Raw genomic sequence first — 144,179 nt, forward strand, 5'->3', positions numbered from 1 at the left:
AAGCACTCCTAATCGGATTTTTGATTTGGCTTCTGTTTTGTTGTTAAGCTAAAGGAGGAGTGTACTATACATCCTGCAAGTGGCATATTGCCAAGACAAATATTTATCTAGTTATTGATCTTTAAATCTAGGACCGAGGGTTCCAAGCTTTTACTTTCTGTCACATTTAACTGTCCACAGCTCGTAATCCGACCTTACATTTATCTTCATGCTTCGTTGCTAAACGAAAGAAGGGGTGAACTAGGCATATTGCGAAAGCCGATATTGATTTAGTTATTTATGTCATAATGTAGAACCCAGTATGCCAAGTACGTATTTTCAGCCACATTCAACTGCCCATATATCGTAATCGGACATTTTACTTAGCTTCACGTTTTGTTATTAAACTAGAGAGGATGCGTACTGTGGGTACTGAATATTGCGACGGCCAGAATTTTTTGAGTGGCTGGACTCCGAATTTAGCACCGCGGATGCCAAGCGCGTATTTTCTGCCGTATTCATCTACCCATATCTTATAATCGAACCTTTGATTTGGCTTCATGTTCTGGTATTAAACTAAAGATGTCCATGTTGGTAGTGACATGTAGCGACGCCAGAATTTGTTTACTTCTTGACACCCAAAATTAGCACTGTGGAAGCTAACGCATTATTTTCTACCATAGCCAATATCTCGTAATCGGTCCTTTCACTTGGCTTGAGGTTTTGTTATTGAACTAAAAGAGACGTGTACTATGTAAACAGCAAGTTGCATATTGCGCCGGCGTATTTTTAATGGAGTTATTGACCTCCTCATTTAGCACCTAATGTGCCAAGCAAGTATTTTATGCTGTATTCAGCTGTCCATATTTCGTGCTCGGATCTTGAATTTGGCTTCATGCATTGTCATTAAACTAAAGAAGGAGCGTACTATGCATACTGCAAGTGACGTATTGCGACGGGCGATTTTATTTAGTTATTGAACTCCGAAGTTAGCATCGAGGATGTGAAGTGAGCATTTTCTGCAGCTGCCAACTGACCATATCTTGCAATCACACCTTCCATTTGGCATCATGTTTTGGTATTAAACTAAAGGAGAAGTATATATGCATATGTTAATGGCATATAGCGACGGACAATATTTGTTCAGACTTCCGAATTTAACACCGAGGGTGACAAGACTCATTTTCTGCCCATATGCCCTAAAAGGATCTTTCATATGGCTCCATGTTTAATTATTAAACCGAAGAGGGAATATACTGAGCATATTCCAATTGACATTTTGCGACAGCTGATATCCATTTTTAACTTCAGAAATTCGTACCGAGAATGCAAAGCGCGTACTTTGTGCGACTCTCAACTGCCCATATCTTCTAATTAAATCGCTAATCTAGCTTCTTGACATGTTATTAAACTGAAGAAGGATGATACTATGGATACTATAAGTGGCATATTGCGAACGCCAACATTTACTGACGCACTGAACTCCGCAGTTAGCAAGCGAAGGCACGAAGCACGTACTTCCTACCACATTCATCTGCCCACGTTTCGTAAAACTCCGTTTGATTTCGGTTATGATTTATTATTAATCAAAAGATGGAGTGTAATGTGCAAGATGCAAGTGACATATTGTGAATGCAGATATTTATTTAGTTTCTGACTTTCGAAAGTAGCACCCAGTGTGCCAAGAGCCTATTTCCAGCCTTATACATCTACCCATATCTCGTAATCGACTCCTTGTTTTTCTATTAAACTAATGATGGAGCGTACTATGTATACTTCATGTGGCATATTTCGACGGCGGATCTTTATTTAATTTTTTACTTCAGAAGCCAGCACCGAGGTTGCTCACCTCGTATTTTCTGCCGTATTCAATTGCCCTCGTCTTCTAATTTTACCGTTAACTTTGCTTCAGTTTTCGTTACTGAACGAAAAAAGGAGTGTACTATGCATACTGCATGCGGCACATCGCGACGACCGATATTTATTTTCTTATTAACCTTAGAATTTAGCTGCGTAAGAAGGAGCGTAGTATCCATATAGCCAACGCGGCAATATGTTTAATTATTGATGCCAAAATGTAGCACCGAGACTGCCAACCACTTATCTTCTACCATATTGGACTACTCATACTACGTACTCGGACCTTTCATTTGGCTTTAAGTTTTGGTATTACAGTAAAGAAGGACCGTATTATGCGGCCACCGAAATTTATTTCATTACTGACAACTGAAATTAGCACCGAGGGTGCCAAGAGCGTCCGTATCTCGAAAGTGGATCTTAAATTTGCCTTCATATTTGCTCATTCAGCAAAAGAAGATTTTTACCATTCACGCTGCATGTGTCATATTTCGATGACGGATATTTATTTAATTTTTGAACTCCGAATTGAACACGTATTTTCTTCTATATCCAACCGCCCGTATCTCGTTATCGGACCTTTCTTTAGATTTCATGTTTTGTTATTAAACTAAATAACGAGTGTACTATGCATACTGTAAGGGCAGATGGCGACGACGAATTTAGCTCCTAGGGTGCTAAGGGCGTATTTTATGCCATATTCAGCTGCCTATATCTCGTAAACGGCCTTTTCACTCAGATACATGTTTTATTATTAAATTAACGGAGGAGTGTACCGTGCATCTTGAAAGTGACATTTTTCCACGGTGAATATTTATTTAGATATTGACTTCTAAATTTAGCAACTATGTCTACAAGCACTTACTTTCTGCCACATTCAACTGTTCATATCTAGTAATCCGACCTTCCATTATCCTTCACGTTTTGGTATTAAACTAAATACAGTTGGCATATTGCTAATGCCGATATTTGCTGACTTATTGACCTCCGATGACAGCACACGGTGTACCAAGAGCTTATTTCCAGCCATATTCAACTGGTTATATCTCGTAACTGGATCCTTCATTTGCCTTCATGTTATTTTATGAAACTAATAAAGGAGAGCACTATGTTTTATGTAAGTGGTGTTTCACGCCGACCAGTATTTACTAATAATGTACCACCGAGGGTGCCAAGCACGTGTTATCTGGCATCTTCAGCCGAACATAATTCGTAATCGGACGTTTCTTTTGCCCTCATGATTTGATATTAACCTAAAGAGGGAGTGCACTACACGTACTAGAAGTAGCATATTGCTACGCTCGATGTTTATAGACTTTTAGCCCCGAATTTTTGTACCGAAGACGCCAAACGCGTATGTTTTGCAACATTCAACTGCCCACGTCTCGTAATTGGTCCCTTAACGTGGGTTCATGTATCGTTATCATACTGAACAAGGAGTGTACTATGCACACTTCAAGTGGCATATAGCGACAGTAGTAATTTATTTGATTATTGACTCTCGAATGTAGGAACGATGAAGCTAACGAAGATTTTCTGCCATATTCTTCTGCTCTTATCTCGTAATCAGCCCTTATATTTAGCTTATTTTTTGTTCTTAAAGAAGGAGTGTAGGCTACTATGCACACTGCGAAAGTCGATATATATTTAGTTATACATCTTCGAACTTAGAACACAGCGTGCCAAGCGCAAATTTTCCACCATATTGAACTGCGCGTATGTCGTAATCGAAAATTTCATTTGTCTTCTTGTTTTGTTATTAAACGGAGAAAGGTGTGTGCTATGCGTACTGAAAACGGCATATTGCGACGCCCAATATCTATCGAGTGTTGGGCCTCCCACTTTAGCACCGCGGATGGGAAGCACGTATTTTCTGCCATGTACAGCTGTCCGTATCTCGTAATGGGACTGTTCACTTTCCTCAATATTTTGTCATTAAACTAAAGAAGGGGCGCACTACGTAAACTGTATGTGACAAACTCCGAATGATGATATTTATTTACTCATTGAACGAAGTTAGCATCGAAGGTGGGAAGTGCGTATTTTCTGCCACATTCAATTGCCCTTTTCTCGTAAACATACCTTTCACTTGGCATCATGTTTTGTTATTAAACTAAAGGAGAAGTGTACTATGCATTCAGTTAATGGCATATTGCGACGGCTAATATTCATTTGGGACTGGATTCCGAATTTAGCCCCGAGGCTGCCAAGCACGCATATTCTGATTTATTCAACTGCTCGTATCTCCGAACGGGATCTTTCATATAGCTTCATATTTGGTTAGTAAACTGAAGGAGTCATGTACTATTCATATTGCAAGTAACATTTTGCGATAGCCGATTTTTATTTAATTTTCAACTTCCGAAATTGGTATTGGGGTACAGAGCGCGGCTTTTGTGCCATATTCAACTGCCCATCTCAAGTAATCTGACCGCTAATCCGGCTTCCTGTCATGTTATAAAACTAAATAAGAAGTATACTATGCATACAGCAAGTGGCAAATTGCAAACGAGAATATTTACTGAGATACTGATGTGTGAAGTTAGCTACCGACGGCGCAAAACTCACTTTTCCTGCGACATTCAGCTGCCCACGTCTCGTAATCCGACGTTACATTTGGCTTAAGGTTTGGTATCAAACTAAAGACGGACTGTATTGTGCAAGATGCAAGTACCATATTGCGAATGCCGATTTTTATTTGTTGACTTCCAAAGGTCGCACGCATCGTACAAAGAGCGAATTTTCTGCCATATTCAAGTTCTCGCATCTCGTAAACGGTCCCTTCATTTGTCTACGTGTTTTGTTACTAAACTAAAAAAGGAGAGCACTATGCATACTACTAGTGGTTAGTGGTGTTTTGCGCCGGCGAATATTCATTGAATTATTGGCCTTCGACTGTAGCACCAAGTTTTCCGAGCATGTATTTTCTGCCATATTCAACTGTCCATAACTTGTAATCGAACATTTATTTTAACTTCACTTTCTGTTGTCAAGCTAGAGATGGAGTGTACTCAGCATACTCCAAATTACAAATTTTTACGGCCAATATTTTTTAAGTGGTTGTCCTCCGCATGTAGCACCTATCGTGCCAAGCACGAATTTTCTGCCATATACAACTGCCCATATCTCCTAAAAGGATCTTTCATAAGGCCGCATGTTTAATTATTAAACTGAAGGAGTGTACTATGCATATTCCAATTTACATTTTGCGACGGCTTATATTCATTTAATTTTTAACTTGCGAAACTTGTACCGAGGGTGCAAAGCGAGTACTTTGTGCGACTCTCAACAGCCCATATCTTGTAATTGGACTGCTAATCCAGCTTCTTGTCATGATATTAAACTAAAGAAAGAGGATACTATGGATACCATAACTGCCATATTGCGGACGGCAACGTTTACCGACATACTGAACTTCGAAGTTGCCAAGCGAGGGCACGAAGCACATACTTTCTACCACATTCATCTGTCCACATTTCGTAAACCTTCGTTTGATTTCGTTAATGATTTATTATTAATCTAAAGATGGAGTGTAACGCGCAAGGTGCAAGTGACATATTGTGAATGCAGATATTTATTTAGTTACTGACTTTCGACAGTAACTCCCAGTGTGCGAAGAGCCTATTTCCAGCCTTTGCAACTGCCCATATCTCGTAATCGGCTCCTTGTTTTCTCAACTAAACTAATGATGGAGCGTACTATGTATATTTCATGTGGCATATCGACGGCGGATATTTATTTCAGTTTTTACTTCGGAAGTCAGCACTGAGGTTGCCCACCGGGTATTTTCTGTCGTATTAAGTTGCCCTCATCTTCTAATTGTACCGTTAATCTTGCTTCATTTTTCGTTACTGAACGAAAAAAGGGGTGTACTGTGCATGTTGCATGTGGCATATCGCGACGACCGATATTTATTTTGTTATTGACCTTAGAATTTAGTTGCGTAATAAAGAGCGTAGTATCCATATAGCAAACGCGGCAATATGTTTAGTTATTGATGCCAAAATGTAGCACCGGGATTGCCTACCACTTACCTCCTACAATATTGGACTGCTCATACTTCGTACTCGGATCTTTCATTTGGCTTTCTGTTTTGTTATTACAGTAGAGAAGGACTGTACTATGCGTACTACAAGTAACATTTCGCGGCGTCTGAAATTTATTTAATTACTGACAGTCGAAATTAGCATTGACGGTGGCAAGAGCGTATTTTCTGCTCTGTCTAACTGTCCGTATCTCGTAAGTGGACCTTAAATCTGCCTTCATGTTTGTGTATTCAACTAAAGAAGATTTTTACCGTGCATGTTGAGTGTGGCATATTTCGATAACCGCTATTTATAAAGTTTCAGAACTTCGAAGTGAGCACCGCGATTGACATACTCGTATTTTCTTCCACATCCAACCGCCCGTATCTCGCAATCGGACGTTTCTTTTGATTTCATGTTTTGTTATTAAACAAAAAAAAAAAAGAATGTGCTATGCATACTGCAAGGGCATATGGCGATAAACAATATTTTAATGTATTTTATTTTATTTTTTAATATTTTTTTTGCATTCGAATTTAGCTCGTAGGGTGCTAAGGGCGTATTTTATGATATATTCAGGTGCCTATATCCTGTAATATTCCTTTTCACTCAGATACATGGTTTATTATTAAATTAACCGAGGAGTGTACCATGATTTTTAAAAGTGGAATTCTTTCACGGTGAATATTTATTTAGGTATTGAGTTCTAAATTTAGCAACGATGTGTACGAGCACTTACTTTCAGACAAATTCAGCTGCTCATATCTAATAATCCGACATTCCATTAGCCTTCACGTGTTGTTATTAAACTAAATACAAGTGGCATATTGCTAATGCCGATATTTGCTGGCTTATTGACCTCCGAAGGTAGCACACTGTGTATTTCTAGCCATATTCAACTGGTCATAACGCGCAGTCGGATCCTTCATTTGCCTTCATGTTATTTTATGAAACTAAAAAAGGAGAGCGCTATGCTTTCTGCAGGTGGTGTTTCGCGCCAACCAATATTTACTCAGAATGTAACACCGAGCGAGCCAAATTATCTGGCGTCTTCAGCCGAACATAATTCGTAATCGGACCTTTCTTTTTCCCTCATCATCTGTTATTAACCTAAAGAACGAGTGCACTGCACGTACTGGAAGTAGCATATTGCTCCGCTTGATATTTATAGACTTTTTGGCCCAGAATTTAGTTCCGAAGACGCCAAGCGCGTATATTTTGCAACATTCAACTGCCCTCGTCTCGTAATTGGTCCGTTAGTGTGCCTTCATGTCTTGTTATCATGCTTAACAAGGAGTTTACTGTGCACGCTACAAGTGGCATATAGCGACAGTCGAAATTTATTTGATTATTGACTCTCGAATGTAGGAACGATGAAGCAAGCGAGGATTGTCTGCCATATTCTACTGCTCTTATCTCGTAATCCTCCCTTATATTATCTTCATTTTCGTTCTCAAACTAAAGGAGTGTGCTATGTACAGTGCGAAAGTCAATGTTTATTTAGTTATAGATCTTCGAAGGTAGAACACAGCGTGCCGAGCGCGTATTTTCCACCACATCGAAGTCCGCGTATGTCGTAATCGAAAATTTCATTTGGCTTCTTGTTTTGTTATTAAACGAAAGAAGGTGTGTGCTATGGGAACGCAAATTGGCATATTGCGACTTCCCGTATTTATCGAGTTTTGGGCCTCTCACTTTAGCACCGCGGATGGGAAGCCCGTATTTTCTGCCATATAAAGCCGTCCGTATCTCGTAATGGAACCGTTCACTTTTCTTGATGTTTTGGTATTAAACTAAAGAAGGGACGTACTACGCAAACTGCATGTGACAAACTCCGAATGATGATATTTATTTAGTTATTGAACTCCGAAGTTAACATGGAAAGTGTGAAGTGCGTATTTTCTGCCATATGCAACTGCCCATATCTCGTAAACATACCTTTCACTTGGCATCATGTTTTGTTATTAAACTAGGGAAGAAGTGTACGTTGCATACAGCAAATGGCACATTGCGACGGCCAATATTCATTTGGGACTGGATTCCGAATTTAGCCCCGAGGCTTACAAGCACGCATATTCTGATTTATTCAACTGCTCGTATCTCCGAACTGGATCTTTCATATAGCTTCATATTTGGTTAGTAAACTGAAGGAGTCACGTACTACTCATATTGCAAGTAACATTTTGCGACAGCTGAGTTTATTTAATTTTTATGTTTCGAAGTTGGTACTAGGGATACAAAGCGCGTCTTTTGTGCCATATTCAACTGCCCATCACATGTAAGCTGACTGCTAATCCCACTTCATGTCATGTTATAAAACTAAATAAGAATTATACTATGGATACAGCAAGTGGCAAATTGCAAACGAGAATATTTACTGAGATACTGATGTGTGATGTTAGCAACCGACGGCGGAAAGTGCATTTTTCGTGCCACATTCAGCTGCCCACGTCTCGCAATCCGACGTTACACTTGGCTTAAGGTTTGGTATCAAACTAAAGACGGACTGTATTATGCAAGATGAAAGTGGCATATTGCGAATGCCGATTTTTATTTGTTGACTTCCAAAGGTCGCAAGCAGCGTACAAAGAGCGAATTTTCTGCCATATTCAAGTTCTCGCATCTCGTAAACGGTCCCTTCATTTGTCTACGTGTTTTGTTACTAAACTAAAAAAGGAGAGCACTATGCGTACTACTAGTGGTTAGTGGTGTTTTGCGCCGGCCAGTATTCACTGAATTATTGGCCTCCGACTATAGCAACGAGGCTTCTAAGCATGTATTTTCTGCCATATTGAACTGTCCATATATCGTAATAGGACATTTATTTTGACTTAACTTTCTGTTATTAAGCTAGAGAAGGAGTGTACTGTGCATATTCCAAATCACTAATTTTGACGGCCGATGTGGCACCTATGGTGAAAGCTCGAATTTTCTGCCGTACAGAACTGCCCATATCTCCTAAAAGGATATTTCATATGGCTTTATGTTTAGTTATTAAATTGATATAATGTTCATTGCATATTCCAACTGACATTTTGTGACGGCTGATGTTCATTTAATTTTTAACTTGCGAAATGGGTTCAGAGGGTGCAAAGCGCGTACTTTGTGCGACTCTCAACTGCCCATATCCTGTAATTGGACCGATAATACAGCGTCATGTCAAGTTATTAAAATAATGAAGCATTATACTATGGATACTATAAGTCCATATTGGGAACGCCAACATTTACGGACATACTGAACTCCCAAGTTAGCAAGCGAGGGCACGAAGCAAGTAATTTCTACCACATTCATCTGTCCACATTTCGTAAGCCTTCGTTTGATTTAAGATGGAGTGCAATGCGCAAGATGCAAATGACATATTGTTAATGCAGATATTTATTTAGTTACTGACTTTCGAAAGTAGCACCCAGTGTACCAAGAGCCCATTTCCAGCCTTATGCATCTGCCCATATCTCGTAATCGGCTCCTTTTTTTGCTATTAAACTAATGATGGAGCGCACTATGTACACTGCATGTTGCATATTTCGACGGCGGTTTATTTATTTTTTTACTTCCGAAGCCAGTATTGAGGTTACCCACCGCGCATTTTTTGCCGTATGCAATTATCCTCATCTTCTAATTGTACCGTTAATCTTGCTTCATTTTGCATTACTGAATGAAAAACGGAGTATACTCTGCACTCTGCAAGTGGCATATCGCAACGACCGAAATTTATTTTCTTATTGACCTTAGAATTTAGCTGCGTAAGAAGGAGCGTAGTATCCATATAGCAAAGGCGGCAATATGTTTAGTTATTGATGCCAAAATGTAGCACCGAGACTGCCAACCACTTATCTTCTACCATATTGGACTACTCATACTTCGTACTCGGACCTTTCATTTGGCTTTATGTTTTGGTATTACAGTAAAGAAGGACCGTATTATGCGGCCACCGAAATTTATTTCATTACTGACAACTGAAATTAGCACCGAGGGTGCCAAGAGCGTCCGTATCTCGAAAGTGGATCTTAAATTTGCCTTCATGTTTGCTCATTCAGCAAAAGAAGATTTTTACCATTCACGCTGCATGTGTCATATTTCGATGACGGATATTTATTTAATTTTTGAACTCCGAATTGAGCACGTATTTTCTTCTATATCCAACCGCCCGTATCTGTTATCGGACCTTTCTTTAGATTTCATGTTTTGTTATTAAACTAAATAACGAGTGTACTATGCATACTGTAAGGGCAGATGGCGACGACGAATTTAGCTCCTAGGGTGCTAAGGGCGTATTTTATGCCATATTCAGCTGCCTATATCTCGTAAACGGCCTTTTCACTCAGATACATGTTTTATTATTAAATTAACGGAGGAGTGTACCGTGCATCTTGAAAGTGACATTTTTCCACGGTGAATATTTATTTAGATATTGACTTCTAAATTTAGCAACTATGTCTACAAGCACTTACTTTCTGCCACATTCAACTGTTCATATCTAGTAATCCGACCTTCCATTATCCTTCACGTTTTGGTATTAAACTAAATACAGTTGGCATATTGCTAATGCCGATATTTGCTGACTTATTGACCTCCGATGACAGCACACGGTGTACCAAGAGCTTATTTCCAGCCATATTCAACTGGTTATATCTCGTAACTGGATCCTTCATTTGCCTTCATGTTATTTTATGAAACTAATAAAGGAGAGCACTATGTTTTATGTAAGTGGTGTTTCACGCCGACCAGTATTTACTAATAATGTACCACCGAGGGTGCCAAGCACGTGTTATCTGGCATCTTCAGCCGAACATAATTCGTAATCGGACGTTTCTTTTGCCCTCATGATTTGATATTAACCTAAAGAGGGAGTGCACTACACGTACTAGAGGTAGCATATTGCTACGCTCGATGTTTATAGACTTTTAGCCCCGAATTTTTGTACCGAAGACGCCAAACGCGTATGTTTTGCAACATTCAACTGCCCACGTCTCGTAATTGGTCCCTTAACGTGGGTTCATGTATCGTTATCATACTTAACAAGGAGTGTACTATGCACACTTCAAGTGGCATATAGCGGCAGTAGTAATTTATTTGATTATTGACTCTCGAATGTAGGAACGATGAAGCTAACGAGGATTTTCTGCCATATTCTTCTGCTCTTATCTCGTAATCAGCCCTTATATTTAGCTTATTTTTTGTTCTTAAAGAAGGAGTGTAGGCTACTATGCACACTGCGAAAGTCGATATATATTTAGTTATACATCTTCGAACTTAGAACACAGCGTGCCAAGCGCGTATTTTCCAAAATATTGAACTGCGCGTATGTCGTAATCGAAAATTTCATTTGGCTTCTTGTTTTGTTATTAAACGGAGGAAGGTGTGTGCTATGCCTACTGAAAACGGCATATTGCGACGCCCAATATCTATCGAGTGTTGGGCCTCCCACTTTAGCACCGCGGATGGGAAGCCCGTATTTTCTGCCATATAAAGCCGTCCGTATCTCGTAATGGAACCGTTCACTTTTCTTGATGTTTTGGTATTAAACTAAAGAAGGGACGTACTACGCAAACTGCATGTGACAAACTCCGAATGATGATATTTATTTAGTCATTGAACGAAGTTAGCATCGAAGGTGGGAAGTGCGTATTTTCTGCCACATTCAATTGCCCTTTTCTCGTAAACATACCTTTCACTTGGCATCATGTTTTGTTATTAAACTAAAGGAGAAGTGTACTATGCATTCAGTTAATGGCATATTGCGACGGCTAATATTCATTTGGGACTGGATTCCGAATTTAGCCCCGAGGCTGCCAAGCACGCATATTCTGATTTATTCAACTGCTCGTATCTCCGAACGGGATCTTTCATATAGCTTCATATTTGGTTAGTAAACTGAAGGAGTCATGTACTACTCATATTTCAAGTAACATTTTGCGACAGCTGAGTTTATTTAATTTTTACGTTTCGATGTTGGTACTAGGGATACAAAGCGCGTCTTTTGTGCCATATTCAACTGCCCATCACATGTAATCTGACCGCTAATCCGGCTTCCTGTCATCTTATAAAACTAAATAAGAAGTATACTATGCATACAGCAAGTGGCAAATTGCAAACGAGAATATTTACTGAGATACTGATGTGTGAAGTTAGCTACCGACGGCGCAAAACTCACTTTTCCTGCGACATTCAGCTGCCCACGTCTCGTAATCCGACGTTACATTTGGCTTAAGGTTTGGTATCAAACTAAAGACGGACTGTATTGTGCAAGATGCAAGTGGCATATTGCGAATGCCGATTTTTATTTGTTGACTTCCAAAGGTCGCACGCATCGTACGAAGAGCGAATTTTCTGCCATATTCAAGTTCTCGCATCTCGTAAACGGTCCCTTCATTTGTCTACGTGTTTTGTTACTAAACTAAAAAAGGAGAGCACTATGCATACTACTAGTGGTTAGTGGTGTTTTGCGCCGGCGAATATTCATTGAATTATAGGCCTTCGACTGTAGCACCAAGTTTTCCAAGCATGTATTTTCTGCCATATTCAACTGTCCATAACTTGTAATCGAACATTTATTTTGACTTCACTTTCTGTTGTCAAGCTAGAGATGCAGTGTACTCAGCATACTCCAAATTACAAATTTTTACGGCCAATATTTTTTAAGTGGTTGTCCTCCGCATGTAGCACCTATCGTGCCAAGCACGAATTTTCTGCCATATACAACTGCCCATATCTCCTAAAAGGATCTTTCATAAGGCCGCATGTTTAATTATTAAACTGAAGGAGTGTACTATGCATATTCCAATTTACATTTTGCGACGGCTTATATTCATTTAATTTTTAACTTGCGAAACTTGTACCAAGGGTGCAAAGCGAGTACTTTGTGCGACTCTCAACAGCCCATATCTTGTAACTGGACTGCTAATCCAGCTTCTTGTCATGATATTAAACTAAAGAAAGAGGATACTATGGATACCATAACTGCCATATTGCGGACGGCAACGTTTACCGACATACTGAACTTCGAAGTTGCCAAGCGAGGGCACGAAGCACATACTTTCTACCACATTCATCTGTCCACATTTCGTAAACCTTCGTTTGATTTCGTTAATGATTTATTATTAATCTAAAGATGGAGTGTAACGCGCAAGGTGCAAGTGACATATTGTGAATGCAGATATTTATTTAGTTACTGACTTTCGACAGTAGCTCCCAGTGTGTGAAGAGCCTATTTCCAGCCTTTGCAACTGCCCATATCTCGTAATCGGCTCCTTGTTTTCTCAATTAAACTAATGATGGAGCGTACTATGTATATTTCATGTGGCATTTCGACGGCGGATATTTATTTCAGTTTTTACTTCGGAAGTCAGCACTGAGGTTGCCCACCGGGTACTTTCTGTCGTATTAAGTTGCCCTCATCTTCTAATTGTACCGTTAATCTTGCTTCATTTTTCGTTACTGAACGAAAAAAGGGGTGTACTGTGCATGTTGCATGTGGCATATCGCGACGACCGATACTTACTTTGTTATTGACCTTAGAATTTAGTTGCGTAATAAAGAGCGTAGTATCCATATAGCAAACGTGGCAATATGTTTAGTTATTGATGCCAAAATGTAGCACCGGGATTGCCTACCACTTATCTCCTACAATATTGGACTGCTCATACTTCGTACTCGGATCTTTCATTTGGCTTTCTGTTTTGTTATTACAGTAGAGAAGGACTGTACTATGCGTACTACAAGTAACATTTCGCGGCGTCTGAAATTTATTTAATTACTGACAGTCGAAATTAGCATTGACGGTGGCAAGAGCGTATTTTCTGCTCTGTCTAACTGTCCGTATCTCGTAAGTGGACCTTAAATCTGCCTTCATGTTTGTGTATTCAACTAAAGAAGATTTTTACCGTGCATGTTGAGTGTGGCATATTTCGATAACCGCTATTTATAAAGTTTCAGAACTTCGAAGTGAGCACCGCGATTGACATACTCGTATTTTCTTCCACATCCAACCGCCCGTATCTCGCAATCGGACGTTTCTTTTGATTTCATGTTTTGTTATTAAACAAAAAAAAAGAATGTGCTATGCATACTGCAAGGGCATATGGCGATAAACAATATTTTAATTTATTTTATTTTATTTTTTAATATTTTTTTTTGCATTCGAATTTAGCTCGTAGGGTGCTAAGGGCGTATTTTATGATATATTCAGGTGCCTATATCCTGTAATATTCCTTTTCACTCAGATACATGGTTTATTATTAAATTAACCGAGGAGTGTACCATGAATTTTAAAAGTGGAATTGTTTCACGGTGAATATTTATTTAGGTATTGACTTCTAAATTTAGCAACGATGTGTACGAGCACTTACTTTCAGACAAATTCAACTGCTCATATCTAATAATCCGACATTCCATTAGCCTTCACGTGTTGTTATTAAACTAAATACAAGTGGTATATTGCTAATGGCGATATTTGCTGGCTTATTGACCTCCGAAGGTAGCACACTGTGTATTTCTAGCCATATTCAACTGGTCATAACGCGCAGTCGGATCCTTCATTTGCCTTCATGTTATTTTATGAAACTAAAAAAGGAGAGCGCTATGCTTTCTGCAAGTGGTGTTTCGCACCAACCAATATTTACTCAGAATGTAACACCGAGCGAGCCAAATTATCTGGCGTCTTCAGCCGAACATAATTCGTAATCGGACCTTTCTTTTTCCCTCATCATCTGTTATTAACCTAAAGAACGAGTGCACTGCACGTACTGGAAGTAGCATATTGCTCCGCTTGATATTTATAGACTTTTTGGCCCAGAATTTAGTTCCGAAGACGCCAAGCGCGTATATTTTGCAACATTCAACTGCCCTCGTCTCGTAATTGGTCCGTTAGTGTGCCTTCATGTCTTGTTATCATGCTTAACAAGGAGTTTACTGTGCACGCTACAAGTGGCATATAGCGACAGTCGAAATTTATTTGATTATTGACTCTCGAATGTAGGAACGATGAAGCAAGCGAGGATTGTCTGCCATATTCTACTGCTCTTATCTCGTAATCCTCCCTTATATTATCTTCATTTTCGTTCTCAAACTAAAGGAGTGTGCTATGTACAGTGCGAAAGTCAATGTTTATTTAGTTATAGATCTTCGAAGGTAGAACACAGCGTGCTGACCGCGTACGTCGTAATCGAAAATTTCATTTGGCTTCTTGTTTTGTTGTTAAACGAAAGAAGGTGTGTGCTATGGGAACGCAAATTGGCATATTGCGACTTCCCGTATTTATCGAGTTTTGGGCCTCTCACTTTAGCACCGCGGATGGGAAGCCCGTATTTTCTGCCATATAAAGCCATCCGTATCTCGTAATGGAACCGTTCACTTTTCTTGATGTTTTGGTATTAAACTAAAGAAGGGACGTACTACGCAAAGTGCATGTGACAAACTCCGAATGATGATATTTATTTAGTTATTGAACTCCGAAGTTAACATGGAAAGTGTGAAGTGCGTATTTTCTGCCATATTCAACTGCCCATATCTCGTAAACATATCTTTCACTTAGCATCAGGTTTTGTTATTAAACTAGGGAAGAAGTGTACGTTGCATACAGCAAATGGCATATTGCGACGGCCAAAATTCATTTGGGACTGGATTCCGAATTTCGCCCCGAGGCTGCCAAGCACGCATATTCTGATTTATTCAACTGCTCGTATCTCCGAACTGGATCTTTCATATAGCTTCATATTTGGTTAGTAAACTGAAGGAGTCATGTACTACTCATATTGCAAGTAACATTTTGCGACAGCTGAGTTTATTTAATTTTTATGTTTCGAAGTTGGTACTAGGGATACAAAGCGCGTCTTTTGTGCCATATTCAACTGCCCATCACATGTAATCTGACCGCTAATCCGGCTTCCTGTCATGTTATAAAACTAAATAAGAAGTATACTATGGATACAGCGAGTGGCAAATTGCAAACGAGAATATTTACTGAGATACTGATGTGTGATGTTAGCAACCGACGGCGGAAAGTGCATTTTTCCTGCGACATTCAGGTGCCCAAGTCTCGCAATCCGACGTTACACTTGGCTTAAGGTTTGGTATCAAACTAAAGACGGACTGTATTATGCAAGATGAAAGTGGCATATTGCGAATGCCGATTTTTATTTGTTGACTTCCAAAGGTCGCACACAGCGTACAAAGAGCGAATTTTCTGCCATATTCAATTGCTCGTATCTCGTAATCGGACCCTTCATTTGCCTACATGTTTTGTTATTAAACTAAAATAAGAGTGCACTATGCATACTACTATGGTGTTTTGCACCGGCCAGTATTCACTGAATTATTGGCCTCCGACTATAGCAACGAGGCTTCTAAGCATGTATTTTCTGCCATATTGAACTGTCCATATATCGTAATAGGACATTTATTTTGACTTAACTTTCTGTTATTAAGCTAGAGAAGGAGTGTACTGTGCATATTCCAAATCACTAATTTTGACGGCCGATGTGGCACCTATGGTAAAAGCTCGAATTTTCTGCCGTACAGAACTGCCCATATCTCCTAAAAGGATATTTCATATGGCTTTATGTTTAGTTATTAAATTGATATAATGTTCATTGCATATTCCAACTGACATTTTGTGACGGCTGATGTTCATTTAATTTTTAACTTGCGAAATGGGTTCAGAGGGTGCAAAGCGCGTACTTTGTGCGACTCTCAACTGCCCATATCCTGTAATTGGACCGATAATACAGCGTCATGTCAAGTTATTAAAATAATGAAGCATTATACTATGGATACTATAAGTCCATATTGGGAACGCCAACATTTACTGACATACTGAACTCCCAAGTTAGCAAGCGAGGGCACGAAGCAAGTAATTTCTACCACATTCATCTGTCCACATTTCGTAAGCCTTCGTTTGATTTAAGATGGAGTGCAATGCGCAAGATGCAAATGACATATTGTTAATGCAGATATTTATTTAGTTACTGACTTTCGAAAGTAGCACCCAGTGTACCAAGAGCCCATTTCCAGCCTTATGCATCTGCCCATATCTCGTAATCGGCTCCTTTTTTTGCTATTAAACTAATGATGGAGCGCACTATGTACACTGCATGTTGCATATTTCGACGGCGGTTTATTTATTTTTTTACTTCCGAAGCCAGTATTGAGGTTACCCACCGCGCATTTTTTGCCGTATGCAATTATCCTCATCTTCTAATTGTACCGTTAATCTTGCTTCATTTTGCATTACTGAATGAAAAACGGAGTATACTCTGCACTCTGCAAGTGGCATATCGCAACGACCGAAATTTATTTTCTTATTGACCTTAGAATTTAGCTGTGTAAGAAGGAGCGTAGTATCCATATAGCAAAGGCGGCAATATGTTTAGTTATTGATGCCAAAATGTAGCACCGAGACTGCCGACCACTTATCTCCTACCATATTGGACTGCTCATACTTAGTACTCGGAACTTTCATTTGGCTTTATGTTTTGTTATTGCGGTAAAGAAGTACCTTTTCGCGGCGTCCGAAATTTATTTAATTACTGACAGTCGAAGTTAGCAACGAGGGTGCAAAGAGCGTATTTTTTGCTATCTCTCCGTACCTCGTAAGTGGACCTTAAATCTGCCTTCGTGTTTGCGTATTCAACTAAAGAAGAGTTTTACCATTCACGCTGCATGTGGCATATTGCGATAACCGATATTTTATTTAGTTTTTGAACTTCGAAGTAAGCGCCGATATTGATATACACGTATTTTCTTCCATATCCAACCTCCCGTATCTCGCAATCGGACCTTTCTTTTGATTTCATGTTTTCTTATTAAACTAAGGAACGAATGTACTAAGGATACTGCAAGGGCATATGGCGATAAACAATATTTTTAATTTATTTTATTTAATATTTTTGCATTCGATTTTAGCTCATAGGGTTCTAAAGGTGTATTTTATGCCATATTGAGCTGCCTATATCTTGTAATATTCCTTTTCACGCAGATAAATGGTTTATTATTAAATTAACGGAGGAGTGTACCATACATCTTGAAAGTGGATTTTTTCCACAGTGAATATTTATTTAAATATTGACTTGTAAATTTAGCATCGATGTGTACAAGCACTTACTTTCAGCCACATTCAACTACTCATATCTAGTTATCCGATCTTCCATTAGCCTTCACGTTTTCTTATTAAACTAAATGCATGTGTCATATTGCTAATGCCCCTATTTGCTGGCTTATTGACCTCCGAATGTAGCACACGTTGCACCTAGAGCGTATTTCCAGCCATATTCAACTGGTTATATCTCGTAATCGGATCCTTCATTTGCCTTCATGTTATTTTACGAAACTAAAAAAGGATAGCACTATGAATTCTACAAATGGTGTTTCGCGCCGAACAATACTTACTCAGAATATGACACCGAGTGTGCCAAGTATGTATTATCTGGCATATTCAGCCGAACATAATTCGTAATCGGACCTTTCTTTTGCCCTCATGATCTGTTATTAAACTAAAAAAGGAGTGCACTACACGTACTGGAAGTAGCATATTGCTATGCTCGATATTTATAGACTTTTTGGCCCCGAATTTAGTACCGAAGATGCCAAGCGCGTATATTTTGCAACATTCAACTGCCCACGTCTCATAATTGGTCCGTTAGTGTGCCTCCATGTCTTATTATCATGCTTAACAAGGAGTATACTGTGCACGCTTCAAGTGGCGTATAGCGACAGTCGAAATTTATATGATTATTGACTCTCGAATGTAGGAACGATAAAGCAAGCGAGGATTTTCTGCTATATTCTACTGCTGTTATCTCGTAATTCTCCCTTATATTTAGCTTCATTATCGTTCTTAAACGAAAGAAGGAGTGTGCTAAGGACAGTGGCGAAGTCGATGCTTATGTAGTTACAGATCTTCGAAGGTAGAACACAGCGTATCAAGCGCGTACTTTCCACCATATTGAAGTCCGCATATGTCGTATTCGAAAATTTTATTTGGCTTCTTGTTTTGTTATTAAACGATAGAAGGTGTGTGCCATGCGTATCGAAAATTGTATATTGCGACCGCCCGTAGCTAACGAGTGTTGGGCCTCCTGCTTTAGCACCGCGGATGGGAAGCCCGTATTTTCTGCCATATAAAACTGTCCGTATCTCGTAATGGGACCGTTCACTTTTCTTGATGTTTTGGTATTAAACTATAGAAGGAGCGTACTACGCAAACTGCATGTGACAACTCCGAATAATGGTATTTATTTAGTTATTGGAATCCGAAGTTAGCATCGAAGGTGGGAAGTGCGTATTTTCTGTCACATTCAAGTGCCCATATCTCGTAAACATACCTTTCACTTGGCATCAGGTTTTGTTATTAAACTAGGGGAGAAGTGTACCTTGCATACAGCAAATGGCATATTGCTACGGCCAATATTCATTTGGGACTGGATTCCGAATTTAGCCCCGAGGGTGCCTAGCACGCATATTCTGATGTTTTCAACTGCCCATATCTCCTACCTGGATCTTTCATATAGCTTCATATTTGGTTAGTAAACTGAAGGATTCATATACTATTCATATTGCAAGTAACATTTAGCGACAGCCGAATTTTATTTAATTTTTAACTTCCGAAATTGGTACTGGGGATACAAAGCGCATCTTGTGTGCCATATTCAACTGCCCATATTATGTAATCGGACCGCTAATCCGGCTTCCTGTCATGTTATAGAACTAAATAAGGAGGATACTATGGATACAGAAAGTGGCATATTGCTATCGCGAATATTTACTGAGATACTGATGTGTGAAGCGAGGCACCGACGGCGCAAAGCGCATTTTTCCCGCCACATTCAGCTGTCCACGTCTGGTAATCCGACGTTACATGTGGCTTAAGGTTTGGCATCAATCTAAAGACGGACTGTATTGTGCTAGATGCAAGTGGCCTATTGTGAATGCGGATTTTTGCATGTTGACTTCCGAAGGTAGCACACAGCGTACAAAGAGCGAATTTTGTGCCCTATTCAATTGCTCGTATCTCGTAATCGGACCCTTCATTTGCCTACATGTCTTGTTATTAGACTAAAAAAGCAGTGCACTATGCATACTACTTGCGGTGTTTTGCGCCGGCCAATATTCATTGAATTTTTGGCCTTCGACTGTATCACGGAGGCTTCGAAGCATGTATTTTCTGCCACATTCAACTGTCCATATTTCGTAAACGGACATTTATTTTGACTTCACTTTCTGTTAAGTTAGAGAAGGAGTGTGCTGTGCATATTCCAAATTACAAATTTTGACGGCCATTATTTATTCAGTATCTTACGCATGTGGCACCTATGGTGCGGTTATGATTTATTCTTAATCTAGAAGATGGAGTGTAATGCGCAAGATGCAAGTGACATATTGTGAATGCCGATATTTATTTAGTTACTGACTTTCGAAAGAAGCACCCAGTGTTCAAAGAGCCTATTTTCAGCCTTATGGAATTGCCCATACCTCGTAAACGGCTCCTTGTTTTGCTATTAAACTAAAATACATGCTTGGATAACTCGGAGGCCAATAATTCAATGAATATTGGCCGACGCTAAACACCACTAACCACTAGTAGTATGCATAGTGCAGTCATTTTTTAGTTTAATAACAAAACATGTAGGCAAATGAAGGGTTCGATTACGAGATACGAGCAGTTGAATATGGCAGAAAATTCGCTCACATAGTTATTGTGTTACTTAATTTCTTAGTACTCTGCACCATAAAATTTGAAGTGTTTGCAATGAAAAATGTGGTCGCTGGCTGCTTTACATTTGGCTCTTTTTAGGTGATATGTTGTTGTGTATTCAGTGTGGCTTACATATCGAAATTGCTTTTAGAGTTGGAAGGAGAGCCAGATCCCACTACAGTAGAGAAAAAATAGAAGTTAAAATATTTTAATTGAGCATACTCCCTGATGGTGCCATGTGCAAGTAGCCTGAGGCACTGTCGTGAACAGTTCATGCTAATGGACGCATGTTTCTCAGATTAGTGATTGCGATTTATTGTTGTACTTATTGCTAGAAGAAATTGGTGAAGAAGAAGACATTCCATACCAATAGTTACCTAATGGAAAAGCTGAAACATATCTTATATTTAGGACAAAGTTTGAGAAAAGTTTCCTTGGAACACTTGTCATTTACTAAATGAATATGATTCATATTACATAACATGTTTAAGTGAACTTATAGGTCTGGGCGTAATTCAAAACATTTTTATAAATTAAATTTTAATTCACCATAGTTTCTCCATTTAAAACAAAATCTGTATTAATTCGAAATATCTTGGCATCAGCTGTGTTAGGTATAGATATACTACCTGACAATGTGCTGTCTGTACTAGTTAAAGGCATGGGAGTGTACCATCAAGAGACTCGTATATTTGTAATACTTCGGCAGTTAAAGTCTTTATCAGCAGAAGAGATCTAGATGTGAACTCTCATTATCATCAGCGCTTACCGAGACGATTTGGAAGAAAGCCTAGATGGCGAACTTGTGTAGTATGCTGAGATGCTCAAAGCAAATGTGGCTCCTGCTGTTGCAGCAAAAAGCACGAGACCGTGTAACTGTAGTTTTATAAACTTCTAATGTAACATTCATTAGAATCGTGTTTCCCAAATGTAGACATAGTCTTACGCGTTTACTTGTCTTTGATGATCACCAACCACAGTGGACAATGGTTTTTTTTTTCATACATTAAAGGGCCTTAAAAATGGCGTATAGAACACCATGCGACAAGAGCTCCTAAATGACAACTTAATGGCAATAGAATGTGATATACTTGGAGACATTTTGTTTAAAGAAACAATTTTATGTACTGTGACTATGGCTTCAGTACTGTAACGTCAAATAAACATTTGAGTAATATTATGGTCTCACTCCTTACGACAATTATGTCGGGATAAAGAAACTTAAAGAGACATTGATTTCTCTAGTGTTATCTCTAAATTTGACCAAATTAAACCGAAAGTAGTTTTTTTCTAAATTCGACAGAATTAAATCGAGAAATTTTATATTCCAAATTTTGAGTCCTAAAGCACACCAAGGGCTTGTTCTTAGCATTAGTTATGGGTCCAGCACACGCACAGGCGCTGGGCAGTTAACTCGTGCCCAAGACGGGCCTGCTGAGAATTAACGATGCAGTGTTGCGCAAGGGAGTGTGAAGGCAGTCACAGCGCCTTTCCCACGAAAATCACGCCGCCACTGCGACAGATGCGACGTCTGCAGGCCGGGATCGCAGTAGAGACGTCGATTATCACTGAAACAATCTGTTCTCGGTTATATAGTTTTTCCCCCTCGCCAGTCTAACCTGACTTAAAACAGCTCAAAATAATCGATTTCTGAAATGACCGATTTCGGTTTTTTATTCCGATTATTTCTTGCAACAATCGTAGAAATCAAGCAAAGACTGAGCAATTTTGACTCTCTCAGTTCAAGATACACAGAATCAAAATATTAAATCAACTAGGCAAATATCTTTGTGCCGACATTTTAGTACAGTGTTTACAGTGAGTGTTCAGTGTTGTGTGTCTTCTTCGAAGTGTTGCGAACGGACATCATACTGTCGCTGGGTGTGATTTTTATATCTCTTGCGAACAGAAACCAGACTGTGGCCATGTTTTTTAATTGTCTGTCTACTATCTTCCCTGTCTGCTTCCTGTGTATTTTATTAGCTTTGCCAACCCTTTGCTTTATGTTTTAACTTTCCACAATTTTCCGCCATTTTACAATTTCAGTCACCGTTTTATCGCCTGCTTTTATTGTTTCTTATCTTCATTCTTACGTTTTAAAAAGCCTGTAGGCTGCAGAGCAGCGTAATAAGCTGCTGCCAGCCCGCCCCCTTCGGGGGGAATCGAAATACAATAAAGGAAAAAAAAAGACAATGAAATTACAATAAAGAAAAAAAGAAAAGTTACTCTGTCCATCTTTCGCTGCTTTCTGGAAAAGTGATAACTGGCTGGTTGAATACTATAAAAACTAACCGGTATTCTCATACTGATTCTAATATTTTTGATACTCTGTTCACAAAGTATGTTGTAATCGGGGATCATGTCACTATTTGCGCATTACGAATAGTCAGTACTAAAGGATAAAAACTGAGTTGGAAGAATCCCTTTTCCATGTCGATTTGTCCATTTTCAAGGGCTACAAGCAGAGGAAGGCATGTTATGTAGACGCAGGCAGCAGATCAGTCACTTTCTCTTTTTATCGTATACTACACACGAAGTGCTAAGTTTGTAATTTGTAATTGTTACCATAATTTCCTTCCTCTTTTTTTATTTCGTAGAAATGGCAAACAAATATTCAGTCTTCTAAAGCAAATGAAGTGTTGTACTTCATTGCTACATCACTTCGTAGAAATATTTCCAGGCATTCTGCAATACAACGGATGTCCGACGACGACAGCGAGAAACTGCCGTATAGACCAAGTGAGGGAAAGTCCTGCACACTGCACGAACACGCGTACCTTAAAACACGACACAAGGGCAACAGGGACAGTATTGTCTCAGCAATGCTGTACCAATTCACATGCCATGTGTTTGTTGCTTGTTTCGTCGACATTATTATTAAAACAGCATTGATCGCTTTTCCCATGTTCCATAATAATGCAATATTTCAAATCAATGCAAATTTTACAGATAAAAATTACTCATTTTCTTTTTAAAAAAAAGGCTATTTAAAAAAGAAAAATTTTAGCACTGCTACTATGGCTAACATATTTCATTATTTTAGTCGGTTATCAGAAAAAAAACCTTTTATAACCGAGACCAAACAAATACCAAAATATACCGGTTATTCAAAATTAAAATATCGGTATTAGTTTTAACCGGTCGGTTTTTCCCAACCCTAGAATGCACGTGCTGTGGCCCATTGCGTATCAGACTTGAATACTAGAAGATCCGGTGTGATATAACGAAAGGAGCTGAACACGAAATTAGCTACAACAATGGTGTTTTGTGTAAATGTAAGTACATAACTTTCTTTATTTTTCTTACAGTTGCCTCCACTGGTCAGCCATTTATAAAAGGAACAAAGAAAATTAGAGTTTTTAGGTCATTTGGGACAGATTAAACATCAGGTTTGGGAATAAAGGAGAAGGAAATCGGCAGTGCCCTTTCAAAACAATCGTCCAAGCAATCGCCTTAAGTGATTTAGGAAACAACGAAAAACTTGAATCGTTGATTTGGGCTATCGTCCGTCGAATATGAGTCCAGTGTCTTATCACTGGGCTACCTCGCTCGGTAGGAACATACGTAACAGCTGTAATCTACCCCTCCATCTCTTGTTGTTCCTACTGTCCACGATGGTGAAGTCTTTTCAGAAGATTCGAGAGTAGTAAGATTTATAATAAACTTTTTTACTTATATTTTCTCGCACGGTCGGCTCCAGTTCTTTATGTCTAGTGGTCTGATTCTTGAAGCTGAAATTCTCACATTTTAGGTTCTCATGATTCAATTGAGCTAAATAATTTTGAAGAATGTCTTTGCAAAATTTTTGCTTTCACGATAATTTATTGTATCACATTTTACTATACCACATTGTCTTTTGAATTTTCACATTAACAAAGCCGAAATTACATTGGTCGTCCAAAATACAAAAATATGTCCTATCACATCAGAGGCATGCTTACTACTACTTCACTCAGCGGCAATAGTAATATTCCAAAGCGTTTACAGTGTTTCTCGACAAACGAATTTCTATTAGTTTAGATTATTATTTTATAAATTAATCCAGAAATAAACACAATAAACAGTACTAGATTGCGCAATTAATAGTAGAAATTTTAAGTGTGCCAAATATTTTGTAATTTCAAATGTTTCTAAAAAAAAAAAACTATTTTAACCGTACATTCAGAGCTAGTACATATCGACTGTAACAACGAAAACAAAATAATTCCATTCCATAAATTGTAGCTTAAAATATAACATATTATGTATAAAATTATATGAATTTTTTCAGAAAAACAGCTGAGATAGTACTGATCTGTCCAAAATTCGAAAAATATTTCTATTATCGACTACTACTGTTAAGGAAAAGTTATGCTAGAGGAGGATGTCTGTCCCTTTACACAGCGCCACACTATTTTTTACAGCCTCATTTTAAACACCTGCTACCTGTCGTAATAACCAGGTGGTGACTTTCTGATACAGTTTTCATCGTCATGCAAACACAAATGTGAAACTCCTGTTCTCCTAATCTTCGCATCAGCCTTTCCTCCGAAATCTGTAACCTTTGAGAGCATCCCATCGACCCTTCTACACCTACATGGTTACTATGCAATTCACAATTAAGTGTCTGGCAGAGGGTTCATCGAACCATTTTCATACTACTTCTCTACCATTCCACTCTCGAATGGCGCGTGGGAAAAAGGAACACCTAAATCTTTCCGTTCGAGCTCTGTTTTCTCTTATTTTATTATGATGATCATTTTCGCATTGTTGGTGACTGAAATTTCGTTAATACATCTCGCCGCAAAGAAAACCGCCTTTGTTTCAGTGACTGCCACCCTAACTCGCGTATCATATCAGTGACACCCTCACCCCTATTGCCCGATAACACGAAACGAGCTGCCCTTCTTTGCACTTTTTCTATGTCCTCCGCCAATCCTACCTGGTAAGGATCCCATACCGTGCAGCAATGTTCCAGCAGAGGACGGACAAGTGTAATGTAGGCTATCTCTTTAGTAGGTTTGTCGCATGTTCTAAGTGTTCTGCCAACAAAGCGCAGTCTTTGTTTCGCCTTTCCCACAATATTATCTACGTGGTCTTTTCAATTTAAGTTGCTAATAATTTTAATTCCTAGGTATTTAGTCGAATTGACAACCCTTAGATTTGTGCGATTTATCGTATACCCAAAATTTATCGGATTTTATTTTAGTACCCATGTGGATGACCTCGCACTTTTCTTTGTTTAGTGCCAATTGCTACTTTAAGACCCATACAGAAATGCTCTCTAGATCATTTTGTAATTGGAAGTTCATCGTCTGATGATTTTACTAGACGGTAAATTACAGCGTCATCTGCAAACAATCTAAGGCGGCTGCTCAGATTATCACCTAGATCATTTATGTAAATCAGGAACAGCAGAGGGCCTATGACACTACCTTGCGGACGCCAGATATCACTTATGTTCTACTCGATGATTTACCGTCTATCACTACGAACTGTGACCTCTCTGAAAGGAAATTACGAATCCAGTCACACAACTGAGACGATACTCCATGTGTACGCAATTTGATTAATATTGCTTGTGGGGAACGGTATCAAAAGCCTTCTGGAAATCTAGGAATATGGAATCGATCTGAGATCCATATTTTGAGACAATGTTTCATTGTGGAAACTATTAAAAGCATCTCGCATTCACGTCCGCACTAAATTTCGAGCTTCCGTGAAACATAGCCAGTCTTGGGGATTTTGCGTTCGTTGTACACGACTTTAAGATCCGAAATGAATTCGGGTACCCTCCTACGAGCAGGTCAACAACTAAAATAAATATTGGCAGTCGTAATATGACACTTGCAGTATGTGTAGTACGATACTTCTTTAGTTTAATAACAAATAATTAAGCCAAATTAAAAGATCGGTTAGGAGATATAGGCAATTGTATATGGCAGAAAATTCGTGCTTGGCACCATAGGTGCTACTAGCGAAGGCCAATCACTGAATAAATATTGGCCGTCAAAATGTATAATTTGGAGTATGCACAGGACACTCCTTCTCTCGCTTAATAACAGAAATTGAAGTGAAAATAAATGTCCCAAACGAAATATGGACAGCTGAATACGGAAGAAAATACATGCTTGGAAGCCTCGGTGCTACAGTCGAAGGCCAATAATTCAATGAATATTGGCCGGTGCAAAACACCACTAGTAGTATGCATAGTGCACTCTTATTTTAGTTTAATAACAAAACATGTAGGCAAATGAAGGGTCCGATTACGAGATACGAGCAACTGAATAGGGCACAAAATTCGCTCTTTGTACGCTGTGTGCTACCTTCGGAAGTCAACAAATAAAAGTCGGCATTCACAATATGCCACATATATCTTGCACAGTACAGTCCGTCTTTAGTTTGATACCAAACCTTAAGTCAAATGTAACGTCGGATTACGAGACGTGGACAGCTGAATGTGGCCGGAAAAACGCGCTTTGCGCCGATGGTTGTTAACTTCAGAGATCAGTATCTCAGTAAATATTCTCGTTTGCAATTTGCCACTTGCTGTATCCATAGTATACTTCTTATTTAGTTTTATAACATGCCATGAAGCCGGATTAGCTGTCCGATTACATGAGATGGGCAGTTGAATATGGCGCAAAAGACGCGCTTTGTATCCCCAGTACCAATTTCGGAAGTTGAAAATTAAATAAAATTCGGCTGTCGCAAAATGTTACTTGCAATATGAATAGTAAATGACTCCTTCAGTTTACTAACATAATATGAAGCTATATGAAAGATCCAGGTAGGAGATATGGGCAGTTGAAAAAGTCAGAATACGCGTGCTTGGCACCCTCGGGGCTAAATTCGGGATCCAGTCCCAAATGAATATTGGCCGCCACAATATACCATTAGCCGTTCGAAAGGTACACTTCTCCTGTAGTTTAATAACAAAACGTCATGCCAAGTGAAAGGTATGTTTACAAGATATGGGCAGTTGAATGTGACAGAAAATACGCACTTCCCACCTACGATGCTAACTTCGGAGTTCAATAACTAAATTAATATCATGATTCGAAGTTTGTCACATGCAGTTTACGTAGTACGCTCCTTCTTCAGTTTAATACAAAAACATCAAGAAAAGTGAACGGTCCCATTACGAGATACGGACAGCTGTATATGGCAGAAAATACGTGCTTCCCATCCGCGGTGCTAAAGTGGGAGGCCCAACACTCCATAAATACGGGCCATTGCAATATGCCATTTTCGGTACGCATAGCACATACGTTCTTCGTTTAATAACAAAAGAAGAAGCTAAATGAAATTTTCGATTACGACATAAGCGCAGTTCAATATGGTGGAAAATACGCGGTCGGCACGCTGTGTTCTACCTTCGAAGATCTATAACTAAATAAACATCGACTTTCACAGTGTGCATAGTACACTCCTTCTTTAGTTTAAGAACGATAATGAAGCTAAATGTAAGGGAGGATTATGAGATAAGAGCAGTAGAATATGGCAGAAAATCCTCGCTTGCTTCATCGTTCCTACATTCGAGAGTCAATAATCAAATTTCGACTGTCGCTATATGCCACTTGTAGCGTGCACAGTAAACTCCTTGTTAAGCATGATAACAAGACATTAAGGCACACTAACGGACCAATTACGAGACAAGAGCAGTTGAATGTTGCAAAATATACGCGCTTGGCATCTTCGGTACTAAATTCGGGGCCAAAAAGTCTATAAATATCAAGCGGAGCAATATGCTACTTCCAGTACGTGTAGTGCACTCGTTCTTTAGGTTAATAAGAGATGATGAGGGAAAAAGAAAGGTCCGATTACGAATTATGTTCGGCTGAAGACGCCAGATAATACATACTTGGCACCCTCGGTGTTACATTCTGTGTAAATATTGGTCGGCGCGAAACACCACACGTAGAATACATAGTGCTCTCCTTTGTTAGTTTCATAAAATAAGATGAAGGCAAATGAAGGATCCGATTACGAGATATGACCAGTTGAATATGGCTAGAAATGCGCTCTAGGTATGTGCTACATACGGAGGTCAATATGGCAGCAAATATGGGCATTAGCAATATGCCACATGCATTTAGTTTAATAAGAAAACGTGACGGCTAATGGAAGATCGGATAACTAGATATGAGTAGTTGAATGTGGCTGAAAGTAAGTGCTTGTACACATCGATGCTAAATTTAGAAGTCAATATCTAAATAAATATTCACCGTGGAAAAATGTCACTTTCAAGATGCATGGTACACTCCTCCGTTAATTTAATAATAAACCATGTATCTGAGTGAAAAGGAATATTACAAGATATAGGCAGCTGAATATGGCATAAAATACGCCCTTAGTACCCTACGAGCTAAATTAGAATTCAAATTATAAATTAAAAATAAAATAAAATGAATTATAATATTGTTTATCGCCATATGCCCTTGCAGTATGCATAGTACATTCGTTCTTTAGTTTAATAAAAAAACGTGAAATCAAATGAAAGGTCCACTTACGACATACCGACAGTTAGATATAGCAAAAAATACGCTCTTGGCACTGTCGATGCTAATTTCGACTGTCAGTAATTAAATAAATTTCAGACGCCGCGAAATGTTACTAGCAGTACGCATAGTACGGTCCTTCTTTACTGTAATAACAAAAGCCAAATGAAAGATCCGAGTGCGAAGTATGAGTACTCCAATATGGTCGGAGAAAACTGGTTGGCAGTCTCGGTGCTACATCTTGGCATCAATATCTAAATATATTGCCGCGTTTGCTACATGGGTACTACGCTTCTTATTACGCAGCTAAATTCTAAGGTCAATAAGAAAATAAATTTGGTTCGACGCGATATGTCACATGCAATATGCACAGTACACTCCTTTTTTCGCTCAGTAATGAAAAATGAAGCAAGATCAACGGTATAATTAGAATACGAGGGCAACTGAATACGGCGGAAAATACGCGGTGAGCAACCTTGGTGCTGACTTCGGAAGTAAAAACTAAAATAAATATGCGCCGCCGAAATCTGCCGCATGAAGTATACATAGTACGCTTCATCATTAATTTAATAGAGAAAACAAGGAGCCGATTACGAGATATGTGCAGTTCCATAAGGCTGGAAATAGGCTCTTGGCACACTGGGAGCTACTTTCGAAGGTCAGTAACTGGATAAATATCGGCATTCACAATATGTCATTTGCATCTTGCGCATCTTTAGAGTAATAATAAATCAAAACCGAAATCACACGGAGGTTAACGAAATGTGGACAGATGAATGTGGTAGAAAGTACGTGCTTCGTGCCCTCGCATGCTAACTTCGAAGTTCTGTATGTCAGCAAATGTTGGCATTCGCAATATAAAACTTGCATCGTGCACAATACAGTCCGTCTTTAGTTTGATACCAAACTTTAAGCCAAATGTAACGTCGGATTACGAGACGTGGGCAGCTGAATGTGCCAGCAAAAAACGCGATTTGCACCGCTGGTTGCTAACTTCGGAGATCAGTATCTCAGTAAATATTCTCGTTTGCAATATGCCACTTGCTGCATCCATAGTATTCTCCTTTTTTAGTTTTATAACATGAAATGAAGCCGGATTAGCGGTCCGATTACATGCGACGGGCAGTTGAATATGCCACAAAAGACACGCTTTGTACCCTCAGTACCAATTACGGAAGTTAAAAAATTTAATAGAATTCGGCTGTCGCAAAATGTTACTTGCAATATGAATAGTACATGACTCCTTCAGTTTACTAACCAAATATGATGCTATATGAAAGATCCAGTTCGGAGATATGAGGAGTTGAATAAATCTGAATATGCGTGCTTGGCACCCTCGGGGCTACATTCGGAATCCAGTCCCAAATGAATGTTGGCCGTCGCGATATGCCATTAGCTGCAAGGTACACTTCTCCTATAGTTTAATAACAAAACGTGATGCCAAGTGAAAGGTATGTTTACGAGATATGGGCATTTGAATGTGACAGAAAATACGCACTTCCCACCTTCGATCCTAACTTCAGAGCTCAATAACTAAATTAATATCATGATTCGGAGTTTGTCACATGCACTTTGCGTAGTACAATCCTTCTTTCGTTTAATACCAAAACATCAAGAAAAGTGAACGGTCCCATTACGAGACACGGACAACTGTATATGGCAGAAAATACGTGCTTCCCATCCGCGGTGAAAAAGTGGGAGGCCCAACACTCCATAAATACGGGCCGTCGCAATATGCCATTTTCGGTACGCATGACACATACCTTCTTTCGTTTAATAACAAAACAAGACGCCAAATGAAGTTTCGATTAGGACATACGCGCTGTTCAATATGGTGGAAAATACGCGGTCGGCACGCTGTGTTCTACCTTCGAAGATCTATAACTAAATAAACATCGACTTTCACAGTGTGCATAGTACACTCCTTCTTTAGTTTAAGAACGATAATGAAGCTAAATGTAAGGGAGGATTATGAGATAAGGGCAGTAGAATATGGCAGAAAATCCTCGCTTGCTTCATCGTTCCTACATTCGAGAGTCAATAATCAAATAAATGTCGACTGTCGCTATATGCCACTTGTAGCGTGCACAGTAAACTCCTTGTTAAGCATGATAACAAGACATGAAAGCACACTAACGGACCAATTACGAGACAAGAGCAGTTGAATGTTGCAAAATATACGCGCTTGGCATCTTCGGTACTAAATTCGGGGCCAAAAAGTCTATAAATATCAAGCGGAGCAATATGCTACTTCCAGTACGTGTAGTGCACTCGTTCTTTAGGTTAATAAGAGATGATGAGGGAAAAAGAAAGGCCCGATTACGAATTATGTTCGGCTGAAGACGCCAGATAATACATACTTGGCACCCTCGGTGTTACATTCTGTGTAAATATTGGTCGGCGCGAAACACCACACGTAGAATACATAGTGCTCTCCTTTTTTAGTTTCATAAAATAAGATGAAGGCAAATGAAGGATCCGATTACGAGATATGACCAGTTGAATATGGCTGGAAATACGGTCTAGGTATATCATGTGCTACATTCGGAGATCAATAAGCCACAAAATATGGGAATTAGCAATATGCCACATGCATTTAGTTTAATAACGAAACGTGAAGGCTAATGGAAGGTCGGATAACTAGATATGAGTAATTGAATGTGGCTTAAAGTAAGTGCTTGTACACATCGATGCTATATTTAGAAGTCAATATCTAAATAAATATTCACCGTGGAAAAATTCCACTTTCAAGAATCATGGTACACTCCTCGGTTAATTTAATAATAAACCATGTATCTGAGTGAAAAGGAATATTACAGGATATAGGCACCCTCGGTACCAATTTCGCAAGTTAAAAATTAAATGAACATCAGCCGTCACAAAATGTCAGTTGGAATATGCAATGAACATTATATCAATTTAATAACTAAACATAAAGCCATATGAAATATCCTTTTAGGAGATATGGGCAGTTCTGTACGGCAGAAAATTCGAGCTTTCACCATAGGTGCCACATCGGCCGTCAAAATTAGTGATTTGGAATATGCACAGTACACTCCTTCTCTAGCTTAATAACAGAAAGTTAAGTCAAAATAAATGTCCTATTACGATATATGGACAGTTGAATATGGCAGAAAATACATGCTTAGAAGCCTCGTTGCTATAGTCGGCGGCCAATAATTCAGTGAATACTGGCCGGCGCAAAACACCACTAACCACTAGTAGTACGCATAGTGCTCTCCTTTTTTAGTTTAGTAACAAAACACGTAGACAAATGAAGGGACCGTTTACGAGATGCGAGAACTTGAATATGGCAGAAAATTCGCTCTTTGTACGATGCGTGCGACCTTTGGAAGTTAACACATAAAAATCGGCATTCGCAATATGCCACTTGCATCTTGCACAATACAGTCCGTCTTTAGTTTGATACCAAACCTTAAGCCAAATGTAACATCGGATTACGAGACGTGGGCAGCTGAATGTCGCAGGAAAAGTGAATTTTGCGCCGTCGGTAGCTAACTTCACACATCAGTATCTCAGTAAATATTCTCGTTTGCAATTTGCCACTTGCTGTATGCATAGTATACTTCTTATTTAGTTTTATAACATGACAGGAAGCCGGATTAGCTGTCAGATTACATGAGATGGGCAGTTGAATATGGCACAAAAGCCGCGCTTTGTACCCCAATAGCAATTTCGGAAGTTGAAAATTAAATAAAAATCGGCTATCGCAAAATGTTACTTGCAATATGAGTAGTACGTGACTCCTTCAGTTTACTAACCAAATATGAAGCTATATGAAAGATCCAGTTCGGAGATACGAGCAGTTGAATAAATCAGCATATGCGTGCTTGGCAGCCTCGGGGCTAAATTCGGAATCCAGTCCCAAATGAATATTGGCCGTCGCAATATGCCATTTGCTGTATGCAACGTACACTTCTTCCCTAGTTTAATAACAAAACATGATGCCAAGTGAAAGGTATGTTTACGAGATATGGGCAGTTGAATATGGCAGAAAATACGCACTTCACACTTTCCATGTTAACTTCGGAGTTCAATAACTAAATAAATATCATCATTCGGAGTTTGTCACATGCAGTTTGCGTAGTACGTCCCTTCTTTAGTTTAATACCAAAACATCAAGAAAAGTGAACGGTTCCATTACGAGATACGGACGGCTTTATATGGCAGAAAATACGGGCTTCCCATCCGCGGTGCTAAAGTGAGAGGCCCAAAACTCGATAAATACGGGAAGTCGCAATATGCCAATTTGCGTTCCCATAGCACACACCTTCTTTCGTTTAATAACAAAACAAGAAGCCAAATGAAATTTTCGATTACGACATACGCGGACTTCGATGTGGTGGAAAATACGCGCTCGGCACGCTGTGTTCTACCTTCGAAGATCTATAACTAAATAAACATTGACTTTCGCACTGTACATAGCACACTCCTTTAGTTTGAGAACGAAAATGAAGATAATATAAGGGAGGATTACGAAATAAGAGCAGTAGAATATGGCAGACAATCCTCGCTTGCTTCATCGTTCCTACATTCGAGAGTCAATAATCAAATAAATTTCGACTGTGACTATATGCCACTTGAAGCGTGCACAGTACACTCCTTGTTAAGCATGATAACAAGACATGAAGGTACACTAACGGACCAATTACGAGACGAGGGCAGTTGAATGTTGCAAAATATACGCGCTTGGCGTCTTCGGAACTAAATTCTGGGCCAAAAAGTCTATAAATATCAAGCGGAGCAATATGCTACTTCCAGTACGTGCAGTGCACTCGTTCTTTAGGTTAATAACAGGTGATGAGGGAAAAAGAAAGGTCCGATTACGAATTATGTTCGGCTGAAGACGCCAGATAATTTGGCTCACTCGGTGTTACATTCTGAGTAAATATTGGTTGGCGCGAAACACCACTTGCAGAAAGCATAGCGCTCTCCTTTTTTAGTTTCATAAAATAACATGAAGGCAAATGAAGGATCCGACTGCGCGTTATGACCAGTTGAATATGGCTAGAAATACACAGTGTGCTACCTTCGGAGGTCAATAAGCCAGCAAATATCGGCATTAGCAATATGCCACTTGTATTTAGTTTAATAACAACACGTGAAGGCTAATGGAATGTCGGATTATTAGATATGAGCAGCTGAATTTGTCTGAGAGTAAGTGCTCGTACACATCGTTGCTAAATTTAGAAGTCAATACCTAAATAAATATTCACCGTGAAAGAATTCCACTTTTAAAAATCATGGTACACTCCTCGGTTAATTTAATAATAAACCATGTATCTGAGTGAAAAGGAATATTACAGGATATAGGCACCTGAATATATCATAAAATACGCCCTTAGCACCCTACGAGCTAAATTCGAATGCAAAAAAAATATTAAAAAATAAAATAAAATAAATTAAAATATTATTTATCGCCATACGCCCTTGCAGTATGCATAGCACTTTTTTTTGTTTAATAACAAAACATGAAATCAAAAGAAACGTCCGATTGCGAGATACGGGCGGTTGGATGTGGAAGAAAATACGAGTATGTCAATCGCGGTGCTCACTTCGAAGTTCTGAAACTTTATAAATAGCGGTTATCGAAATATGCCACACTCAACATGCACGGTAAAAATCTTCTTTAGTTGAATACACAAACATGAAGGCAGATTTAAGGTCCACTTACGAGATACGGACAGTTAGACAGAGCAGAAAATACGCTCTTGCCACCGTCAATGCTAATTTCGACTGTCAGTAATTAAATAAATTTCAGACGCCGCGAAATGTTACTTGTAGTACGCATAGTAGTCCTTCTCTACTGTAATAACAAAACAGAAAGCCAAATGAAAGATCCGAGTACGAAGTATGAGCAGTCCAATATTGTAGGAGATAAGTGGTAGGCAATCCCGGTGCTACATTTTGGCATCAATAACTAAACATATTGCCGCGTTTGCTATATGGATACTACGCTCTTTATTACGCAACTAAATTCTAAGGTCAATAACAAAATAAATATCGGTCGTCGCGATATGCCACATGCAACATGCACAGTACACCCCTTTTTTCGTTCAGTAACGAAAAATGAAGCAAGATTAACGGTACAATTAGAAGATGAGGGCAACTTAATACGACAGAAAATACCCGGTGGGCAACCTCAGTGCTGACTTCCGAAGTAAAAACTGAAATAAATATCCGCCGTCGAAATGTCACATGAAATATACATAGTACGCTCCATCATTAGTTTAATTGAGAAAACAAGGAGCCGATTACGAGATATGGGCAGTTGCAAAGGCTGGAAATAGGCTCTTCGCACACTGGGAGCTACTTTCGAAAGTCAGTAACTGGATAAATATCGGCATTCACAATATGTCACTTGCATCTAGCGCATCTTTAGATTAATAATAAATCATAACCGAAATCACACGGAGGTTTACGAAATGTGGACAGATGAATGTGGTAGCAAGTACGTGCTTCGTGCCCTCGCTTGCTAACTTCGGAGTTCAGTATGTTAGTAAATGTTAGCGTTCGCAATATGCCACTTATAGTATCCATAGTATCCTCCTTCTTTAGTTTAATAACATGACAAGAAGCTGGACTAGCGGTCCAATTACAAGATATGGGCAGTTGTGAGTCGTACAAAATATGCGCTTTGCACCTACGGTACGAATTTCGCAAGTTAAAAATTAAATGTATATCAGCCGTCGCAAAATGTAAATTGGAATATGCATAGTACACTCCTTCATTTTAATAATTAAACATGATGCGTTATGAAAGACCCCTTTAGGATATATGGGCAGTTGTATATGGCAGAAAACTGGCGCTTGGCACCATAGGTGCTACATGCGCCAGTTACTGAGTAAATATTGGCCGTCAAAATTTGTAATTTGGATGTGCACAGCACACTCCTTCTCTAGCTTAATAACAGAAAGTGAAGTCAAAATAAATGTCCGTTTACGAAATATGGACAGTTGAATGTGGCATAAAATACATGCTTGGAAGCTTCGGTGCTACAGTCGGAGGCCAATAATTCAATGAATATTCGCCGGCGCAAAACACCACTAGTAGTATGCATAGTGCACTGCGTTTTTAGTTTAATAACAAAACATGTAGACTGCTAGCATGAGTTTCTTAGAAGTAGATACCTTAGGGGTTGCGAAGCAACTCAAATCGCTTGATACGGGCAAGTCTTCAGGTCCAGATTGTATACCGATTTGGTTCCTTTCAGATTACGCTGATACAATAGCTCCCTACCTAGCACTCATATACAACTGCTCGCTCACCGATAGATCTGTACCTACCGATTGGAAAATTGCGCAGGTCGCACCAGTGTTTAAGAAGGGTAGTAGGAGTAATCCATCTAACTACAGACCTATATCATTGATGTCGGTTTGCAGTAGGGTTTTGGAGCATATACTGTATTCAAACATTATGAATCACCTCGAAGGGGACGATCTATTGATACGTAATCAGCATGGTTTCAGAAATCATCGTTCTTGTGCAACGCACGAAGTAATGGCCGCTATCGACAGGGGATCTCAAGTTGATTCTGTATTTCTAGATTTCCGGAAAGCTTTTGACACCGTTCCTCACAAGCGACTTCTAATCAAGCTGCGGGCCTATGGGGTATCGTCTCAGTTGTGCGACTGGATTCGTGATTTACTGTCAGGAAGGTCGCAGTTCGTAGTAATAGACGGCAAATCATCGAGTAAAACTGAAGTGATATCAGGTGTTCCCCAGGGAAGCGTCCTGGGACCTCTGCTGTTCCTGATCTATATAAATGAGCTGGGTGACAATCTGAACAGTCTTCTTAGGTTGTTCGCAGATGATGCTGTAATTTACCGTCTAGTAAGGTCATCCGCAGACCAGTATCAGTTGCAAAGCGATTTAGAAAAGATTGCTGTATGGTGTTGCAGGTGGAAGTTGACGCTAAATAACGAAAAGTGTGAGGAGACCCACATGAGTTCCAAAAGAAATCCGTTGGAATTCGATTGCTCGATAAATAGTACAATTCTCAAGGCTGTCAATTCAACTAAGTACCTGGGTGTTGAAATTACGAACAACTTCAGTTGGAAAGACCACATAGATAATATTGTGGGGAAGGCGAGCCAAATGTTGCGTTTCTTTGGCAGGACACTTAGAAGATGCAACAAGTCCACTAAAGAGACAGCTTACACTACACTCGTTTGTCCTCTGTTAGAATATTGCTGCGCGGTGTGGGATCCTTACCAGGTGGGATTGACGGAGGACATCGAAAGGGTGCAAAAACGGGCAGCTCGTTTTGTATTATCACGTAATAGGGGAGAGAGTGTGGCAGATATGATACGCGAATTGGGATGGAAGTCATTACAGCAAAGAAGTTTTTCGTCGCGGCGAGATCTATTTACGAAATTTCAGTCACCAACTTTCTCTTCCGAATGCGAAAATATTTTGTTGAGCCCAAACTACATAGGTAGGAATGATCATCAAAATAAAATAAGAGAAATCAGAGCTCGAACAGAAAGGTGTAGGTGTTCGTTTTTCCCGCGCGCTGTTCGGGAGTGGAATGGTAGAGGGATAGTATGATTGTGGTTCGACGAACCCTCTGCCAAGCACTTAAATGTGAATTGCAGAGTAGTCATGTAGATGTAGATGAAGGGACCGATTACGAAATACGAGCAGTTGAATGCGGCAGGAAATTCGCTCTTTGTAAGCTGTGTGCTACCTTCGTAAGTCAACAAATAAAAATCCGCGTTCACAATATGCCACTTGCATCGTGCACAATACAGTCCGTCTTTAGTTTGATATCAAACCTTAAGCCAAATGTAACGTCGGATTACGAGACGTGGACAGCTGAATGTGCCAGGAAAAACGTGATTTGCACCGTCGGTTGCTAACATCGCACATCAGTATCTCAGTAAATATTTTCGTTTGCAATATGCCACTTGCTGTATCCATAGTATCCTCCTTTTTTAGTTTTATAACATGACATGAAGCCGGATTAGAGGTCAGATTACATGAGATGGGCAGTTGAATATGGCAGAAAAGACGCGCTTTGTGCCCCCAGTACTAACTTCGGAAGTTGAAAATTAAATAAAATTCGGCTGTCGCAAAATGTTACTTGCAATATGAGTATTACATGACTCCTTCAGTTTACTAACCAAATATGAAGCTATATGAAAGATCCAGGTAGGAGATATGGGCAGTTGAAAACATGAGAATATGCGTGCTAGGCACCCTCGGGGCTAAATTCGGAATCCAGTCCCAAATGAATATTGGCCGTCGCAATATGCCATTAACTGTATGCAAGGTTCACTTCTTTAGTTTAATAACAAAAGGTGATGCGAAGTGAAAGGTATGTTTACGAGATATAGGCAGTTGAATGTGTCAGAAAATACGCACTTCACACCTTCGCTGCTAACTTCGGAGTTCAATAACTAAATTAATATCATGATTTGTAGTTTGTCACATGCAGTTTGCATAGTACGCTCCTTCTTTAGTTTAATACCAAAACATCAAGAAAAGTGAACGATCCCATTAAGAGATACGGACAGCTGTATATGGCAGAAAATACGTGCTTCCCATCCGCGGTGAAAAAGTGGGAGACCCAACACTCGATAGCTACGAGCCGTCGCAATATGCCATTTTCGGTACGCATAGCACACACCTTTTTTCGTTTAATGACAAAACAAGGTGCCAAATGAAAGTTTTGATTACGAAATACGCGCAGTTCAATATGGTGGAAAATACGCGCTCTGCACACTGTTCAAATGGATGGCTCTGAGCACTATGGGACTTAACATCTGTGGTCATCAGTCCGCTAGAACTTAGAACTACTTAAACCTAACTAACCTAAGGACATCACACACATCCATGCCCAAGGCAGGATTCGAACCTGCGAACGCAGCGGCCGCGCGGTTCCGGACTGTAGCGCCCAGAACCGCTCGGCCACCCCGGCCGGCCTCTGCACACTGTGTTCTACCTTCGAAGATCTGTAACTATATAAACATCGACTCTCGCAGTGTGCATAGTACACTCCTTATTTAGTTTAAGAACAAAAATGAAGCAGAATACATCGGCGAATTACGAGAAAAGAGCAGTGCAACATGGCAGAATATCCTCGCTTGCTTTATAGTTCCTACAGTCGAGAGTCAATAATCATATAAATTTCGACTGTCGCTATACGCCACTTGAAGCGTGCACAGTATACTCCTTGTTAAGCATGATAATAAGACATGGAGGCACACTATCGGACCAATTATGAGACGAGGGCAGTTGAATGTTGCAAAATATACGCGCTTGGCATCTTCGGTACTAAATTCGGGGCCAAAAAGTGTATAAATATCGAGCATAGCAATATGCCACTTATACTACGTGTTGTGCACTTCTTTAGCTTAATAACAGAACATGAGGGAAAAAGATAGATCCCATTACCAATTCTGTTCGGCTGAAGATGCCAGATAATACATACTTGGCACCCTCGGTGTTACATTCTGAGTAAATATTGGTCGGCGCGAAACACCACTCGTAGAATACATAGTGCTCTCCTTTTTTAGTTTCATAAAATAACATGAAGGCAAATGAAGGATCCAGTTACGAGATATGACCAGTTGCATATGACTGGAAATACGCTCTAGGTACACCGTGTGCTACATTCGGAGGTCAATAAGCCAGCAAATATCGGCATTAGCAATATGCCACTTGTATTTAGTTTAATAACAAAATGTGAAGGCTAATGGAAGGTCAGATTATTAGATGTGAGCAGTTGAACTTTGCAGAATGAAGTGCTTGTAGACATCGGTGCTAGATTTAGAAGTCAATATCTAAATAACTATTCAACGTGGAAAAATGCCACTTTCAAGATGCATGTTACACTCCCCGTTAATTTAATAATAAACCATGTATCTGAATGAAAAGGAATATTACAAGATGTAGGCAGCTGAACGGCATATAATACACCCTTAGCACCCTAGGGGCTAAATTCAAATGAAAAGAAAAATGTTGCTCGTCGCCATATGCCCTTGCAGTATGCATAGTACACTCGTTCTTTAGTTTAATAGCAAAACATGAAATCAAAAGAAAGGTGCGATTGGGAGATACGGGCGGTTGGATGTGGAAGAAAATACGTGCATTCAATCTCGGTGGACACTTCGAAGTTCAAAAACTAAATAAATATCGGTTATCGAAATATGCCACATACAGCATGCATGGAAAAAATACGCAAACATGAAGGCAAATTTGAGGTCCACTTACGAGATACGGACAGTTAGATATAGCAGAAAATACGCTCTTGGCGCCCTCGATGCTAATTTCGAGTGTCAGTAATTAAATAAATTTCGGACGCCGCAAAATTTCACTTGAAGTACCCGTAGTACGGTTCTTCCTTACTGTAATAACAAAACAAAGCCAAATGAAAGATCAGAGTACGAAGTATGAGTAGTCCAATATGGTAGGAGAAAAGTGGTTGGCAGTGTCGGAGCTACATTTTGGCATCAATAACTAAACATATTGCTGCGTGTGTTATATGGATACTACGCTCCTTCTTAGCAGCTAAATTCTAAGGTCAATAAGAAAATAAATATCGGTCTACGCGATATGTTGACTGCAGTATGCATAGTACACTCCTTTATTCATGCAGTTACGAAAAATGGAGCAAAGTTAATGGTGCAATTAGAAGAAGAAGCCAATTGAATACGGCAGAAAATACGCGGTGTGCAAGCTCGGTGCTGACTTCGGAAGTAAAAAATGAAATATATATCCGCCGTCTAAATATGCCACATGAATTATACATAGTACGCTCCATCAGTTTAACAGCAAAACAAGGAGCCGATTACGAGATATGGGCAGTTCCATAAGGCTGGAAATAGGCTCTTGTCACACTGGGTGCTACCTTCGAAAGCCAGTAGCCAAATAAATATCGGTATTCACAATATGTCACTTGCAACTTGCGCATTACTCTCTATCTTTAGATTAATAATAAATGATAACCGAAATCAAACGGAGGTTTACAAAATGTGGACAGATGAATGTGGTAGAAAGTACGTGCTTCGTGCCCTCGCTTACTTACTTCGGATTTCAGTATGTCAGCAAATGTTGGCGTTCCCAATATGCCACTTACAGTATCCGTAGTATCGTCCTTCTTTAGTTTAATAACATGCCAAGAAGCTGGATTAGCGCTCCAATTACAGGATATGGGCAGTTGAGAGTCACACAATGTACGCGCTTTGCACCCTCTGTACGAATTCCACAAGTTAAAAGTTAAATGCATATCAGCCATCGCAAAATGTCAATTGGAATATGCATAGTACACTTCTTCTTTAGTTTAATAATTAAACATGAAGCCATATGAATGATCATTTTAGGAGGTATGGGCAGTTGTATATGGCAGAAAATTTGTGCTTGGCACCGTAGGTGGTACACGCGGTGGCCAATCACTCAATAAATATTGGTCGTCAAAATGTGTAATATGGAGTATGCACAGCACACTCCTTCTCTAGCTTAATAACAGAAAGTGAAGTCAAAATAAATGTCCGATTACTAAATATGGACAGTTCAATATGGCAGAAAATACATGCTTGGAAGCTTCGGTGCTATAGTCGGAGGCCAATAATTCAATGAATATTGGTCTGTGGAAAGCACCACTAGTAGTATGCATAGTGCACTGCTTTTTTAGTTTAATATCAAAACATGTAGGCAAATGAAGGGACCGATTACGAGATACGAGCAGTTGAATATGGCACAAAATTCGCTCTTTGTAAGCTGTGTGCTACCTTCCGAAGTCAACAAATAAAAATCCGCATTCACAATGTGCCGCTTGCATAATGCACAATACAGTCCGTCTTTAGTTTGACACCAAACCTTAAGCCAAGTGTAAAATCGGGTTACGAGACGTGGACAGCTGAATGTGGCAGGAAAAATGCGCTTTGCGCCGATGGTTGCTAACTTCAGAGATCAGTATCTCAGTAAATATTCTCGTTGCAATATGCCACTCGCTGTATCCATAGTATGCTCATTTAGTTTTATAGCATGACATGAAGCCGGAGTAGCGGTCCGATTACATGAGATGGGCAGTTGAATATGGCACAAAAGGCGCTCATTGTATCTCCAGTACCAACTTCGAAAATTAAGAATTAAATAATGTCGGTTGTCTGTAATTCAATAAATTTCGGTCGCCGCTAACGGCACTTGCAGTACGCATAGTACGGTCCTTCTTTACTGTAATAACTAAACATAAATTCAAATGAAAGGTCCGAGTACGAAGTATGAACGGTCCAATATGGTAGGAGATAAGCCGTCGGCCGTCTCGGTGCTACATTTTGGCGTCAATAACTAAACATACTCCGCCTTTGCTATATGTTACTTATAGCATGGATACTAGCCTCCTTCTTACGCAGCTAAATTCTAAGGTCATTAACAAAATAAATATCGGTCATCGCGATATGCCACATGCAGTATGCATTGTACACTCCTTTATTCGTGCAGTAACGAAAAATGAAGCAAGATTAACGGTACGATTAGAAGGAGAGGCCAATTGCATACGGCAGAAAATACTCGGTGGGAAAACTCGGTGCTGACTTCGGAAGTAAAAAATTAAATACATATCCGCCGTCGAAATAGGCCACATTAAGTATACATAGTACGCTCCATCAATCCTGAGCTAATAACGAGCATCGTAACGGATACAGAGATTAGTGAACTCAGGGTTGTCGTAGCGAGATTGAATATTGTAACCCTCAAATCCTCCAAAGTAAACTAACAATATACCTATTCAAAAAAGCAAATAAAAATTCATTTGACGGTTTCCTGCGAGACAATCTCCACTCCTTCCAAATTAACAGTGCACTGGTAAGTGTAAACTAGATGTGGCTTGAATTGATAGAAATATTATCGACAGCAACTGAGAGATTTATACCAAATAAATTAACAAACGACGGAGCTGATTCCGCTCGGTACATAGAACGGGTCAGAACACTGTTGGAGAAACAACGATAAAAGCATGCCAAATCTAAACGAACGCAAAATCTCCATGATTGGCGATCTTTTACTGAAGCACGAAATTTAGCGCGGATTTCAATGTGAGATACTTACTATAGCTTCCGCAACGGAACTTTTGCGCGAAATCTCGTAGAAAATCCAAATGTGAAGTAAGCTAGCATTTGTGATACTATTGCAGACAGCGCTGCCAGAGCGGAGTTACTAAACACAGCCTTCCGAAATGCCTTCACAAAAGAAGACGAAGTAAATATTCCAGAATTCGAATGAAGAACGGCTGCTAACATGAGTAACGTAGAAGTAGATATCCTCTGACTAGTGAAGCAACTTAAATCACTTAATAAAAGCAAGTCTTCTGGTCCAGACTGTTTCCTTTTTAAGTATGCTGATGCAATAGCTCCATACTTAGCAATCATATACAACCGTTCGCTCTACGAAAGACTGAGAAGTTGCACAGGTCACACCAATATCCAAGAAAAGCAGTAGGATTAATTCAGTAAATCACAGGCCAATCATGAACATAGATATGCAACATGATTTTGGAACATATATTACGTTCGAAGATTATGAATTACGTGGAAGAGAACGGTCTATTGCCACACAGTCAACACGGATTTAGAAAATATCGTTCTTGTGAAACACAACTAGCTCTTTCGACGCATGAAGTGCTGAGTGCAATTGACAAGGGATTTCAAAGTGATTCCGTATTTAGGGATTTCCGGAAGGCTTTTGACACTGTACCACACAAGTGAAATTGGGTGCTTATGGAATATCGCCTGAGTTATATGACTGGATTCGTGATTTCCTGTCAGAGGGGTCACAGTTCATAGTAAGTGACGGAAAGTTTTCGAGTAAACAGAAGTGATTTCTCTCGTTCCCAAGATAGTGTTATAGGCCCTTTGCTATTTCTTATCTACCTAAACGATTTGGGAGACAATCTGAGCCGCCGTCGTAGGTTGTTTGCAGATGACACTGTCATTTATCGACTAGTAAAGTCATCAGAAGACCAAAACAAATTGCAAAATGATTTAGAAAATATATCTGTAGGCTATAGTGCGAAAATTGGCGATTGATCCTAAATAACGAAAAGTATGAGGTCATCCACATGATTGTTAAAAGGAATCCGTTAAACTTCTCTTACACGATAAATCAGTCAAATCTTAAAGCTGTAAATTCAACTAAATACCTTGTAATCACAATAACGAACAACTTAAATTGGAAGGAACACATAGAAAATGCTGTGGGGAAGGCTAACCAAAGACGGGGTTTATTGGCAGCACACCTAGAAAATGTAACGGATCTACTAAGGAGACTGCCACACTACGTTTGTCCGTCTTCTTTTAGAATACTGCTGCGCCCGTGTGCGATCCTTACCTGCTAGGATTGACTTATTACATCGAAAAAGTTCAAAGTATGGCAGCGCGTTTTTTATTATCGAGAATGGGGGAGAGAGTGTCGCTGAAATGATACAGGATTTGGGATGCACATCATTAAAAGAAAGGCGTTTTTCGTTGCGGAGCAATCTTCTCACGAAATTCCAATCATCAACTTTCTCCGCCGAATGTGAATGTATTTTGTCGTCGCCGACCTAGATAGGGAGAAACGATCACCTTAATAAAATAAGGGAAATCAGAGCTTGTACGGAAAGATACAGGTGTTCTTTATCCCGCGCGCTGTACGAGATTGAAATAATTGAGATTTGTGAACGTGGCTCGATGAATGCTCTGCACAGACACTTAAATGTGATTTGCAGAATATCCATGTACATGTAGATATGATAGGAATTATATACAGCAGTGAAGAAAACGCACAAATGCAAAACAAGTCGTTTTAAATTTTTTAAAGGAAAAGGAGAACCTCTACGGCAAACCAACTAAGTGGTTGATATTGTTTTGCTTCATTTACATGAAATATTTTTTGCAATTTAATGAGGCTTTATTGTTAACAGCAGGGAAATAGCAAAACTAATTTTTCTCGTGTATAGCTGCTACCAGCCGCTTCATGGGAACTGCTTGTTACTTTCCTGTGTGGTCTTCTCTCTTATTACTGCTCGTTGTATGTTTCTAACTATAATAGTACATCAGTCAACTGGTTACGTGTAGGTAAACCTAACAGGTAACATACATAATTAATGAAGTAAATAAAACGTATCTGCTCACCTTTGGCTCGAGACATTGTTCTTGACTCGGTTTCAATATGGCAGACTTCGCGCATGCCCACAAAATTTTTGGCGCATGGATTTGAGGCGAGTTTCCATTCTGTATGTCCTATAGTCTGTGACGTTGTTGCGATGGTGGCAGATGCCTCACCCAACGACGCATCGTTCTTGTATTCACTGACAGGTCTCCGTAGGCATTCTGCAAGCGCGTATGAATATCTGAAACTCAGAGACAGCTCTCTGCTTGAAATACACCTCGTTTACATTGAGCTCAGAACATGTTTTTGTTCGGAACATTGTGTGCAACTTGTTCCCTCAACATGTTGGCAACATTGTTCGTTGTTCGCATTCCCGTTTACACTAGCGACCAACATTTCTACGTATTCGCATAGTCTGCTGCGGTGAACTGTTAGGTTACTTTGTGTATTCACATCAAGAGATATGCTATGTCAAGTGAAGAGGAAGAGTTAATGACATTTGGTGTTGCATTAATAATACTTAACGAAATAAACAGACGACGAAAACGATGTAGTCGTCGTCGGTGAACCAAAACATACTATAGAAGACGTGGCGGGAATGACATGCTTTGTGAGCTGAATTTGGAAGACGGTTCTGGCTTTCGCAACTTCAGTAGGATGTCGCAGTCAGATTTTGAAATGTTGTTGAATATTATAGGACCAGTTGTTTCAAAGAAAGTCACAAATTTCAGAAAAGCAATCCCTGTGAACCAAATACTTGCTGTTACTCTTCGTAATAACGACCAAACATAAACCGAAAACTACCGTATCCCTTCTACCCCACAGTAAGTAGGCCTATTAAAAACTGTCTTCAAGAGTACCTACAATTATTTACTACGAATAATGTTTCAGCAACCACGACAACTGCGGAAAACGTGCTTACAACTTGCCTGCGTCAACAGTCAGGCAATAATACTGAAACCAAAATAATGGCTAGTGTTCTGATTCGGAACGAAATGAAGTTTGGCGGTATAAAGTCGAATGAGCATGGCACAACTTTTCGTTTCTAGCAAGGACTGTCAGATACTGGCTTCAGAAAAGCTTGTGATGCTACCAGTATGCACGAGCTGTTGAAGAAATAAGAGCTTAAAAATGCAGTAAATTGTAATAGACCTACCTGTTTTGCGTGACTAAAAATATTTTAAAAAAACTGACACCTTAAAATCAGAGTTCTCTGAGCAAAGTGATGAACCAAACATTTTTATATGCGTAACTAAATAGATATTTCGGATAATATATACCATTAAGAAAGGATCCTGTTTGATTTTTGTCAGCCCTGTTGACTGCGACTGCCCGCTGCTTTCGTCTTTCTTCATTGCGTGGAAACGCTAACATGCGAAATCCACCTTCGCCTCTTTTGGGACAACCAAATGCAGCACAACCTGGCATCGTTTACGAACGTCTGCAGAACGACTTCATCACAAAACGCTTCATTATTTCAAGTCGTATTTAAGATCGCAAACGCTAATTACGTACTAAAAACGATATACAACTAAATCGAACATGCATACACAACGCATAACAAGTCTCTCAATAATTCAAATACTTTTTAATCGTTTCCAAAAGTCCTCTGAACTTCAATTCAACTCAAAAGCATGGCGAACATAGGAAGCGCGAGAGACATTTGGTAGAAAAATGGCGCCAAAGGTAATCAACCAATCACGGGCAACTTCACCTATGGCCACTCTCTCTGTATACAGGCTCGCTAAGAGCAAACGAACACTAACGCTGCGTAGCGGAATTTAGTGGTAGCAGGCCACGAACAATGTTTCTTTGATCTCTACCGACACAGCTGTGGAACACTGATTTTGTGTTGCGAACATGTTGGCAACAAGTTGCGAACATCGGTAGTCCATTACTAGCCACGAACAATGTTGCGAACAATGTTGTGAACAATGTCGCGAACTCAGTGTAAACGCGCCTTTACACACGCCATTTTGAAGGCTTCGTGTAGCGGCATCACCTATCGGAATTTCATGAAACTGTAGGCGCTGAATTGGGAATATCCTACAATGTCCCACAACAAATTCCGTAGTTTTTTCAACCGAAATTGGCCGAGAAAAAATGCGTTGCATTACTTATTGAACGCCCCGCGTACTTGATCGGTTATTACAACTAGCTCGGACAACGTTTGGAAATATCCTAGTAATTTTTGCGGTGTAGTCATCTTACGACACATGATGTAAGCTGTGGCTAACGCTCACTTTCAGATTTGAGTTGAATTCGTTGTTACTCATTGTAGATTTGGACGCCACCGTCTTTCCGCTGGACGGCAGGAAGAATACCATTCGTATCTAACTTGATATATTTGTTGAAGCCCAAGCTCGGGGCCGGGGGCCCCTAATGCGCAGGGCCCGTGGCATTTGGCAACTGTTAAGTGACCTATCCGGCACTGAAGGTGACCTCAGAGTCGAGTGCACGTCGGCGAGGGAGTCTGCAGGAGCTTCTCGACGGTTCTGCCAACGAGCGTTGATAGCGCCAGATTGAAGCATTATCCAATCGCCAGCTGGAGGGTGCAGACGGGAAGTGCAATTGGGTGTCATTATTCAATTGAAGGGCAGCGGGGACGGAGTAGGTACATATGGAGCGCAGCGGCCAGCGCCGCCATTTCGCCGCGATCCGTGGGCCGAGCTGCAACCATGCTGCTGCTGCTCCTGCTGCTGCAGCTCTCCGCTGTCCTCGCTCACAGTAAGTCCCGCGCTCTATTCGCAGCTTGCTTTTTAGGATGAAATTTCTGACTGGCGCGCGTTGCTGCGTTAAGCGATATGACATTAGTGATTCGCCTGATACGCGTTACCTAAACACGAGCCATCAACGGAAAAATTTTAAATGTGTAATTCTTATTCTATCTCGCTCACTTGTACATATTTTGTAATAGTTGTTCGTACCAGTTATCTTTGCAGAAGTTTGATACTACTGTCATAGAAAGGTATCACCCCAAAAACCTTCAAAGGTACTGACATCAATAATTATTTTATTATTTTGTATATATAAACGGCGTAGCAAATGATACGATTACTGTACTACTGGTGGCGTTGGTAGGGAAAGAAACATAAATGAATGTGTGAGAGAGACACTGGGAGCTGACGACTTCTCTTTGCTTTCTGTTTGTTTGCAAATAATCGTTCAGTTTTAGTCTATTGTGTATTTTATATCCTTACGAAATATAAATTGTATTTTATAAGTAATAAAAACTGGTGAATCGCATAACTTCTTAGCTTTTATGTAACCAAACCAATTACTTCTGATGCAAGTACAGTTTAAACGCACAAACATAAAAACATCTATATTATTGTTGTTTTTTTTTGTACTCGATAAAACGTTCTTTATCATGGTCAAATGCAAGTTTTCTGCTCTTGTTGATAAGTACGAAAATTGTTTATGAAAAAAAGAAACACGTTTTACATAAGCTCGACGAAATGTTGACGCCATGTCTGATATTTTTTATTTTGCTGTTGATTTTTTAATGTTGTCTTTTTTGAGAAAATTTTGTTTTCTAGCTCAATGTGATAAACTGTATTGTTCCCTAGTTTTACTAGAATCTCCATCTGTTGCACGTTACAGATCAATAATTTTCGAATAAAATCCGAATAAAATGTTGACAATTTCAATTTTGCTATTAAATACTGTTTATTTTCAAGTAACAGACAGGAGGATAACTATGAATAAGTGGGTTATGCGGCCCTTACTGTCTCCCCGCTCAGTTTCTAGATGGTCCACCGCTTTTGCCTTCTAGAGGAATCTAGTAAGACACAAACAAAGTAATCGTAATCCTGTAACGCCCAATAGGTATGTAACACACCTAACGTACAGGTTATACGATTACAATCGTTACTGACGAAAGGTACTAGGAGAACTACTGTAGTCTACGCTTACTTGTGACACTCGATGGTAATTTTACAACTCTACTAATTTTTACTTTAATTGTGGCAGATTTGACGTAAAATGCGATTTTTCTCCTTACGTGCAATAACCCTTCCTTCACAATAATTCATTGCTTACTTTTGATATTTACTTTAGCTACGGTTAAGTTATCAGAACTAACTTACGCTCTAGGCGAATTTACAACACATGTTTCAGCTGTTATATCTCTGCCAAACTTATTCATAAACATACTGTCGTCTTTGACTATGACAGCCAGTTATCTGACAATGGCGTTGTTCACTTGATGATGTTTCAGTAGTGCAGGTGGTCGTTATTTTTTCATCTAGAGACTTGCCAAACATCTTCGTGTGACTGCCATGTCGATCTTTGACGGCTTACTTGAAGTTGCTTGGCAAATTTCCAGATTCACAGATAAAATTTCGTGTGTGACAAGAAACGATTACCGATTGCACTGGCGAACAACATCTCCTGGAAAATTCCAAGATTCACAATAAAGTTATTGATCGAAGTCTGGGAAAAAAATATAGGACTTTCGTGGCATGTGTTTTCATTTATAAATGTGAACTATGTTGGATTAAAATGAATTTACCTTGGTTTCTTTACCTGTTATGTGGAGAACTGAAGCAAGTGGCTGAACCAGCTTATAACATATGAAAATAGACCTTTATATTACATGTGTCCCATTCTTTGTGTCCCGCTGAGAGAGGACCCTGACAGGCGGAAAGAAGTCATGGAGGTACATTCAATTTAAATGTAATGCAATAAGTAACTTTAAGAACGATTATCGTATTATAATGCTAATTTTAATTGTATTACAACCTGAAACACTAGGTTTTAAGAGATTCTGTGAAGATATTCTTCAGTGGAGTGGAAGTCTTTCTGGGAAGCTCTACGAACAGCCCGAGAGTACTTACACTTCAAAAGAGAATCACAAGAAACATGTGTTTAGTCCATAAGAGAACACCATGTCGCCCATTATTAAAAAAATTGAAAATACTAACTATTACTTCACTGTACATTTATGAAATTTTTATTTTCATATACAAAAATCAAATCTCACTTGACAACTTTCATTTCAACCACAATTACAGTACTCGTCACAGACATAATTTAAAACTTTACGCTCAAACACCATTGTATACAGGGTTAAAAATTTACACTAAATTAAATAACATACATTGTTAAATATCGAGTTGGACGCACTAAAGGGATTGTTATTTGACACACTAGTGGAAAAATGTTATTATCCAATTGAAGAATTCGTGCAGGACAGTTTAGCAATTTTAAAAGAAAAGAAACAATAAAGATTATGTATTGTATTACAAATTGTTAATATACTGTATAAATTGTACTGCAAGCTGCAAAAGTGTTATATACGTTATCGTTAAAAGTTCAAGTCTAAAAATTCAGAAATGCCTGCTTAAATATGGTAATTATTATACCCTTATTTTTTAAAGTAATTTGAGGTGTCCCCAGTACAAAAATCTTTGATTTGTAACTGTTTTATGAGACGAATAAACTTCATTCTACATTCTACAACAGGAAGTTCACTACTTCGGTGTTGAACCCGACTACATTTCTCGAAAGATATTTCATGCACTTTGCAGGCAGTATCCAAACATCTGACTTCGATCTATAAAAATGTCAAACCTTTGAAGACTTTTAAAAAACAGTTTTTGGTCCTGGTATTATATTCACGCCTAGTACTATGTTTTTAAGAAATAAAGAAAGAATAACAACGAAAAATATTAATGATTATCATATTGCGAAACAGTCGTCAAAATACCAAGTTTACTGAAGAAGTCTCTGCAGTATGTTGCAGAACTAATATCAATTACAATTCTTATAGTGTCCTTCTACGCTCTGCTAATATTATTCACGTAAGTTTAGTTTGGCTGTGGTGGTATAGTATTTTCTCTTTGCTATTCAAATCATGGCTGCCAAAACGAGTTAGTTGCTGCTCCACAGCAGAATAATGAATACACTTCGTTGGTTGGAAGATTCTGGATAAGATTAATACCGTACGGCGTACGGTATTTACGTTAACAGATTTTCATGTATTATCAACCAGCTGCTTGTGCGCTGCCTCTCGACTCTGTGGTAGTCATTTTAGAAACTGATGAAGGAAGAAATTGGATAGAGTTGCTGATCGCAAAGGTAGATTTCCAAAATTCTGCACAGTGTTTCATGGAGACACTACACTGTTGATGCTAATCCGAAGGGACGTAGATGTCGGCGACCGTGAAGGAGATAATTTAAGTTAGTGTGCTATATGCAGGCATTCTTTCTCAGAAAATTAAGCACGACACTTTAGTTTATGGTCAGCTAACACAGTACCCTTTCCAAAAACAGTTACACTTACAGATACCTGGAATGCAAGTCGTGAACTAGAAAGGCTTGTAGCGGACCAGAGTCGACGGAAGTAAAAATATATCGGCCTGCTCAGATGTATCTGCTCGCTTAGTAGAGTTGCCAATAACGAAAGGGTCGCGGGTTCGTAACTTTCATTTTGAAAGTCTGTAAGTCCTTCGATTTTGTAGTGCCCTGTGGGTTCTCATGATGATCACATTGTATGATACAAATAATATTCATACATATCTTATGCCCGCCCGACTGCTAATGCTGGCTGCGTTGTACAGAAAATCCTTGGATACTTGAAGAATAATAGGTGAAGATTAAGTAAAGTACATAAAGAGTTGACCTGCAAACTATATGAAACTAGGAGAGATTAGGAACCACAATTCTTTGTTTACTCAACTACGAAATCGATTACTTGTCTGTTGGTTTTTTTGGCTCAACTAAAGTAAATGAGAAATTCGTCATGACGTTAATGATCTATTGGGCAGAATCAAAATAGCTAAATCACTACGAAAATTATCCTAAACCTATTAAATTCGGGCTACAATGTGAACTATGGAAGTAATAGAGCCCAATACGTTTTACTGACCTTCGAATGTTCTACAGAAACGAAAGGAAGATCGCATGTGTCCCAAGGCAGCGAAATAGGACCGTTAATAGTCTCAGTATATATAAATGTTTTATCAGGTAGGATATACAGAACCATTAGAGTGCTCGCTGACGGCACTGTTGTCTACATTAAAGTATCGTTGTTGGATGATCATAATAAATGAAAAAAATGGCTCTGAGCACTATGGGACTTAACATCTGTGGTCATCAGTCCCCTAGAACTTAGAACTACTTGAACCTAACTAACCTAAGGACATCACACACATCCATGCCCGATGCAGGATTCGAACCTGCGACCGTAGCGGTCACGCGGTTCCAGACTGAAGCGCCTAGAACCGCACGGCCACACCGGCCGGCTAATAAATGAAGATAAAGTTTAAATGTCACGTCGATGTGAAAGTCATTAGAGACGGAGGACATAGTCGAAATATTTCGAGGATGGTGGAGAAAATCAGCCATGTCCTTTCCAAGGAACATACTGGCATTTGCCTGTTGCGATTTAGGAAAATCGCAGAAAACCTAAATCTGGATGGCCGGACGCGGATTTGAATCGTTGTCCTTCCGAATGCGAGTCCAGCGTGCAACCCATTGCGCCACCTCGCTCGGTGATGATCATAAGGAAACGTAGGAAAGCTTGCATAAATTTCCACAATGTGTAATGAATGGCTGCTTTCCACAAATAGGGGTAAATGTATGAGTATCTTCTTTTGCTTCTTCTTCTTCTTTTTCTTGTGCCTTTGAAAGACATTGGAGCAGGGTCTGCATGGCTGCTAAAGGATTTGGCATTGTTAGTTTAAGGCGTGGCCGGATGACAGCTGTCTGCGAGTAGTGTTATTCGTGCAACAGTGAGCGAAAGTTTTCGAAATGTTAGCGAATGGTGTAACTGAGGCTGGTCTCTGGTACCAGCCGGGTATTCACGTAGTGGAATGTGGTAAACCGCCTAAAAATCACACCCAGGTTGGCCGGCACGCCGAACCTCCGGCCGGGCGGATCAGATCCGAGGCCGGCGCTTTTAGACGGATGGCTATCATGGCCGGTGGTTAAACGTAAGAGTACGTCCATAATAAAGATAAATAACCCAATAACGCCCGATTACTAGATTAGTGGTAAAATCTTGGACAAATCACAGCGTTTAAATATACAGAGATTATACTAAGAAGCAATATGAAGTGGGAGAAAGATGTAAAATATTAAGTAGAGGAGATGAATAGAAGACTTTGATATCTGGAGGGGTTTTGGAAATGTGGTGTGCACTTATAGAGGAACTCGTATACGATCGTAAGTACGACTAATTCCAGAGAATTGTAGCACTTATGTTTTACGTGTGGCACAAGACATCGAAAGAATTGACAGTCGTGCTGCAAGAATCGTAGCAGGTCTATATAGCACATATGAAAGTACTTGAATGGGAATCTCAGGAAAAAATGCGACATCGCTCTCGTGAAACTTAGGTAAATTTAGAGGATCTTTATTAGATGAAGACTGGTCGACAATTTAATGTCACCATTGTAATTCTCACGCAAGGATCACCCTCTATGGACAGAATTATGAAGCAATTAAGACAAAAAATTCTAAATGCTATACTTGTGTCACTTGAGGTTCACAATAAACCAATACCGATAAAAATATATTATGTCTAGTTTATATGCTATATTTTGTAGCGTCACATATTTGTTACGTTAGGCATCTTAAAGGCAAAAGGTAAATTAAATTCTGGCCTGTGAATAATGACAAATATACTTTTCTGGCATATGAAAATATTCAACAATTTGAAACTTTTGACCATCATAGCTTTTATTCTTTGTGAAAGTACAGAGAACAGTTAGCTTTTACCTCTGTACACAAATTAACATTGCACGTCTGGCAGATAACTGATGGACATCCTTTGTAGTTTTGGCATCTTGCATCTACCTCTCTTCGCAGACATAACTGGCCTATGTCAAACATTGTCCTGAATAACAACCTTTTGGGTAACTGGCTTTGATGCATTCCCTATCTTCTACTACTCTGCATATACAGTATCTACACTTCTCCCATGTACACCTTTGTTCATTTTGCGCAGGGCATCAGCTACTTCAGCTTTGAACTGGCGAGGTGGCCTCTGCTTATTTTTGGGTACACCAAGAGAGTCACAGTCTCTTCTATGCAGTAGCCGTGGATTTACTGCCATCATATCAAGAAAATGAAAAAATAGCTGATAGTAGTACTTCTTCGATTTGAAGTAAATTCTGTATAATACAATTAGTGAATCTAAAAGATCAACACCTCCCATAAACTCATTGTAGGGAAGAATAATTGATGGACAGTCAAATTCAAGCCTTTCTTTGGTCTTATTATCCCGTCGGTTCACATTACTTAGTGGTACTGCTAGAGGAGAGACTCATGTAACAGTCGTCTCTCTCTCCGCCAGTCTCACGAGCGATAACACTTCTCTTCTTTCCATAAAATACTGCAGGATATACTACCTAAAGAATACTATACTACCTAAGGTGAAAAATTTGTAACGTTTAAAAATACGCTCATAAATTCTAGGAATAATGTCCCAAAATAATTTTTTTACCTATTTATACCTCGAAATTACCTCCTATTTAAAGTTGATAACCTATGTTTTTCAAGATCAGTAATAACAAATATCAACAGGTGAAATACACGCGTCCAAGCTACACATAACTTCCAAGATACAACTGTTCAAGTAGTTGAAGAAAATCTCAAGTGCAGCGTAACTTCTCATACTTTCAGTCTGAAGCATTACGAATCTGCCAGCACGGCGACTCCGGGAAAATGCTTCTCGCTATGCAGATTGAACAATCTATGGTAAGCGTTACAAATTTGTCGAGCTCGTGCATAGAGGGATAATATAAGCAAGATTAAGGCACGTAAAAAGGAGGCGTTTAGACAGTCGACTTTCCTTCGCTCAATACGGTAATGCAATTGGACAGAAAATCGCCTTTTTACGATGTAATTTCCATCATGCACTGTATAGTGATTTGCGGAATATAAAAGGTATTTTAAAGTCTTAGCGTCAAACGTCCAGGGGTGATAGATCACATCGCAGGGAACAACTTTTGCTGGAGACAAAATGTTTGTTGACGGCTTAGTGAGAGGCGTCAGGTCTTAGGCGCTATGTGGCGTGCGTATGCAATGCGTGTTGCCTATAATCCAGTCTTCTGCTCCTCGTGAAGGCGCGTAGGCCGAGCAAAATTAAAAGTTAACACACAAAAGGATTACAGACGTTGGCTGAAGCGTGCACTGGCTGAAATCGACGGACAAAGTTGAAAATTTGTTCAAATGGTTCAGATGGCTCTAAGCACTATGGGACTTAACATCGGAGGTCATCAGACCCCTAGACTCAGAGCTGCTTAAACCTAACTAACCCAAGGACATCATACACATCCATGCCCGAGGCAGGATTCGAACTTGCGACAGTAGCAGCAGTGCGGTTCCGGACTGACGCGCCTGGAACCACTCGGCCACAGCGGCCGGCTGAAAATTTGTGCTGGACCGGGTTTGGTACCCGGGTCTCTTACTAGGTAGATGCTCTTACCACTAAGCCATCTGGACACATGTGTCATCACAACTGCGCGGACCTCCCTAGCACGCCTCACGTCAGACCCATATTCTCAATACATCTACACACAACTAATGTAGTGCCCCTTGCCCATTAACCTCATTATTCGCGACATTCCGCCGATTGCCGTAAGAGTTCGAGTCTGGTGTGCATCTGCAGCGAAGAGATCACTGGCCGTCTCGCCTTAATATACATATATAAAATTAAAATTATATACACATTTAAAATTAATGTTACTGATTCACTTCTAAAATATCGTTCTCTACTTGCACTCATTCTTAAGGTTTTCTTGTTGAAAATCATTCTACCAATTTGTGGGGTAGATAGTATGCAGATAAAGCACACTTGGTATGCAGACACCGCTAGTTCGGTGATATCTTGCAGTCCTAGGGGGTGACTTCAATAAAAATACACCTAGCGTCACCGTGAAGCGTCAGCAAACATTTTGTTACTAACAAAATAGTTCCTTATGATGTGTTCCGTCACTCCTAGACATTTGATTCAAAGACTTTGAAACAAACTGTATATGTTGATATGCACTCTCGTCTGATTAGCGCTAAACAGACTTTCGCCGTTCTGCATTAGAAACGTTAATCACCAGTTTGCGTACTATGTTACGCTAACACAAAATATTAAAACCATTATTATTCTGCTTCTAAGAAAAGATCATCATCTTACCCTTGCCAAACACGAATGGTGTCTGATATTTACCCATCTATCCGAACTTTAATAGGGCATTATTTGCTCAAAGGCTGGTGAATATCCACATTGGCATACTTCAATTGAAAACAGTATCCCCTTGCCATCCGACGACTTATGATTAAAGAAACTGCTAATTACATGGGAAACTAGATTTTGGTTCTGGTCGAGACATTTCAGCGTAAAACCATCCTTATCAGTATCACTCCAAGCCGCCCCCCCCCCCCCCCTCCCACCTGGAGGATATTATGAGCTGAAGGTATTGACTTAAATATCTGCAATCAATAAGGAAAGGTGAAACTTCCTGGCAGATTAAAACTGTGTGCCGGACCGAGACTCGAACTCGCAGGAGAGCTTCTGTGAAGTTTGGAAGGTAGGAGACGAGGTACTGGCGGAAATAAAGCTGTGAGGAGGGGGCATGAGTCGTACTTGGGTAGCTTAGATGGTGCCGGCACGGTAGCTCAGAGTGTTCGGTCAGAGAGCTGGTTGCTCTCTGTAACAAACAAAAAAAAAAAAAAAAAAAAAAGAAAAGAAAAGTGAATGAAGAGATAAACAACGAACTACAACGGATGTCTCGAGTTCGAGTTTCGGCCCGGCACACCGTTTCAGTTTGCCAGGAAGTTTCATATCAGCGCACACACCGCTGCAGAGTGAAAATTTCATTCTGAATAAGGAAAGGTCTTTATATTGCCGTTAATATCCAGTAATTTTTGTTACTGTTGTGATCTCCAGTCCAAAGACTGGTTTGTTACGGCTCTTCATGGTCGACTGTTATGTACAAGTCTCTTCATCTCTATGTAACTACTGAAACCTACATCCATTTGAACCAGCTTGCTATATTCATCTCTAAGTCTCCCTCTCGAATTTTAACCCCCGCCCCCTCAAACCTCTCTCCATTGTCAAATTAACCCCTACCCCCCCTCAAACTTCTCTCCATTATCAGATTGACTATTCCTTGGTCCATCAAACTGAGTCCTATCAAACTGTCCCTTCATTGGCCACTACCTGCAAAATGGTATTTGTCAAGTTTGTGCTGCATTCTTGCCCAACTAAGACTCTGCTCCTAATGTAATGTCCTCGATAGCAAAAAGCCTTTAAGCTATAAACTTCCTTCATCATTTTATTTAGCACACTTTCTTGGAACTCTTAAACAAATTTCAGCGTGTTCATTCTCCTCTCGCGCAGCATTTTATGCTGATATGATAATTCGAATGAAAGTCTGAATGTTTTTCAATCTTTTCAGGCGATTCTGCACACTCTAACGTGGCGCTGACCGTATCATCGCTGAAGACACCGCTCGATGGGGAGGGTCCGAATGTAATTCAGCGCCAGCTGGAGATGGTGTGGGAGCCTATGCCGGACGCTGAATGGCTGGGACTCTTCACCGTTTCTCCACCACCGAAGGCCAGCGAAGGTATCGCTCCACCACTACTAGCTGACACTGACACACACACACACACACACACACACACACACACACACACACACACACACACAGAGTCAGCAGCAACACGTGTCGGGAGTTACCTCGAGTTTCCCTTTTCGTTGTCATATCGTAATGAATGTTTCTAACAAGGGAACTTCCCCATCGCACCCCCCTCAGATTTAGTTATAAGTTGGCACAGTGGATAGGCCTTGAAAAACTGAACATAGATCAATCGAGAAAACAGGAAGAAGTTGTGTGGAACTATGAAAAAAATAAACAAAATATACAAACTGAGTAGTCCATGCGTAAGATAGGCAACATCAAGGTTAGTCTCCCTTCAGGAGTGCCGTGGTCCCGTGGTTAGCGTGAGCAGCTGTGTAATGAGAAGTCCTTGGTTCAAGTCTTCCCTCGAGTGAAAAGTGTACTTTCTTTATTTTCGCAAAGTCCGTCCGTCCGTTCGTTCATTGACGCCTCTGTTCACTGTAATAAGTTTAGTGTCTGTGTTTTGCAACCGCACCGCAAAACCGTGCGATTAGTAGACGAAAGGACTTGCCTCGCCAATGGGAACCGAAAACATTTGATCGCAAGGTCATAGGTCAACCGATTCCTCCACAGGTAAACACGTCTGATATATTCTATACGACACTGGTGACGGCATGTGCGTCACATGACAGGAATATGTTGTCGACCCATCTAACTTGTACACTTGGCGAATGGGTAAAAAGATTCTTCTACCTTGCCCTATTTAGGTTTTCTTGTGGATGTGATAATCACTCCCAAAAAAGTGATCGCATCGGACGGACGCACGGACAGATAATAATTGTCTGAAAATAAAAAATTAGCCTTTTTCACCTTTTTCTTTTTTTGTAATTTCATTTTTGTTCGTTTTCGTTCGTTTCATCTGCTCGGTGCGGACGTCGCAAGACACCCGTTTCAGTTCGTTGTTGATCCATTAACTCAGTTTTTTTTATAACAGAGGGCAGCTAACCCGCTGACCGAACACGCTGAGTTACCGTGCCGGCAAAATAAAGAAAGTAAACTTTTCACTCGAGGGAAGACTTGAACCAAGGGCCTCTCGTTCCACAGCTGCTCACGCTAACGACAGGACCACGGCGCTCCTGAGCTCACGTTCTCCTTGATGTTGCCTATCTTGCTCATGGACTACTCAGTTTGTATATTTTGCTTTTTTTTTTCATAGTTCCACACAACTCCTTCCTGTTTTCTCGATTGATCTGTGTTCAATTTTTCAAGGCCTATCCTCTGTGCCAACTTATAACTAAATCTGACGGGGTGCGATGGGGAGGTTCCCTTGTAAGTACCTGTTCCTTGACATTATCCATTCTCTCGTAGACGAATAGCGTGAGAAAATGATATTGCTTGCATATCACAAATCGCCAAATTTCCTCCTCTTGATATTACAGTATCACAACGAAAGTACGTGCTTGACAGGAAAAGATTTATCTGAGTCCTGGTTGACGACTTTGTCTCGACGTGATGCTATTTTTTTTTTATAAAAAATTAGTATTTTAGAGACATAAACTTTCTGCGAACGCCCTGCAATGAGTCTTGCATTGAAAGTGTCACAGTACCTGTATGTAACTACCCGAACTGCCTTTGTGATGATTACTGGAAACTTAATTTACCTAAACCATCGTTGCTTCAAACTACACATCGTATTCGTCAAATACATTTTTTTCAACCTTCGCTATCATCGTTCAAGCAGTTCGGAGTCAAAAAGAATACTTGAAGGAAAATTTTAAGCGGTAAGTCAGATGACAGATTTGTTAAAAGCTGTTTCTCAAAATGTAAGGAAACTCTTTGTACGAGATTTAGCTATCACATTTTTGTTAGTGACTATCTTACATCTTTTTAATGAAAATCTCGGTGTACAACGTTTACACTCTATTATCTCCTTTGTGACTAGTCTTTTGTTGAACGAAGGAGTATGTAAAAAACAAAAGTATCCTGGATGAACCCCTAACATCTCTAGAAACGTGATGATGATGATGATGTTAAAGGGTAAACCATCTCATCTCTTGCGCTGAAATAGTGAGAAACTAAATTTTTTCGTATTAGTGCAAATTTAAGAAAACCAAGATTTGTTGAACCATCTTGAGCGACTAGAGCTATGTACGAGACCAAGATACGAACACGCAGCTATTCCCCTCGGAAGCAGCTGCCTAGCGTCCGAATCATTCTATCACTCATTAAGGAACGACCCGAAGCTTGAGTCTACCTATATTTCTCAGATGTTTTTTCGAATTTCCGCAGAGACTACATTGCGCATCTGGGAGAATGGTAGGACTGACGGTTTGAAAATCGACGTAGGTCCGTGGGACGCACATGGATGGCTCAAAAAGTAGACCGTAGACCACGACTGACGAAAATTCATATCCTGATCCGTTCCACCACGCACTTTTCATCCACACCACACTACAGAGTCAAACATACGCATTACAACAGAAATATGTTTATAAGCATTGGGTGCGGATCATTTACATCAAACTAGAAGAAAGTTAATATAAACATATATCTGGAACGACTTGCTCTTTGAGTTGTCAGCGAAGGGACATTTTGCAATGCTCTCTAGTGAGAAACTCACAATAAATGTTCAAAACATCCATTTGCTGCTTCGCACTCAAGCTGAAGCACCCACCGGATCATGGACAGCCTCATCCTTTCAAACAACCCCAGATAGTATTGAACGTTTTGCAGACTCCCGTCATAAACTGATGAAGCGTCTGAACATTAGGTACAACTGTTACACAAACCAGTTTTATGTGGCTTCATAGACAATATTGCCAAGGACTGCAGTTGGGAAGGACTGCAGTTGGGTGAACGTGCAGCTCATGGAAATGCTCTTAACCATCCGTCGTGGTAGATATCGTCCAGAGAATCTCGAACAATGTGACTGAAATATGCTGGAGTCCCAACATGCATAAACGACAAACTTCTACATGTTTGCAGGAGCACACCCTGTGCCAGGTCTGTAAGAGAGTCTATGGGCCTACCAGACAATCATCTACAGTTCCAGTGTACAGGTTAGTCTTGAAATTGCTACTGATGTTTTACTTAAACCGTGCCACGAAGATTTTCAGCTGACGCTAAATACTGTGTGAATGCGCTCGCATGTGAAAGCAAGTGGAGGACATTTTACGTTGTTGGGAATTTCTGGTTTGAGAATGTTGTGGAATATGCTTTCAGTGATAAATCGAAATTGAGGAATTTTCAAATGTATATCTTTATTCGCTTTTTTCTTGCTTTGGTGTGAATAATTTGGCCCCAGAGATTATAGAGGTGGTTCTTATACATTCTGTACGTTCTGGGAGCCGTACGTTATGCCAGAAGTGTATTTGTCATTGCAAGGAATCACAGTCGAACGTATGACTTACAATTCCAACGTTACAGAAGTAGTCTACTTTTTATCGATGGCGCTACAGCTGCTAGCACAATGCAATTTAGTCACAGAAAACGTCTCCCATCTGACATTTGTTGATTAAAAATATTGTCTCGACAATCAAAATTATTTAGGCAAAGTTTTAGTGAAAAGAATGCTGTTGAAAACTAATGCAAGTAAGTTCGTAAATTTTTACTTGCATTGGTAACAATATTTTTCAATTTCATTTCGACAGGCCTGCAATTAAAATCATTTCCATAGATAAGATTTTGCAGTATGCCTTTGGGGCACACGAAACGGAGCAAGAAAGCAAGTGGAAAACTTCCATCATTATAATAATTGTGTCGAATAAGTGATAAATAATGGAAAAGGTGAACTGCTCACTGGTCTTGTAGTCGAATCATTTAACAATTCAGATTTACTTTGTGATTATTAGGTCATTTACTTTTCCTTCGAATTTTATATGTACACATTTGAGTATGAGTTCATCCGTTAAACTCTTAATTGTGGACGAATTGGGTGAAGAAGGTTGGTCATCGTATATGACGTAGTTGGACAAGTAACTATATATATGAATTAAGAAAAAATAAAGAGAATAAATCGTGTAGAGCGTATTTAGAGTATTGAATGTATTGTAGCTAAGACTTATTTTAGACACATAAAATGGCTTGTTTTCAGAAAGCAGTAAATAATTAAGCTCCAGAAGGTTGGGTAATTTATTTTGTTCTGTGGCTGTTACACCATACGTGAATGCCACGGACATTTTTACAACTGAAGAAGTAAAAGCACAGCGTCACAGAAACGGATGCGTCCATCTTATTTCAGAAATGAGTTGTGCGAATGTTACTCTTATTTACACGTTAAGAACTCTTACGGTCTTGCCCTATTGACTATTACTGTCAGTAAAAGCCACAAATAAATCTCAGTATCATGTTTTTACTCTTCTTAGTAACAAATAAAATGTAATATCGTGGAACAATATCATGCTCAAGCTACTTTCGAATGTTCAATGTCGCCGTAGAAGTGAAGGGAGTCCAGAAGGAAACAAACATACACAATGAATTTTTGTTTCAGAACCTCATAACACGCGAAATATGAAACAGAATGTGACTAAATTTCACTTTTGTAAATGATGCTATTTCAGGACCAGCACCACTCGTTCGCATTAATCCTTCAGACTACCCAAGTGGCTACTACCGCACGAATGTCAGTCTACCTCGCGACCAATATCCTAACGGCTGGAAAAAGGGGTCCAAAGAGAAGCCTGTTCCAGGAGATGCTTGCATGCCCTTCTGGATTGCCGCCTACAACAAAAATGATGAATTACTGTACGATAACTGCATTAAAATCCGGCCTACTTGGATGGGCGATCACAGGTAATGTACATAACTTCTCTGTGTGCGTGCATGAGTGACTATCTTTCCCTGTAGTGATGTTACGAAGCCACTGCGGCTACTTTGAGCGATGCTATACGGTTTCATGTAAATTCTATCCTTGTGTCAACGACAAACAGATATAATTAAATGATTAATCTCAGAATACAATAAGATGAAGTATGTTAACTATTAGTCAGAAATTATTTTGCTTTATGTTAAGCAATAAGTCGTTCAGTTGTGTTAGCTTAACTGCAACGTGTACGGAAGTTAAATATTATTGTGCTTCTTATTTGATACAGTAAACCTTCCCAGTACAATGACCATGGAGTATCTGTTACGTTTCGAGAAGCACATTCTCTCAGATCATCTTCTAACGAAGAGTCGGTGCATCACAATTCATTTCCTAGTCATTAAGTCGAGGCGAGCACTTAAATTCAGTAGCGGTCTATGGGAGCCATGTGCGTCGGTGGTCCGTTGACCTCTGATGTGTAATGTTACGCCACTTCCAATCAAAGTTGTCATGTTGTGCTGAGGACAAATCCTTTTACATAAGGTTGTTTGACTATCTGAGTCCTGCCTTTGTTCTGCTACAGTGGATGCGGTAGGATAACCGGCTTGATTTTCACACAGTCTGCTTTCTTCATAGATTTCTTGGTAATTGTTATCCTCAGTATCTCTCCTTGGGTCCATACCCGAGACAGGATTCGAACCTGCGACCGCAGCGGTCCCGCGGTTTCAGACTGTAGCGCCTAGAACCGCTCGGCCACTCCGGCCGGCTATCCTAAGGACAAACACACACACACACACACACACCCATGCCCGAGAGAGGACTCGAACCTCCGCGGGGACCAGCCGCACAATCCATGACTGCAGCGCCTGAGACCGCTCGGCTAACCCCGCGCGGCCACAATGGAGGTGAATGGATGCAGGTGATGAGGCTGGATGCTTACGTACGTGCCACCTGGAAAATTTGAAATTTGTGGTAAGGTCTTATGGGACCAAACTGCTGAGGTCATCGGTCCCTGAGCCTACACACTACTTAATTTAACGTAAACTAACTTACACTATGGACAACACAAACACCCATGCCCGAGGGAGGACTCGAACCTCCGACGTTGCGAGCCCGTGCCATTTGTCAGAGTCGTATCTAGACATATCAGGGGTTCCGTATCACTCTAACTGCGCATGCCCCGCATCATTACAGAGCCTCCACCAGCTTAAACAGTCACCCGATGACATGCAGGTCCATGGATTCATGAGGTTGTCTCCATAGCCGTATACATCCATCCGCTAGACTAGTCCGACCAGGCAACATGTTTCCAGTCATCAATAGTCCAATGTTGGTGGTGACAGGCACAGGCAAGGCGTAAAGCTTTATGTAGTGCAATTATGAAGGGTACACGAGTGGGCCTTAGGCTCCGAAAGCCCATATCGATGATGTTTCGTTGAATGGTTCGCACGCTGACACTTGTTGATGGCCCAGAAGTGAAGACTGCAACGATTTGCGGAAGGGTTGCACTTCTGTCACGTCGAACGATTCTCTTCAGTCGTCGTTGGTCCCGTTCTTGCAGGATCTTTTCCCGGTGCAGCGATGTCGGACATTTGATGTTTACCGGATTACTGATATTCACGGTACACTCGTGAAATGATCGTACGGGAAAATGCCCACTTCATCGCTATCTCGGAGATGCTGTGTCCCATCGCTCGTGCGCCAGCTGTAACACCACATTAAAATTTTTTTTTGGAAATTTGTAGTAAGTTCCTATGGAATCTGCTGAGGCCATCGGTCCCTAGGCTTACACACTACTTAGTCTAAGTTAAAGTAACTTACACTAAGGACAACACACACACCCATGCTCGAGGGAGGGGTGGGTGTGAAATCTTATAGGACTTAACTGCTGAGGTCATCAGTCCCTAAGCATAAACACTACTTAACCTAAATTATCCTAAGGACAAACACGCACACCCATGCCCGAGGGAGGACTCGAACCTCCGACGGGGGGAGCTGCGCGAACCGTGGAAAGGCGCCCTAGACTGCAAGGCTACCCCGCTCGGCGACCACGTTCAAACTCACTTAAATCCTGATAACCTACCTTTCTAGCAGCAGTAACCGACAATTGTTGTTTTATATAGATGTTGCCAACCGCAGCGCCGTATTCTGCCTGTTTACATATCTCTGTATTTGAATACGCATGCCTATACCAATTTCTTTGGCGCTTCAGTGTATTACCCCTACGCCAGACAAGGCTTCCGACTGTAGATACCTAGAACACCCATGCGTAGCTGGTATGGGTCGCTGGTTGTAACTAAAACCATCCGCTAATTCGTTCATAAAAGGTACTGGTGCTGTCACACATCCGTGGGGACATCCAAATTACACATGTGAAACCGTAGGAAGATGAGGGGTTAGCGTACCGTCGATAACGACCTCATCAGAGACCCGTAGAACCGACGGGAGGCAAACACTGACCTTTACCTGGACAGGTCTCATCTTGGGAAGGACGCGTAATATTACCACTAATCATTATAACTAGGGGCAATCCGTGGAGTGGCGATATACACTCTCTCCGTCATCAGAGAACAACACTCTGTGTCCACACGACGTAATTCACTATGATCAGCGTGTGATCATTCCTCTGTCCATTCTATAGGTTCATGGATCTAGTGTGCAAACAATACGTTTTACGAATATGAAATAATTTCCATAACTATTTCTGAGAATCTGTTACTGAACAACTACTGACCTGCTACCCTTCTTGCTGTAATCAGTCCAGAAGTAATCATTTTCACTGCGATTCTGCGGTTCTTGACTTCTCCACCAAACATCTCTTCTTGGAATGTCGAAAAAATTAGTTTAGACACTTAAGCATTTTCAAAAATAGTTGGTTCAAATGGCTCTCAGCACTATGCGACTTAACTTCTGAGGTCATCAGTCACCTAGAACTTAGAACTAATTAAACCTAACTAACCTAAGGACATCACACACATCCATGCCCGAGGCAGGATTCGAACCTGCGACCGTAGCGGTTGCTCGGCTCCAGACTAAAGCGCCTAGAACCGCACGGCCACTCCGGCCGGCAAGCATTTTCACCAACATTCTTCGAAGTACTGTAAGACGCCGTAACGATGCGTGCTGTCGTTACTGTACGTATCCAATACGTCAGAACATTACGTCCCACACTGCTCTGTGTACATGAAAGCCGAATTCGGCGTGCGCTATAAAAATGGAAGCTTCATGTCCTTAGTGATAACATGTTCATTTGTTTTCCGAAATAATACCTCGATAAACGATTAGATTTTGCCGGCCGGGGTGGCCGAGCGGTTCTAGGCTCTACAGTCTGGAACCGCGCGACCGCTACGGTCGCAGGTTCGAATCCTGCCTCGGGCATGGCTGTGTGTGATGTCCTTAGGTTAGTTAGGTTTAAGTAGTTCTAAGTTCTGGGGCACTGATGACCTCAGGAGTTAAGTCCCATAGTGCTCAGAGCCATATGAACCTTTTTTTTTTAATAAGATTCTCTTCGAGATGTATGTAATTCCGGTTTCATTTAAACAATCTTCTCAAAACATCGATGGGTCACTGATACAGAATTGAGGAACTCAGCTGTAGTTTAAATTTAAGCTAGCCAGCGAGACAGAAGCTCCTTCATATTGTTAAGATTTTCAAGGACATCTCCAAAGAAATGCCTGCAATTAGTTTAATGGAAAATTTAGCGAATGAGTTCAGGAGATATGAATTAAGACAGATTTCTTTCTCACAACTTACGTTTCCTACATAAGTAGGAAACGTAATATATCGTAAACAATGGTCTTCCCTCTCTGTAGTGCCACGTGGCCGTCCGGAACCCGGTCTTCTGGCGACCGTTAGTTCTCGTGAGCACCGTTGGCGGCAATCATGTACAGTGGCTACATTCCCACCAAGTGTTCCTGCATATCTCAGGAGAAACATCCAGCTCCTTGTAGCAATATTACATGACCTCTTTCAAACTCAGTGAGGTGCTGTAACGGCGTCTTTGTCACCTTAAAGGCATTCTCGAAGAACAACTCCCCACGTCCATTCTCAGAGTTAACTAATGCTCACGACCGTTAAGGAGTGTATTTAAAGCGCTACTAGCGCTGCTCTTATGCGATTGGCGCGAAACTGGAATGAACATCATCTTCCAGAAGTAGAAACACGCCTACCAACATTCGTTTATGTCGCACAACTACTTTTTGGTGATGCGATTTTTTTTTCCATGGGTGTAGGGTAATCATACCTAAGAGCGCGCAGTTAAGGAATAACCGCAAATGTCTGGGTTATTATCAATAGGAAAACAAAATCATTTTCGGTTTATATTTATTAACACAATATCTACATGTTTAGAAAGCTACAGCAGCAGAGAGGTAATACATTTATCGAACTTTTCAACATTCAAAAAACGGAAAACGCGCACTCTTTCGTTCACCTGCGCTTAAGAGTATGCAAACCATGCCCAAAGAGTACGCATTTAGCAAAAGCCACAAATGAACGCAATATCGCCCTCAAATGAAGAGCACGGTTCGTGCCACAATCTCCCACTCTCTGGAAACGCCAAAACCTATCTTTTCTACTCACAGCTTTCAGTCTTTTCCTTAAAGCAGACTCCTTCGTACCAAGAGTAGTGGCAACCTTTGTTTGCTTTCGCCATTTTGAATTCATTGTCTGGCCTCATTGAACAGCTCTTCAGTTTAGAAGAGCTTCCTGTCCGATTTTCGTACTTATTTTGAAATCATTCTGATACGAAACCTATCCTTCGCACTCCACAACGCACTCAAGAGGTACAAATTTGCAGTTGTGCCCTAAAGAGAGACCGAGCGACATGGCGAAGTGGTTAGCACACTGGACTCGCATTCGGGAGGACGACGGTTCAAACCCGCGTCCGGCCATTCTGATTTAGCTTTTCCGTGATTTCCCTAAATGCCTTCAGGCAAATGCCGGGATGGTTCCTTTGAAAGGGCATGGCCTACGTCCTTCCCCATCCTTCCCAAATCGACGGGACCGATGACCTCGCCGTTTGGTCCCCTCCCCCCAAATCAACCAACCAAACAACCAACCCTAAAGAGAACTCACCCACTCTTTGGGGACGTTATACGCGCGCTCTTTCGTACAGAAACAATGATTTCAAGCGAAGTCAACAGATGACAGGACACGTCACATTTGCAAGACATCTGGATGCAGTATGGTAGATTGAAAGCCAGTCTTTCAAAATGCAATCAAGACTTAAAGAGTACTGCTCGTATATTCTGTGTATAACTTGCACAGTAGAGAACCAGAACTACATTAAGAAAGCTGAAAAGTGATTCTCACTTGTTTCACTTAGGAAGTACAGGATTTATTCACAGAACTTCTACGAGGCGTTTCTGATACCACTCTGAACACAGCTACATAAGTGGCGGGCTGATCAGTTTAGTCAACTGTCAAGAAAACAAGCTGCGCTTTCTTTGGGACTGCGCACTCTATGATATATTTGTCTTAAATTGTGAAAAGTAATGGTCCTCTGTCACTCTCTTGGGGTACGACCAAAGTTATTTTTACGTCTGAAGATTTATCTCCTTTAAGAATGACATGCTGTGTCCTGTTTGCTAGGAACTCATCAAGCCACTAAAAAAAATGAGATTCCATACGGTCGTATAATTTTTTCATTGGGCGAAATTGTGAAACTGTATCGAACGCCTTCTGGGGGTCAAGGAATGCGCCGTTAACATGGGTGCCGGCATCTATTGCCTTGTCGGCCCCGTTGAGGAGTGAGCTGGGTTTCACATGATCGTTGTTTGTGCAACTCATTTTGATTCCTACAGAGGAACTATTTGGATTCCAGAAACGTCGTAATACATGAGAGTATAACGTAATCCAGAATCCTGCAACTGGGCGACGTCAGTGACATTGGCCTATAATTGTGTGCTTCTGTTCGATGCCCCTTCTGGAAAACGGGAATTCCTTGCGCTATTTTAAGATGCTTCGCCCCAACAGCGACCTCCTATTAGAAGAGGAGTACATAGTCTATGTAGAGTCATATAGGTATCCCATTAGGCCTAATCGTCTTTCCTCTGCGATTTTAATTGATTTTCTATCCCACGATAACCAACTTTCAAATGGCTCTGAGCACTATGGGACTTAACTTCTGATGTCATCAGCCCCCTAGAACTTAGGACTACTTAAACCTAACTAACCAAAGGACATCACACACATCCATGCCCGAGGCAGGATTCGAACCTGCGACCGTAGCCGACGCGCGGTTCCAGGCTGTAGCGCCTAGAACCGCTCGGCCACCCTGGCCGGCTAACCAACTTTGATATCTTTCATTTTGACGTTCCTGCTATGATTGAAAGAAATAGTCGCTGCACGGTCACCCTCAGTACAATTATTCCTCTTAAAGAAATTTAGTATATCGATATTTATGTCTTCTGCTTCTATGCCATTATAGTCACACACGTCATCCTCTGTTTCTATGCCATTATAGTCACACAATATCTGCACAGATAGCTTCAGCCTGTTTACTGGCTTAACTTCTGATAAAAACTTCTTAATATTTTCTGTCATATCTGAAGACAGAATTTTACTCGTATTTGCGAATTCGCATCAGCGCTTCTCACGTGGAGAACGAAACTCCTCTGTCCACGTCCTCTGCCACGTCGAAACCACAGTCAAGTACGAATCCAAAGGCAGAGTCGTCAGTGAAGTAGAACACATGGGACTAAAGGCATCTTTATTACTGACACCAACATAAAGCCAGAAAAGAACTGGCCTCCTGGACGGAGAGCGCATCTCTTTATACAAACATTGAATATTCCATAATATGTAAACATGAAATATTTCAAGAATCTCCCGAAAATAATAAATACTGAATAAGAAATAATTACTGGTGGTTGGGTTTGAAGTGTGACCCGCAGCAAGCCAGCCAGCAATGCTAATCGCTTACACTACACTGCATGAGCTGCAGCTCTCACCATTGCTTCCTCTCTTGGAGAAACAGCAAACCTAGGTCTAGGTCTTGTCAGTGGTCCTCTTTATGGTGGCGCTGGCGCATCTTCGTGTTGTGGTTGTATTGTTGAATCCTCTTCACTATGAAGAGCATGCAAGGTAGCCCCTCCCGTCGAAGCTTCGCGATAGTCAGGTGGAACTTTGGTTTTCATGAACCCCCCATAGTCGATTCGCGTCTCTGGACTATAGTTGGGCTTCATACAGAGTACAAAGACGTCACTCCGCTTTTGTCTTCTTGATGAAGGGTCGTAAATCTCGACTTCACACGTGATGTCCAACAAGCAACGAAGGATACGATACGGTCCCAAGTAGCGCTTTACTACTGTACCACCCCTTGAGGTTACTGAACAGCGACACAAAGATCTTTACCTGGCTGTTGGCTGTGCGGCTTAAAGGGTAGCTTGGCAAATGATCAGAATTCATTGGGAGGCGCCAATAACATCCACACTGCCTTCTGTTGCTATCGGGACATAATCGCTCTTGCTCGCACTCGACATATGCCTAGAGTTTTGGCAGCTTTTGAATTCAGCCAGGTGTTAGATTGGATCGATCACGACTACCTGGAAGGGGTTCTCCACAATATGGGGTACCCTGATACTACCATTGACGCCCTAATGTCTCCTTCATGGAGACTACAGTGCCATGTGAGAGCTGATGAAAAGGGCTATCTCTGTCAGACACATGATACAGACCTAAGCCGCCACTGCATTGTCAGAGGGTGAGGGTCTCGTACCTTATCTTTGAACAGCAATCCATGGCAAACATATGAACCCAATGCTGCTAGCACGCGGTGGACCATGGGTCGTGGAGTAGGAAGAGTCTGTGCATGTGGGGGATGCGTTGTACCATATACAGGGTTTTACAAAAAGGTATGGCCAAACTTTCAGGAAACATTCCTCTCACACAAAGAAAGAAAATATGTTATGTGGATATGTGTCCAGAAACGCTTACTTTCCATGTTAGAGCTCATTTTATTACTTCTCTTCAAATCACATTAATTATGGAATGGAAACACACAGCAACAGAACGTACCAGCGTGACTTCAAACACTTTGTTACAAGAAATGTTCAAAATGTCCTGTCTGATAGAGCATAAAACGTGATTTATCTGAAAAGACCCCCTACCGCCACTTAGTAGACATCCAACTGCGGTATCGGCATGCAAATTCCAACCATCATCAATGACAAACAGCAGCCAGCACGGATGCACGAACTTGACATCTGCTACATAGATCGATACGCAGGAGTGTTTGCTGACGGTCATTGAGGAGAGACTGTTAATAGCCCCTTGATTCATCTGAGTGGTCAGCTGCTCAACAGTTGCACATATGTTTGTCCATACACATCTCCACAGCTGTCATTCACCTCTGTCATCTATGGCCTGTGGTGAATCACAGCTGCCTCAGTGCCAGTTTTGCATAGCACCATTTTGCCACCCAAGGTATACTTTAAACACGGCAGCACGCAAACAGTTTATATGGTTAGCTGTTTCAGAAATGCTTCCACCCTGGGCCCAAAAGCCAATGATCATAGCCTTTTGGATGTCAGATAAATTGCTCCGTATCCCCATTATGGCGACAACAGCATCGTTTTCTGCTTTATATAGATGTTTGATGATCCCTGCACTGCTAGTGTTGCCACGTGCCATCTGTGAGTGGTTATTGAGTGTTGATGTCAAACACAGGCGGCGATCACATAAATGTGACTAGACTGAATATTTTTGCCTATGGTACATAAATTTCCAAATTTAATAGCTAACTTTAGAAGAACGAAGTAGTATTAAAAATAAGAGTCTAGAAAATGGCAAGGAATTATAGAACTTATGAATTCCTGGTACATTCAACACAGAATACTTTTCAGTTTGAAGGCCTGCTGACGTGGCTAGATTTGCGGCCTCACTGGTAACATTCCAGCCAGGTAAAGATGCATAAGCACAAGCTGACACAATTACTATTAACAATAAATCTCACAGTTTAGCAATTCACAGGTAGATCAGCATACTACAGGAAGCTGAGTAAGGGCAGATAGGCAGACAGAGCAGAAGACTCTTTACTATGAATAAATAAATATTAACAGACAAAAAGACTTTCTGAATGTATGGGAAATGCATGAAAGGAATAGCATTCCCCTCATTTACACATTTGTGTAGTTATGGCTTGCAGGCCAGTGTTACTAACGCAGTGCATAGTGAAATACTGATAACTATATGTGCACACTTCGACTATATATTATGTAAATTATGACTTCAGAGTTGTGAGAGCTTGTTGCTATTACAGTTCTTAAATTAATTATGTGATACAACTACCCCTCAAATTTCCTGATTTACTGGTATGATTTTGAAAGGCTAAATTTTTCTGAAATGCACTTGCTTGGACATTACTGGAATGATGAAACAATGAAATATTCACTGATGTAAACAAACTGTTATTATTGCAGCTCTGCAATAGAAGTTGGTAACATTCTCTGCTATTTCCTCTTGTATTTCATGTTAATTGGCTTTGGGATTTTTCAATGCCAATTTAAACAAAATACATCAGTTGACAAAGAGAGAAAATATCTGATCTCCAAACCCTAATGAACAACGTACTGTAAACAATTGACCTGTATCAGGAAGTGGTAGTCTATCAGGGATGCATGACTATTGAACATCAGACCTACCTATTGGATCTGCGTCTTTGAAGTCCAACCGCACATTCTCAACCTCTTAACCTTGTCTGATGTTACCTGCAGTGCAGCTGCTAGTATGTTGCACTCAAACATTTGAATTCCGATAATGAATGGTTCTAAGACAACAACACTTTGGGAGAGGTTGGTAAACATTTAAAAGCTGGCAAAACATTAATATATTGCTGAGGCCTGGTGTTCTTCAACTTCATAGGCGTACATTAGATACATCAGTTGGACCAAATTACTAATTGTTTTTATCGTGATTCTCGGAACTTGTGCAACTATAACTCCTTCCTGTCAAGACGACGCTACCAACAAAAAGGAAAAAGTTACTCACACCTGAAGTTAAAGTCCTAAGTTGCCACAGCTCTGCTATACTGTGTGACATATAATTCGTACACTTTGCCACATGTGACTTCAGACTATAATGACAGGATAGTTTAGAGAATGAGATTTTCACTCTACAGCGGAGTGTGCAGTGAGACAAGGTACTGGCGGAATTAATTCTGTGAGGACGGGGCGTGAGTCGTGCTTGGGTAGCTCAGTTGGTAGAGCACTTGCCCGCGAAAGGCAAAGGTCCCGAGTTCGAGTCTCAGTCCGGCACACAGTTTTAATCTGCCAGGAAGTTTTAGGATAGTTTAGGTTATGCTGGTAATTAATAACCTGATTCCCTACAAGACACAAAAATAAATTAACATCACTGTTGCAACCACATGGTCGTCAGTGATGATAAAATCACAAAATTGAAACAGTGAGCACTGGAACAGTCAAAGCATTCTACTTACCAACATGACTTTAGGGTGAGTATGTCTCACTTGACATAAACTAGCTCACTATCTGTCATCATCTAAGACTATGTATGCTGTCACAAGTCAAAATGTACTTTCTCAACACTAAAAAGAATTCACTTCCTTCACTACTTTATCTGATAAGGTGTTGTGTGACATCACAAAATCCATTTTAAGAATTAGTAATGCTTCTAATATTATACTAGCTTAAATACATGACTCCATTTGAGATAGTCTCAGAATGATATTTGCCAGAATTTCTCCCACCTACGTCAATCCGTAATTTCATCATGTACTATTTTTCCACTTCCTTTCTTTGCTCACTTACTCTTCCACAAGACTGCAGCAAAGGTGTGTCCATCCTTGCAATCTACGCAGTATTTTCTTTTAAGTCACTGTTAGTATTCCCCCGCCAGCAGTCGAAACTTCTCAATGCAATAGTCTGAATTCATGTCAGGCTGACTTGTGTTTTTATGGGCACCAGCACCTCCTCTCCTCAACAGTGGAAATCCACATTTGCATCTGGCTCACATGAATTTGTGTCATCAAGCTAAGTCAAAACTCAGTGTCTTATCATTCTTCACTCAGATCACAATGCAGTTTTTACTAAACTCAATGTAATAAAATTTTACTTACATCTATATATGATTCCACCTGATTACTTCTATATTTCATTATTTTACTGAAACAATTTATTAACACTGAGATGAGCATGCTCAGTGGAATGACATACCGCTGCCACATCTCATCCAACCCCATTAGTTTTAAATTATTTATGAATTTCGAAGAAGAATGTCATAAACTACACTTTCTGATATTGCTTCATCATGTAGATATATTTCACTTTTACTCACATTCTCCTAACAAAAATATTTTGCTGTAGTTTACAGACTTTGACTCTGGTGGTTCCATTTGCTCTGCAGTGATTACTGATCTGATAAGTTAGTGCAGTACTTGATACTAGTTATTGTGAGAAAAAAATAAACCAAGACTCACAAGGAGACCACAGTGTGATTGGATTTTCATATTTTTTAGATTTATAGTACATGAAGTTCAGAACTCAAATATCAGTTACCCGAATCACTTTGCTGAAACTCTCAAAAATTCTTGAGGAAATTGACTTTAGTGAATTAAAATTCCCTGAAAATTTTTAATGTTCAGGTGACCTTTGCAACAGACCATGTGGCTCATGTGGTAATACTGGAGGCTGGTAATTAGGTAGTTACCTTATTTTTAGTGAATGAAAATTCCTTAGAAATCTTCAAAGTATTTTCCCAAGAATTTTTGAGACTTGCATCAAACTGCTGAAGGACCATAAATAGAAAACGTTAAAAAATCTGACTGCAGGTTTATCTCATCATTAGAAATACCAATTATCTTGCTTATAAAATATATCTAATTTAAACTTTATTGTAATACCTCAGATTACAATGACCAGCTCTTTATGTGATGTAAGTACCTTTTTCACAGTTATTCTGTCATACTACCTAAACTTCTGACCCTGCTTCACCATACAGTTTCACATGTTTTGTTGGACTGGTAACCAAAAAGACAGCAGGGAGGGGCTCTCTGATTCACAGACATGGGTCAAAGGAGCATCTGCAACAATGTTTCCTCCTTCCTTGTGAATACCACCATTCACTCCAGTCCTTATTCCCCAACTCCCTTTCGCATCTGTGGGCTAGTTTCATAAATCTCAGAATCTTGGCCTCATAATGGAGACTGAAAGCCACCAATTGCCTAACTGTGTAAAAAAAAGTTTCTGACATAGACTCAGGATTCATAATTATATTGCTCTTTTCCAAATAGTTTTGAAATGCCCTTACTCATGATTGTGAAAACATTGGAAGCTAACCATTATTACTCATAACAGTTTACTCTGACCAGAGACTACCACTCATGACTCAGTCTACTTTCCTCAGTTAGTTACCAGTACTGTACTCTTCTAGTTTGATCAGCTGCATTCTTACATTCTTGATGCATATGCTACATATACTTAATCACTAGACCTTTATACATGTACACAACTTACTCTATCCTTTTTCTGGTGCTAGTGGCTTTTCAGTCTTTATTTCATCTTTACAACCTTAGAACTAAGCATATTAAAGAACTTAACAATATTCTGGTGGTTGATGCATTTCAGTCCATAGTTTACCAAAAACATGATATGTGATGGCTTCTTTGAGTAAATACGTATTATTATGGTACCATATGTTGCTTTGTGTCTGTTTCTCTAGCCTACTGCATCATGTTAACTGATTGATCAATTGTTTGTGACACAAAGCACTCAACTTTTTGACACAAGAACCTCATCCATGTACACATTATACATTTCATACTGTTACCTTAGTTTCAAGCTGCGTTTCCTTTAGACTTAGTCATTTACATTTCTCGTGCAACCTTCACAACTTTCTGTACTTATCTTTTATTTACTTGACATATTCTCTTGTGATTTCAGTAACTTTCTTGGTATTTACTTCATGAAAATTTCTCTGATACTGGAAAAGACACAAGAAAAAGCAGAGATGAAACTTCCTGGCAGATTAAAACTGTGTGCCCGACCGAGACTCGAACTCGGGACCTTTGCCTTTCGCGGGCAAGTGCTCTACCAACTGAGCTACCGAAGCACGACTCACGCCCGGTACTCACAGCTTTACTTCTGCCAGTACCTCGTCTCCTACCTTCCAAACTTTACAGAAGCTCTCCTGCGAAACTTGCAGAACTAGCACTCCTTTCTTTCAGGAGTGCTAGTTCTGCAAGTTTCGCAGGAGAGCTTCTGTAAAGTTTGGAAGGTAGGAGACGAGGTACTGGCAGAAGTAAAGCTGTGAGTACCGGGCGTGAGTCGTGCTTCGGTAGCTCAGTTGGTAGAGCACTTGCCCGCGAAAGGCAAAGGTCCCGAGTTCGAGTCTCGGTCGGGCACACAGTTTTAATCTGCCAGGAAGTTTCATATCAGCGCACACTCCGCTGCAGAGTGAAAATCTCATTCTAAAAGCAGAGATGTTCTATACAGCTCAGGTGCATACAGTTGCCCAGCTGTGAAGGCAGGAAACCCCCTACACTTTTCAGTTAGGATAACGCTTCTCCGCTATGATAACACTGCCTCCGCCATCATCCATTCACCTACCTTCAACTGATCTTTCTGGTTTCCTTTCTGGAGGATAGTTCCTACTTTCTTTTTCAGCTTCCCTTTTAGCTCTAAAACAACATAAACTTGTATTTATTACTTCTTTCTTGTTATTGATTTTGGCCCTATGCTGAAGTTCAGAGGTTCCCATAACTGGCTCCTTTTGCTGCAAAAACAGTATTACAACTGCCTTTCCTTCAACATACATTTTTATACAGCAGAACTCAAAATTTACATTACAGCAATACAGATTCAGGAAATTTAAACCTATAATCATGTTCACACTGAGTTTTGGAATAATTAAAAATATGTGCTCTATAACTACATCCTTAAATTACATAGCTAGTGTTAATTTATGATGGATTGCTTTGGACATCTTCCCTCTAGCTCCAAAGAATTTAATATTGGAGACCAGCTGTACCATCATGTCCATTTTGCTTGGCAATGCTGTCAGATATTCTTGTGAAATTGCTGATATCCCTAAACTGCTGTCAACTATTAACTCACTCTTCAAACCACTTACTGCTGTTGTTACAATAGCATTTACATCATCTGCAGTGTGTTCATTCTTCATGTAAAAAATCTTTAATTATGGATTTTCTGTCAGACTTGGGTATAGCTATCACATTTTCCATCTTTACACTTCATACAGGCAAACATTTTAAATGCCTAAGTATAACATCATGAAGCAACAATTCACAAAGGTGCTGGGATTCATCACACTTGGCCTGGGAGTCTAAAAGCATTGCATGATCGCTTTCCAATCTTAAGGGCAGTTCATTTTCAGAATGTCCATGAGATACAAATAGATACTGTTGCTTCCCTTCAAAGGCCCTCTAGTGGTCTTTACTGTGCTTGCTTGTTCACATTCTCTCACAGTTTTTAAAACACTGTTCTGGAGCCCAAAGCTCCTCCACTTGCTGGCTCAATGAATGGTTACTCCTTATTCTTACTGTTCCAGTGTGTTCCTGTTTGTCCAACTGTCACACAATTCCACACATATCAGCGGTGTGAAATTCCTCAAGAATATCATGATGCTTTCAAAAATGGTTCAAATGGCTCTGAGCACTCTGGGACTCATCTGCTGTGGTCATAAGTCCCCTAGAACTTAGAACTACTTAAACCTAACTAACCTAAGGACATCACACACATCCATGCCCGAAGCAGGAGTCGAACCTGCGACCGTAGCGGTCGCGCAGTTCCAGACTGTAGTGCCTAGAACCGCTTAGCCACTCCGGCCGGCTCTTGATGGTTTGAAGGACTGCTGTGAAGGTGATGCTGTTCTGCACACATACTTGGTGCTGTGATCTTGACTGTCCCCCACTCCTCGAGGCTACCAGTCATGCTCTTGATAAGGTTGCTAGAACACCCAGGCAACTGCTGAGCCAAGCTGGTCAGTGGACCTACTTCACCACTGACTGTTCCTCCTTACCACCAAGTTCAGTTGTAATGTCTTATATCTGCACCTCGTTTATACTTATTACTTGATGTTTGTCTGCCAGTTTTCTATTTAAAATTGGTAAATTGGGTCTCATTGTGTGGCTGATCCTGTTCTGAGACACTGTCCAGTATAAGGAGCTTTGTGGAATATGGTCATTGTCATATTCCACATTATCATCGCAATGGTTGCTGCTCTGCCACCTGTTGTGTGCATTTCGCATGTGACCCCTACCTCGCATAAGATGCACCAGCCTTCCACCATTCTGTGGCCCTACTACATGATCTTCTTCCTGCCATATTGGTCATTTAAACATTCTATTCATCTGATTTACCATGCATAATTCTCGTAATTATTGTGGAGCACTGCAATCAACTTCCAACCAATATAGAACAGTGAAATATGTCCTATAACTATCACAAACAGTTCTATAACCATGCCCACCTCCAGATACTCAATTTATTTCCACCAGTATTCACAGAACACTTTCATTGTGCTACTGTGTGCCTGAGACTTGTTGCTGCTGCAGAACTCTGTGAGTAACTCTTGTCAAATTTTCGAAGACCAGTGGTCTTTTCTTTGAACTCATTTCAATCCTTACAACCTTTAGCCACATCATTTGCCCACCTAATGGCGTTGCCTCTGCAGTGTCCTGCTTCAAAAGAAATTCATTCTTCTGCTGACCAGGGCACTCATAAAACATTGATAAATTCCTGTATGAGTAGTTTCAGATGTACATTTACAAGTGGCTTGTAATAATTAAATTTAAAACACTGAATAAATGCAACTTCAGCTGAAGTTAACAGATGCATCCTGTAAAACATTTCTTGACAACATTGAAATCTCCTTGTCAGTTTTACCAGTTACTCATCAACTATTCTACTATGTGCCACCTGCTCTGTTTGTATTGACTCATGTGCTGTTCACTTAGTGTCCAGCTTGCAACTCGTCTTGAGTGCATGTTTCTTAAAACTAGTGCTCTGATCAGATGTTACCTTATTACTGATATTACTTCATTCTTTGACCATTGCCTTCTCATGTTCTGAATACTTTAGCCTGGTGTACTCAGTGAAAGTGTGGTAGACAGCTTCACCAGCAACCAACTTTTTCACAGTCTTTTCTTCTGGTTCATTAGCTCATTCATGGCAATTTTTGTGTACTGTGCTAAGATCTGAATCTACTTTTGAAACTACGTTTTTCAACTTTGTGTCAGCCTGCTGCTCTAATCATAAGTGATGTAGGGTGAACTGTTGTTAAGTGCCATGCTTTACATAATGATTTTAATTTCAGTTGACATATGATCATCGACCTCATCAGTCTCTGTTTCTAAATTGGAATTGACATTTGACCTTGGCTCTTCATTACTCTGGCTGATTTCATTTGACAATTCCTTCTTGAGGTTACCTAAGGTGTCAGTTAGCAACAACAGGAAGACATTTTTCCCTCTGACTTTACCTCTGGAGCCAACTGTTCTGTTGCTTCATGTGTCATTTCTTGAGTGTCATCTATACTTGCAGGTGCTGAATCTCTTAGATTGATTTCCACTGGTTCAGGTTTCACTGGTTCTAATGGTACAAATCTTGGAGATGCTAACGCCATTTACTTTTCCCACACTACTCTGGTTGAGTGCACATAAAGACTGAAAATGTCTGTACTACTTAGCTTAGTCTTAATTCTGTCCATGTCAATTGCACCCTATGTTTCATCTGGTGAAGTGGAATCTGCTGGGATTTTTCATTGTTAGCCATTCTGTTCTGTAATGTCACTAGCATGCCAAACAGCACTAAAGAATAAGAGAGCTTAGCTTCTGAAGTGTTTAGTGTCATGTCATCTGTCACTGTGCCAGCTGTTTCCCCACTGAGCTGAGTGGCTATACCGCTACTTTGTGCCACACTTTCTTGCCACTGCCATGTCCACCTTCTATCATCTGGGGTTACCTGTGGCCATGCCTTGGCAATGTTATCAACATCAGCTGAAGTGCCCCGCCCCTTACCTCACTCTTTCTTCCTGCCACTAGGAGGATGCTTTTTGACCTCCATCTCGCACTGCTCAGTATTGTGTTTACAGACTCAAAACTTACTCTTGAAGAGTGTGTTATATGCTACATACTTGGCTGTTAATTTTACATCATTGCATGCTATTATCTGGCACCACAGTGTACCATTCTGAAATATTTTCTATTACTTCCTATCATATTACAAGTTCTGAGTGCCAATTTAAACAAAACACATTGGTTGACAACAAGAGGAAATAACTGATTTCCAAAACCTAACCAGAAATGTGCCATAAACAAACAGCCTGTATCAGGAAGTGGTAGTCTAATATGGGCGCATGACTACTGAACGGTAGACCTACCTGTAATCTCTTTGTCTTCAAAATCTGACCACACGTCCTTGACCTCTTAACCTTAAATGATCTTGCCTGCAGTGCAGATGCTGGTACATTGCATTCCCACATTTGAACTCTGATAATGAATGAGTCTAAGACAACACTTTGGCAGAAGTTGGTACATCTGTAAATGAATAACAGACAAAGACATTAAAATCTTAATTTATCAGAATTCTTGGGACTCACACAAGCACAACTCGTTTGTCTTCACATGAAACTACCAGTACAGATGAAAAAGTTACTCGCACATGAAGTTAAAATTCTAAGGTGCTGTAACTCTGTTTTATTGTGTGATATGTGATTTATGCACTTTACCATGCAAGACTTCAAAATAAAACACCAGGATGATTTAGGATATGCTGGAAAATAATAACCAGATATCTTCCAGTATACAAAAATAAAGTAACACCCTATCACAACCAGTTGATCATCAGTGATGATAAAATCACAACTCTGAAACAGTGAACACTGGAGTAGTTAAAGCATCCTCCTTACCAACATGTGTTGGGGTGGTTGAAAAGCACCAACTGTAGTCTTTGTCACCTCTTTGGTAGCACATCTGCCTGTAGACTTGAAGCTGAAAGTGGTATTCAGTATTTGACAGTGTTTCCTCAAAGAAAGTATACTCAACACCATAATTTAGGCTGTACCTTTCCATGCATTTGATTCACCTCTCAGTTATACCAGCTTTTCCTACTTCATGAAAATATTAGCACTTACAGTCTGCTTGGTACTGACAAATAACAAAACGTTCAGTGGCAGAATTACACCAGGATGCCCAAGTGAACCACTATCTCCCAATCAGTGGTGGCTCTAACAAGTCATTAAATGAAGTACCATAACTAAGCAAGGCACAAAAACTGTCCATATTCACATGAAATACAGTATTGTCCTGTAATATTCCATTAGAAACGAGTACCCTACATTAGCTCACTTAGGATAGTCATTAACTAAAGTCACCAGCTCATTCAAGTGACAATGACAGTCTAAGCTTACTACCAGTCACAAAACAGTTCAGTCACAATATTGATTACTGATAGCTTGAGTGACAAAAATCACTTGAAAGTTATTCGACATCAATATTGCTTATTTCTTATGGATGTAAGTACAGATATTTCTTGAACAAACTGCACAAAGCTATAATGTGAGCCAATATTTGGAGCATGCTATTACACACTTATTAGCTTATTAGCTTGACCGAGACTGGGCACTGTCTCTCTTACTTTGAGTGATGTCTGACTATTTGAAAGGTGGCTTCAGAAATGATACAATCATTTAAGAACTGAATAGGTGAAATATTTCTATTTGGAATCGACTATAAGTATTAACAAACTATTGCTTTGCAAATAATGTGGTAATCTAGGAATTTATAAAAGTTTATGCAATAACTTTATGCATCTGTGATAGAATTCCTGGCTCACAAGTACAGGTACCATACAAAAATAAATATTTTGCATAATAGTTAATTATTCAAAATCTTATTTAGTGGTTTTATTAATCAGTAAAGGTGTCATCTGATTCAATAAAAATAATAAACGTATTTAAATATTTTGTATATTTTATTGCCATTATTGTTAAGATCATAGACTCCTATGGCATGCTAAAATGGGATTGATGGCATGTTATATTGGCGGGGTGAGGGGGGGGGGGGAGGATTCTGAAATTAAAAACTTGTGACTACCCCTCCTCCTGAAACAGCTACATCAAAGTCAATACTTTGCAAGCTACCTGATGGTGAATGGCAGAAGGTACTTCTGGTACCACCAACTGATCCACCCTTTCTGTATTGGCTCTAATTTCTTGAATTTTCTCATTGTGGTCATTTCATGAGATATATGTGGGATAAAGCAATATGTTGCCCAACTCTTCCTGGAAATTGCTCTCTCCAAATGTCAACAGTAAACTACTCCATGATGCATAACAACTCACTTGTAGCACTTGCCACTGGAGTTTGCTGAGCACCTTTGTAACACTCTCTTGCCAAATAAATGTTCCTCTGATGAAATGCACCCTTCTTTGTTAGTCCTGACCAACAAGGCTCTCAGATTGATGAACAGTAGTCAAGCGCCTTGTAAGCCATTTCTTTCACTGATGGGTTGCATTTCTTTAAGATTCTTCCTGTGAATCTCAGTGGGGTGTCTGCTTTTCCTGCTGTTTGTTTTATGTGGTCATTCCATGTAAGGTTGTTCTGGATAATTACTCCTAGATATTTAATGGTATATAGGCTACTGTTTCCAGCAATTTGTCATCAATAGTGCAGTTGTACAATAGTGGACATTGCAACTGAAATCGGGCTCATTTACTACCTATTTTTTTACGTGGCTCATCTTCAAAGGGGGTTGGTAGTAAACGGTTGCATTTGCGCCCCTATTATTGAGTCAGATATTGGCTGGCTTTTGAAGAGCAGTGAATTGAACTATACACGTTCAGATTGAAACTTATTTATTCAAAAGAAACACTTTAACGTTGTGGCCATGCATTTTTAAGTTCACAAATAATAATCGGTGCAATTCGTACACTGTTTGTCTCACACCCACACACTTTCACTTTGTTCCTTCGCATACACTCGCGTCCATGCTTGCACTCGCGGCACTTTGCCGCTCCCAACTCGCCACCACCATGGCCAACGACAAAAGACCACGATTTTCCCGCTCATATCCACAGTCCTGAGTCGGGTCACATGACACCACAGTAGTCAAAATAATCACTAAACATGGCCACAATTCATTTACAATATTTTATAATATTTAAGTACTTAAATCTAAATACATTATATAATTTTATGCATGTATCACCATACTTTTATAATTCGTTGCAATTAAAAGAAAAACAAAACACTATGCACCGGAACTACAATGCCCATCAAAACACAAAACAAGTATTTTCCAGTCTATTTTGAACAGCATATTATCTCTGTTGCCTTACCACTTCTTTTCCTATGTATTCACAATATGTTACATTTATTCATGTTCAGCGTCAACTGCTAGAGATTGCACCATGCACCAATCTTCTGTAGGTTGATTTGCAAATTGATGCTGCCTTCTAGGGTTGCCACTTTCTTATAGACAACCGAATCACCTGCAAACAGTCTTAAAGAGCTTCTGACTTTCTACTAGATTATTTATATATAGTGTAAACAGTAACTGCCCTCTCACACTTCCATGTGGACAGAATGTTGTAGGTATAGGTTTCATGTAGGGTTCTGTAACAGAACATCAGATGCAAATAATTGGCCAATTTGAACCAATGAATAGGTGAATGATTTGTTCATTGTGGAATATTTATCCTATATTACGCCCTGAGACAGTTGACAGCAACTCTTGTCATTACTATGTTTGCAATGGCAGTTGACCATTGTGATGGTAATTTTACAAGAATCCACATACTTCATGTACTTACAGTATACTTTGATGCAGTGGCATGTGAAAGGCTCTGTGCCTGAACAACCTCAAAATGGAGTGTCTCACACATCAGGCTCACAGCATATGGCAGTACTGCGTTTCTTGCCCATTCTGTGTTCAACTGTTTCATTGACAACCAATACAATGTCTCATTTATGTGATACACTGAACTGTTTCATTCATTGTGGTGACAGAAGCACTGCCTCTCTAACACAGCAGCTACTTCTGATTCATGATTGGGCGTTCATACTTCATGAGCTGCCACTGATCTCATATGGCGATAGGCTTGTCCCACCTCTCAGGGACTGCCAAGAGTAGCAGCTAGCCATTGGCTCCACTTTTTACCTCCTTTCTAATGTGCCCCCCCTTTGAAGGACACCACTGAGATGGATTGATATGTGGAAAATCAATGACCTGTCAGGTTTGTATATGAGGGGCATTTGAAAAGTCCATGCAAAAATAAAAACTACTTACGTGTTTGGGGTAAACCTTTTTTATTTTTTGACATAGTCTCCTTTTAGACTTATACATTTTGTCCAATGCTGTTCTAATTTGTTGATCCCTTCTGAATAATAGGAATTGCCCAAGCCTACAAAATAGTTATTAGTTGCTGCAATCATCTCCTCATTTGAATAAAACATTTGTCCCGCCAGCCATTTCTTCAAATTGGGGAACAAATAGTAATTTGAGGTAGCCAAGTCTGGAGAATAGGGGGGATGTGAAATGAGTTGGAATCCTATTTTCATTAATTTTATGACCACAATTGCTGAGGTGTGTGCTGGTGACCTGTCATGATGGGAAAGGACTTTTTTGCGGTCCCATCGCTGGCGTTTTTCTTGCAGCTCAGTTTTCAAACAGTCCAATAATGATGAATAATATGCACCTGTAATAGTTTTACCCTTTTCCAGATAGTCAATGAGGATTATCCCTTGCGAATCCCAAAAGACAGTTGCCATGAACTTTCCGACTGAAGAACTGGTCTTCGCCTTTTTTGGTGCAGCTTCTCCTTTGTAATCCATTGTTTAGACTTTTGTTTGGTCACAGGAGTATAGTAATTTATCCATGTTTTATCCACAGTGACAAAACGATGCTTAAAGTCCTGCAGATTCTTCCTGAACAGCTGCAAACCGTCCTTGCAACACTTCATACAATCCTGTTTTTGGTCAAGTGTGAGCAATCGCAGAACCCATCTTGCGGATAGCTTTCTCATGTCCAAATGTTCATGCAAAATATTAAGTACTCATTCATTTGAGATGCCAACAGCACTAGCAATCTCACACACCTTAACTCTTCTGTCATCCATCACCATGTCATGGATTTTATCAATGATTTCTGGAGTCGTAACCTCCAGAAAGTTCAGCATCACTTGTGCCCATATGGCCACTCCGAAAATTTTGAAACCACTTATAAACTGTTCTAATCAAAGGTACAGAGTCACTGTAATGTTTATCAAGCTTCTCTTTTGTCTCCTGAGGTGATTCGCCTTTCATAAAGTAATGTTTAATCACCATGAAATTCTTCTTCATCCATTTTTTGACAATCACTCGACTTCCTTGATTCTCATGAATGAATGCCAGACACAAAGAAGTAGACCAATGTGGCTGAAACTTGGTGTGCATTCTTTCCAAACATGCTACTAACTAAACATGACCTCGATACGTGCTGGTGGTGCCATCTCTCAGACGTTGCATGGACTTTTCAAACGCGCCTCGTATGTCAGAAAACTATAACCGTTCATGTTACAAGTCTTAATGAAAGACCATAAATAAAGGTAAACATTTCTAGTTATTGTGTGAAGCTGTCCTCATTCATAGACACAGTAATTTCTCTGCTCCCCTTTAGGCCTTTTCATTTTTTTAGCCTCAGTTACTGCCCAGTTTTTGTCAAAAATTAAAATTCCAGTCATGCACATATCATCTCTCCATCATGCTTCTTCTAGAATTCTGTTAATAATACATTTATTTATGTTCATAAATGTGGCCTGGTATCTGATGCTGGCCACACATTGCACTGACATCAATTTGTTTGGTGTAAACCAGTAGATTTACTGATCCAGTGATTTCATACAAACACATGTATCATATACAAACTAAATGGCCACTAATTGCTCCATAGCTCTTTATATTTTCAACACTGTATTCCAGCTGGGACTATGTCTTTGTTCTCACTAGTGTATATACCCCGATGAAATCAGACATTTGCATTCTTCTTGTTGCCTGTTGGAAATGTTTGGAAAAATTTTTACAGCTCAGCAGATGATGAAGCATGGTGTCAAATACAACCTCTGACAGTGGTCATTTACACCTTTCAGTGTAACAACTGTTTTCCTTGAGGTAATTTTACAGTATCATACCTCTCCTCTCCATCTGAACAGACCTTGGAAGGCCCAATGGTTGAGGATGTGCAAGGGCACTGCTCTCCTGACCATTATCAGCTTTCATGACCAAAGCCGCTACTTCTCAATCAAGTAGCTCCCCAATTTGCCTCACAAAGGCTAAGAGCATTCCACTGGCCAACAGCACTCACCCATCTATGTGCTAGCCAAGCCCTACAGCACTTAACGTCCGTGATCTGACAGAATCACTGTGACAATGCCATTGGCCACACAGTATGAAATCATATAGGTAAAATATTACAGAGGCGAAATAATATTCCAATCAAATCTCTTTATGGGACTATTCAGGAAAATGTTGTCATCAGGAAAAACTAAACTGGGAGTCTATGGCCCAAATGTGGAATGTCAGATCCCTTAATCAGGTAGGTAGATTAGAGAGATTATAAACAGCAATAGGTATGCTGATTTTACATATAATGGGAACCAGTAAAGTGCAGTGGCAGGAAGACCAGCAGTCCTGGCCAGATGAGTGCTTGATTATCAACACCAAATCAAATAGGGGTAATGCAGGAGTAGGTCTAATGATGAACAAGAAAATAAGAATGCAGGTAACATAGTATAAACAACACAGTGAACACACTATCATAGCCAAGATGGGTTTGTATGTGACTCTCGCCACAGTAGTACAAGTCTATGGGCCTACTAGCTCCACAAATGGTGAAGGGATTCAAAGAATTTATGATGAGATAAAGGAAATCATTTTTATAGTTAAGGGAGATGAAAATTTAATTGCAATGGATGACTGGATTCCAGTAGTAGGAAAATGAAGAAAAAAGTGGAATATTAGAGTTTAACATCCCATCAACAACAATGTCATTAGACATGGAAAGGAAGAGAAGTAAAAATGGGAGACAAACATGAAAGATAAGAAATTATGGAGATGAGACTTGGATAAATTGAAAGAACCAGAGGTTGTTGAAAGTTTTAAGGGAGTATTAAGCAAAGGCAGTCTGAAACAGGGGAAAGGGATGCAATGGAAGACCAGTGGGCAGCTTTGAGAGATGTAACAGTGATTGCAGCAGAAGATGAAATAAGCAAAATGGAAAGGTCCAGTAGAAATCATTGGATATCAAATGATGTATTAAATGTAGTAGACAAAATGAGAAAATATAAAAATGCAGCAACTAAATCAAGGAAATGGAGTAAAAACATCTAAAAATATGAAATTGTCAGCAAGTGTAAAATGGCAAAGTAGTAATATCTAGAGGAGAAATATAAACTGTAGAAGCATCCATCACTATGGGAAAGACAGATTCACCCTATAGGAAAATGAAAGAGAACTTTGGAGAAAAAAGAAGCTTCTGTATAAACATTTAAGGATCACATGATCAGTACTAAACAAAAAACGGAAGGGTGAAAGGTGGGTGGAATATATACAAAGAAGTCAATGATCATAAATGGGAGATATGGTATTGCAAGAAAAATTAGAGTACCAAAACAACTAAGACAAAACAAGGCACTTGGAGTAGACAACATTTCCTCAAAATTATAGAGATTCTTGGGAGAACATATCATGATGAAACTGTTCCACATGGCATGCAAGATATGAGACAGGTGAAATACTCTCCAACTTCAAGAAGAATGTAATAATATCAATTACACACACACACACACACACACACACACACACACACACACACACACACACACACACACACACACAAAAAAAAAGTGCTGGCAATTGTGAATATTATTGAACCATCAGTTTAATGAATCATGGTAGCAAAAAACACTGACATGAATTAGCTACAAAAGCAAGAGAAAACTCATTGAAGTCAACATGAAGGAAGATCTGTTTGGGTTACAGAGAAATTTAGAAACATACAAAGTGATACTGACCCATCAAATTGTCTTAGAATATAAGTTCAGGGAAGATGCTCCTATGTTTATAGTATTTGTAAATTTAATGTAGCTTTAGGTGATACTGACTGTAGTACATTCTTTGAAATTGTAAAGGCAGCAGAGATAAAATATGGGCAACAAAAGGTTCTCTACAACATGTACTGAAATCAGACTACAGTTATAAGAGTCAAAGGGCATGACAGGGTAGAAGTAGAGAGAAAGGAGTGAGAAAGTAATTCACTCAGAATTGGCAAAGGCTTTGGAAGAACAATTGAGTGGAATAGGTTGTGCCTTGAAAAGAAGTTATAAGATGAATAGTCAAAAAAGTAAAAGAATGGTATTGAAGTGTCAGCTGATGCTTAAGTGATTCAGTTAGTAAATGAGAGACTAAAGTAGTAAATGGGTTTTGTTATGTGAGCAGCAAGTTAACTCATGATGGTCAAAGTAGACAGGATTTAAAATGAAGATTGGTATGGTAACAGCAAGAAAAACATTTTGTGAAAAAGAAAAAATTGTTAATATCAAACACTAATTTAAAGGTTAGGAGGTTTTTTTTGAAGATATTTGACTATAATGTACCATTTTCCATAAGTGAAATGCGGGCAATAAGCAGCTCAGACAAGAAAAGAATAGAACCTTTGAAAATATGGTGCCACAGAAGAATACTGAAAATTGAATGGGTAGGTTGGATAACTAATGAGGAGACACTGAGTAGAACAAGAAAAAAAGAAATTTTGCAGCAAAACTTGAGTAACAGAACAGATAGTTGATGGAACACATTCTAAGGCATCAAGGGATCATCAGTTTGCTAAAAGGAGAAGTGTGGGGATAAAAATTATAGAGAGAGGCAAAGGCTGGAGTACAGTAAGCAGGTTCAAGTGGATGCTGGTTGCATTGTATTTGTTGTGTTGCATTTTATTCATCTCATAACACACAATTTATAGATCATCTGATTGTATTGTATGAAAACATGTCAATTTATGTCTTCTGATATACACAGTTGCTTAATTCTCTAAAAGTGTTTTTGCAATCACAGTTTTGTGTTGCGTACAGTAATATTATTAAAGTGTTTTTCTTATAGTGTGCCAGTACTTAGTGTCCACATTTCCCAGACATTATATTATCTACAATACAATGATATTAAATAGTCACACTGTTCAAATGATCATCTCATCATTCATAAATTCCTCCATTGGGTAGTAACATTTTTCCACCGGGAGATCATGTAGTTTTCTCTTCAGTGGACCCATTTCCATACTCAGTACATCTCTACCATTGTGTTTATTTTAGATTTTTGTTTCTATGTACTGTGGTGTCTATTGGTAAAGTTTTAAACAATGTTTCTGAAGCATTAAATTTTCTTTGTGTCTAATTTTGTACATATGTTTCAAATGGTTTCCTTCAGTTAGCTGAGAATTACTGTGTAACATGACGATAACCTGAAATACATATAATGCAGGGAGAGGTAATATTTTTATTTCTTGAATAATGGATGACAGGATGTCCTTGGAGGGGTACAACATATATTTCTAGTAATTCTTTTTTGAAGTAGCAGGATTGGTGACATGTGGCTTTGAGTAGTTACACAGAGGTAAAGACACACAAAGGACTTGAGTGGAATGCTGTATCAAATTAATTGTCAGACTTCAACTACAACATTCTATCATTTTATATGTTACTGGTATGGATGATGTATGTAAATAATGATTTTGAGTTAGTGATCTCCTATTAATTGATTTGAAGATAGTTATTTTTAAACATCTTAAGAAACACCTTCATTTAATAACTTTTTGTTTAGTTTGGTTATTCATACTCCTGTTTCCAAAAATGTTAAATTACAAAATTCATGATGCCATAATCATCTTCTGCTCTGGAGATTGCAATGGATTCGCTAACTTCCTACTGTGTTACATGAGCCCGGAATAAGCTGCAGTTTGGTTTATTGCTTTAAGCTATCAGAAATGTCTTTACTTTTTTCACTTCTTCCACAATACAGGAACCTGTATAGGAACCTGAAAATGAATAGAACAGTATAGAATTTTTACTCACCTTTGAACATGTTTACATGCAATCAATACATTTATAATTACAACATTTCAGTGAAGTTACATGGATCCTTACCTAATAATGTTACAAGGAGACTTTCATATAAGTAACTACTTTGGGAAAGTACATTATTATACAAACTGATTACTTTATCCAAACCTTATACAGTATAACGCAATGAATCAGCATATCATGTTAATATTTTTGTACCTATATGATCTGTAAATAAGTATAGTAATCATAAACTTTATCTTTGTATTGCCTTATACAATATGTCACATTAAATTGATATATCACTCTGGTAGTTTCATAAAATATTACAATTTATAATTCTGTATAACCCCATCTCAACCCTTAAGTCATCTATGGTACATTCTTCAAATTTCTTCAATGTGTAGAAGACTACTTTTTACCCACTTTGTTGTTATACTTTTAAATATATTCAGGGGCAGTGAGTGGGCATTTTTAGATAGTTTGTTAAAATATATGAGTCCAGCATATTTATAGTTGTTGTGAACCTTTGCTAGTCTAGCATGTGGCTTGTCAATTGCATGTCTGTTTAGTGTTATGATGGTGTATTGACATCCTAAGGTCAAAATTATTCAGGTTTTGTTTGATGTGTACTAGCCAACTATAAATATATAAACTAAGTGCTGTCATAATATTCATTTCCTTAAAGTAATATCTGCAAGATTCTTGTGATGTGAGTCCTGCAATGCATCTGATAGCCATTTTTGTCATTTAAATACAGTCTTAGATCCAGGTGAGTTTCCCCCAAGCTAGATTCCATATACCATATGGGAACTGAGAAAAGCACAGTGTGCATACAGCAACAGTTTCACTTACACAGCCTCTCAGCTTGTACAGCAGATAAACCACAAATGTGAGTCTGGAGTGTAACTTATCTGTATTCTAGAGCTTAGACTTTGATCACATTTCACTGATTTGCTTTCATTCTTGGGGGTGTTCAAATTAAGTACAATGTTTTCTGTTTTGCTGCTATTTCTGTGTAATGCATTAGCCTCAAACTAGGAGGTACATCTGTCTATGGCTATTACAACATTCAGCTGTAACTCATCCATGTTGGTATTCTGAGCAATTATGTACTGTTGTCTGAATACAGTACAGTATCAAGGGCAATCTGGAAGGCAGATCATTTATAAATATAATGAACAGAAAGGGCCCAAGAATGGCGCCCTGTGGCACTCCTTTTTTTTTTTTTTTTTTTTTTTAACAGTTTCATTTATGTTGATATGTGTGACTCATGCACTGAAATCTTTATCTCTACCATTTATTTTTGATAACTTCTAAGGGAAATTTACACTAATTCCTTAACTATTCCTCTGTCATATGCTTTTCAGTTCACTGTTTTGATTGTTTGTTTTATACTCTTTTACTATTGAAAACTCAAATAAAATTTTTATACTCTTTGCAATGGTGTGATCTGTAAAACTTGCTCTGCTTGTAGAAATTGTTTCAAGCTTTTAGGACAGTGTGTTTCCTACTTTTTAGTTAGTATATGCAAGAATTCTTTGGTTGACTGATTAGTGTCTACATTGTGCAAGAATACTGCCTTCCTGTTTGTTAACACACTGATTTTCTTACCTGATATAGTTTTGTTTCATTAATCAATCTAATAACTGTTAGTGGCCAGAGCCTCCCCTTATAACTTACACTTACAATCAGAAACAACTATTTGAATTGGAAAAAATCAAGTTTTCTTACAATAACTGAAAATTGTTTAATATTATCCAAGCATGTTTCTTAGCTGGTTTGTTGTTTGTACAGTAACAACTGAGTATTGTAATGTACTTTGAAAAATGTTGCCATTTTGTTCTTAAATGTTATTATTATATAGGTATCTCAAAATATTGACAGTCCACGGATTTTATAATTAAGGAGCAAGAGCTTGTTAGTGGCCAGAGACATCCTAGATAACTTACATTTACAATTGGAAGTAACTACTTGAGCTGGAATAAATCAAGTTTTGCTTACTATAACTGAAAATTGTGTAATATTATCCAAATATATGTCTTGCCTGGTTTGTTGTTTGTGCATTAATAACTGAGTATTGTAATGTACTTTGAAAAATTTTGCAATTTTGTTCTTAAATATTACTACCACACAGATAACTCCAAATATTAACATTCTGCAGTTTTCATATTTGAGGAGCAATAGTTGCCCTACAAGTTCACAAAATGACTGAGTGATTGAAATATCAAAATGGATATAAATTCTTGTCTTTGCACCATAACAGCTGCAGCCTCCAACAACAATTTTTTCTGTGGATAGTTTGCTGCCATCAATAATTTCACAACCCATTTTTGAAACTTTTACTCACACAGAAATAAACACTTTCATGTTTAAAATGTGTCCTGCAGCAAATGATTTCCAATCTGCTGTGGTATGCCACATTTAATTGTAATTCAACCTGGTGGGGCTAATGTTAATTTGCTGTAAGCATTCACAAATTAAAATATTCTAGTCATAAATTAATTTCATCATCTTTTTTAGTAACATTGCATTAACCTGTGATGTTTCAGAGGGCTGTCTTATCAGTATAATACAGTTTAATACATTTCAAATTTTGTGGATGGATGATGCTGCCACTACTAAAATCCACATTTAATATCCAATTGTTGTTATATAAATGTACAAGATTAACAGTTTCACCAAATAAAAAAAATAGTATCCTCTTCATAATTTACTGTTATCTGATACTGAAATTCTAATTTCTGAATACTTTGCTTTAAACAGAACAGAGCTGGAAATCTTGACTCTTGCTGATTTGTTCATCCCTGGAACACACAGTTCAGCCACTTACAATAGAGAATCTACAATTGGACCTATTGGACACTATGTTCTCACACAAGATACTGATATCTGGGGCCAGTTAGTACATGGAATTCGATACTTAGACCTTAACATTCGCCACTGCTATGGTGGCAATGCAACTCCCTATACTCCAATTCCACAAGATGTTGACAGGTATGTATAGTAATATAAAGAAACTGATTAAATAGCTTGACTAATTATCTGCAATATTAGATCACTTTGGCAAAAGACTTTGAACAAATATATATCATGAAGTAAGTCCTGTTTATGTACTAAATTTTACATTTTTTGTGAATTATGATTTATTCATGTCGTGACATACAGATGATAACCATTTGTTTGATGTAAAGGAAACATATTAAAAATTTAAAGTATCTTTGCAGTAATAAGTAGTGATATAACACAAAAATGATATTCTGTGAATAAATATCTAGGTCTATATATACTTAGTTGGATAATTAATAAATTTTATCCAGTTTAAATTACCAGTTCATCATTTATGAATTCATTCACTAAGTAATAAAATTCCTGTGTCAGTGCCTTGTGTAGCTTTATTTTCAGTGGGTCAAACATCATTTGCATTAACATATTCCTTTCTAATTTATTATAAATCATCCTTTACATACATTGAGGAGTATGGACATACAGAGTCACTTAGTCTATGGATGCATGTAGTTTTCTTTGTTTCTTGATTTTATGTACGAACAAAATGATTTTTCTTTGATAATTCATATCTAGTTGAAATGAGGTCTTCAAGTGCTTAACATCGAATGATCTGTCTTCAAAATTTAATTTGAAAATTTGTCATAATTGAGTTGCATTAAATCCCTCATCCACATCTAAAGTTATAAAATATTACTTAACTGTTATTTCACTGGTGGCCACATTGTCTTCTATATTATGCTGGTCTTGGGATAGAAAGAAACATTAACTGGTGAAAGCATTGTGGTATTCAGGTGACTTCCAATCATTATTCAATCAAATAAAGTTTCTGAACTTTGAAAATAACTATAGTCCCTAAAATTTGCATGCACTGAACAGTTAATGAAAAATACTTTCACCCTTACCAGTATTACTAAAACACTTTACAGTCACTCTTCTGTCAGGGCTGTCCATTTCATGTCACATTCCCACTAACATTGTGTAAAACTAAGAAGAATACAGATTATAATATAAAATCATAGTTTATGATGATTTCCGTATTAATCAGTGGTATATATTTTAAATAATGCACACTGTGAATATTTAAGTATGAAACAACTAATATTTATTAAAGTGTGTGTATCTGAAGTTATTTATATCCAGCTGCAGATATTGATACTCACTGGTATCATACATTTCTTGTTGTCTTATTGACTTGGTTACATTGCACAACCCCACCACCCACATTTCACACACAAGGATATATGGGAGGAATTCTGTAACACAACAAGTAAAATACCAAAGAAAATGAAGTTTTTGTACAAAATAAATTATAAAATTTTGCAAAACTGAATATTAAAAAATTTTGACAATGTATAGTGTCTTATATTCCGCTCTTTATTCTGATTTCCATCCTTTATTACAGCACAATGTCCTTCTGCTGCAGTGCAGTGTTCGTAGTCTCTTACTTGAGCCAGTCATCGTCTTTTTGCATTACAACATCTTTCTGGCATCACTACACAGAACCAGATTCTCTAACACAAGACACAACAATTTACTTTCTAACCTAGTAACTGAATTGAAAGTACTTGAGTTAATGGACAAATATGACAAAATTTGTGTGAAGTGAAATTTCTCAACAATGTTATACAAAGCTTATGGCAAACTAGACATGGTCATTCAGCAATGACACTAAATGTATCTCATGTATGCAGTTCAACAGTTTAAATGTATTCAAATAGTACTCAAACAACAGCGAGTGTACTCTAACTTAAATGTAAACATACACACTTATTTATTTTCCAGTGATTATGATACCCTAAAACCTTAATATGTATTTTCCTTGATATTTTAATATGGATGTAATATATTAGATGAACCAAATTTCAAACATGAGTTTGAATGCATTGTCACAGTAGAAATGACACAAATGAGAGAGAAGCAGAATCACGTATCCCAAAATTGATAGTATTAGTAATGAGAGAAAACTCAAAAGTTCTATGTAACCATAAAAAATAGTATTAAATGTCAATTACGCAGCTAACTACAATGACAGATTACATAAAATCATATTACATATTGAAATTTTAAGTGAATGTTTTTTTTAAGAAAAATGCAACTCTTAACTTGAGTGATAAATGTTCAGTTTTCATTTCCTGTTTGTTCATTGGCATAAGTGCCTCAAACCATCTACAAATTTATAGTAGCATATGTTTCTGACCTTGCAGAGTAATGTCAAAACAGAATAAATATTTAGTGCTACAACCCCATTACATAGCATGTTCTATTCAGTTGTCTCACTTTTTCACATGGTATAAAAGTATATTCAGTTGTTCATTATTATCATACATTCTCAAATGTTGTTAATAGTGTCAACATTCTTCATTACCTTCATGATCTAAAACAGTAAATGTCACATAGAAACACCTGTGTCATGCAATTTATCAATGAAAAGTGCACAATTAAGATTTTTTATGTGAGAATTTAAATCTGTTCATCAATAACTAACACATGAAAAAATACCACCAGTGAAAAGTTTACCTTTCAATCAACAATCACCTCAATTTATCTAATTAACCACTCAGCGAACTTTCTGGATATAAGTTTTCAGTTCAGTAATGTTCCTTAGTACCAATTTCATGTTACAAAATCTGCAAAACATACCAGCATACACAAAGTTGAAATCAAAATAATAATTTTGCAGGCGGGGTACAGCACAGACCACAATTCTAAAATCAAATAATCGTTAAGCATTTATTGTGCATCATAGATTCTGCCTTAGTATGACATAGTAAAGTCAAAAGTTCATTCACTAAAATCTCATTAACAAATGTTTTGAATTCTGTGCAAGAGAAGTTTATGTTCATCACTATTGTTTTTTTCCTAATGCACACAACCTCTCTGAGGGTTTTTAAGTCTTGTAATTAGTACATCCTGTGCTACCTTTTTCATTTCAATGTCAAATTCACACATTTCCACCATTAAATTTTCCAGACAGTCCCTCAACTAATATAACAATCAAACAAAGTTTATGCAATTGCTTAATCAGGATGAGCATAACTTTACATCCACATACTTTAGTAATCTTTTCCTTCAGTACTACTGCAAAATTCTGATCAGCTATCTTTTCAATTCTGTTAAGCATTTCAAATGATTTAACATAATTTACTATACCCACATCAAGTTCTTTCTAACTGAGTTTAAACAGGTTGCAAAAAACATCCAGATACTTTGCCCACTTGTCAAGCTTCACTATTTCACAAAATTATGATAATTTTTTCCAAACAAATTTGTTACACAAATTTGGATTTTACATAACTTCCTGTATTTAATGTTGAAAATTCACTTGCTGAATGACTCAAGTAACTGATTTTTACCTTTCACAGATACAAAATTGTCTTTTAAAGTAAGAAAATCAACATTGTCTGCTGCAACTACATCACCATGTAAGCTAACTAAATATTCCTTTGTATGAATTACATTGGAATTTTCAGCATTATCTACAGTGTCACTTTAACTTCCAATTCAGTTACTTTTAGATCACCCTGAACATTATATTACATGTTTATGATTTTTCCTTTGAGTTTTGAATTTACAGTTGAAAACCAACCTTTCAGTTCATCTTGAAATGCACTTACCTGGCAATTCAGCTCTTCTCTGTACACTAAAAATTATTACTATACAAAATTTTTATATCATTAAAACTTTCAAACATTTGTTTCCCTAACTCACTTTTTACATCATTAAAGCTTTCAGAAATCTGGTTTCTCAAATCATTTACTAAACTGTCATAGCTTCCAGGAATTCGATTGTTTGTTTCAGTAACTTCTGTACATAAATTACCAAAACTTTCAGAAATATTATTGTATTTTTCAGAAATTTTATTGTTTGTTTCAGTCATTTGCTTGACTAAAGTGTAACTATTTTACCTAAAACGCTTATAACTGTTGTCATTTTTCTCATAAATTGTTCTGACAATCGTTTGATTTTCTGAATGTACAGAATTTTCTAAATTCTTATTCAGAAGTTCTAGTCGTGCATTATCTTCACCAAAAATGTCATGAACCTGAGTTCTTTTCTCTTTCTTAAGTTCAATTTTGAAAATTCTACCAATAACATGTGTTAGCAAAATTACTTCACACAAAATAAATAAATAAACAAATATCACAAGTATTGTTTTCGGTCATTATTTTTTGCTCTAAGGAGACAATTAAAGAAGTAAGCCATAAATATATACTTAAATTCTGGTGCTGTGTGTCTATTATATTCTCTATATTATCCAATCTTTTAGTTCACAAGTATTTTCATTTTGTTTCCATTTTGCTAGCTTTTGCATCCTTCATAAATTTTAATTTTAATCTGAAAAATAAGTCTGATTAATATTTTGTGATGTAATGTTATGCAGGATAACATAGCCTAGTGTAATGAGATTCTTCAGTGCTCAATGTTCAATGATTTGTCTTCAAAACAGACTTTGATCAGAAGACCCATTTTATTTGATGTTTATTCAACAACCTGCCAGTCCTAAAGGACATGCCACCAACATTGGGTAGAAAAACTATCCTCATGGAGTTCTCCATTTCTTCTGGCTGGTCTTGAGCTTCAGTGTGCACAGGTTGAAATGTACTATGGATCTGTTTATCAGGATACCCATTTTGTACAAACACAGAGCAAAGATGACTTATCTCTGCTGATAAGCTCCTTGCATATGAGATAACTCTGGTACTATGATGAGGGTCTGTAGTATGCCACTGTATTGATATAGGTTGTGGTAGCTTGTAGCTTATACATATAAGTCAGTGTTGGTTTATTAAACACACTGTGACCCAAGGAACCGTCTTCTTTTCTGCGGACCAAGATATCTAAGAACAGAAGGACTCCATGTCTGTTCACTTCCGTAGTGAGGCAAATGTCTGGATGGAGGGAATTAAGGTATTCCAAAAATGTCGGAAGCATAGCGTTGGTGCCCCATGTGGCCATACTATGAAGGTGTCACCTGCATATCTCCAGAAAAATTTAGTTTTCAACATTGCTGAGTGAAATGCTTTTTCCTCGAAGTCTTCCATAAAAAGGTTAGCTGCTATTGGAGACAAAGGGCTACCGTGGTGGAACTGGTGCTTGTACTTGTAAGCTCTTTTTAAGGCGTTGTTTTGTAGGGTGGACAACCACAGCCAGACTTCGACATTTTTCCAAAGAAAATTCTGCACTGGCTGTATCAATGATTTTTATTAAATCTGTGACCAGTTTCGCACCACTTATCGGTGCATCCTCAGGCAATCTGTACAAAAAATAATATATGAGCTCTTATTATATTATCTTTTTAAGATGTTATGCAAATTGTCTGTATTTGAGGAGTGCAGATGTCTTCCTTTGTACTGCATCCGTTGGATCCTTTTGGAGATGATGATACACTGAGTCCTGCAGTGAATCCATTATCTTGCTACCGTTTAAGTTGCTTCTTCAAATAAATATTACTCCACGTAAACTATGTTGGTGCACACACTGGAATTTCTACTATGCCCTTATACATTACGCTTTTAAAAGAGGAAAAGCCCAGTAGATAACTTCAAGGAAGCTAAAAAGAATTTTGGCCAGGGGGGCCTTTAGAAAAGCACTTTCCATAACCAATAAACTTAAATACGAAAATATTTAGATGCTAAAACACACATTTTTTATACTGAACATTTCACTACAAGAAAACCTCTTTCTTACTGGAATTTACTTTCAAAAGCTATTACTCTCATTATTTACACAAAAAAATTTAAATGGTGCCTCTTTATATTAACTTAGCACTTCATAAGTCCGCAAAACAGGATACTCACATTAATCAAACATCAGGAAGGAACCCTATATAGATGTATGATTAGGATGAAACAACAAGGTGAACCAGTTTTATTCAATAATAAAACACAGGTTAAATTAATGGTTCACACTGTACAAAAGTAGAATACCAAAAACTTCTTATCTAGTGTCTGTAGGCTTGGGTGTAGTGAACAATTATGGTGGCTAACTATCCACAGTACAGCCTGCATGTACCATGCTGTATGAGCTCAGTTTCTCTTCTTGGCATTGTTCAATTTTATGTGCAGTAGCCCAACAACCTGCAGTTATGCCATAATTTGCAGTCTTCGTTGGATGCATTTTTGTGCAAATCTGCAAGCAAAGCTTCTCCTGCACCACAAGGATGTTGCCTCAATCACTGCTGTCTAAAGACTGTGTGACTTACTTCTTGCGCTCGCTCTAGGTAGCACGCCAATTTGCCCTTGTCACCTTTTCCAGACCCCAGAGCCACTTTCATTTCAAACAAAAGCACACTAGCTTTTACATAACATCTATTTGTTACATTGTTCCTAAGCATGACCATTTCTTGCAGTTGTCAAATTTAGATAAACATGAACAGTTTATACACACAAATATTTTAAAATACAAAATGACATCAGAAAATTATTTAATGTAATAAAAAATTTACATAGTATTTTACATACATTGCTCACATAGAATGCAAAGTACTTCAACCTCCAGTATATCACACTTTACTATACATATACAGAAAATATAGTACCAATATGTGAAAATTTTAAAGCAAAAAGTTATAAAAATTTAGATGCACCATAAACAAATATTGTTAGAGTGGGAGCAGTATTACGTTAGGGGGGGCTATTCACTTCGCCTTCCATGGGACCTGTGGTAATAACTGAAGGCACCATGAGCAGCTGGGGACTATGGGAACATTATTAGGGACCACCTGTAATGCTTTGTGCTTGATGTCTTCCTGAACAGTGCTGGCATGGATAAATGTCCATGTTGCATGGCCAGGATCATGCTGCAATGGTTTGAAGGGCAATATAGTGAATTCACATTGATGTCTTGGCCATCAAATTCAGCTTATCTGAATCTGATGAAACCCAACTGGCACACTATCCAGCACCAGCTCTGCACCCACAAACCAACCACCCATAAATTACAGTAAGTGTGTGACTTGCGCTTAGGCATCTGGTGACCCAAACGTCTGGAAACCTATCAAGTACTTGTTGAATCCATGGCATGCAGAATCACTGCTAAATTGTGTTCCAGAAATGGACCAACATATTTTTAAGTAGGTGGTCACAATGTTTTGGTTCATCAGTGTATAGCTGCTGTTTATGTGCTATTAGTATCATAATATTCACTTGAGACAATGGCATTTATCACAGTGAAGATTTTTACATCTATTAACGAGTCATTTATATTAAAGTATTGCTTGTCATACAGCTTTATAACAAACTCTGCTACATGACATGTAGCTAACAGAAATTTTCGATCTGAATATTCAGACAGTTTGTTAGAAGAGTGCCAGAAGTGTGTTTTCTTTTGATTTTGTAGAATTTCCAATTTCTTATCTTTATGTTACACAAGACCTTGTTCAATATATTACCACTGGCATACACAATTCCATTATAATTCCTGGAGAAAAAGGTTAAGTTTACCTGTAAATAGTTTTTGTGTCTTGTATTGTGACTGTGTACATCCCAGTTTAATTAAACTGATTTTCATTATCAGCAACAAAAACCATTAAGGATAAATGTATTGGGAAGTAAGTATAACGATTCTTAGGTCCTTGAAAAGGCTTCTACAAGATGTTTGATTATCTGCTTTACACAATATTCTTACTGCTCATTTCTGATAGATAGACACTTTATTTACTTACGTATGCCGCCCTAGAAAATAATTTCATAAGACAATATTGAATGGAAATATTTAAAATCGGCCATCAATCTTGACTTTTAGGCCAGCATAGTGGAAAATACTTCTTCAGACATAAAATGTTGAATTGAGCTTCTTTTTTTCATGTTTTACCATATGTTGACTCGATTTTAACTTGTTACCCAGCTGTACCCCAAATAATTTTACATGCTGTGCTTCATTCAGTGTATGACCATTATTACTTCTGGTGACAAAAGTTTGTTATAGCTTATTTGGAATTGCATACCAAGAGTTTTTGTGAGAATGAAACCTAAACTGTTAGCTGTGAACCATTTACAGCCCTTTTCAGATATCATCTCAGCTGTATCTGCTGGAGTTGAGTCTGCAATCAACAAACATTACAGTTTTAGAACTGTCATTTAAAGTAATTGAAATACCATTTATATAGGTTAGAAACAAGAGTGGTCTAACTACTGATACCTGTGGCACTCCACATATTATGTTCCCCCACTCTGGGGTTATTTTTGTGCCTCAGAAACAGCCTGTTTTCATATGACTTGGGAACTGACATATGATGATAATTTCACATGATCCCTCTTGATCCCTTCTTGAAAGGTGATTTGACTTTACCATACTTTAGTACCTCTGGTTAGCAGCTCTTTTCAGAACATTGTTTAAGTAAATGAGCTAGTAGACATGCAGCTGTGTTGTGTACTGCTTTAATAACATTAGTGGATTTACTGTTCAATATGTCTCATAAGACAGTTCTTTATTTATTATAAATAAGTGCAGACAAAGAAAAGTAAGAGAATACCTAATAAAGACACTATAATTACCCTTCTGTGCACTCACTTATATAAGCTTCGTGTCTGTGAGAAAGAAAAAATGAATGAGAAAAGGAAGTGTAGGTTAATGAAGGAATTTAGCCTGCTCCATTTCTGTCTTGCCCAAATGCAGGTAAGAATTCCATTTCTCCTGCTGGTCACATGGCGTTACAGTATAATAAATGTTCTGTCTTTGATTTCAGTTAGCTTACATCCAGAATTCTGCGGCATAGGATGGAGGAAGAAAAATTTTTTGAAATTGTTATCTGTTTCATTATATATCTGAACAAAGGTGTACATTATGAAGTTTTTATTAGTTAACAGCACTGAGTAAATCTAAAGACAGATGAATATCTACATTTAAAAACATTCCCTGTATCATTCTAATGACAGTTCACACCAAATTTTATACATGTTTTACTACAAGCTGCCTCCATCCCTTTCATCAGTTCTGGTATTTGATTATCTGAATTGGAACTTAACTGTTTATTATTTTCTTTTAATCTGTTAACATGACTTTTGTTTTCCATTTACAGGTTTTCCATATTGGAACTTAACTTTTTATTTTCTGTTTCCATTTCCCTCAATTTGCTAAATATTATGCTCAGTGAATCACTCTGACCTGATTTTTTTCCCCACTGATGACTCATCTCAATTTTCTAAAACATCTTGACTGGTATCTGCAACCCCCCCCCCCCCCCCCCCCCGCCAAATGGTTTCACTTCCTGATTGTAGAATTTTTATTTTATTTTATGCAGAAACACTTTTTTCCAAAACACTGTACTTTTTAAATATTAACTGTATGTGTCATGTCTTTTCTTCCATTGCCTCAGGTGATAATCTACATAATTTTTCTTAATTTTCATTTACTCATAGTCCATGTACAATTGAGATTTTGTTACACGTTTCCCATTTGCACCATTATTTCATCTGGGTCCATATTTTATGTTTCTCTGGTCCATAATATGGACAACAAGTTATTTAGTATCATCATTTGGCACACTCTTTTCTAAAATGGAAACACTATTAATATTCCAGCTAATACTGTTTTTATCCTGGAAGAGCCCCCACATTCAAACTACCTCCTTTAGTTAATGTTCATTAACATACCAAGCTAAAAAAATGGTTCAAAGGGCTCTGAGCACTATGGGACTTAACATCTATGGTCATCAGTCCCCTAGAACTTAGAACTACTTAAACCTAACTAAGCTAAGGACAGCACACAACACCCAGTCATCACGAGGCAGAGAAAATCCCTGACCTCACCAGGAATCGAACCCGGGAACCCGGGCATGGGAAGCGAGAACGCTACCGCACGACCACGAGCTGCGGACCCAAGCTAAAAAAATTCCAATGTTGAACCTACTATTCTTCTTCTAGCTTAATCAATGTTTTTGTAATCTGGCAAGGGTGGTGCAATATATTAGTGGAAAAATATTACTTACCTTGCTGTGGCTGTCGTGTTGACTAGGGTGACTTCTTCGTTTAGGCTTTCCAATGAAGGTCCAAGGTGTTGCCGTAACAAGACACTGGAATATTGTTACTTTTTATCACTATATCAGTCTATTTTAAGTAAATACATTGTGCAACATTTCTTTACAAGAAAAAGAACATAATTTCTTTCAGATAATCACATAGGCCAATCTCAGTAGCTGCTAAAACCACTCTGTTTTAATGCTAAAGCTGACACTCTCTGATGCACTTGATGCCAAAAATACATTATATATTGTGAACCCAGCTTCCAGTATTTCCTAGAATAGGATGTAGTCAGTTTAGTATTATTTTAACTGTCTAAATTGAAGTTGTTCTTCAGATTTAATTTACAAAATATTTTCTGGAAATAATTATTTATAGCAAGATTTATGTGTTTATAGGTTCATAAAAAAAGGTTGCAAATTTTGGTTATAAGATTCCGGTCTTTGTACAATATTGGCATTATTGCCAATAGTAAAAGTAGAAAACTTATAAATAAAAACAGAAATCTTGTTTATGTGAAAACTGAAAATATTATTATTTTTACTGTAAAGTAGTTCTTGGATCATTTAAGCTGACAATTGTAATTACTGATTTTCATGGTTCAAAGTCAATGTTGTTAAATGGAATGATATGAAAAACAAATATATATTGTCAGACAAATAATGTTTTGGTGATCATATACATGTACAGATATCTCCAGATGTGGAATATATAATTTCAGTATGAAAATCAACCCAAGTCTGTCTAAAATTTATATGGAATCGAATATTTCAATTGATATGTGAAAGTTCTGAGGAGTCAAGACTCATTACAAGGTGTAACAATCTATTACTTATTCACAATGGGAAGGACATGGGCTCCCTATTTATGGATTAGCAGACATTGGTAGAAGTAATTTGGTTTAAGGCCACAAGTGTTTTGTTTCTGGCTACTGCCAACCTCAGTGCTCCAATACAGAATGCTGCATACAGTATGTAGATAATGCACAGTGATTGTTGTACATGTTTCATTGCATCACAATTAAATACCATTCATGATGAGTAATGAACTGCTTCCTGGCCCATCCACTCCTTGGAGGATAAGTGGTAACACATGATGGAGTGGGGCCAGAAAAATTATTAACAGTGTTGCTGAATGCTGGAAGCAAGTGAACCAAAATAAAGAGTTGCTCCAGTCCATGTCACAACTAATGTAAGAAGCTGTGACCTACACAGGGGTAAGCTCTGGCATATTCATAGTATTCAAAAATTTTGCAAAGATAATCCTGGGAAATTACCAGGTACTCCCAGATAAAGAGGTATATACCAATTCAATTCAGTTCCGATTACAGTTTGACAATCTCTGAAACTACACTCCTGGAAATTGAAATAAGAACACCGTGAATTCATTGTCCCAGGAAGGGGAAACTTTATTGACACATTCCTGGGGTCAGATACATCACATGATCACACTGACAGAACCACAGGCACATAGACACAGGCAACAGAGCATGCATAATGTTGGCACTAGTACAGTGTATATCCACCTTTTGCAGCAAAGCAGGCTGCTATTCTCCCATGGAGACGATCGTAGAGATGCTGGATGTAGTCCTGTGGAACGGCTTGCCATGCCATTTCCACCTGGCGCCTCAGTTGGACCAGCGTTCGTGCTGGACGTGCAGACCGCGTGAGACGACGCTTCATCCAGTCCCAAACATGCTCAATGGGGGACAGATCCGGAGATCTTGCTGGCCAGGGTAGTTGACTTACACCTTCTAGAGCACGTTGGGTGGCACGGGATACATGCGGACGTGCATTGTCCTGTTGGAACAGCAAGTTCCCTTGCCGGTCTAGGAATGGTAGAACGATGGGTTCGATGACGGTTTGGATGTACCGTGCACTATTCAGTGTCCCCTCGACGATCACCAGTGGTGTACGGCCAGTGTAGGAGATCGCTCCCCACACCATGATGCCGGGTGTTGGCCCTGTGTGCCTCGGTCGTATGCAGTCCTGATTGTGGCGCTCACCTGCACGGCGCCAAACACGCATACGACCATCATTGGCACCAAGGCAGAAGCGACTCTCATCGCTGAAGACGACACGTCTCCATTCGTCCCTCCATTCACGCCTGTCGTGACACCACTGGAGGCGGGCTGCACGATGTTGGGGCGTGAGCGGAAGACGGCCTAACGGTGTGTGGGACCGTAGCCCAGCTTCATGGAGACGGTTGCGAATGGTCCTCGCCGATACCCCAGGAGCAACAGTGTCCCTAATTTGCTGGGAAGTGGCGGTGCGGTCCCCTATGGCACTGCGTAGGATCCTACGGTCTTGGCGTGCATCCGTGCGTCTCTGCGGTCCGGTCCCAGGTCGACGGGCACGTGCACCTTCCGCCAACCACTGGCGACAACATCGATGTGCTGTGGAGACCTCACGCCCCACGTGTTGAGCAATTCGGCGGTACGTCCACCCGGCCTCCCGCATGCCCACTATACGCCCTTGCTCAAAGTCCGTCAACTGCACATACGGTTCACGTCCACGCTGTCGCGGCATGCTACCAGTGTTAAAGACTGCGATGGAGCTCCGTATGCCACGGCAAACTGGCTGACACTGACGGCGGCGGTGCACAAATGCTGCGCAGCTAGCGCCATTCGACGGCCAACACCGCGGTTCCTGGTGTGTCCGCTGTGCCGTGCGTGTGATCATTGCTTGTACAGCCCTCTCGCAGTGTCCGGAGCAAGTATGGTGGGTCTGACACACCGGTGTTAATGTGTTCTTTTTTCCATTTCCAGGAGTGTAACTCATATTGATACCCACAAATATTTATGGACTATTTCATCGGTTCTTGGAAGAAGATAGACATTGTGGAGCATTAATACTGTGTATTCAAGTTTTTATGTGATAACCACAAAGATTACTTTCCTGCTCAAATTTATGAAACCAATTTTAAGTAAATAAAAATGTCTGAAGCTGAAGTATTTCATTTATAGCTACTTTTCACTCAAGAAACAGCATTCTAAACAAAGTTATAAAATGAAGTTGCAGATTAATGTGAGTCTAGGACCAAATTATTTGCCAGCAGTCAAGTACCAATAAATTCTTTCACTTTGTCACATTAGTATGACAACAAGCAGATCACTACTCTCCTCATTTCAGCTGTGAGTATAGGCTTATTGCAGTGTTTCTTCCCAACAAAGACATTGGAACTATACATAATGAAGTTACACAAAATGGGATAGCAGATATTTCATTTTCCTATATTCTGACCACCACTGTAAATGAGATTACTTCATCTGCTGAGGACATGATTGAAACCATGAAAAAATGCTTACTAGTGTATGTAAAAAAAATAATTATCCTAGCTGACAAATATTGCTGTAAAGATAGATATTTTACAAATCTTGTTCTCAGTGAAAAACCTCTGTTTGTTTTTCAGGTTCAGGAAACTAGTTAATGTTGATGGTGTGACACACATATTAGAAGAAATTAAAGATTATATGAAGAGGATAAGTTGTGAGATAGTCATCCTTGATATACATGAATTTCCCCCTGGCTTTGACATGCATGCTAGCAATCATCACCAGTTTGTTTCATTGGTACATTCAGTACTTGGTGAATTTGTATTGCCATTCAGCAATATAAGCTACAATTCTACTCTAGCTGAAGTTTGGGAAACTGGTCGGAACCTAATTGTTGCATACAACCATCCTGAGACTGTAAAAGGTAAGAGAACATTATTAATACCTCTCGGTGGAATTTATTCCACAGTTGAATCCTAGGCTAACAATGTAGCATGATACATTTACTTAAAATATATTAACAATAAAGAACACAGAAGTTTTTTGACTCATCAATAGTAAGAGGATGCTATACTCATATCTTTGTCTATAAATACCTTTACCAAATTACTAACATGCAGTTATTGGGCAAAACCCTATGGACAACCAGTGGTGTTAATCTTCATGATGGAAGCCACATAAGTAATTTTATACAGGACAGCCTTTGCCTGCAACCAGTGGTGTTAATCTTCATGATGGAAGCCACATAAGTAATTTTATACAGGACAGCCTTTGCCTGCTTTACAGCATGTAATTTTCAGGGTGTGCTTTTTATTGATTTATCATTTCATGGAACCACTTTTTACTGCCATCAACAAGGATATTGTTTCCATCACTCTCAGCTACACTACACATTCATTCTTCTCACCAGGTGTTAGCAGGGCAACATCAAAAACTTTTCAGTATCAGGTACTGACACTAGCCTCTGTATGTGAGCCACAATGGAAGTTCTCTGAAATAGTTCATAGGAATATCTTAGGATTGGTTTGAACATTTAACCCTCAGAGTGCAATGATTTCTCTCAGAAAAATCCAAAAAATTCCGGAACAATGAGTGTATTAAGGGTGTCCTGATTTTTTGCACTTCTCAGTACTTTTCTTTACAAGGGAGCTGGGCAAATGTAAACCACACAAAATATCTCTTACAAAATGTGTGAACACGTGAGTTCCAATAATCATGAACTGTTCAGAATCACTCAGTTTTTTCCCTTGATTCATTCTGATAGACAACATCTATGATACTGATGAATTCCACATGCATTTCCACCAACCATTATCACAAGCCTGGTATTAAGCAGGGAATATTCTGTGAGATATGAAAACATTTGGCAATACCATGTCTGTGAATTCATTTTTAACTAGTTAGTGCACATCATATATTGTTCTGTTATCAACAACACCACACATTGCAGGTTTTATCATCATATGCAGCCCATCTTGTTACCAAACAACACACAAACATACTGCATACAGCACCTAATCAACAGAGCCAGTGATAAACCATTGGATAAATATGGAAAGCATCATGAACTCAGCATTATCAAACAAATACCTGCAGTAAATGGCTATGATGACAGATGTATTGACAACTTCATAAAGAAAAGAAAGGAATAATAAACCAACTGCTACCCAGAAAATGAAAAGGAAACTTACTGTTTATATACCATTCACAAACAAAGTCTCCTTTAGAATAGTAAATATTTTCAGACTGCAGAAAGTTAACATCACTTTCAAAACACACAAAAAAACTGCAACACGCTATGACACAACATGACCACATAGACAGATAAACAGATACTATTTGGCATTTACTATACAGTATGAAGTACATGCAAAGGCTCTATATAGGCCAAACTGGGAGACTGTTAAAAAAAGAAAAACAAGATCAATGAACACATAAATGCCAGCACACAAACAATTAGCAAAAGCCACCCAAATCAAGGGCACTCACTATCCATTCCAGGATAATGTCAATAATCTTCATGTAGTAAATAAAATGGACAAGAGTTATGAAATGGACTTGCATTAAGAACTAGGAATTTTCATTCATGGTGCAGTACACAGTAATGGGCTGCTAAATAACAACCTAGAAAGTAACATTATAAATTTCTTCAAAAATTTCTCCAATTTTGAATGCTTGTTTTGTTAATATAAACAGTTACCAGTAACTGAAAAAAAATATTGTCTTAATATTACTGTATGACCAAGAAATGCCATATAATCATACTCCTCAATATGCACCATGAGATAAATATCCTTATATAAAAACGAGTGTAGTTTCATTGTTCGTGGTAACTTATCATTTGAAATAATGTATATCTTAGCAGTTAAGAGTCTTTGGACTGCAAAAATCTGAATGTGAAAGAGCTTAGTGATAATGATGTATTTCTTACTGTGCTCTGTCTGCCACACAAATCTTCTGCAAAAATGTCTGTAAATAAGTTAATGAAATGATTTAATCACACAATTCATTTATGATATACACTTACATAAATGAATCAATCTGTACAGGGATAAATTTTAGTACATATTCTCACTGTCATACCCAGTAAATAATCCTCATCACACTTCAGATCAATGTACAGCGCATAAAACAAAACTGTTTGCATGGAAAATGGCTAAGTCCCACATCAGGCAGTCTTGGCATGTAGAGCCATGTCACAAATTCGGGCAGCAGTTTCATCCTATTAATGCCCATGATGATGATGATGATGGGTTATAGTGGCCACATATTATGAAACCAGTGAGATTTACTATAAACAGCAATGGCAATAAAGACCAATTAAACATTATACACACACATATATAAAATGTTGACAGCAAGTGCAAAATATGTAATGATTTGACCAGCAGTGCTAGATGCAGTCTGAAGAAGGTGTTAGCATTGCTGTGTAAGTAGTTCACAATCAAAGTGTCTGGTCATCACTTGTTGAAACAGAGTTTGGTTCCATCAACTTGCCAATATTTTTTATGCCCCCATCAGGGTAGGTGCCAATGGCCTTTGAACAGTAGCTTCTTTTTTCTTGATGAGTACAACACTGGTGCATAGTATTTGTAGTCTTTTAAGAGAAGTGTTGTAGTATGAGCTAACAAAAGCTGTATCACGAAACTCACAGAATTTTGAACAAAAGTTATCCAAACTATTTTAAGAGCAACTGTTTTCTGGGAGTGAGAGAATATTATTATTCTAAGCAGTATGTGATTTTAGATCAGTCAACCTTCTTGCAAAACTTCATCTTTTATGAAGGTTGTATTTCAAATATAGGAGAGTAACTAATCAAATAATTACTCAGTTCTTTGGCGTGAATGAAACTAACAGTGATATACTTCATTTCAAATTATGCACTCAAATGCAGGTGCCGTGCTCAACAGCAATATTCTGTCCTTTTATTCTGGAACATTAAAATTCGCTATCACTCTCAATTTAAAAAACAATCAAGTCCAAATTAAGCTACTGAAGAGAAAGCTTTGTCTGCATGCATAAAACTATTCACAGAGGTAGCAGACAGAACAGGAAAGCAGATGCAGCAGAAAAGCAATAAGATGAAATTGATTAAGACAGAATAAATGTTTGCTGAAGAGCTTATAAATTTTGGGATGAAAGTAAAATTAAAAATATGCCATAAAAATGAGTTCAACTACTCATTGTAATGGGTCTGAATAAGATATTTAAATTCTATCAGACATTATTTATTAAAATCTGATTGGACATGTATAATTATCGAAGAAAGATAAGAAGGTATGAAATTGCCAATCCTTTCAATTGACAAGCCAAGGATAGACTATGGTTTTCTAGCATAAATTATGGTTAGTTTCTCTGTAATTTTCAAAGAAAGCAGAACTCAAAACTTTTGGTTGTCTGTGGGTATGAATCTACAGATGCCACATGATGCAATGCACTATGTTTTGCCTTATTGGAATTAGAATTTAATTTGAGTAAATGACTGTTTGTTCTGACTTCACATTGTTTTTAATTTAATCAGATGATACTATCATTACTGAGAATTATTTTGAATATAGAGGAAAAGTGCCTCTCACAGGAGAGTTTGCTTTTCTGAGACAGCTAGGTTCTGACTAAAGTAAGTGCTCAGCTCTATTGGGAAATATCAGGTCTCACAGTGCCAGAGTATAGAGTAGTGACAATAAGACCATTGTGGAGCCGGACACTGTTGAGAATCCTTGATTTTAGAAGTGTGGAATTTGAAGTTTTTTGAGTGTATGAGTTTGTAAGCCTTTAATATCAGAATTTGAGTAAGTGTTGCAACAAAATTCATATAACTATATTCTTCACAAAGTACTCTTTCACTCACTTCAAACCGGGCAGTGTAACTGTTAAGCTAGGTTTCTAGCACAAGATACGTGATACCCTGAGTATCCTAATACAAGACATTATCTCATGTTTGGACATACTACATCATGTAAGGCATGTTTAGAAAGTAAGTAGCATTTTGGGAAAAACTCATAAAACATTTTTTCAAATCAAAACTTATGTTTCCAAGAAAGAGTATTTCTTAAACTTCACGGTAAATGATAATAGCCAAACAGGATAAAGATTTATTGAAATCCTTGACCACAGTTTCAGTATATCTAAATATACCTTCATCAGAAGCAAAAATACATCTGAACAGGAAGACACCTTCATTAGCAAAAAACTCAGCAACATAACTGAGATAGTAGAAAAAACAAACACTTGTAGCTATAAATAACCATGAAAATTACCAAAGTATTACAGGCATAAAAACTTTTAGTCACTTACTAAAATCACATCCTGTAGTGAAGATGCATAAAACAATTGTGCCAAAGGTGGCACCAGTAGTTATAATGAAAATATCACCTCCATCTGTACAGTATAATTATGAAGAGATGGTCAACACAAACGCAGAATACTATCAGTACTTAGCCTGTGAACTAGTGTGAAGAGCGTGTGGAAACACTAGGGCAGACAGTATTTACCGAGAGGGCACTTGTGGTATGCGTGAGACACTCATGCACGTTAAAACCTGAGATGCATATCCATGCGCATCAAAATTTTAAAGGTTATGCTAATTCAAACTCTCTGTCTTAATAAATAAAACATATCAGAACCATTTAAAACACCTGTATGCAATAGAAAATATGAACACCAATTTGCCTGTGTCCTAGCGTCAAGCAGGTAAAGCTTGCGCTAAGGAACATATCCAACGAGAGAGGGCACTAGTGTTATGCGCAAGAATCTTGCGCAAAATTAAAGGCTAGGATACATACTAACAAAAATGGACAAAATGTTGTAGAAAATCAAAAACATCTGTCATCATAAATAAAAAACATAACAGAATAATTTAAACCACACATACACATTGAAAACTGCAAACAACAATCATCAAAAATACGTAAAATCCCAACAAGACAGGAAAGGAGTATCTCACCAGCATCAACAGACAAGAAAACTAGCTTCTAGTCAGCCAAACTATATTAAGTTAGAGCAAGGAGGAGTTTGAAACTATCCAAAAAAATTTTGTTTCTAAGCTGCACCTGTTCGTTAAGAATAAATCCATCTTTTTGAGATAGATATTTAAAAATTTCTGATTCCTCAACCTGTTAGAGTCTGAAACTCAGTGTGTCATCTTTGCAATGAGTAGCAATCTATCGTTTTCCTAAGTTACACATTCCTTAACACTAATCTTAAAAGTAGATTTTGTACAGAAAAGAAACTACATATAAACTATGAACCTAATACACAGAACAGACAAAACTCAAACAATATGATTAGTCAAGAGTATATAAAATTAAATGCAAGAACTGTGACATGTATATCAGACATACTGGACAAATATTTAACACAAAATACAGAAAACAACAATAGAACTAAGCAGTAATCTTTAAGTTTTTCAGAGAGTGAAAAAAAGGTGAACTATATTAACATTATGAAGGAGAGAAAGATTTACACACATTAGATGGGAAATCTAGGTACATTTTAAATGAAAAAACCAAACCTCAAAATATAAGAAATATATGTCTCACTTTGACAAAGTTCCTCTCACTACATAGGTAATTCAGAACAAAATGTTACATAAAAATTGCCTTTCATAAAAGATAATCGCAGACTATATCTCTGACACAAAAATAGATTAATAATGTGGCAGTTGCCCAGTAATATCATAAACATGACCTAGGAAAGTGGTTTCATAGTTCATAAATAATATGATGAGACAGAATTGTAGGCCAGTACTTACCTTTAGATGAAATATGTAGTGCTGCTTACAGACACATATGAAAGTAAAAGTGATGACATTTTCCTAGCTTTCAGAACTCTTAGTTCATTCCTCAGTCAGAGGAGAGGGATAGAAAGCAGTTCACTAGGATCCCAGGGTGAGAGGTGCCCACTTCTTAATCCTCTGTATAGGTGGGTGCCTCTCTTACTGAGGACTGATTGAGCTGCTTTCTAATCCCGTTTCTTCAAGGATGAAGGAATTAGTAGTTCTGAAAGCTAGTAAAAGTCATCCTTTTCATTTTTGTGTGGGTCTATTGGCAGCACTAAGCATTTTGCCTTCTCAAGGTAAGTGATGGCTCACATTTCTATCTCTTAATTTACTAGTTCTCTCTGTTACTTTCCTTTGATACTATTTATGTGTACACTGATGAGCCAAAACGTCATGACCACTACACAGTGTGAGATTGTAGGCATGAATTGAATTGAATTGAATTGAATTTTATTTGATCCTGTAAGATTACATTGTGTACAGTAAATGTACATGTAATATAGGACATGTCAAAGTAGTAACATTCGTTATTTTTCTACCCTTTTAGCTTACATCATTAATAATGAATAACAATATATACAAATTTAATGGCACAAGTATTCTGCAACACTGTAAAACTGTTTTTCAGTGAGATAGTCTTTAAGTTTCTTTGGAAAGTGATTGTCAAGTACACTATCTTGCAGGTTTTTAGGCAGACTTCTTAGTAGTCTGATAACAGAGTACTGGGGTCCCTTTTCTAGCATTGCCAGTCAGTGAGGTATGCTCCGTACTTCATTCTTCCTTCTTGTATTGTGTGTGTGTACACTAGTATTTGTAATCCAGTCCTCACTACCTTTTGTGATGTACATTACTGTTTTGTATGTACACAACAATGAAAAAGTGCCACAAACTCCTCCCCAATTCTATTCAATACCTCCTCATTAGTTATGTGATCTACCCATCTAATCTTCAGCATTCTTCTGTAGCACCACATTTCGAAAGCTTCTATTCTCTTCTTGTCTAAACTATTTATCGTCCATGTTTCACTTCCATACATGGCTACACTCCATACAAATACTTTCAGAAAGAACTTCCTGACACTTAAATCATATGCCTCTGGAAACCCACCAAAACTTACAGAATCCATGTCATCCAGAACTGCTGCTGTTCTGCATTCAAAAGGTGAACTGACGTGTTGTTTAATAGATGGTCAAAAAGTTTTGCCTCATCAGTGTATGTGTATTTATGTTAGCTTGATTTTATACAGGTACTGCTCAAAAATAAGCCATGCTCAGAATGAGTAGTGGAAAATTAAAATAACACAAAAAATTCTGTCAAAATTCACATTGTATCAAATTTACATTTCATATAATTTATTGAAATTGTGGAACACTACAGACAAAAAAATTGTTCCACTTTGTTTCCCTAAAGAACTTCAGAACGTAGACACAATTGTTCCTCAAATAGTCATAAAATTAATTCTAAGCCCAAAACTTTATCCAGCTAAGCAAGTAATCCATTTCTAATGACAGAAGCTATAATGAGACAATAAAATTTAGCTTGTTCTCTCTTTTTCTGTGTTGGTGTAGTTCTCTACTTTATAATTTACACAACAACTATCTTTTTTGTTCAATCCTGTTTTTCTTTTTATTTGTATTGCAATACATGTGTAATGACTAAACTTAGTTTTACTTTTACTCTAAACCTTTATTTAGTGCTTAAATTTCAAAAGTTTAACCACTTGACACTATTTGTCTTCCTCAGTTCACCTTTCTTCCAAAGATAGTATCTGTAGAAGTCAATATTATTATCAAAGAATGTCACTTTTAGCATTTTATTTCTTATGGCGAGTCCTTCTAATCCTAGCTGCAGATCACTTATGTTTGTTCAGGCAACTTAAGGAAATGCAGCTGCATGATGTCTTTGACAACAATCAATACTGTGACAGGCAAACAACCTATTCTTTTCATGGCACAAATACAGTGAGATAGTTTTATATCAGGAAATTAAATTCCTTGGACAATGCACTCTTCTTCCATTTGTACCTTGAAAATGAGAGGAAGCTTCAAGGCACAATCTGAAAAAGAGAAAACTACAAGAAATTATAAATTTCTCATACAGCGAATTCTTATCGCATTGGTACCATAATAATGATGGTTGTGCACCTTTCACAATATCAACAGTTGTCAAACATGTCACCTGGCTGATTCCCACATGTTGTTTGAACATTTTATACACCAGAACAAATTAAAGTTTTATACTTCCACTCTTCTTCACCATGTCTACACTTTTTTTTTCTTTTTTCTTATAACTTACTTGATAGTTCCAAAAGAAGCAATTCATAGTTATTATATATTGAGATTCAGAATCTGAATGTATCTTTAGCTGTATCACAGCCTTTAATTCTTTTTTGTAAGTATGGAGTTTCTGCTTTTATAATGCTAAGTGAAATTTTGGAGGAATAATCATCTAGGTATATAACAACTGCACTTTCTTTTTACAGAATTTAACTGGTTATGGGCACCTATTACTCACAAGTGGTTGGAAAGTAATGCACCTGAAGATGTAAAGGAATTCTTACAAGAATGCATTGACAATGCAAAGGTATCAAATGAAACCACCTTTTGGGTTGCTTCAGCTTTTCTCAAACCTACTCCCATAGACTTTATGTTTGGTGGTGCAAAAAGCCTACGCGAGCTTGCAAACAGATTAAATCAAAACCTTACAAGGTGGTTTATGGATGAGTGGTGGGAATTTGCTAATATTGTTAGCACTGATTTTTTTCTGGGCAATACAATAATTGATATTGCTGTAAAATCTTGCCTTGACAAAGCAAACAATGTAACTCAGTCTCGCTTAGATTTTAGAAATAAATGAAACCTCAAATGATTATCTGCTTCATTGTCAATATATGAAGACATGCTAGACAAGAAGTCAAAAAGACAACAAGTGCTGTTATTAGAACTTTTGTTGTAGTTGAAATTATGTAAAAATATGCATACTTTGTGTGAGATGTACACAATGGTGGACAGCGGGAGATGTCTGTGGCTTACTGTAATTTTTTCTGTAACCAGTTGTAAATGGCGGAATAGTATTTGACTAATTAACAAAACGTGTAATAAAATATTATTGGTGCATATTGGAGTTTTATTTTTTCCAGTACAAACCTTGTACTCACATTTTCAAAATGGTCAAAAAGTGTCAAAATAGTATTTTAAGAGGTCTAAATTGCTAAAACATGTACAAAAATCTAAAAAATAAATTAATTATATGAACAAGAGGTGTTTCACATCAGTTTATAATGTTTCCACAACATGAGATGTGTTTAAAAAAGATACAGTGGAAAATATTTCCTAAATAAATGCTTTTACATACACAAAATTTGTGTGTTACAACACTGAAGATCTTTTGAAAAATAACTATGAAACTTTTACATGGCTGCTGTAAAGTCATAATGTTCAGTATTTGCAAATTCTGTTCACTGCTGAGATGCAGATTCTACCAGTTTTATTTTAAGTTTGTGGCTGACATTTTTTTAAATAATCTGTTTAGAAGAAACTGCAACAAAGAGTTTTATTAATAATTTCATTGTCTTACAAAATATTTCTGTATCCACTTTTACTAGGACAGAATGTTTTGTGTGTTCATTTCACTCCTGACTGTAACTGGAGAAGTACATAAGGTACTATGAACTCATTATCAATAATGACTTGGTGTGTGTTAATAAATCAGGAACCAAGAAAATGTCCCAGATTCTTCAGAAATAGTAAAAAAAGGTAACCCACCATTAGAAGAGATATTGCACAGTAATGAAAAAGATACTGAATGTGCTTTTGGGAGGAACACACAAAATCCCCAACCTGTACACTGAGATTTAGATTCTCAGTATTTTCCTAAGTCACTTTAGGTGAGTGCTGGGAGCAGTGTCTCAAAATTTGCCACATTTAATTTCCAGCATCAGCCTTTAAGAACTATGAATGTGCTTCGTTCTGATGACCTTTATGTTCATGATCTCTAAACATTTCATCACTTTCTTAAATAAATTGTCACAAAAATGTATGCTGTCATGCACTCTGTCACCTTTATTAAATTTCTTAGTGCTGAAACACCTCACAGCAAATTGTAAAACAAAATAGGCCTCATTTTTCAACTACCTGGTAGCATCTTGTTCTGGGTTCTCAAATAGCAATTCTGCAAGCTGATCTCATTGCCACAATTATTAATTTCTCTTTAGGACATCCAGAAAACAAGTTGTATACCCATTGTCATATTCTTGTGTATCACCTGTAAAAGATGGTTGTCACAACATGTTTAATAAAGTGTATAAATTTTTGTGACTCAGTACTCAGCCATAAAGTGCCAGGCTATGGATCCAAAGTTCTCAGATTTGATTCCTAGTGAATCACAGGATATTTATGTTGCTTTTCACTTTCTTCTTGGGCAGTGTCACTAATGTGAAAAATTCAACTTGCTGTGTGGTTCAGAATCCACTTTAAATTATAGGTTTCCTTTTAACTGGCTGGCCAAATCACTCCAAAAGTCAGAGCTAGGCAACAGAATATCACCCTTACACCAACCACAACCTTTCTGACTCAACATTCATTTGTCCATGATGGAAAAGGTTAATCCTCTGTTTCATTAATTCCCTATGCAGGTATGCGCAAATGTGTCTTCCATTTAGAGATATATGACATCAGATCATGCAGCATTCCTTGACATTTTTTTTTTATTTAACCTAAATATTTTTTCATTAGTCCTTTTTCTGAATGAAGTAGCAGCTTATGATATATACGAGGGCAGTTCAGAAAGTAACCTCCGATTGGTCACAGTGCGGGTTGTGGGGGGAGTAGCGACGCCATCTGTGCGTTCACGCATTCAACAGGTCAGTCGGCATCAAGCCGTGGTCGAGTGAACATCGTACCTGTGCTAGTTTAGTTTTTGTGGCAGTTTGAAATGTGTGCTGCAATAGAAAACCCCGCCAAATGTGAAGTGCGTGCTGTCATAAGGTTTTTTACAGCCAAAGGATATTCTGCAGCAGCTATTCATCGTGAGCTTTGTGCCGTGTACGGACCAAGAGTTATGAGTGAAGGAGTTGTCCGTGAATGGGTACATTTATTTAAAAGTGGACGAGAAAACATTCATGATGAAGAGAGGAGTGGTAGACCATCATTGGTGACTGACGAACTCGTTCAGACAGTTGATGCAAAAGTTCGTGAAAATCGACGTTTCTCAATGTCGGAGTTGTCTACTGGTTTTCCACAGATTTCTAAGACTCTCTTGTACAAGATAGTGACAGCAAGATTGGGTTACCGTAAGTTCTGTGCACGATGGGTGCCCAAAATTCTTACCGACCACCACAAAACTCAAAGAATGGCCTCTGCATTAGACTTTCTGTCACGTTATGAGGACGAAGGAGAACCATTGTTAAACAGAATCGTGACCGGTGATGAAACCTGGATTAAGTATGTGAACCCTGAGACATTCAAATTCGCCTACCAAACCAAGAAAAGCCTCGCAAGATTTTTCTGCCAGAAAACTGATGGCAACGGTGTTTTGGGATGCCAAAGGGGTGTTGTTGGTTGAATTCATGGAACATGGTACGACCATTAATCAAGACGTGTACTGTGAAACAATAAAAAAGTTACGACGGGCTATACAGAACAAACGCCGTGGTATGCTGACTTCCGGTATCGTTTTTTTGCACGATAACGCCCGTCCTCACTCTGCTCGCAGAACAACGGCCCTTCTTGAGTCCTTCAAGTGGGACGTTATCAACCATCCACCTTACAGCCCAGACCTGGCGCCAAGTGATTATCACCTCTTCATGCATTTGAAGAAATGGCTCGGGTCACAGCGGTTTGATGACGACGAAGAGCTCAGAGATGCGGTCACAGGCTGGCTCCAGGCACAAGCGGGTGATTTTTATGCAGAAGGAATTTCAAAGCTTGTGAAGAGATACAATAAGTGCCTCAATCGCTATGGAGACTATGTAGAAAAATAGTCCAAAGATGTAGTTGTAACATGTATATATTAAAATATTTTTATTTAACTTGGTGTATTTTTTTAAATCAACCGGAGGTTACTTTCTGAACGGCCCTCGTATATATATATATATATATATATATATATATATATATATATATATATATATATATATATATATGTGTGTGTGTGTGTGTGTGTGTGTGTCTGCTTGAGAATAATAATATTTTCCACTCCACTGTTAATCACAAAAATGAAATGTTCGCAAGATTTTTGTATGCTTTTGTTTTAGTACGCTGTACAATATCTTATAGTTTTATTTTATATCTTTACTTCTTAGCAACAACACTTACTGAACACAGTTTAGTAATGTTGTGTGTAAGAAATCACATTAGAATAAAGTATTATGATTTTATTTTATTGCGACATCTACACTTGACATTACTGCTGAAAATGTGATGATACGGACTGTTTGTAACAGCCAGATACTTAATGTCTGTGTTGCAGTTGGTCCTGAACACTTCAGACACATGTTGCAAATGTCCTGTCCAGTCACCTTGCATCTTCTACACCTGTGTTGCCTTCACAGAAGATATCATATGGTCGTTGGTCCATTGATGATGCTCATATTTACATAAAAGAGGACTGCTGTGTTTCTGACAAGTAATGATTGCATAATTTTCAGGGATACCATAACATTTTTTATTAATTGCCAATATATGATGTGTACCATATTTCATCAGAAACACTGTGACTAACTGAAAAAGAATAAAACACACTCTTATACTATGCATATCTTTCCTCATACATCATTGCCATAAGGCTGATAACTGATTCAATAATATAATTGCAAGTATGAGCCTGTGCTATACATGTCTTTCACTGCATGCCACCAACATCACTTTGTCAGGCTGTTTTGGAGTCTCTTTTCTATAAAATGTCAGAGGTCATAAACAGCAACCTTCCTTATAAGTCATCTTGTATCTATCTGAGCACCACATAACCACAGTGTTAGATTAGATACATATAAAAGGTTACACTGTAGCATCTTACTCATGCAGAACTAATATGGGAAGAGGAGGAGTTGTTACCTATATTAAGGCAGAACACAAGTTCCAAAACATTGAGACAAATAGATTTTGCAGTGATCAGTGCATAGAAATGTGTTCTTGTGAGTTAATACTGAAAAATAGTTCACTTTTAATTAAGACTATACATAGATCCCCACTGGGAAAATTTGAACTGTTAACAAGGAATCTGGTTTCCTTATTGTACTATGTGTCAGATTGCAGCAAGCAGCTAATAGTCTCTGGTGACTTAAATGCATATTTTCTGAAGGATTCTGATAGGCAAAAGGAGCTAGAAAACTTGTTTGGATTCCACAATTTGATCTCAGTAATTAACTTTCCAAACTGGGTGAATGAAGATAGTAGGACCCTAATTGATAACTTTTTTGTTGAAGCTCAAAGCAGAAAAATAACTGTTTACACAGTAACAAACGTTCTTGCTGATCATGATACCGATTCACTTAGGGAAAATAAGATAGTGGCTTACAGTATGGATAGTCTTCAGTGGAAAACAGTTGGAATAATTAATTACTCTAAGACAAAAGTTTTTCAGAACAGTTTACAAGTGATGGCCTGGAACGAAATTTATAATGAACCAAGTGCTAACATAAAATTTCATATATTCCATGACAAGTTTGTATTATTACTAGAAAACAGCTGTCTGCATAAACTAATCAGAAAGAACATTAAACAGCCATGTAAAAAACCTTGGACCACTAGAAGGATTAAATTTAATTGTGAAAGAAAAATAGAAACGTATCTATTGATTGGAACAAGTAGTTTGTAGTTGCACCCTAAAACTCCTCAAATTTCTAAGAAAAGTTATCAAAAAAATCAAAGAACATTACCATAATGTCAGAAAACAATAATTCTGACAACAGACTCAAGGCTATATGGAATGCAGTGAAACAAGACACAGGACAACCAGCCACAGAAAAAGATAACATGACTATTGAACTGAAAGGAAGAGGTATAAATTGTGAGTCACAGGTAGTACATACAGGGTGTTCCAAAAATGACCGGTATATTTGAAACGGCAATAAAAACTAAACGAGCAGTGATAGAAATACACCGTTTGTTGCAATATGCTTGGGACAACAGTACATTTTCAGGCGGAAAAACTTTCGAAATTACAGTAGTTACAATTTTCAACAACAGATGGCGCTGCAAGTGATGTGAAAGATATAGACGACAACACAGTCTGTGGGTGCGCCATTCTGTATGTCGTCTTTCTGCTGTAAGCGTGTGCTGTTCACAACATGCAAGTGTGCTGTGGACAACATGGTTTATTCATTAGAACAGAGGATTTTTCTGGTGTTGGAATTCCACCGCCTAGAACACAGTGTTGTTGCAACAAGACAAAGTTTTCAATGGAGGTTTAATGTAACCAAAGGACCGAAAAGCGATACAATAAAGGATCTGTTTGCAAAATTTCAACGGACTGGGAACGTGATGGATGAACGTGCTGGAAAGGTAGGGCGACCGCGTATGGCAACCACAGAGGGCAACGCGCAGCTAGTGCAGCAGGTGATCCAACAGCGGCCTCGGGTTTCCGTTCGCTGTGTTACAGCTGCGGTCCAAATGACGCCAACGTCCACGTATCGTCTCATGCGCCAGAGTTTACACCTCTATCCATACAAAATTCAAACGCGGCAACCCCTCAGCGCCGCTACCATTGCTGCACGAGAGACATTCGCTAACGATATAGTGCACAGGATTGATGACGGCGATATGCATGTGGGCAGCATTTGGTTTACTGACGAAGCTTATTTTTACCTGGACGGCTTCGTCAATAAACAGAACTGGTGCATATGGGGAACCGAAAAGCCCCATGTTGCAGTCGCATCGTCCCTGCATCCTCAAAAAGTACTGGTCTGGGCCGGCATTTCTTCCAAAGGAATCATTGGCCCATTTTTCAGATCCGAAACGATTACTGCATCATGCTATCTGGACATTCTTCATGAATTTGTGGCGGTACAAACTGCCTTAGACGACATTGCGAACACCTCGTGGTTTATGCAAGATGGTGCCCGGCCACATCGCACGGCCGACGTCTTTAATTTCCTGAATGAATATTTCGATGATCGTGTGATTGCTTTGGGCTATCTGAAACATACAGGAGGCGGCGTGGATTGGCCTCCCTATTCGCCAGACATGAACCCCTGTGACTTCTTTCTATGGGGACACTTGAAAGACCAGGTGTACCGCCAGAATCCAGAAACAATTGAACAGCTGAAGCAGTACATCTCATCTGCATGTGAAGCCATTCCGCCAGACACGTTGTCAAAGGTTTCGGGTAATTTCATTCAGAGACTACGCCATATTATTGCTACGCATGGTGGATATGTGGAAAATATCGTACTATAGAGTTTCCCAGACCGCAGCACCATCTGTTGTTGACAATTGTAACTACTGTAATTTCGAAAGTTTGTCTGCATGAAAATGTACTGTTGTCCCAAGCATATTGCAACAAACGGTGTATTTCTATCACTGCTCGTTTAGTTTGTATTGCCGTTTCAAATATACCGGTCATTTTTGAAACACCCTGTATCTTTAATAATTACTTCTTAAGCATGGCAGAAAGTATAGGGTCAAACGCTTCAAGAGAAAAATTACAGCAGGATGTCGAAACCACAACTCTCATAAAATTCAATCCTATGCATGTATCACAAACTTCTTCTCGTTTTGGTGGTGTTTTCAATAGAGTACTACAGATTTGTTGCCGTATAATTAGACTCACTGTATCTGAAATATGTAATGCATCAGAGGGGGAAAAAAGAGGTCCCTTGTAAATGTTCAGCATGTAACCATGTTCACAAATTAATTTGTAATGTGAATGTTAAGTGACTTGGTCCACACCATTACATGCAAAGTGGCCCATGGGGCATAACTAACTAAAGGCAATTTTCCAGAGAGACTAAATTGTGCCTTTGTCAAACCCCTCTCTAAGAAAGGTGAGGTGGAAGTTCGGGTTGGTTACACCAAACACCATTTTAGCAGTAGTTCATTTATTCACCTAAACACATCAAAGGCTCACAAAGAACTGAACATGGCGGAACAGCACAAAGACAATGCTCAGAGTCCAAAGATAATCTTAGCTTAGTTCTCTTGAGAGGCCGGAAGGGAGGGGGGGGTTGGGTGACTATGGCGTTGGCAAGAGTGGTCCGCAAGAGCCGGACCACGGTCATCTCGACAGCATCGTCGGGGAGCTGTGTGGGTAGATGTCGTGAAGGAAGGTTCGGCCACCAAACCTGGAAGTCACTGAAGTGAGCCGGGCGTTGTACTGGGCGTGCTGGTCATGCGGCGACAGGTAGGCCGGTGGTTTGCGGGTGGAATGGAGTGATGACGATGATGTCTCCAGTGGGCATGTCCAGGTCGACGTTGGGTGGGAGGGATACACATTTCACCAGGTGACAGGGAATGGCGGAGGTTGTGTCATGAGCACTGGATGAAGAGAAACACACGACGAACAGCGTGTAATTGTGCAGTATTATTGAGATGTAGTGGATTATGTCTGGGGGGACAGGCACAAACACCTCGAGCGAGGGCACATTCAAGATGAGGGGGTGATGGTGGAGAGGTCAAAGGGACCGGCAAAGGGCCTGGCGGCGAGGGCGTGATTGTAGGTAAGCTCGACATGGGGAGAATGTGGTCACTCGACGGACTGCGTGAGACCGGAGTAGAGGGCAAGGTCGGAGGAGAGCTCGACGATTGGAGCTGGCAGTCACTCGGCTGAGTGTGTGAGTCTGACATGGAGGGAGTGGTCAGAGTGTCATGAGCCACGACAGTGAGTGGCGTGGTTGTGGCCTGAAAGGGGGTAGAAGAAGGCTTGACATGAGCACGCTAAAGTCTGTGGAGAGAGTCTGTAACAGCTGAATCTTTCATCTGGATGTCATAGGTGTTGGCTGAGCGCCGGAGAACTCGGTACGGGCCGGTATATGGAGGTTGGAGGGGAACACGGTCAGTGTCATCTCATAGCATGACGTACTCACAATCGTCCAGAGATTTCGGGATGTGAACCTTAGGGCAGGAGTGGCTGGCAGGCGGAGGGATATGGAGGTTGAAGTGGCGTCTGACGCGGTCCACGAAGGAAGGGAAGACAGACTGAGGGAGAGAACTGGAAGGGCTCACAAGTTCGCCAGGGAGAACAATGTTCTGGCCATATACGAACTCAGCTATTGTGTCTTTGAGGTCTTCCTTATAGATTGCACGAATTCCGAGTAGCACAAGGGGAAGGGCCTCCATCCATAGAAAGTCGTGGCATTGAAGAGCCACCTTGAAAGTGCGGTGCCAGCACTCAACTAGCTCGTTACTTTGTGGGTGATATGCTGTGGTATGGATGCACCAGATGCCGAAATTGTTACAAATCTCGTTGAACAAGGCTGACTCAAATTGTCTGCCCTGGTCAGTTGTGATGATAGCTGGACATCCGAAACGCGATACCCATGACTTGACAAAAGCTCGAGCAACAGTTTCTGCTGTAATATTGGGGAGGGGGACAGCCTTGACCCAGTGAGTTGTTCAGTCGCTAGACGAGAGAACATAACGAAAGCCGTTAGAGGGGGGGAGAGGGCCGACAATGTCAATATGAATATGCTGGAAACGCCCAGGAGGGATCGAAAAGGCGAGGGGAGGTGAAGTGTGCCTGTGTTCTTTGCAGCGTTGGCACGCGACGCAGTAGCGCCCCCATTGCTGGCAGTCCTTGTTGACATTTCTCCACACAAAACGCTCCGCTACGAGTCAGGCGGACGCAGGAACACCGGGGTGGGCTAAATTATGCAATGCGTTGAAGACAGCTCAACGGAGCATGGTTGGGATGAGGGGGCGTAACGTGCCCGTACCGTCGTCGCACCAGATCTCACCAGAAATGCCAGGGAAGGTGGTGCAGACGAAATGTAGTGAATAAGTAGAGTGTGAAATCAGATTTTGTGTTTCCTCGTCGGCGGGTTGGAGGTTAGGCAGTTCAGAGAGGTCTAACAGCGAATGAATGGCGTCAGCTCGTGAAAGGAAATCAGCAACTATATTGTCAGCACCCTTTATGTGTCTGACATCGGTGGTGAACTGAAATATGAAGTCCATGTATCTGAAGTGGCGAGGAGGTGGGTCAGCTGGTGGGTTTGTAATGGCCGCAGCCAGGCGTTTGTGGTCCGTTAAAACATATAAAGGGCGTCCGTCAACATCAATCTTAAAATGCTTAATCGCTTCGTAGACCGCGAGCAACTCCCTGTCAAATGCGAAATATTTTCGTTGTGCATTAGTGAGCTTGTGCGAGAAGAACTGCAGAGGCGAAGTTTGGCCATGGATTATCTGGCTGAGGACAGCGCCGATGGCAGCATCGCTCACGTCAGTGGTGATGAAAAGCTGCGCATTGGGATGAGGATACGCGATGGTGCAGGCCTCGGCAAGAAGATTTTTGAGGGCAGTGAAAGAGTAAGTCATAGCAGGGGTCCATGGAATGGGCCGAGATCCAGAAGTGTTGGTGCCTGCCAAGGCGTCCATCAGTGGAGCCTGAATCTCCGCAGCCCGAGGTAGATGTCGGCGATAATAATTAACTATCCCCAGAAAGTGCCAAAGCTCTTTGAGTGACGAAGGTCTGGGTAGGTTTAGTATTGTTTGTACTTTCTCAGGGGGCAGTGAAATGCCATCGGCAGAGACCCGAAAACCAAGGAAAGTGACAGCGGGTTGATGTAGCTGCAATTTGTCCTGGTTGGTCTCGATGCCTGCTGCCGCGAGAGTGTTCATAACAGTTTGCACATGTCGAATGTTGTCCTCGATGGAGGAGCTGAACACAAGAATGTCATCAAGATATGCAAAGCAGAATTTTAGGTAGAATAGCACTTCGTTGATGAAGTGTTGCCAGGTCTGGGTTGCGTTTTTCAGACCGAAGGGCACGAATCGAAACTGAAATAACCCGATCAGGGTGGTGATTGCTGTCTTCTCGATGTCTTCAGGTACCATGGGGATCTGGTGGTAGGCCCGTTTGCAGTCAATGACAGAGAACGTGGTCGCACCTGTTAAGGAACTGGTAAAGTCGGCAATGTTGGGTATGGGGTAGGTGTCCATAATTGTTCGTGCGTTTAGTCGACGGTAGTCTCCGCACATGCGCCAGGACCCGTCTTTCTTGGGTGTCATATGTATGGGTGTAGACCAGCTACTGGCAGAGGGTTCAATGACGCCGGAGCTTAGTAGTTCAGAAATCTGATTTTTTAGTTTGGAGAGGCGCTCGGGATAAAGTTGATGTGGTTTACTGGAGATCGGGGGACCTGGCGTGAGGCGAAGCCTGTGAACTGTGGCGTTTGTGACGACGGAAATGTTGCCGGTGGCACGGGAGGCGGTTTGTGTACAATGTGTGGCGGGTGGGGCAGGCGAGGAGTAGTCGTGGTGTGCGGAGCCACTCGGCGGATCCGACGGGAGCCGAGGCGGCGAAGTGTCGCAGGAGTCAACGTGACAAGATGGCCGCCGGCCCGAAGCAGTGACACCGTGGTCGGGTGAGCTCGGTAGATATCGTGAGCCGTTAGAGAGTCCATTGTCTGAGGGCGCGGCCTGTGGCAGCACGGTCGCGGCCGAAACGCTTGCCGCGAGTGCACTGTTTGTGTTGTCAGCGGCGGTCGCACGGCGGCGCGAAGGAGCCGAAGTTGCATAGTTTGAGGAGCTGTCAGCGAGGGGTGGGGTAGGAACCGTCAGTTCGGGCACACGTGACGCTCGTCACGCACTGACCAATGTGTCACGGGGGGTTGCTTGATGGAACACAGGGGAAGTGAGTCTCAGATTGATGATGAAGCACGGTGTTTCGCACTAGGTCCAGTGAAAGTTTGTGGTGTCACAAGAAGTCAATGCCTAGTATAGGTTTGTCAATCTCGCACACTTAAAAAGTCCACTCGAGTTTGCAGTTTGCGGAGAGTGAGACAACATGGGAAGTTGAACCCGAGCACTGTAGTTTAGTTGAATTCACAGCCTGCAGTGAAGTATGATAAGGGCGGATGTTCGACGACGCTAAGGACATAGGCAGCAGTGAAACATCGGCGCCTGTGTCCACTAGGAAAAGGTATCCCGACGAAATGTCTTAAATGTAAAGTCGTCCGCAATTATCCGGTAGTTCCCAGACAGAATGGAGCACTGGGGAGTGCCTGTCATGTTATGCACAGGAGGCGGCACCCGGACCTACCTGCGACTCGGGTTTTGGAAGTAGCAGGGTGGTCTGCAGTTCTGTGCCACCTCACCAAACCGTGTGTGGAAGTAACAGTACGGGTAGTGTGGTTGCATCTCCTGTGGAATGTTCGTTGCCAGTGGTGGTAGCTGAGGTTCTGTGGCCGCAGCAGGCTCTGTTGCAGGAGGGGCCGTGACTGTTGGTGGAGCTGGTGACATCCCAGTAGCTTGTTTACTGCTTCCCAGAGCGAGCGGAACGGTCGGCACAGTGCGGCCCCGGCCGCGTCCGGCCGCAGGATGATGAGCCTGAACCTGAGACTTGTCAGGTAGGCATTGGCTGGCGAAATAGAGCAGTGATGCATCGTGTAGCTTGTCAGCAATTGTCATTCTTTGCTCGATAGGTTTGGGTGACCTCTGAGCCAGAGCAAAGCGGATGTGAGGAGATAGTTTATCTGACCAGATGGTGAGGAGAGCTGTGTCAGAGAGTAGATCAGCGCTGACCAGGGCACGTAGCCGTCTCCAGAGCTGGGAAGGTTTGTAGTTGCCTAGTTGCTCGACGTGGAGCACTGGTCGTATTGCTCCCTCAGTTGAGTGTGCAAGCCGATGTAGAACTGTCTTTATGGGTAGTGTGTTCCAGGTAGATGAGTCCGGGGCATCGACCAGGTCAGCAATCAAGTCCTCGTGGTCATGTAGGTGGGTGATGAGGCACAGAAACCTGGTTGACTCGTCAAGTTTGTAATGGTCGAACACTTCGTCCACAATTTTGAACCAGGTTATTGCTCTGTCAGGATTAAATGGCGGCAGCATCGGTAAGCAATGTAGAATGTTTGGAAGAACAGGTTGAGTTGAGTTCTTCGGGGCACTGCCTGAATCGAACTGTTGTTGCTGTAGTATTCCAGGAGAGTGTGCCTCCAGGGGATGTGGTGACGACAGCTGTTCGGGTGGCAGCATAAAGGTGATGCATTGTGGTTGAGTGCGATCCGACACGATGCGGAAGGCCGACGTGTGTGAGACACTGTAATGTGTCGATTGTGGTTGTGGAAGCTCAACACATTGCAGGTGTGTTTCAATTGATGCAACGCAGAAGACTGATGCAGATGAGGCACTGAGATGTGCCGAGAATGGTAGTGGAAGCTCGACTGGAGCCGGAACAAGGGCGACAGGTGAGAAAAAGTTCAAAGTTTGAGAATGCGTGTTAGTCCGCGGAAAGCTTGATGTATGATCAGAGCCGGGGCCACCTATGTTGCAGGGAGACTGCAGAGGTGTGGGCTGTCCAGAAGCACAATGTGGGAAATGATGTCGAACATGGGACAGAATGTGTGAATGTTAACTGTTCATAGTCACTCTGCTCAAAATGGTGTGCGGATAAGGTGAATGTCATGGCACAAAACACTGAGGTGTAGCAGTGGGACGGAGATGGAGGTCAGGCACAGATAACAAGTTATTGGTATTGAAGTAGGAAGGCATGTGCTGATGCTGAACCGAGGCAGGCGTGGACGTGGTCAGATGCTGAGGAGGTTGAACTGTGAATGAAGCAGTTCTGGCCACGTGGCAGGAATCTGCGTGGTACTGCATGGATTGTGGCATGGCAAATCATTGTCCTGGTGGTGGTAGGTTGTCCAACAAAGCATTTGCAGAAATCGGGATTGGTCCCTCACTGCACGAATATCCATAAGAGGTAACTGCACCGTCGATGAGGGAGGGCACATGTGGTGGGAACAAAGGCATCTGATAGCCGGAGTCATGCACGCTCTTAACCTCACTTATTGTTGCAGGCTCGAAAACGTCCGGCGAAATCAACGTAATCGGAGGGTGAGAGGCATCGTGTTGCAGTCCCGGTGGGTGTACATCGCCCGCAACACGATGCATGTCGATCACAAAATCCGGCATTAGGCGCTGAGCCAAAGTCAATGTTTGAATGCTGTGTCAATGTAATACACGCGAAAATAGCCAATGCGGGGGTCGATGACCCAGTGAAATGGCGAAAACAGAAGACATTACAACTTGGGGTCACCAGTGTGGTGGAAGTTCTGGTTGGTTGCACCAAACAACACCATTTTAGCAGTAGTTCATTTATTCACCTAAACACATCATAGGCTCACAAAGAACTGAACATGGCAGAAGAGCACAAAGACAATGCTCAGAGTCCAAAGATAATCTTAGCTTAGTTCAAAGATGGATGCATCGATGTTGGTGTCGATTTCATCGGCGCCACAAAGGTAATAGAAGAGATGTCCATAACTACTCAGCTGTTTCACTGCTGATACAGTTTTCCAAATTGTTTAAGAAGATGAAGTATTCTAAAGTAGTATCTTACCTGTGCAACTATATTCTCAGCATATCACAATTTGTATTTAAGAAAAGTTGCTCTTCTAAGAATGCCATTTACATGTCCACTCACAAAATTTTACAAGCATTAAATAACAGAATAGTGTCAGCTGGTATTTTTTGTGGTCTGTCTAAGATATGACTTTGTGAATCAGAATATTCTCCCAGATCAACTGAAGTTTTATGGGATTGGTGGTGTAGCTAACCAATTGATAATTTCTTATACAACAAAATGAATGCAGAAAGCTGTATGTGGTTATCCAAACAATGGAGTCTGAGAACATTCTTCTGACTGGGGAGAAGTCATGTATGAGGTGCCCCAAAGCTCAGTCTTAGGTCTGTTATTGTTCCTCACAGGAGTAAACAACCTCTGTTGAATATACAACAAACAGAATTAGTTATTTTTGCAGATGACACTGATATTGTAAACAATTGATGCTTACATACAGCAACAGAAGAAATGGTAAACACTGCTCTTAAAAGTGTTATTGACTGGTTTTCTCTAAACAGTCTCACTCTTAATTGTAAAAAGACACAACATCACAACATATTCATTTCTGCACATCTAGGGGTACTACTCCAATGATGATTGTAACACATGGCGAGGAAATAATAAATATGGTGGAAACTTGAAAAACCTTAGGTGTCCATATTGATAGCAATTTAAACTGGAAAAAGCGCATTTTGGAACTCCTAAAACAATTTAGTTAAGTCCCATCTGCATTAGAATCATTGCAAATCTTCAGGATGTACTTTGCATGTGTGTTCTTTCATTGAATAATGCAATACAGAAAAAAAGGTTCTAGAGTAACTCATCTGTAAGAAAGAGAGTCGTCTTTACTCAGAAACAAGCTGTAAGAATAATATGTAGTGCTCACCTATGATCACCTTTTCAACATATGTTTAAGGAGTTGAGCATTCTGACTGCTGCTTCACACTATATTTATTTCTGCATGATGTTTGTTGTAAACAATTCACTGCAATTTGAAAGGAAAAAGGATGTACATATCACAATACCAGAAGGAAAAATTGCATTCACCACTCTACATCTTTAGGGGGAAAAAAAGAGTACACAATGCCACAATTAAAATGTATGATAAATTACTCAGTGATATAAAATGTGTGACAGATAGGAAAGTAAAACTTAAAAACTGAAAAAAGTTTCTCCTTGACAACTTCTTCTACCCAATAGAAGAATTTTTATTATTGTAATGTGTAAAAGGTGGTGGATTGGAATTACTAACTCCCATCTGAAGTTTAAAATACTTACAAGTTAATCTGAAATTTGAGTGTAAGATGACTTTTTCCACATAATTACAATTTATTGTGCAAATGACACAGAAATCAAACAAGTACATTTAAATAGTTATAGAATTGTCTCTTACTACTGCAGGAGCAACTTAAGGTGAGGAGGGGTGGCAATACATGCACAATTCTCTTAAATCATAAACCATTGATGTAGCTCAGTACTGTATTGAACAACATTATGAATGCTGTGCTGTCAAATTAGAACTGGGAATTCAGTTCCTCATAATAATTGCAGTTTATAGGACACCTGTGGAAGGCATTGACATAATTTTCTTTCAAATAGTAACAGCCATAAACAACTGGAATCATTGTTCTTTACATTAAACCTACTCCTGATGGTTTCATTCCCAACAAGATTAATGGGCATAGCAAGACCTTGATTGATAATCTGACCCTAGACCCCACAAATTACAATCATGTAAATACACTAGCCATAATAAATTGTCTATCGGATTATGATGGTCAATTGCCAACCTTAAATCTCACCAGTATAAAAACAGTAAATGATCACATCCAGGTTAAACATGTTAGAATAATAAGTACAGAATCTACTAAATTGTTTCAAAACAGTTTACACCATGAACAATGGAAGGAAGTGTACCAGACAGTTACAATGAATGAGAAATTCAATTCATTCCTGAACATATTTCTCAAACATTTTGAAGTCTGTTTCTCCCAAAGACAGCTTAAAATGAAATCAACCTGTTGTGGAAGGAAAGAGTGGATAACAGATGGCATCAAAATATCATGTACTAAGAAGAGAGACCTGTATATAGTACAAAGAGCTAGTACAAACCTAGCAGTGAAACTAAATTACAAAAAATAGTGTAGAATTCTAAATGTCTAATCAGGAAGGCCAAACAAATGCTCATGCAGAAAAAAATCAGTAAGTCAAACTAAACAGTAAAAACTAGAGGTGGGCCAAACAGTTATTCTGGAGTAACCGTTATCACAGTTCCAGTTATTCTTTGATAACCGTTATCGTTAACCGTTATCGTTAACCGTTATTAATAACTGCCAAGTTATTTTTCGCTAGCGAATACCGAATACTCCGACAGTTAAATAACGACATAGTTGGAATCCATCAGTTTAGTTATCAGTATAACTGCGAGTAGTGTGAAATAGCAGGAATGTTGTATGAATCATGTCATAACCTTAGCTTATTAACTCCGGGTACATTTTAGTTGATGTTAGAACGATTATTAGTGTTTCATATTATATGTTTGTAGGTTATCGGTCGCTATTAGAAATATTATCTTTGCAGCTGCGACAGAAAGTACGCGGAACTTCGCCAAAGCACTGTTTAAGTAAAATGTTAACAACGTGCGTTTTTAAGTATGAAGTAATATGTAAACTGAGTACTGTAGATTAAATTCGAAGCTTAATTTCTTGTGCTGCTCACATAATAGAATAAAGTGTACAGCTTTGTAATACAACAAAAAATATATGTAATGTGACAGATTCGTTTACTCCTGTGCTGTAAAAGCTAGTCCTATTGGGGAAAGTGTGAGTACGCTAATCCAAGTTTTATGTCAGATTTGGAAACTGCTCGATTTCTCCAGCGACAGCATGTTTATAACATATGAAGACATGCAGATCGAAAAGGTTGACAGTGTTACATTTCTGGGACCACAACTCGATAATAAATTCAGTTGGGAAGGGCATACCACATTTTTTCATTCTATTATTTCATAAGGGAGCATATTCTGTGGTAACTTATCAAACGTAGCAAAAGTTTTTCGCATGTAAAAGCGTGTAATAAAAATCGTTTGTGGTATCAATTCAAGAACATCATGTAGGAACCTGTTCAAGGAACTTTGTATTCTAACCACTGCTTCCTAGTATATTTATTCCTTAATGAAATTTGTTACAAGTATTTCCAACCAATAGCTTAATACATAATATCAGTACTAGAAATGGGAACAGCAATCTACATAAAGACCTAAAATTACTTACCTTGGTCCAAAAGAGGTCCAATATTCAGGAACATGCATTTTCAATAAACTGCCAGCAAGTCAGCAACCATTAAAAACTTGGTTTCAGATAAAGCACGGTTTACAATGTGTTTGAAAGACTATTTGATACAGAAGTGTCTGATTCCACCCGTCATCAATATGCCGGAAATGGCTATTTTAAGTGTGTCTATGACGTCACTACATACACATGGCAACAAACACGAAGATACATATAAATAATACAATAACATTTCCCACCAAAAATACAATCAAACCAATGGGACAAGCTAGTATAAAAAACACACCATGATCCCAAAACACAAAATGAAGAACAAAAAGAAAAAAAAATTACAGCATTCTGCTACACCAACAAAAATCTGCAGGAATCGGACACTTCCCCTGAACAATATAGGTCAACTATAGGTGACCATACCAAAACACCAATACCCACAACTAAAAGTACGAAAATTGGAATCAGACATTTCCCTTGACCTACATAGGTCAACCTCAGATGACGATACTAAAACATCAACACACACAACTATGAAAATGGGAATCGGTCATTTCCGGTGACCTATATAGGTCCACCACAGCTACTGATGCCAAAAAACCAACACCTACAACTGCGAAAAATAAAACCACAATCCCAAAAGTCCACAAATCAATCATCCCTACATAAATTAAATCACATTCAATACTTCATAAATACACAAAACATCACAGCTAGAAAAAAAAAATAATAATAATTACCACCAGCAAATTCCGGCACTGCAACCTAGATCGACAGCCCCCCCCCCCCACACACACACACAAAAACCAACTCATAAACACCGTGCCGTAATGACACTCACACACCACAACACCTTTACATCGAAGCAGACGGGTGGAATCAGATGCTTCCATTGACCCCTCCTTCTACTCGTAACAGAGACTGATAGACCAGCTTAGGTAAAAATTCTGCTTTATTTCAGTTTTGACAGCACTTGGTTGCAACAGTCAAGATCGTAACTGTGTTTTATTCTGTCAGTGTACCAATTCTGTAAATATTAGCAGTTACTGTGAGAAAGCTTTTGACAATGTTGACTGGAATACTCTCTTTCAAATTCTAAAGGTGGCAGGGGTAAAATACAGGGAGCGAAAGGCTATTTACAATTTGTACAGAAACCAGATGGCAGTTATAAAAGTCGAGGGGCATGAAAGGGAAGCAGTGGTTGGGAAGGGAGTAAGACAGGGTTGTAGCCTCTCCCCGATGTTATTCAATCTGTATATTGAGCAAGCAGTAAAGGAAACAAAAGAAAAATTCAGAGTAGGTATTAAAATCCATGGAGAAGAAATAAAAACTTTGAGGTTCGCCGATGACATTGTAATTCTGTCAGAGACAGCAAAGGACTTGGAAGAGCAGTTGAACAGAATGGACAGTGTCTTGAAGGGAGGATATAAGATGAACATCAACAAAAACAAAACGAGGATAATGGAATGTAGTCGAATTAAGTCGGGTGATGCTGAGGGTATTAGATTAGGAAATGAGACACTTAAAGTAGTAAAGGAGTTTTGCTATTTGGGGAGCAAAATAACTGATGATGGTCGAAGTAGAGAGGATATAAAATGTAGAGTGGCAATGGCAAGGAAAGCGTTTCTGAAGAAGAGAAATTTGTTAACATCGAGTATAGATGTCAGGAAGTTGTTTCTGAAAGTATTTGTATGGAGTGTAGCCATGTATGGAAGTGAAACATGGACGGTAAATAGTTTGGACAAGGAGAGAATAGAAGCTTTCGAAATGTGGTGCTACAGAAGAATGCTGAAGATTAGATGGGTAGATCACATAACTAATGAGGAGGTACTGAATAGGATTGGGGAGAAGAGGAGTTTGTGGCACAACTTGACCAGAAGAAGGGATCGGTTGGTAGGACATGTTCTGAGGCATCAAGGGATCACCAATTTAGTATTGGAGGGCAGCGTGGAGGGTAAAAATCGTAGGGGGAGACCAAGAGATGAATACACTAAGCAGATTCAGAAGGATGTAGGTTGCAGTAGGTACGGGGAGATGAAGAAGCTTGCACAGGATAGAGTAGCATGGAGAGCTGCATCAAACCAGTCTCAGGACTGAAGACCACAACAACAACAACTGTGATATATTCACATATTTTGACAATCTCCTGACAAATGATGAGGATAATAATTATTATATTCCACTGTATTATGTTATACTTTCTGACATGTTATTTGTCATTTGCGATGGCCAGCGGCTATTTTCGTAGCAGTACGAAAATATTTGTTTGCTCCAGTTACTATCCTCTCTGGAAATATCACCTGGAACTACGACCTTTAACTGGAGTCACCGAGTCAGGAACGTCTAGACACACAGTTATTCCGTTACCAGCTTCCAGGTTATCTGTGGTGGTAGCCCGATAACTACCAGAGAACTAGAACTACGAGCCAATAACGATTACTGCCAGAGGAGAATACCGGTCTCTGACAGTTATTTCCATAGTCGCTCGAATTCCTTAGTAACTTTCCATGTACTACCCGTCCAAGCTAAATTAACACGTAAGGCGGTGGCTTAAGGGAACGACCGTACTTGTTAATGCTTGTACTGCAGCTCCTATCAGCCACGGCTCTGACATTAACTTTATTTAATTGTTTATGCTAAAAGTAACGAAGGCCCACGAAATAGTACACAGTTCTTATCAACAGATGGCACTCAGTCTCACAGTTATTCCCATGGTCTATAGAACGCCTTTCAAATGCGCAGTACGATCTTCGGTCAACAGATGGCGCGAGGCACTGTTGACACTAAACAGTTATTGAAATAACTGCCAGAATCAGAGCAACGGTTATCGCAGTAACCGTTACTTCTCAGTAACCGGCTATTTCTATCAGTTACGTTATTTTTTGCCACCTCTAGTAAAAACCATATGGAACATCATAAAAAGTGTGACAAATAGGAACATAAAATGTGAACAAGCAGAGACTCCACAGTCCTCTGGTGGTGGTTCAGACAAGAATAATCAAAAAGTTGCAGCCTCTGATTTTAATAACGTTTTACTTACTTTAGCTGAAAGAATAGGTAACCATAATAAACAGTCTCCTACAGAAGCCATAGAACAACTAAATCACATGCAAATCACATCAAATACAGCACTTAATTTCACAAGCATAGCCCCTAAAGAAATTGAAAAAAAATCATAAAATTACTTAAAAGCTCAGGCTATTTTGGATATGATGGACTATTAAATAGGAGTCTAAAATCATGTGCAGAATTAATCAATCACATATTATGCTATTTATGCAACCAGCCTATGAAAACTGGGACATTTCCAGACAGACTGAAGCATCTGATAGTGATGCCCATCCACAAAAGTGGGGCAAGGAATGTGCTATCCAATTATGAACCCATCATTTTGATGCCAGTGTACTCGAAGGTGTTTGAGAGAGTAGTTTATGATAGGATTTATGGCCACATGACTCAAAATGGCTTACTGACATCTACATAGTTTGGCTTCCATAGGGAAATATCCACAGAGAGAGCTGTATTTAGCCTAACAGATGAAACTCTAGGGGAATCAAATCTCAGAAGGTATCCAATGGGGTTCTTTTGTGACCTTGCTAAAGTTTTCGACTGTGTAGATCATAACACATTACTAAAAAAGCTTCCACACTATGGCGTTAAAGACAAACCATTGACGTTGCTAGAACCTTATCAACACAATAGGAAGCAAAGAGTTATCTCAATGTAACAGTAAACTCAGACTGGGGAAATGTAAAACACGTAGTCCTCCAGGGCTCAATACTTGGATCACTGATTTTCCTGATTTACATAAATGATCTACCAGTTACAATTAATGACAGAGCAAAAATAGTCATGTTTGTGGATGATATGAGTATTCTGATCAAGGGTCCCAGATCTGTAATGCAGGATACGGCCCAGACAGTCACTAACCAAGCACCCAAATGATTCACAGCAAATAGCCTAACCCTACATTTTTCAAAAACTAACATTATGCAGTTCCAGGCAGTAAATAAGAAACTCCAAGTTCCCAAAATGTAGATCAACAACCATAAAATTTATAAAACCACACATACAAAATTCCTAGACATTCATATAGACAACCAGGTAAGATAGACAGAATAAATTGATCAGCAGGTCAAAAAACTTGGCACAGCATGTTTTGCTCAGAGAGCTATTTTTCACCTTGTTAACAGATAAATATTTATTTTGTCATATTTTGCATATTTCCATTCTGCACTCTCCTATGATACCATCTTCTGGGGCAATGCTACAGGTGCAGGAAGATCTGCAGTGGATAGGCACTTGGTGCAGGGAGTGGCAACTGATCCTTAACATAGACAAACGTAATGTATTGTGAATACGTAGAAAGAAGGGTCCTTTATTGTGTTGTTATATGATAGCGGAGCAAACACTGGTAGCAGTTACTCCTGTAAAATACCTGGGAGTATGCGTACAGAATGATTTGAAGTGGAATGATCATATAAAATTAATTGTTGGTAAGGCGGGTGCCAGATTGAGATTCATTGGGAGAGTCCTTAGAAAATGTAGTCCATCAACAAAGGAGGACATACACCTTTACCTTTAACCCAAATAAATACAGACTCATTTTGATTAATTTTTCTTTTGCTACGGGTATACAAGACAAAAGGAGATGTTGAGTCATAAGCTGATTTACCAAAATCTTTACTACCAATTTCAAACATATGATAGGTACGATAGGCAATTACATCTCTATCATTAAAACTTTCAAGACCAGGTACACTAGGAACTCCGCTACCACCTCTTACTATTGCGACGGTGAACCATCCATTTCCATGTGAGAAAGTGTCGTTTACATCCAAACTAAAATTAAGAGAACATCCAAGAAATACACACGGTCCATCGACGAGGGCATGGGCGGCAGCACTCTTCACTGGAATGCGATTTTTCTTGTCTCCTGATGTTGTTGTAAGTCCAATGTTTTCTATGGTTTTGTAGACTGTTGTGCAAGTACGACGATACCTCCCGTAGGGCATGTTGGTGGCGTTCAATGCAGAGTCAGCCACTAACGGGACAAGGGTACATCTACAACCGGAGGCTCAAGGATGCAACAGTTTGTTATGTAAACACTCTTATCGCTTGGTGTTGGCGGCACGCCAGTGGGGGCATGCACACCTAAAACGACTAGTGTGTGCATCTGGGATAACGTTCCGCTGGCCACTGCGAAAACTCTAAGTCCTTATCTAAGGTCAATGTCTTCGCATACTATATAAGCGAGCGTGCTCTCGCGCTACGCTCAGTCTGTGTCTTGCTGCTGCAGAGGCAACTGCATTGAACGCCACCAACATGCCCTACAGGAGGTATCATCGTACCCACACAACAGTCTACAAAACCATAGAAAACATTGAACTTACAACAACGTCAGGAGACAAGAAAAATCGCATTCCAGTGAAGAGTGTTGCCGCCCACGCCCTCGTTGATGGACCGTGTGTATTTCTTGGATGTTCTCTTAATTTTAGTTTGGATATAAATGACACTTTCTCACATGGAAATGGATGGTTCACCATCACAATAGTAAGAGGTGGTGGCGGAGTTCCTAGTGTACCTGGTCTTGAAAGTTTTAATGATAGAGTTGTAATTGCCTATCGTACCTATCATACGTTTGAAATTGGTAGTAAAGATTTTGGTAAATCAGCTTATGACTCGTTCAACCCATACTTGAGTATTGCTCATCAGTGTGGGATCAGTATCAGGTCGGGTTGACAGAGGAGATAGAGAAGATTCAAAGAAGAGCGGCGCGTTTTGTCACAGGGTTATTTGTTAAGCGTGACAGCATTATGGAGAAGTTTAGCAAACTCAAGTGGCAGACTCTGCAAGAGAGGCTCTCTGCATCGCGGTGTAGCTTGCTGTCCAGTTTAGAGAGGGTGCATTTCTAACTCCTGAGGAGATCACGAATGTAAAATTAGAGAGATTTGAGCGCGCATGGAGGCTTTCCGGCATTCGTTCTTCCCGCGAACCATACACGACTAGAACAGGAAAGGGAGGTAATGACAGTGGCATGTAAGGTGCCCTCTGTCACACACCATGGGGTGGCTTGCAGAGTATAAATTTAGATGTATATGTAGAGTTGAAAGAGTCTTCAAACTACAAAAACAAGCAGTGAGTTTAATATGTGGTGTCTCTAACAGAAAATCCTGGATAGGTCTCTTTAAGACTCTCAGGATATGCACTGTTACAAATCAATAAATATACTCACTGATGATGTTTGTAGCCAGCAACCATGAATTACTCCAGAAAAACTCTGATATTCACAAGCATAACACATGACAGGGGGAAAATTTCCACTAAGACTCTGCAACTCTCACAAAAGTCCATATGGGAGTAACTGAGTCAGGAATAAAAGTATACACAGTGAGTCACTAACTATTGCCACCTAGAATAACTATGAAAGTATGATAGTATTTGAAAAGTTTGTGGGATAAAAGTTGCATGGGACAATGGGGGCAATACTATGAAGTTGGTTTCTTGTTGCTAAGTGGGGACACCACAGAGATATGAAGGTCAACTTTATTTTTTAAATGTGATGCTATAGTTTAGTATTTATTTTCTGATAGCGACTATCGAGACAAATCTAATGGTGTGTAACAGTAAGGTCTTTGAAGCGCAACAAAGGTCAAAAAAGTGGCATGAATGTCCATTCACAAAAGTTGTTCAAAGTGATGACCATTGGTATCAATGCAGTGCTGCAATCTTCTTATCATGGATTTTGTGGTATTCCTTATCACTTCAGCACTTATTGAAGCACATGCTCTGACAATTCTCTCTCGTATATCATGCAAATAGTAAATATTTTCCAAATGCGATGTATCCGTCTAAGGTGCCATTGGCAATGTAAACACCATTCGATGGTTTTGCAATGCAACACTAATAGGAAGGGTAAGACTAGTATCATCGAATCAAGTGAATGTGAATGATGTATCCCTTTGAAAGAACAAGTGATATTTTTCTCATTTATGGAGAATGCCAATGAAATTCAGTGAGAGCTAGAGACTTGTATGTTGAAAGATATCCTCAACATACTCAACCTACACGTTGTGCATTTAAATATGTGTATGATAAATTGAGAACAACTGGATTTTTAATGCATCAAAAACATATCCAGCTAAGGAAAATTACTAACGAGGAAATGGAAATTGGTGCTCTTGCCACTGTGGTTCAAGATTCTTTTGTTAGTTCACATCAAATTGCAAGGGACTCTGACATGAGCCAGAGTAGTGATGTTTGTGTTCTGCATCACCATAAATACCATCCTTACCATATCAGTCTCCACCAAGAATTAACTGGTATGGATTGTATATGTCGCATTGAATTCTGCCAATGGGTTCAACTTCAGGTTCAGAGGGATGACATATTTATTAATTTGATTTTATTTACTAATGGGGCTACATTTATGAACCATGGTAATGTTAACTTGCATAACATGTATTATTGGGCAACTGAAAATCCATGTTGGCTGCAGCAAGTTGCACACCAAACACTACGGGGTGAGTGAATGTATGGTGTAAGATTCTGGAAGACAGAATTACAGGCCCCTATTTCATCAAAGGCAGTCTTAATGGTAGGACGTACACCACATTCCTGCAAGAAACATTATGTCTGGTATTTGAAGAAATACCTTTAGAGACAAGGAAAAGACTGTGGTGTCAACACATTGGGTGTCCAGCACAGTTTTTGCTGATGGCTAGAAATGAGTTGCAGAGACAATTCTGAAGTCATTGGATTGGACGCGGAGGAGATGTGTCATGGCTGGCTCATTCATCAGACTTTATGCCTGTGGATTTTTCTTGTGGGACATTGTTTATAAAGACATTCTAACTACATCTGAAGATATGTGAGAGAGAATTGTCAGAGCATGTGCTTAGATAAGTGCCAATGTGATAAGGAATACCACAAAATCCATGATAAGAAGATTGCAGCAAGGAATTGATACCAATGGTCATCACGTCAAACACCTGTAAAAGGACGTTCATGCCACCTTTGTGACCTTCATTGACCTTCAAAGACCTTACAGTTAGACATCATTGGATTCATCTCGATAGCCGCTATCAGAAAATAGGTACCAAACTATAGCATCCCATTTAAAAAGACAAAGTTGACCATATCTTTGAAGCAACCCCACCTAGCCACAAAAAACCAATGTCATATATTCGGCGCCATTGTCCCATGCAACTTTCATCTCACAAAGTTTTCAGCTCCTATCATACTTTCAGAGTTATTATTGGTGGCAATAGTTAGTGACTCACCCTGTATAACAAGCTACCCATCAGTATAAAAAAGAAAACCAATAACATGCAGGAAGTCAAAAGGAAACTAAGCCATTACTCAGAGAACAAACTTATTATAAAATGAATGAATTCCTTGAGTAATAAGGCATCTCTTTGAGTAAAAATAGAGGGAAGAAAATCTTTAATTATGTAATGAAGATAAAATTGTGTACTCCTAACATAAATTATAATGATACAACGTAAATTTATTTATATCATAGTTTGAAATGTGTACTGCAGTTTATTCTACACTATTAAGTATTCACTTGCACTTACTTATGTGATGAAGATAAAAATTTAGTATTTTAATTTCAATCACAATGAGAAAATGTAAATTCCATTATTAATTTGTGGCACTGGGATAAAAACATGTATATCCATTCATTCTGCTATTTTAAGCACTCAGTTAAACTTATACCAGTAAAATGCAGGTTGTAATATTGTCGACAACCACCGTTCATAGAAAATAAGCGTTTGTATAATATATGAAATGCTCACTAATTTTGTATTATTTCACTTGATTTGTCCTTTATTACTACTACACACTTTGTAAAATATGTAATCAACAGGACCAAATAAAAAATCGAATCAAATCAAATGCCGGTAGGATTTGTGTTGTTAGTTGTATTAATGTCATGACTTACTGTTACATGCTGGTATTGGTATGATGACATAGTGAGCTGGACTTTACTCATAAACCTGTTTTACCAAACAACAGCAGTTGTGCTGCTGCCCTTCATGAGTATCAACTTGTTAAAAGAATATGGCAAGGTCCTCTTTCTACACTGGGGTTGAAGAACATGATTCAGAAGTTCTAATTATCTGGCAATTATAGAACTGCTCCTGGGAGATGCCGATGGGAAATTGTGCCATATATTGTTGAAGAAGTTACTGTTGCCATGGCTAAGAATGCTGGATAAAGTGTGCTATCTACAAGCAGTGCTCGAGTTGTATCATGACAGTGAAACATTTCACAGTCCACCATTTGAAAAGTGCTGTGAACAGTTGGGAAATGATATCTCTAGTGTGGCTCCAGGTTGTCGTGGATGCAAATGATCATTAGGTTGAGCAATATTTGTAATCTGCAATGTAAACATTGTATATAATTAGCAAATGTTACAATCTCTTATGGAAATTAAAATGTGTTTCTTTCAATGACCCATTTGTTATTTCTCTCCTGAATCTCCTTATAAATGTCTCCATAAAGTTTCATTATCATACAATTACTTGTTTTTTATGGAGGCCTTTTCAAGAACTGAAAGTTTAATTATAACCACCCTCCTTTTATTTTATCAGTTTAGGTAATAGAAAGGTTTTGGGAGGTGAATTCTGAATCCCTAGAGGTTTTCAGGTAAGAATATTTAAGGAAGACAGATAAAGCTCGGAAGGCCAAAAGAAGTGATATTTATTCACACCTACTATGTCATAGGTTTCTTTGTCTTGATTATATCTGATAATCATGATATCTCTTGCACTGGAATGTGATATTCTGATCACTTCATATTGCCCTTCATATATTTCATAAAACTTCTATATTTATGCATTAATTTTAGATGATGTGTGTATAGCCTTGACCAATACTAAGTCAACTATAAGGGGTTGGACAAAAATACGAAAACACCATGCAAAATGCATGCTTAAACATAAATGCAGATGCTAGCCTAGCTCATGAATGGCAACTATGCACTGTCCTCAGTATGTTGCAAGTGTTGGGCATGAACAGAACAGTGTTCTGTATAGTTGTGAGTATACTGCATCAGAGTTAATGTGGCAAATTGTTGATGCTTGTATAGTGGGTGCTTCCATAATCCAGGCAGCCGAAGTGACTGACATTTTGAGAGATACCACATCAAAAATTTATACTTCATATACAGAAAGTAGAAAAACATTATCCATTAAGTCACGATGTGCACAAAAGTGTGGATTGAGTGATTGTGACACATGTTATTGTTACGAAAAATAAGAGGATAGCAGCAGACAAAGTCACTGCAGAACTGAATGCTGCACTTTCAGACTCTGTCAGCATTAAGGCGAGATGAAGAGAGCTTCATAAGAAGGGAATTTCAGCTCGAAATAGAATTACAAAACTACTGATCAGTAATGCAAATACTCATAACACGAAAATGTGATGATGAATTCATGAAAAATGTACCATGGAACAATGGAAAAATGTCATTTGGGTAGATGAGTCTTGTTTCACACTGTTTCCAAATTCTGGTCAAGTTTATGTTCCAAGAGTGAAACATGGTGAAGGATTGGTGATAATCTGGGTAGCCATGTTATCATATTCTATGGACTACATTGTTACTGTGCAAGGTCACCTTACCATTTTGGCTGATCAAGACCATCCAAAGATACAAGTTTGTTCCCCAATGTTGATGCTGTGTTCCAAGGTGACAGGGCCCCTGTTCACACAATCTGTATTGTCCAGGACTGGTTTTGTGAGCATGAGGAAGAAGATTCTCTTGAAAACAATCTGATTGATTGACTGATTTTTATTTGGTCCTGTAAAATTACATTTTGTACAAAGGCTGTCCTGTAATGTAGGACAAGTTGATGAATACAGTATTATCTGAGAAAAGACAGAAGAAAAACAAGCAATACTTTAAACAATATAAATACAAGATATACATTGGCATACATATTGAATCATTTATAATATAAAACATCTTCGGAAATCTTATAACTCTAGAAATTTATTTAAATTATATTATGTTTCAGTTTCCACTTGAATATGTGAGGTTTACTAATGTCCTTTTTTCTATTCATTCAGACCTTATTGTAAATTCTTTTTCCAACGTGGATAACTCCTTTTTGAACTTTATTGAGAGTAGCTGAGTCTTTGTGAAGGCTTTCCTTCTGCCTTGTGTTATGCCTGTGAATACCATAGTTTGTTTGGAAAAGTTTTTTGTTGTTGATTACAAATATAATCAGTGAGCAGATGTTCTGACTTGTGAGTGTCAATATCTCAAGTGTGTTGATTAGGTGTCCATAGGATGTCTGATTTGGAAGTCCAAAGATCAACCTCACAGATTGGTCCCGTATTTCAAAAAATTTTCCATTGTTGCAGCATTTCCCCAGAATATTGACCAAGCGAGGTGACGCAGTGGCTAGCACACTGGACTCGCATTCGGGAGGATGATGGTTCAATCCCGTGTCCAGCCATCCTGATGTAGGTTTTCCGTGATTTTCTTATATTGCTTCAGGCAAATGCCAGGATGGTTCCTTTGAAAGGGCGCAGCCAACTTCCTTCTCTAATTCGATGAGAACGATGGCCTTGCTGTTTGGTCTCCTCCCCCAAATTAATATTATGTCATACAAGATAAGAGAGTGGAAATATGTTAAATATGTCAAAATTATTGTTTCCCTGTCAACATAGGGAAAAATAGCTTTGAGTACAAAACATGCTGAACTTAGTCTCTTGAGCAGGTAACCAATATGTCCATTCCATCTAAATTTATTATCCATTTGTATTCCTAGAAATCTTATATGTGGAGTTTCATTTATTTTCTGTCCATTGATATCATTTTCAAGGGCTTTATACTTGTTATTTGTTGTATGATACTGCATTAAATTTATTTTTGTGAACTTTAATGGAAGATTATTTGCTGTGAACAATTTGTATACTTTTTGTGTTGTTGTTTCAGTTGTAAACTGCAGTGAGGATTTTGTACCCTTGATCAACATACTAGTATCATCAGCAGACATTACTATATTTGCATTGTTATTTACCAATGCTAGTAGATCATTTTATTTAATCATATGGCTAGGGCCCCCCTCGGGCAGACCGTTCACCAGGTGCTGGTCTTTCAATTTGACGCCACATCGGTGACCTGCAGTCAGTGAGGATGATAGGATGATGATGAGGACAGTGCAACACCTAGTCTCTGGGCAGAGAAAATTACCTGACCCAGCCGGGAAACAAACCCAGGCCCAGAGGATTGACAATCTGTCATGCGGACCAATCAACTACCGGAGGTGGACAGTAGGTCATTGATATACA

The 144,179-nt window shown here is 39.2% G+C and overlaps 1 protein-coding gene across 1 annotated transcript; it reads left to right on the plus strand.

Annotated features, from left to right (window-relative positions):
* The first annotated feature begins 47,594 nt into the window (after positions 1-47,594).
* LOC126248891 (variant-surface-glycoprotein phospholipase C-like) lies at positions 47,595-115,214 on the plus strand. Its single transcript, XM_049950352.1, has 6 exons — positions 47,595-47,873; positions 57,548-57,718; positions 62,272-62,503; positions 92,346-92,576; positions 105,959-106,245; positions 114,581-115,214. The coding sequence occupies exons 1-6, from the start codon at positions 47,825-47,827 to the stop codon at positions 114,952-114,954; spliced, it is 1,344 nt and encodes a 447-aa protein (XP_049806309.1). The 5' UTR covers positions 47,595-47,824; the 3' UTR covers positions 114,955-115,214.
* Positions 115,215-144,179: the final 28,965 nt, after the last annotated feature.

Source organism: Schistocerca nitens, chromosome 3 (genome assembly GCF_023898315.1).
Source record: "Schistocerca nitens isolate TAMUIC-IGC-003100 chromosome 3, iqSchNite1.1, whole genome shotgun sequence".
Lineage (NCBI taxonomy): Eukaryota > Metazoa > Arthropoda > Insecta > Orthoptera > Acrididae > Schistocerca > Schistocerca nitens.

Excerpts from the sequence above, each read along its gene's own strand:
- LOC126248891 (XM_049950352.1), top strand. The coding sequence starts at position 47,825 with ATGCTGCTGCTGCTCCTGCTGCTGCAGCTCTCCGCTGTCCTCGCTCAC. Across the intron at positions 92,577-105,958 it reads ATTCCACAAGATGTTGACAG|GTTCAGGAAACTAGTTAATG; the intron begins GTATGTATAGTA and ends TTTGTTTTTCAG. Across the intron at positions 106,246-114,580 it reads CCATCCTGAGACTGTAAAAG|AATTTAACTGGTTATGGGCA; the intron begins GTAAGAGAACAT and ends TTCTTTTTACAG.